Here is a 144,179-nt window from a genome sequence, read left to right on the forward strand (position 1 = left end):
CCTAACCCTTAACCAAAACTTAACCTAAACCGAATTCTAATCCCTAAACCCCTTAAACCAGGTCTTAGGCCATAAACATCCCTTTTAAAGGTGTGACACATGTCCTCACTTTCACAAACTATTATTGTTTTGGTCCTCACAAAGATTTATGTACAAACACACACACACACCAAGGTACATGTAGCTATCCTTTTAAGGACACCTTAAACAAAGTGTCACCTCTAACCTTAACCACAACACACCTAACCTTAACTCTGAGGTCCCAAACTCGTGGCCCACAGTTCAAATGAGACCAGGTTTTGAACTCTATAAGGACTTTATTTATGTCAGTGTTTATGCCAGAAAATGTCCTACAGAGGTAACAAATACAAGCACACACACACATTCTTGTAGAATGATCTTAGTGAGGACACATAATGCATTCCGTAGCGTCCCTAAACCCCTTAAACCAGGTCTTAGCCCATAAACATCCCATTGAAGGTGTGAGAGAATGTGAGGACCCACAAAAGTGTCCTCACTTTCACAAACTGTCATCATTTTGGTCCTCACAAAGATCTATGTACAAATATATACACACACACACCAACCTTTGCGTAGCTGTCCTCTTAAGGACTCACACTCATTTGGACACCTTTAACAAAGTATTAAACATTAAGCATTAACTTAAACTTAACCTCAAACTCTAAGCCCATGATCAAAATGAGACCTTATGGAGACCAGGTTTTGGACTCTATAAGGATTATATTAGTCAGAAAATGTCTGTACACACACACACACACACACACACGACCCAGACGTAGATGTGGAGCAGACAGTCACATGGGAGACCTCATTTTCCGTGATAATTGTGTTTTGCTCTTTTAATTTCATTTTCCAGCAATCAGAGAAAACAACCGCAGCGGCGCTCTCGTGACGAAATTAACTCTCTCACCACGAAGGTCGAGCTCTACTTGTCCCAGTCGTCAATTCCAATGACGGGAAATCATTTGCAATAATATTTTATGTTGTTTTTACAGTTTTTATTGTGTCACCTTTGAACCGCAGAGGAACCCTCCCGAGTTTATATCGACTTTATGGACTGTTACCACAACGCCGTCGCCCCGCTCGGTGTTGCTTTGATCAGCACACATTCTTCCCATCATCATCTCACCCCCCACACACACACACAGTGTTTATTATGGGCTGCAGCTGGAACACCTCCAGTCGCTCAGGCTTCACGCCACCAAGGTCATGCTGACAAAGAAAGAGAAGTCTGTTTGAAGGAAAATGAAGCTTTTATTTACAACCGCTGTCGTTAATGTCCTCGTGAATGGAGTCGATTTCTTCACCTTTTCTTTTCTTTCTTTTGAACCTAGATAACTCTGTGTGCAGCCGCTCTCCTGAGTGCGCGCTGTTCCTTTCACGTGACCTTCGACCCCCGTGTGTGTGTGTGGACGAGAGCAGTGATAAGGCTCCAGAGGCTGTCTGTTTGCAAACATGCACGGCCTTGATGTTACTCACTGAAGAAAGAAAGAAAGAAAGAAAGACACGAAACCTTAAATGTAATTTAACCCTGTCTGTGTCAGTCTTCCTATCTTTGTCTTTTACAATTGTCTCATATTTCTATTTCTTGTTTTATGACTTTATATCATATCTATCTTATCTATATCTATCAACCGTGTATTGTTTTTATTACTTCCTGTATGTCACCTAGTGCTGTAGTCAAGACCACCTAAACCGAGACCAAGTCGAGACCAAGACCACAGTGTATCGAGACCAAGACAAGACCAAGACTTTGAGGGGTTCGAGACCAAGACTGAGGCAGTAAAAGTTGGACGTGGTCCCAGCCGTCTCCGTTAGTGCCGCGTTTTCTTTTATGCACAAACACACTTTGTGGTTCAGGTAACCACATCTTATTATAGATGAGTTGGCTGACATCTTCTCACGGCCTCTTCTCCTGTCACTCACATGCACTTTAGTGGGGGGGCGTATGAAAGGGGGCGGGAGGGGTGACAGCCGCTAACGGTGACAAAAATTTCACATGATAAATGAGTCAAGTTATTGGTTGTACCCGAAGCAATACGATTTACGCAAAATCACAGTAACGATATTAACAAGTTCATCCAAAAATGCACAGGCAATTTATTGATATCCCCACAGTTGTGGTCTTGACCGGTCTTGAAATAAAATCCCGAGTCTGCTTTGTCCGAGACCGAAACAAGACCGAGTAAAAATGTAGCCGATTCCGAGACGAGACCGAGACCTTCAAAAAGTGGTCTTGAGACCTAGACCGATCTCTAGTACTACAACACTAATGTCACCTTTTGTGATGTTATGACTTTATGCTCATGAGCCAAAGGCAAATTGGACAATCAAGTTCTATCCTACCTTATTCTATTCTAAGATTTGCTAAAAACATTTACCTCGTAACAGCTGGAAGATGAATGCACGTCAGAGCACTGCATCAGGTATTTGCACCTCTGCCAAAAATGTACCATAATGAAGAAGAAACTAGTGTCTAAATTTGGGCCCCCGCTAATCCCGGAGACAAAATTGAGAAAAATGCACTGAACTGAATAAAAGCATTACCATGAAGAAAATTGCAGATTGGATCAGATTACTTATATAATGTGAACAGTGTGTCAGGACGATCAGGTTCTGATTGGCTATGTTTACAAATCCAGACTGCAGTCTAAACAAGGCCTTGTGACATTGGCAGTTAAACAGGTGTGCCTAATAAAGTGGCAGGTGGGTGTGGATACTGTACACTGACAAATGCATTGGTTCAGTCATTTACTTGAGGCAGGCAGCATCGCGATAACCTCAGTAACCGCATCCAGTCGCGTCCAAATTGCTCACCACCGAAAACTGAAATCACCTCGGGGATTAAAATAAACTGAGCGGATACCACAGGGATCATCCTTTCACACACACACACACACGAAAAGCACCACCGTAGAGAACCCCAGTGTAAACTTCACTCCAAAAGATAACTAACGACAAACTCCAGATTTCCACAGACTCTGGCAACGTATGCCCCACACACGGGACAACAACATGTGCTAATGACGTGTAGCTGTCACGTTCTCCCTTCACACTGAGTTATAATGACTTCTCTACACTTTAGAGAAAGCCTCACGTCATTGGATACACACACACACACACACACACACATCTGTGAGTGAGTGAGGTTTTCATGCTGCTGCTTGCCAGCTGGGGCTGGTCGGGTCTATACAGAGATGTGTGAGTCATGTTTGTTAGAGCTGAAGCGTCTGCACGCAGGAATAAAAGACCGTGCAGAGCAATTATCCAATCAGACGTCAGGTCTGATGGAGGTAGAAACAACGTGCATGTGTGACAAACACGTAAACACTCGCCGCTGCAGGGGAGTGAGAGGCGATGAGATGACGGGAAATGCAGAGTCAGAGGTGTGTGTGTGTGTGTGTGTGTGTGTGTGGGGCGTCCACATTTCAAGCACTCAACCCGAAAACCCCCAGAATCTGGCAACGGAGAACGCTCCATAAAATTTGAGAATATGGCGTTGGAACCAAGAAAAAAAAGAAAGAAATGTGGATTTAATTAAGTGCTCACACAAATTCTTCCACGACTGCCAGTAATTTCAGGAAACAAGAAGAGATTACAGATTGAGCAGCGACGAGACCACCGTGTATGTACAGTATAGATATATGTTGGTTTCTTTGGACTGAAAACACAAAGAAGAAGTGTCCACGACAAGTTAACAGCCTTTCGTTGCACTATTAATCTGTTTGGATTTTTGTTGTCCTGTTTTCTTTACCACAGGTTTGCAGTTTTATTTTGAGGTTTTTTTTCCCTGGGTGTACCTTGTCCCGCTTTGTCCTCCCTGATTGTCTGCTCCGCCCTAATAAGTTTCACCTGTGTCTCCTTTGTCTCACCTGTGTTTGTCCCCGCCCCCCCTGGTGTATGTAGTCTCTGCGCTCCCGAGTGTCTGTGTTGTGCCGTTTGGGTTTGTTGGTTTGTTATGAAATGAAAGAAAACCTGTGTGTTTGCACTAGTTTGCTTGCACTACCATATCTTGTTGTTGTCATTATTCTCATTCAGCTGCCTTAAATCTTGCACCAGCTACTTTTACTTTTTTTTGTTTATAATTTACTATCCTGTGCTTATATTTCAGATTTTTAACACAGAAAGACAAATGCAAACTCAACCTGGGTGCAAACCTAGGACCATCTTCCAATTTAGGCAACAATGCTAACTAATGCTAGCTCTGTGAAGTAATTTTAGCACCGATCAATCTGTGGATCGATGTAACCAGGGTTACTGCAGTCTGCTCAGTGTTCCCAGTTTGATTTCATCCTCTGTACAGATAGATAGATAGTCATTCATCGGTTTGTCATTGCAATGTCACACAGAGCACAAGGGGAAGTTGACACAACTACAGTTAACCACATATTCCATTACGATTGACAACTTAATACAATAAACCACATTAAAAAAAACACTGACAGCTGACAAGGCCGAGACATTGATTTAAGTTTTTCATTAAGTTTTAGGATGGGTGATGATCCTGGTAAGACTGATTCATAGAGGTTGTGTTTAGTTTCCAGTGGTAAACAAATACTTGTACCACACAAAGATACAACGCAGGAAAGTGTTCATATTTTTTTTAAAAAAACGAAGAAGATTCTCTGCTTCATCGATTTGTAAAACACGATTCTTTGTATTGTGGATAAATTCAGCTGTATCGTAAAACAGTTCAGTCCAAAAATGTCTACAGACATATAAACAAACAGAGGAGTCGCCCCCTGGTGGCCCTTTAAAGGAACATAGGTTACAGACACTGCCTTGTTAGCTTCACTCTCAGGACTTGATGACTGTGTCCATTTCTTTATATACAGTCTCTGGTTATTCTGACCCCTTTTAAAAACACCATGTTTCCATTTTGTGGCACTTCATATTATACGGCGAGTTGAGGTTCCACTTTGTAAATTTACGATTGTATCGCACTCTTCACACACTGCGCGGCCTGTGTCACGGAGCACGGAGGGAGGTCCTCTGTCTTTTATGACTGTTTTAACTCCAAATAGCTTCAGCTTTCTTCTCTCCGCTTTGTACTTCAGGTAAACGCGACAGCCACCCTAAAGATTCGCTCCGCTGCTGACCTCGACTGGTTCCAATAACACGGCTGAGCTGTGGGTCTCCACCTAAGAGAAACACTCCTTCAACCACCCCCACCTCCTTCGCCCTGAGGGACCTGGACAAAGACACTTGGAAAAGGGGAAAAGACAGAATGTTCATGGCTCAACTCGCTCCTTCTGGAGGTGAATTGATTTAACACAGTGCCGGTGAAATACTGCTCTTGTCCCGACCAATCTTGGCCCTCCTAAGTCCTGCCTCCTTAATCCAAGCTCACCCTCAGGACAGCCACGGATTCCAGGAAAAGTTGCAGCAAAGTTCCTGCTCTCGTAAATCACGGTTGGACTCCACAGTCGCTCCCTGCCGAGCCGTGAGGGAGAAACATCATCCCCCTCCAGCTTCACCCCGCCTCCATCCTCTGTCTGCTATAATGCAGCCAAAGGTAGCTAACGACGACTGGGAGTCATTCACCGTGTGCTAAGATCTTTACGATCGTGTCTGTCACACCACGGTGGCGTCAAAGTCATGCTGCTTCAGTCAGTCTTTTCCCCTTTACCTGCTACAGTTTCTGCATGTGGACGTGGCGTCGTTAGGGTCTTTATTGCCCGTAATTCACAACAGTGGCAGTCAAGTCTGACTCATTCTTATCTCCATTGACAGTTAAAGCCAAAGCCACAGTTGTGGAGTCACAGACGGTCATGCAGAATTCACTTATGGTGCTTTTCCACTACGCGGTTGTGGCGCGACTCGGCGCGGCTCAACTGTTCTCATTCTGGCTTTTCCATTAGTGTTACTAGCCGATACTAAAAATGTGACGTCAACACCGGCTGTGACTGCCGGCCACTGAATGGTCAGAGAGTGACGTACGACACGAGAATCAAAGCGAAACAATGTCGAACTGTAGATCAGTTAAAAAGACTTAGAGGTCACTGAAAACGTGCGTGAATCTGCAACATTTAGTACAGGAAATGTCTAAAATCTCAATATTTAACAGAGGAGTCTGGTGTATGTAGCGACAGCACTGCGTCCGTGAGCTGAATCACGACCTGTTCAGTCGTATTTCAGTTCAGTGACTGCGTAATTAAGCGATTCTAATGATTCAGTTACACTGAAAACGACTGCTTTGCTCGTCGCTAGTTGTTGTGTCGCATATGAAGCGCCGTCACGCCATTTTTTTCCCATAGTATGACTCCGCCCACGTTTAGATCAAACACACGAGGAAGGTGAAACAAAAAAACACATTAAAAGTCTTAAATAGGTTGAACAAACCACCCTTTTTGCTTAGTGTGGATGATTTACTCCTTTGGGAAATAAGATACAAAAAAGATACAATACTTTTGTAAAAATGAGATGGTCAGATTAGACCAAACACTGGATTTAAGTTAAGAGAACACAACAAAAATCCCTGATGACTCACACAGCACACGGTTGGTTGGTGAGTGTTTGTCCATCTACTGGTTATTTTTGACCGTGGACACCAAAACTGTCATGTTTTCATAGTTCTTGGTTTCCTGTGTAGTGTGCGTGTTCTGCTTTTTGTTTCAGGAGGCTTGGCTGCATGGTTGGCAGGAGGCGGAGCCTCTGAGCCTCTCACCTGCAACTCGTCTCCTCGTTTACTTCTGCTATTCTGGTTTCTGGATCCACAGTTGCCAGTGGATTCACAGCTAAAGAGATAAATGAGTTCCTCCTTTGTTTTCCCCCCCTCCTATAATCACTGTAACGTCAGTAGAAGTCGTATTTGTTCGGATGCATGTAGGAATGCTACAGCAGCAAACTCTGCTGCAGGTGACTGGAGGGTTGCTGCACGGAGGGAGGTTCGTGTTGCAGAACTTGATGACACAAGAATCGACGAGGAGAGAGCTGCGGAATCTATATCAGGGAAAATGTTCCGTGACGCGACGCAGTCGGGTGTGGGGCAGGGGAAATTATTTTTTTTACACGTCCCCTGTTTTTTCCCCCCCCACGTTTTATAGCACGAGTGGAAAAGCCTCTCATTGATTGACCTGCGTTTAGGCCTAAAAAAGAGCGTGTGTGTGAATGCCGCGGCCCAACCCATGTGAACGATGGACCTGTCCCTGCACGTCCGTTAGACACAGGCGGGCTCATTAATACGCAGGGTTAGGTTCATGTAAGTGACAAATCCATCACGCGGACCCGGGTTTCTGGGACGAGCCGCGGCTCTCATGAGTAACACATAAACAGAGGACATCCGTAAACAGTTTAGAAGACCCGTATGGACTTTGTTCCAGAAGGGCAGGGCGGGTGGGTCGGGGGCAGGGGGGGTGGGGGGGCGTTGTGGTGAGAGCCTGAAGCTCTGCAGCTGATATTCTCTCCATGGTGACCCAGTTGGGAGGAGGAGCAACATCAGACTGCCTCAGCTCTCCGCTGGGACGTTCTGCCTCTACAAACAAACCGACCCCGGGCCTCTGGTCTAATGGGAACCAGACCTGCTCAAGGACCAAATCCCCTCTCTCTTTCTCTTTCTCCTTCCATCCTCTTCTCTCTCTCTCTCCTCCTCCTCCTCCTCCTCTGCTGACACACACACACCCCAGCTGAAGGACGCACTTCAATTATCCCAAACAGACCTGAAAATATTCCCGTTCCCGTTCCCCAGTTGTTCCCACACAACGGCGCTTTCATGACGTCCCATGTTCCTGCATCAGCACTGACCTTCTTGACCCCTGGGCTGCCAGACTCCAGTGACCTGCCCTTATCTCCACAGACACACTTTCTCTCACTTTCACATGCTTTCTGTATCACTCCTCCTCCTCCTCCTCCTTGTCTTTCACTCTCCTTTTCCATGTAACTGTATCGCTGCTGAGACATGCAATAAAGTCTGGACATGTTTTTGACAGAGTTGCCCGTAGGTTAGAACACAAATCACCAAAGAAAAGTGCAAAAGTGCCACTAAAGAACTCTGGATAAAGTCAGAGTGAGTCCATGTTGCATGTTTAAATAATAGAAAATGATCAAATAGAAAACTTTACAATCAAAGTGCAGCACAGCTGTTGTTAATGTAGAAGGTTCCCATCCGTGAGTAGTTCCAACTTGTCCATTTGGTGGATTAAGCATCTTTTATTGGTGAGAAACATACTCTGAAGGGGAGGCCTGTACGGGTCTTTGTTCAGTTTATTGTCCAGTAACAATCCATTGGGGTCCCAATGGGCTGGCTATCTCATTTGGGATCTTACAAGAATGGCCAGAGTCATCTGTGATGGGGAAACTTGAGTTTAAAACCAAAGTCTTTTTGACTGAAATGGTGTTCCGTGTAAGTGACCACTAAAACATGCATTCTACAACAAACACCTGTTGTAGAACCACCTACAGGAGACAAATGAAGTGTGCAGCCATTTTAGAGACCCTACACTGAATTATGGTGACAAAATCGGAAAATTTGCATTGTTGGTGTTGCAATTTGTAGACAGTCCCTTAATGCTCATTGAGGCCGGTTCTGGACTTATTTATCCCGGACGTTTGGAACAACAGCTCCCTCACATGTGTTCTCAATGCATGGCCATTTTCTCCACAGATGTCACCTCCCGCGTTTTAATTAGATTAGATCGCCGCTGACTGACGAAGGAAGAATCGCGCGTCTGTGGTTCAAGGCCGGGCTGGCGAGCAGTCGGGCGCTGAGTGAGAGCAGCTCATCCCCGGATTTTGCACAGACTGAATGTTCTCATTGTGAGGGTTCAGAGTTTATCAGTGAACGTCCTCCCAGTCTCACTGTCGTCTCTATCTGAATGTTCTGTTTCACTCAAGTATGAATATTGGCTCAGAGTTCGAGGCGAGGGGGGGGTGTTTGGGGGGGAGGGAGAAGGCTCTTAAAACATGCCGGGCCTCCACAGTGACAGCACGTCCCATGCAGCGAAGGCTGATTGTGGTACAGTTTAAACTGCGTCGTGTTTTTTTTTTATCACTGCATTCCTTCTCCCTAATGATAAAACTACACGTGAAAGCTTCCTTATTTTACTCTCTCTGTGAAGTAACACGCAATATTAGCCAGTCGGTGTCTGTCCGTGCCAGGAACGGTGACGGCGTCTTTGCTGCCAAGTGTCTATGGAAGTAAGAGCAGATTAATGGAGGAGGGTGAAGCGTGTGTGAAAAGTTGGAGCACAAACTCACACACACACACACACACACACACTGAATTATGGAGTGTTCGGCTCTGCCGCCCTCCCACACATCTGGGCACAAACGCGTCAATGTTCCCGCAGGCGAAGATCTGTGATGAGCTGAGTCCATGCCCAACACACACACACACACACACACACACACACACACACACACACACACACACCCTGTGTTTGATATTTGCCTGGTCTTGTGAGCTCCTCCAGGGCTCCCTGTGTGTGTGTGTGTGTGTGTGTGTGTGTGTGTTTCTTTCTCTGGCAGGAGTGGCCAAGCCCAGACGCAAAAACCCTCTGGAACATTTGTGCAGAGTCAGCGCAAGGCAAGACCTGCCGGTAACAAACGTGTTGCAACTGTTGGCTCCCTGAAAGGGTGTAGGAGCGAGTGGGGAGGAGTGTGTGAAATAAATTAGTCTGACAAAAGTGTGTGTGTGTGTGTTTACAACTGCGCTCGGTTATGTTGGTCATATTCATGCTGTGTTTCTGTCTGTATGATGTACAGTAGCTCCGGGGTAAATTTGATTGCTGCTCCTGCATTGATCTCATGTAAACATGTTGCCTCTGTGCCACATTTCAACAGAAATGGATCGATACGGCAGCGTGAACAAAACCCCATATCCGGCACTTACTGTACTGTCGGTGGGGGCACGCTGACGTTGCCCGCCTTGTTTTTTACAATCTCATTAAAACATCACAAATCTTGCAACATAACCACAAGAGGAACAACACATGATAAGGCCAGGAGGGTGTGTCCAGCTCGAGCGCTGAATCAGAGCGGGTTTACATTCCCACTGATGTCATTCGTCGAGGCAACAGAACTTTGGCAGGAAGGCACTGACAAACAGTCAAGGTCGTTGACCCTTTACTTCAGGGGTAAAAAAAAAAAAGGCACCAATCACTCTTGACCGTCCCTGCTGCAGATTAATGATTATTCCCTGAAGTGGGGACTGTGCAGACAAGGGGACAGAGGGTCTTTTGTCCATTAATGGTTAAATATACACGTCTCTTTTAGCTCCTTCCTCTTCCTCCGCATTGTTCCTCGTGCCACGTTGCAACTGCGTTTGTGTGAACGGGAAGTCGAGAGACACCTGGACGCAGCTCGCTGTCTCTCTCCCTCCAGAATAGCTCACGCCAAAAGCGTATATAATGCAGCCACGTGATGACATGGACGCTGGCTGATAGTGAGAAACCAGCGAGCGGGGGGACTCCACACCCCCGTGTAGACCCCTACCCCCCCCTCCTGAATCAAATACGCAGAGATGTGTGGGATTACTCTCACAGGAGGAACTTGAACCCTCTGACTTCCTGCCCACTGATGAGGTCATTGGTCTCAGTGGGAGTGTCTGTGAAATGCCTGCTCAATAACAGCCGAACGGCAGGAGAGAGCGGGTCGAAGGGGATCAGGTTATGTGAGGAGGTGGAGGAGGAGGTGGTGGAGTACAGTGCTTGTCTGAGGGCTTTCACTGAGCACAGCATGCGTTCACGTTAAGACGAGGAATCTCAATCTCTTAAAAAATTGTCCAAGAAAGGGGAGTGACACCGCCAGGAAAATCTCACAAAAATGGCAGAGAAACGTTCCCGTCAGACACAAAAAAAAACACCTCTCTGTTTTTCATTAATCTCACATGTGGCAGCGAGTAATTACTTTTCGAGCCAGTTCATTTTTTTTAAAACCTCACGCTTGTGTAATGAAGCTGTCGTGGGTTTTCGTATCACGGCTACCATGTTTATCACGTCAGCCTCACACAGCATTCGGCCGGAAAAACCAAAACCTTTGATGACGGCACATTAACGGGGGGGGGATCGCGGTGGAAACACGGCGCAGTTTAATGTTCCGCCAGGACTCGTAGTAACTTGTGTCAAAATGTAAATTATCCGATCGGTTTGTTGATGATGATGAGAGTTCTGGCAATGAAGAAGACACAAGTTTATCTTCCCCATAGGCAATTGGGCTTGTAACTGGAGGGTTGCTGGTTTGAATCTCTGCCAGGTCAAGGGCTGGGGCACCCATGAGCAAGGTAATCCCTATTGCTCAATGTCCAATTTTAGTCGGAGTTAGACAATAATTTGGTTTTCTTAATGACACATTAGTCTGACTAAAATCGAGCTAGTCTTAGTCGGACTAACATACCTGTATAATGAGATTCATAGTCTGATTACTCCTGCATTTAACGGCTTAGTCGGACTTGGCGTTCTGTGCATGCACCAAAGTGTCCTCCCCGGTCTTTGACGACGTACTGTATAAACTGCAGTACTGTCTTTGCCGTCTTTCTCTGGACAACACGGCACCCACATGAGCCATGATCAGACTCATTTGTATCACGATAAACGATGTACAGTGGGTACGAAACATACAGAGCACGATCCGTCTTGATAGTCAGATGTTGCACAGCCACATTCAGCGAGTCGGACTCGGCAAGTTGTCCGATTGCCTGTCTTAGTCAGACTATGTGCTAATTGGGCATTCTAAATTGACTTGGAGGAGCGCCGGTCCACATCCAGTGTACGCGTAGTCCTAGGGTTGCATCAGGACGGGTATCCGGCATAAAAATCTCATCCCAAATCCCAAATATAGGCCAAAAGGAAAACAAAATGTCTTCCTCATTTGTGCCATTGTGTCTTGCATTCACGACATTGGCTGGACCACCAACAAGTCTCTCTGTCCTGAGCCCCTCCAGTTGGCTCAGAATGAACAGATGCATACATTCCATAGGCAACAGATGACACCATTTCAGAAACACTGTGTCCAGATCGACTCAGGCTTATTGTTTTCTTTGTTCAGCTCTCTTTTAGAGGATTTTTCCTTCATAAACAGTTATTACAAATGCTGTACACGCAACTGCACTTGGTTTAACAGCCAATCACATCACACAGGAGATCGGTTACACATGCAAGTGCCCGACTGACATGGACCCTTGTGTTGGAAATGCAGACATGTACGTGCAGGTGGTGACTCAGTCAGTAACACACAGTCGAGTGTGATCCGGCCCCTGGAGAGACTAGAGGCGGTGTCAGTTCTTCTCCTTTCACATGACTTTCTCTTCATGCCAAAAGGTTATGATGGAATTAACTTGAACCAAACATGTGCTGCCTACCCCAGATTTAATCTATAGATTGAGATCACTATCATATGGCAGAATGACCTAGTGTTTGGTCTTCAAAAAGGAGGCTGATTGTCTGCTGAGCTTTTACAACTGTCATGCTTTCACAATAAAGCACAAAGGGGAAAGATATATATATATATATATATATATATATATATATATCTGGTGCAATAGGGTACAAAATGTGTAGCTTGCGGCATCACATGCTCCCCGTCGTCAGCTGGCCTGCCGCCCTCTTGCTCCCGGCTGATGTCAGAGCCTCTTGATTAAAGAGCACGCTGCCTTTTGCTCCCAGTGAAGATCAGGTTGCGCTGAAGTAACTTCTGGTCATTATGAGCAGCAGGACCTGCTGTGAGGGAGTTAGTGGGGGCACCTGGTACATATGTGGCCCGAGGCTGCAGCTCCATACTGTAGGTAGAGGTTAAGGGAAGGAAAGGAAGGGAAGGGAGGGGCAGGACAGCGATCGCGCGCACAAAGCCATCTTGTTTCGGGCCCGGGTTCACATGGAGCCGCTCTGCTGCCAAGGGTCCAGAGCCGTACATCCTGCCGCCTCGCGTCAAAGAGCCAGTCTTCAAACAAGTCACATGAACAAAGAGCCATACAGCAACGCACACAGAAACGCACACACACACACAGAGTGCACTGTAATCCACTATCTCCCTTCATCTGTGGTTTGGACTCCCTAATGCCGACCCTCATTCAGCTGCCTGTACTTTGCAACACGTCACGCTTTCATACGCTAAAGGCCGCATTTGAGAGGATTGGCGTCAGTTTTTGTGTCATTTCAGCTTTTTATCCATTTCGGGAGAATCTAAAAACACTTATTTTCTCCCAGAGAGAAAAACATTTAAGTTTAAATCACATGAACAGTAAAAATGACAATTATATAAGTTTATATGTTTATGTATATATATATATATATATATATAAGACCTATGTCTCATGTACCAAATACAATACAAGTAAAAGTCCACGCACACACACACACGCATACACTTCATACCAGTCCGACCTTATCGAGATTAAAAGTGGGTACAGTCTTGTTTTGTTTTCAGCCAGTTCTCGACCTTTACAGTGAAAGTTTTGAAGTCTTTTATCAGTTTTATTTCACAAGGCATTGAAATGAATTCCAGATCCTTTGATGGAGAAATTGGTCTATTGTTTTCTGAACGTCTTTTTGACGTATATACAGGCACAGCATATGTACACACGCAGTGTTTACAGAAAACTCATTGTATCGAGATGGTACAGGGAACAAGTTTCTGTTTCTGTTTCTGTTTCTGCGCGGATGCGGCCAAACTCTCGCACAACAACGTAATTAACTCGCTCTCCATAAAACATACACACAGCTCGGTCAACACACACTCACTCCCCCGTTTCACCCTCAACATTTTAATGCCTTCCAGATGTTGACATGATGTACTCGACTCCAGCTCCACCAAAAACCCTTGGAAGTCCGTGCCCTTCTCGCATGGTGTTAATGGTGATCAGGAGGCCTCAGAGGGGTGGGGGGGGAGGGGAAAAGGGTGCGGGGGGCGGGTGGTTTCGCGAGACCTTTCAAGCCCCTACTGAGTCGTACAAAAAGCAGCTCGGCATCCTTTCCCTTTCACAGGTTAATCACTGATCTGTCCCAACCAGCGGGGTTTCGAGTGGGGGGAGAAAAAAAAAGCCGCATGAGGAGAACGGGTGTGGTTTCAGAAAACACATTTGACAAAGAAGGTGCGCTTACAAACACGACAACAAAGTCCCTCTGCAGCTGTTCTCGATCCAGATGGGCAACAGTGGTAAATACTATTGGGTTTCATTTGGGGTTGGGCCGTTGGGGATCTTGTGTCAGCGGCTCTCGAAAGGCCGTTCCTCATCGGCTTATTGCAGTTCTGCCGTTGCACGGAGAACTCAAGACTAAAAGACTTTCAAAAGATCTGCATGTGTCACACACTCTGCGTTATGTGGTGGAAAAGACGCAAGGGACCTGCATGTGAATGCTTTTGGAGGCCGTCTGTTTAATTTCTGACAGAAATGTGGAGCCCCTACACAAATGAAATGTTTACGTGTGACCAGAAAGCATGAAAGATACATACAGTGCTTAACAAATGTATTCATAAACTTAAATGTTATTGTAAACATAGCATGTCAACCAATTAGACATTCAAATCAAACTTTTACTCTTTATAAATTAGACATATAAACACATTGTTACATGTAAACATTAAAGAACAGCTGAAATGGGAATTTCTTTATGCTCTGTCATCTTAGAGATGGTAGGATGGCGGAAAAAGACACAGAATGGTGGTCAATGTGGCACAGACTAGCCGCTGGCTAAACAGGTTTTGACCTGTGACTTAAAAGGTCAACCTGAAAATGCCTAATAGTGACATCTGAAAGGAGGCCTATCGCCACCGTAGCATATGTACGACAGCATCTCGAGTCGTTTTGTGTGGATGAAGACAGTTCTTGAAACAATGCGTTTACAGGAAACCTGAAAAAGATTGTGTATAGGGAAAGTTCTGTTAGTCGACTAAAGTGTCATAGTTTTTGTCTCATTAACTTTTTTTTTTTATTTACTTGACGTGTGGTTGTTTTCGGTCGTTGTTGAACATTTTCCGCCATGGTTCTGTGCGTAGAAACCTAGTTCTCATTTTTCGGCTTTGACTTTGGAGACAAACATCCCAAAACCTCCGTACTTCGCAAAGAGGTCAGTAGATTCCCTCATAGTTTTTGTCACAGCAACTATATTTTTTGATTTACTTGTTTTCATGCTCTAAAACTCCCGAGTCTGTGCTCTGTTAATCCGTAAAAGGCCGGTCATCACAGCCTTATCTGTTTCTCAGTGTCCACTCTGAAACGCCCCGGGGGGACGTGGTAGACAGCCACACTCTCTCGGGGGCTTTGTTTTTGAAACATCTCCTCCTCCTCCTCCTCCGCCTCCTCTCGAAGAACAGCTCATCTGGAGGAACAGCTGTTTGTTTAGTTCTGCGGCGGTTCCATGATGAAATGAAATGAAATGCCACCGTCAGTGTATGTTTCTCTTGAAATCTTGCAGAACGGCAAAAAAAACAAAAAAAACAAGACGATACAACAACAAAGACAAGAAAGACAGAGTGAGAGAGAGAGAGAGAGAGAGAAGGGGAAAAGCTCCAGGCTGTGGAACTCTGTGAGAAAGTGTCCATCTGCAGCACATGTTGGAAAAGGCCCAAAACAAACAAGTTAAAATTAAACCACAGAAAAGACGGCCAATCTCTGTGTTTAAAGTACGTACAAACAGAGGATTACCGTCCCATTAGCATTTCAAAAGGTCTGAGAAATTGTCAGTTTTGTGGTTCTGTCCCCCCGCCGCCGCCACAATAGGACTGATAATCTGTGGAGCAGATTATCCACCGCTGGCCCTGCAGCAGCAGCAGCAGCAGCTGTTTGCCACACACGGGTGGAATGTGGTGCTGTGGAAAATGTCTCGCAGGTGCCTGTGTTTTCAGTTTTGCAGCAGTCGCCTGCAGACGACGGATCAGAGACGCTGACACGCGACCACAACGCACGAAACCAAACTCTCAGTGAAACCGTGACCCGGGTTCATGGAGCGTGATGTGTCACAGGCCTTTGAATCACACGGGCGTATGTGTGTCACAAAGTTGACATTCGCAGCTCGCTGCACAAATGTGATGACGGAGAAAAAAAAACTAAACTTCTCCTAATTGAAGCAGCTGTTGCTTTTGCTGATGTCATCATCTTTTGCATTGTGTCACTGTGACAAAGGTCCCTCAGTAGTGTAGATCAGTGGCGTCACAACCCGGTTGAGTCTAGGGTTTAGCACGGCTCAGCACGGCATGGCTCGACTATATGTCTGGCCTCCTTCTCCCACACACGCATACTCACTCGATCTCATATTCCATTTTAGCTTGAGTGGAAAAAAATAAAAATAAAAATGAAAATGAAGAGGTCCTGAGTTCAGATCCCAGATGAGTCCCCACCACGTGTTACATCCAGGCCGAGAGGAAAATCCCTTTTTCCCACCAGCAACACATTAAATAAACCATTTAAAAAAGTTTATTAAACAAGTATGAGGTGTCTGCTGACAGTCTGTGTGTGTGTGTGTGTGTGTGTGTGTGTGTGTGTGTGTGCGTGTGCGTGGTTCAGTGAAAGTCCACTGCAGCTGCGACGATCAGGCCTCTTATAAACTATAATAACTAAAACTGATGATGATATGTCTGCAGAATTAGTGTGGTGGGGAGGGACAACCGTTTATCCCGCCCCTCAGATTGTGTGTGCCCGATCAAACATCTCGATGTAGGTCTGGTTTGCCAGGAAAAAAACACAAATCTGTGTCAAATCTGGGTATTTGAGTGTCACATCCTGCATACACATACAGGATACCATTATAAGAGATAGGGAGTTTTTGAAATTGTAATATGTATTGTGACGTAATCAGTGGAGTAGAGTTTATGGGTATACACCTAAAAAAAAAAATCAGATGAATCCGTCAAAAAGTGTAGACGGGAGGTCGCTCACAGGAGATTAAACCTACTAAAAACAGAACCTCCCTGGTGGAGGTAAAAAAAAATAAAAATAAAAGTTACCCACTGGAACACGGAGGCCAGAGTCAGGATTGATTAATGATTGATCCAAATTAAACGTGACTTAGATGAATCCCACATTTCCAAGCAGCTGACTTTGACCCTTGCTAATTGGCGTTTCCCCCCACAGGCCTCCTGGTGAGTGTATGTGGTCGCCGTGGTTTCCCCCGTAAACATATGATATCCAAGTGTTTGCAGCAGCAGCAGCAGCAGCAGAAGCCCCCTCCTCCACCTTTACAACCCTCAAATGTGTGCACAGCCTGAGGAGATCACATTTTCAACATGGTCATTAGAGAGAGGGAGAGTGTGTGTGTGTGTGTGTGTGTGTGGTTTGACACCATGCTGCCATCTAATGGCGACTCATGATAATACTGTAAAACAAGGCGGAGCGCTGACTAGTGTACTATTTTAAGTCATTCTTATATGAAATGTATTTATTTATGTTGAAGCTTCAGGACATTCTGATTTCCTCGCGTTGTCACTTTGTTACCAGTGTTGTAACAGCGTACAAATACTTTGTTACTGTACTTAAGTACAAATTCACGTATCTGTACTCTATTTCTAGCCACTTTTACTTTTGCTCCACTACATTTCCTCTAACTGTCTTTGTTACTCGTTACTACCAAATGAAATCAGAAGAAGAAGAAGAGTTGGTATAGGGCTTTTCTAGTCTTGATGAGCTGCTTTACACTACAGTTTTCACCCATTCACCCATTCACAACTAACCCTACCACTACCACAGTAAAGGTCATATACTTTATAAGACTTTTACTGAAGAAATATTACTTTTTATTTATTCATTTTTTTGAAATAGTGACTTCAACTGCTCCCAAAGTCATTTTCTGGTTACATACTTGCACTTTTACTCAAGTTTCCCTTTAAAGTAGTTTATACAAGACTGACTTTGTTTGTACTGAACACGTGGGGGAGCCAGAGATCATGTGACTGTGTCCTTCATGCAGCTGCCAGTGAAGAAGATGACACACCAGGTTTCCCCATTTTAAAACCCCCAAATCTTATTGCAGTACAGTTTTATTCACGACCTAGATTTATTTTGGTCATTTTATTAATATAAAACCCAAACAACAGGAAATATGTGCCGTAAAAAACACTTTCATAGAGACTTTCTTTGCATTTTCTTGAGTAATCTTTTGGTATATACCTGGGATTGTTGTCATGCTGAGAAATAAAAGGGTTTTCATGAAGATTGTTTTCAGAAGGAATGACACAGAAGTCTTTAAAATCATGTTTGGACAGTTTTGCACTCATGCACACAGCCCAAATATAACGTTTGTTTTATTTATTATGTTATGGACATGCACTGCAAAAACAGCCCTGCAAGAAATCAGCCACATATTCTTAAATGGATTCACATTTTCTTGTTTTAGGACAAATCATTTGTGTAATGTGTAATGTGTACAAGTACAAAAAGAGTTTCAATCTTAATTAAGGTGAATTTTGCAATTTATATTTGTCTTATGCTTACACACGCACCAGTCTGTGATGGTGAATTTTATGTCTGCATTTGACACAAACCACTGTTTTAGTTGATACTGATGATTCAAGCTTAAAGTTAGATTTATTTTTCTCATGCTTGTCAGGATTATTTTTCTTTTTAGGTCAAAAATGAGAACAATTGAGGCTAATTTCACTTTCTTGAAAATCCTATTTTGTCGTGTGCTGGTTGGGAGTCGTCATGTTATAATATAACCAATGCACCACACAAAAATTAAAAATAAAAACAAACAAAAACTGAAGGAATATAGGTCTAAAGAACCAGGCCTGAGCTGAAATTGTACAGACAATAACAGGTCAATCCAGTCAATCCAGGCTATAATCCAACAGGTTGACTAGATTTGGAACTCCGATCAACCGATCAGTGGATAACTCCAAATAAACGACATCAGGATTTGTTCACCGTGACTTTTTCTGGGTGTTTCCCTCTCATAGCGATTCATTTCTTGGCTGCAGACAGAGCAGATATCACAGTAAATTATATTTTTATGGGATTTGAACCAAGTAGAGGAAAAAAGGGGATTAAACCTGGCATAAGAGCAGCTGTTTTTGCAGGTGTTTCACTAAATACTTGACACTTAATCCTAGCAGAAGTTGTTTTTTTCCTGCTTATTAATAATACATACATATTTCCTGTATTTTTTTAACACATTTCCTGACTGCATTGCAACAAAATGATTGAGATACTTATACAGCATTGCTAAAACAATTAAAAACAAGTCTAATTGTGGCCTCTGACCTCTGGGCTGCAGCATTTCCTCCCTGCAGATGCATTTCAACTCAACTTGTGTTTTGGGGGGAATTTCTCCTCACGGCGTTGTGACCCAGATAATGAAGGTGTGTCTTTGCATTCGACTGGAAAAATATTTAGCACACTTTATTGCTCCCAAACGGAGTGATTTCATCTCTCACGACCTCTCTTTTCACGCCGTAAAAACTCTTTAACCCTCTGAGGATTAAACAAACACATCTTGCAAAATGATCGCTTGTTTTTGTTTAGTGAGTTTTTCTTTTATCGATTGAAAGAAAGGAGTCGTTCTCAGCCTGTCGGGTTTCCATTTCATAACAAGATTCATCGTTGTTGAATAAGTGTACAACAGAATTATGTTAAAACATAGCTAAAAGAGTCATAAAACGAAAGGAAAAATATGATGAATGCAGTGTACATGATTACGTGACTACAGAATGTAGACTTCTTTTGAACTCGAGAAGCAAATAAACAAAGAAATTTATTTTTCAGCAATAACACAAGAGAAAATAGTAGAATAATATGAATTGCCAACATATATCATGGAAACTGTCAAAACAAGACAAAATTGTGTACATTGCAGCCCAAATATTGTTTTATTTTGCACCTTAATGGTGAAAAAAATTAATTTGATTTATTTGAAGCCTAAAACTAAATATAAAATTCCATCGAAATATTATAAAATAACAATAAAAACATCTCAATATGTGACAGTATATTAAGGCACCAGCCTTAAGTCTTAAGGACCAGATTGAAAAAAGAAGAAAAAAAAAAGGAGGACATTGTTTCCACTTTTTCTTTTGGGAAAAATTAAAACAACAGATGTAACAAGATACTGAACAAGTAGCCAAAATGTGACAGAAGGGAGGATTTACTTTGCACAGTCTGTTGTATTCTGATTTATTAAATGAAGTATGTTTGCCTCCACTCCACTAGGGGGCGAGATAACGTTGTTATCATCTTCTTGACCAGCTATATTCCAAATCTTCCAACCAAAACATTATTTTATCTTTATGTCAACCAGAGAATCCAGATCTAAACACAGAGATTTGTTTGTATTTAAAAGTTACACACTAGAGTTGCATAGTCCCGCTTTAATAATGTGAAACCGGACGACCTACGACATAAAAAAATCAAGCGTTTTACGAAGCTGTGAAGCCACGTTTGTGACTCAAACTCAAGGCAGGCCATCAGATGTTTCTCCAGAGAGAATTCCAGCCATTAACACCACAGAGTTTCGTGTGTATCCATGTGTCATTTGATATGGATTCAAATAAACGAGATGAACTCTTGCTAGGAACAGTCGTTGTTGCTCATGCCATAAATATTCCCACATGGTTATGATGTCAGGCTCGCTCGCATGTCGCAGAGCACAAATCAGCTCTTGGAAACTTCAGGCTTAATTATGTCGGGTTTTTTTTTTTTCCACCACTCCTTTGTTTTGAAAGGTCAGCAAAAATCCTTTTTTTTTTTTTTAAACCTTCGCTGGAATAAGGAAAGTGAAAATAAGAAACTCATCAGCGTCTGGCAGTAACATGCATGACTGTAATTTTACTACTTTATCCAGTCAGCTCAAAAACACTGTATGTGTAACTTTGACACAAGAAGCGAGGGCTTCAATGTACGACTATATTTGAATCCGTTTAAACGTTTGGTTCATAAAACTGTGACAAGGAGGAGCAAGGAAACCTATTTATTTTTGAGAACATTAACTCCAAAAGTATGTTTTTCTTATCTTTGCTTATTGTATTTATTGTTATTAAATAGTGGGACTGGCACACAGGAAGAATAAGTAAAAAAGAATGTCAGTAGTATAAACTGTATATTTATAAAAAGGAGGTGCAGCTTTTATGATCTTCTTTCCTGAAATGGTTCTTCACCAATGATTCAATTTCAAAAAACTTAACTCGTCGTCTTCAGACCTAATAGTCTCGGCTAGACACTGTACAATCGGGGACTCGGTTAAATTGGAGGTTGCAACATTCAGTTCGGTCTGAGTTTGCTGTCACGCTTTCACACTTTAGTTAAAACGAACCAAACCCCCCCACACCCCCTCCCTCTTCCTCTCCTTTTGTCCCCAATTTTTCCTTTCACCCCAACCTGTCTTGGCAGATGGCCACATATCTTTGACTCCGGTTCTGTCGGAGATGTTTCTTCCCGTGAAAAGGGAAGTTTTTTTCTCTCTCCAGCAACAGAAATAGAAGCGCCCATATGAAATAAAATTAGGAAATTTAAATTACACTTCCTCACATTTTCTGGGAATATTTGACAGATCCTCTGACTCATTCCTCCCCCCCATGAAAAGGGAGTTTTCCACAGAATTTAATTGTGTCTGCTCGACAGGCAGGGTAACGGGAAACCTGGACGGAGAGTTTGTTCTTTGGAGACGAGACACGAGAGGCTCAACAGGAGTAATCCTTCCCCGTACGGAAAACAATAATGTCAAAACAATGCCATTACTGTGTGAAAGGAGGCCGTCAGCTTCACTCTGCCAGTAAAAGCACTGGCACTTCATTTCCAGCTGAAGAGAGCTGTTGCATTTGAAAGAGACGGGAGAAAGCTGGCACTGAGTCAAAAGGAAAAGGTGTGGTGAATTTAAATAGAAACCTAGAACAAGAGCAGGGCTGAAGCGACGGAATCCTTTTGTTTTAATGCTGCTTGTTTTTTTTCTTCTGGAAACAAGTATCACTCTGAGCTGTGGGTAATAATGTGATGGATTATCTCTGATGTGAAGACGATCATGATGTATCCAGGTTTCCAGGTTTGTGTGTATGGAATTAGATTTGTGTCAATGTCTTTTCAAACAACACATGAATTGTTACCCCAAGTTTTCCCCGCCGACATCCGACAAGGTACTTACAATGATTCAAACACCTGCATTCCCTGTCCCCATTTTCGTCGTCTTCTTCTTCTTCTTCTTCTGTTGATTGTTCAGATAAAGCTTGCAGGCTGCTGGTTTAGTGTGTAGAGGAAACAATGCCATGCTTACAGAATACTTTTTACAAACGAAAAAGACAAATATCTGATAGAGAAAGTTCTGTTCCTTTGGGTTACTTTTCCGTTTTCATTTAAAAATACACATTTTTACACAACTCCGGTGTTGTAGAGCTCCCTGAATGGAGACATTTAAAATGATGGCTCCAGTTTTCAGTGCCAGCAGTGTTTGACCAAAAAACAGAGACCTTTGGAAACAATAACTCAGTTACCTGCTTTCATCTTCAGCCAACTAAAAGCACCAATAACACTTACAACTTTGGTTCAATTACAGTGCTAGCTCATTGTCAGTCTTATGGCCAACATCTTTGCACTTCCGTCTCACCCTTGTTTGTGGTTTGCCGTACTTTCTGAGATGAAGCAAAGAGAGTCTGCTTCCTGTTTGCACTGGAAACATGCATATCACACCGCATTTACACTTCACATTCTCTCCTCTGCCATTGTTTGCTTAATTTCAGGAAATAGAACTAAAGAGAATTAAGTAACAGACACACATCTCAAAGTCTTGAGATGTGTATGTTAAGGGGAAATGCAATTTCCTCTTTCTTTTTTTTTTACAAAAATATGGAAGTGCATAAGAGGACAAAATGACATTTGTGAGATATGGCACACTACACTTTCCTGCTGACCACATCCTGAGGAGAGCATGTGATGGATCAAATTGTCTTACAGGTCACATACAGAGTGGAGGCAGGATGCTCCCTCACACTGTGCCAGAGATTTTCCACCACAAACAAAATAGTCAGCCAAATCAAAGGAAAACATTGTTATCTATTGCTTTGGTTCAGGGTTAAATGTCTCTATCAACACTGAATGGATTCTAATAATATTTGGCACAGATGTCCGCGGCAGTGAGAGGATGAATCTGTTAGGATGAGTTACTGTCGGGTCAAACATCCCGATGTATCGGCACAAAGATATGTTTGAAATCTTGACCCAACCTTTTTCTCCAGTGCAGCATTAACATTCTTAAATGTGTTGGACAGAGTGCCATAAGTTACCATAGAGACAATCAAGAAGAACTATTAGGACTTTTCTGATCCCCTGACTTTCTATGGACCACAATCATCGCTTAGGATTTATATTATTTAATAACTGCAACCTTAAAAAGTCTTCTAAAAATGTCCATGTGGGCCTCATAAAGGTTATATTCAGGCTAGCAATTGAGTTCTAAGCGGGTTTGTCCTTGGTTTCCATGGTGGCCCCACTCGTGTTTGCATGGGCTTCTTATGTTGGGCCTATGCTACGGAACTTAGTAACCAGCCCATGCCGACTTAGTACCCAGGTAGCCTGGAAAGGGTACCAAGTGGACATGGGCTTGAAGTGGCCAAACACAGGTGGGGCCACCATGGAAACCACAGACAAACCCGCTTAGGATCCATACTGTCTGCCCGAATCTGATCCTTATGGGGCCCATAAGGACATGCTAGCTGGGTTTATACTCTTAAGATGTGTTCATGTATAGATTAATAAATAATACATACATACAGTCCATGCGCCTGCAACTTTATTGGGTACATGTGTTCAGCTACTTGTCAGCCCATGGCAAAGCAGCAACTCTCTGCTTTTAGGCCCAAAGATGTGGTCAATGTCATGATCTGTCACTTCTGTTAAGTATCTTATTTTGTTTCTCCCTTCATGTTCCATGTCTTGTCTTCCTGTTTTATTTTGAAATCACTCACCCTTGTCTCTGTTTCAGGTTCCTGTCTACCCCGCCCCCTTCCTCGTCTGCGTGCACCTGATCCCTGATTGTGTCTTCCACACCTGCATCCAATCACTCCCTAATCAAGCACTGCTTATATTTTCCTCTGTGTCTTGTCTCGTCGCCAGTTCGTTTTTGTACCGCTGCCTGATCTCTTTGACCTTCCGTGTACCGAACCTCTGCCTGGAATTAAACTCTGTTACTGATTCGTGTTCTGAATCTTGCATTTGAGTCCCTTGTTCTGCTCAGCCATAGTTCATGACAGTCAAGACAATCTGCAGAGGGTTGGGTGAAGAAATGACCTCAAGAAATCATAGGTTTTTCAGAAGCTGCTGATCTGCTGGGGTTTTCACACGCAACCCCCTCTTGATTTTTCAGAGAAAGGTCCAAAGAACAGAAAATACACAGCGAGCAGCAGTTCAGCAGTCATAGAGCTAGAGGAGAATGACCATGAGAGAATGAGCCAGTGTATAGCTCCACCCTGACCATACCCCACCATTTCTCTGGAACCCCAAGAGAAGGGTGCCAAAGAACGGAACGATTGGGGACCGTTATTTTGGTACTATCACGAACAGAAACACAAACAAAAATACGTACCATACTTAACCTCACACATGGAAACACAGCTAAAGTAGCATCGAAGCAGATGGGCTACAGTGGCAGAAGACCACAACAGGTGCCACTCCTGCCTCTTTGTTCGGTGTCAACAACAACAAATATAAGAGAATGGAATACAGGTTCAGTTTATTCACATGCATAAGGAAATGCAAATGCAGATAAATGGGACAGCTTAATAAACTCAGGGGCCCAACCACTGAGGTCATGTGTGCACTGTCATACCAAAATGTCCCACAAAGGTTTGGATTTGTGGGACATCTGAAAGATGAGAGAATTTCTGGAATCCTTTCAAAGGAGTTTTGCGAAAACAAGCAATATCTGAAATGTTTTATTCCCAAAAACAAACAGGCATTCCTGACATAAATTGTGCTCTGATTTTGGTGATCAAAGGGGAGCATGCGGTCTCTGGCAAAGGGACTTTGTGATTTACTCAATGTGGTATGTGGTATGTCGAGTGCTAACTCTGGAAAGAGTTTGTGCAGTGGGAGGTCTCACATGGGAATATAAAAACATATGGATTCCTTTATGGTATACAAGTTGTTGTATTGTGAAATGCACATGAACATGTGTAGTTATCCCTCTTCCAGACAAGAGGATTACGCTAAAACCTACACTGTTTTACTTATCATGCACTTTTCTCTCTACACTCCCTGCTTTACTTGTCGTTTCTCTTTCACAAGATAAAGGGGGGAAAAAAGCTCCAAATGTCAGCAGAGACCGAAAGAATGTGAACACAGAGGCATCTCTGTTCAACTGATGCATTTTCCATGATCATATTACAGTAAATGGATAACGCTCATGTTGTTTCAAAGTGAATGTGAATGTGTGTTTTTCTGCAAATCCCCTGGTTGAACATTGATCCGCCACACAGAATTTGAGAAATAGCATCTGGATATGACAGCTGATGTGTTGTTTTTCTGTCTTTTTTTTCTCACTGGAAGGACAAGGTCACCTTATCAGCGTCCTGACACGTCATTAGTCATTAGGATGGTAGAAGAGCTGAGCTCAGTCCTTTACATAGAATCACATCTTTTACCCTTATCTTTTAGTCTTTCATCTTCTGGTCAGAGCCTGTAGATAACTGAAGTTCTTGTCCCTCACAGTAGACCAGGACTTCAGCATAGGTGACAGCCGTGCATCTATCCAGCGGCAAGTGTAGCCGACGTGATGGCAGAGGGTTTGGCGATAGAGTTTTTTTTTACCTACTCTTACATCCCCGATTTTATTGTGCTTAATCATTTTTTGCATGTCCTTCACAATTTATGATTTAAAGTTTTTAACTACATAGTCAAATTACCATTTTTCTCCTTTAGGTTTTAGTATTCTGCAAATGAACTGTTGTTTTATGTAACGTTAATGTGTGAATAGACTAAAATAGACCTGTAATCATGGAGGGGGGGACTCTTGTCTCTTGCCTGAGTCATCAGAAAGTGTCTGTGGGTTTAATTCCTGGTTTGGATGGAGTATTTGGGCACCAGTGGCACCGAAAGTTCCTCGCGGTGGCGCGGCCACGATGTTTTCACAGGCATTTCCTCATTAGTTGGAAAGGTTTTATCAGGATTAACATTGCCACCTGCGTCCCTGAGATCCTCCGAGTTGTTTATTTGTGCTGAGAGCTCATTCACTCACATTCTCATCCTCCCACTCAGTGTTCTGGTATCCTGGCACATGCTCAAAGAACACAAACAGCCAACTCTGATTACTGACAATACACATTTTTGGGCTGTTTTCATGAGATTTCTGTGGTTTGCTTAATCTTTTCTCGTTTTCTTTGTTACTGCTCTTTTTCCTGTTTCTTCACCGTGACAGGGGTATTTCCACATGCTGCTGCATTGCTTTGTTCTTATCAGAGTATTATAGTAAAGTTATGTAATTAGCGAGGCATACACAACACACAAGAGTGGGTGGTTGGCTAGCAACAGTGCTCTAGCTCGCGCCAGCGAAGTTAGCATACGGCTCATGTGAAATGAACCAGCTCAGAAGCAAACAGGGAATTTTTAATAAACTATTGTGGTGAGATTAATGAGTCTTTTTAAGAGAATGGACACATGTTTATTTAGGGCCCTGCCGCTGTAGTCTGTGGAGTAGGAGTCTGTACTCCGGTGACGTGTGGACAGAAATCAAGCCGAACAGTGCCGAACTGTAGATCTCTTAAAATGACTTAACGATCCTAAAAACGTGGGTTAATCTCCAATTACCAGGAGTCTGGTGTAAAGTCACTAGGCACTCGTTTGTGTGTCGCATATAAAAGAAATTAACCACAGTTACTTTTTATTGTAGTGGAGATGCAACTTAACCGTGCCATGCCGCGCCGTGGCGAGGCGAGTAGAGCCGGTGGAAATATGCCATTACTATACTGCAAGAAAAAGAACCAGCATTGTTCAAAAGATTGAAAACATTGGTGTTCCACTATGAATGACTGTGGAAGACTTGCCTGTGTTCTCTGATCATGTGTAATGTCATCTAAATGGTCAGGAAATGGTTTTTAAACTGCATCAACAGGAAGTGCTGAATGTTTCACTTTTGCTTGCCAGGATGTTTAGATTTCACATTGCTATGAGATGCTGACCTCACTCACATTGTGTGAAAAGTCCTCCGAGCGAACAGCCGTGAATGCCTGTTTTTATTTTTTTTATTTTTAAAAACAGGGAGTGTTTTAACGCCACGGCTGGAATCTCAATGCTTGTTTTCTTGACTCAAGCACCTCAGTTTATGTTGCAGACCCTCCCTATGGTCCCATGTCTTCTGGTTTTTTTCTCCTCCTACTCCCATCTGATGATCTGTTCAAGTGACCTTTGACCCCAGCTGGATTAGAGGCAACTTGCTGTGTGTGCCTGTTTATTGTCAGTGTTCTCAATTGCATTATCTCAGCTATAAACCACTACACACAGACACACAGCTACCCTTTTAATGATGCCTACACCTAACTTTAACCTACACACAATTCAAATATTAGCCCTTAATTTAACCAGTTCCTCAGAAATGAGCTTATGAGGTATTTGGTCTTTTGATAACAAACACAAGTACATACTTAATTCTTGTACAGCATTTGTAGAGAGGACCCCTTGTAGACCATAATGGATTCCCTAGCCCCTTACCCTAATGGCGTGTTTCCACCAGCTCAACTCCACCGTGCTTTGGCACGGCACGGTTATTTTGCATTTCCACTAGCGATAGTACCTGGTACTTTTTTAGTACTTGCTCTGGCAGGTTCCAAGCGAGCTGAGTAGGTGAGCTGCGACCATAGGTGGCAAAGGAGCTTGAACCATAACCATCACAACTGAGTGCCTAACCCTCTAACCCTGACCCTTAACTTAACCAAAACTTGAACCCAAACCTAACCCTAACCCTAAAACCAAGCCTTAACCCACAAAAAGCCCTTTAAAGATGTGAAGACCAGCCAAAATGTCCCCACAAAGCGACACATACAAAAATACACACACCCGTGTGTTAATATACCCGTCCACATGAAAGACTGAACCAGGAGGGATTTTTAAAAGATGTTGTCTAGTTTGGTTTTCTGTCTGAATCGTGTTTGGAGAGCTGTAAACACACACACTCTGTCTGTAAATGTGTGTGTGTGGGTGAGAACTGCACTGGTGACCTCATAGTGTGGGCATAATGAAGTCTCCCATCGGCATGAATACTAAACACTTTTCCACAGCTGTGAGGACGAGGGACTGAGAAAACTTGACACCATCCATGTCAACAAATCTGTTCCCTACTCTAATGGTTTGCTCTTGTGTTTTTGTGGGCTTTTTTTTTTACATATATATACAATTTATGCTTGTAAAGTGATGCAGTGATGGAAACAAACGTGTACCTGTACATTTGAGTCAAATTTGCAATAAAATGTGCTTAAATATAAGAATTGTGTCACTAATTTCACACAAGGTTGTCGAGGTTGCTCCAGTTTACCTAATCTGATTTGAGAATTCTGACTTCCGACCACAAATGGAACACAACCAAAGTTCACGGCACATAATGAGTGCACAACAGTGTGATTGACAGTGAGGTGTAGGTGATTTCAAAACAGGACCTTGATTGATAAAATCGATACAGTGAAATATTGCAATATTTTTGCTTTTTTAAGTATCGATTTTCAGTCCCCTAGATGGTACCAATATCACCATTGTGCGAGTACATCGCAATAGGAGAAAACGTGAGCACTCAGAGGACACAGAACAGCTTTTGTCACCTGTGTTTCACATACAGGCATCTGAAATGTTTACATTGACCTGTTTATAGCTGTTACACATCCTGATCTGTTAGGATGTGTAACAGCTCGCCTGGAGACTCACCAGAGCAGGTACTAAAAAAAAAAGCACCCCGTACCAGGTTGTATCATTAATGGAAAAGAAAAAAAAAACAGCCATTAGCTCGGAAGTGGCTCCTTTCTTTCTGAACCATGTTATGTTTAAATTGCCACCAAATCCATAATCTGGATTAAATGGGTAAGAATTTAGTCTGACAGTGTTTTTTTTTGTTACATTATGCCAAAATGTAATGGGAACATATTTGGGTTAAGCTCAAACTCACACATAAACCCATGCTGATTGTCCAGACTTTACTAAACTACCTACTATAGCTTAATAAACTCCCCTCTGGGTTATCAGAACAAGTACGGCGGATACAACACACACAATAAACATTCACACACTAGTTAGCCTGACTGCCACAGCTACATTAGCCTACCAACAATCTTAATTAGTTAGTTGTTAGTTAGGTTGTAAACCTACAATGAAACACAAAAACAAAGCCCGGAATTAACCAACTAAAGTATACAATTATTCATGTTAAAGTATGACGAGAGATGATACAGCGATCGTCAATTCATACAGTAATCTGGTTTGATCGTAACATAATATAAACTATAGAGATTACGTGCATTTGGAATGAGGTGGCATTTGTTACACCAAAAGTACACACTCATTCCTGCTCATCTGCATAGACAAGTGATCCTAATCATAACATCTATCACTTATAATAATATATAGAGAGCAATAGTTAAAAATGTCTATATTTAACCTAAATCTAGACTAAAGCAGTCAAAACACATCACATCATAACAAAGTGATAATTTTAATGTTTATATATGTGTATATATATACATATATAAATATATGTATATATACTTTTTTTTCTAAATGACGTCACTGACAACAGTTACAGCTGCAAAAAAGAGACATTGTTGCTGCTGGCAGGATGTGTGTGTGTGTGTGTGTGTGAGAGAGAGAGAGAGAGAGAGAGAGAGAGAGCGCACCGGCTCGTGTGTTGATTCCTCTTTCTCTTTATTTCTCTCTCTTGTCCACACGTACCTCACCAGTTTAACGCCTCACAATCGCAAACCTGAGGCGACAGAGGAGCCGCGCCGTGCCGTGCCGTGTCGTGTTGTGTCGGGTCGAGCCGTGCTGGAATAAACGACAGGAGGGACATTGTTGCAAACAAATGAGTAACAGTGCATCATTTGTTCGACTCTTCGTGGGGCTCATTCTCACTGTGACAGGTAGGCGGCACTTTACCCGCTGAAATGTCTGTGCGTCGTAGAGCTTTTAATGTGTCACTAATAATAACGATAATAATATACAGAGAAACGAATATCAACACTAACAATACTGATAATAGACATCAGGGCAAAGATGCGCAGCTAGGTTTTAAGCAGAAGGATCATATAACGATCTACTCTAATGTGAATGAAGTTTTCTTTACCTTTTTTTTGTGACTTGTTATTCCCTGACACTGTTACACTTTTACCATTCACCCACTGCTGTGCGTGTAGTTTTTACAGTGAATAAATAATAAATAAATATGTAATGTATACATTTCTATTTTATACATTTTGCATCGATATCTTTTGTACTGTGAACATGCACTAAAGATTAATATATTCTGTTGTATTATTTTGTATACTGTTGTTATGGCTGAAACGTATTCACTGCATGTCTGATGAGGAGGTTATATAACAACAGATTTGATGTACCCCCACACTCAGACTGGAGCCGTTAATACTATGACTATTACATTTGCATTAGTTAACGTATGACTGTTCAAAACTAAAAATGAGTTTTTGACACACAGGTGTGTAGCAACCGATGTAATGTAATAACGGCCAATAACCTTTCTTATAGCGAAGTCATAAAGTCTGCTCTGCTATGTTTGTAGGTGCACATTCCTCCTGTCCTGTTGAGCTGAGCCCCTCCAGAGTCGTGGTGAGATATGGAGACTCTGTGTCAGTGAACTGCAGCACATCAGAGACCCACTTCGATGGGATCGGATGGGAGTCTCCACTAGGTGGCAGAAACACAGAGAAGGTCAACCATCTGACCTGGACTGTGAAGAACCTCACGCACTGGGACATCTCACCATTCTGCTTCATAACCCCATCACCAAATTCAACATTCAGTATGTGCTTCAAGTCAGCAGAGGTTGTCCTTTATTGTAAGTCTTCTTTACTTGGCACAGATTGAGGTATGGATGGGTATTGTTAGGACTTTTATTGATACCGATACTTCAAACGGTACTGCCCATCGACATAGATACATATTGTTACTCTAGCTTCATCCGTTGATCTTATTTAGCTCCATTTATGAAGTCATTTGCGTACATGTTGATATCACGTCTAACCAGGGATTACCCAATACCATTTTTTTTGTGCTTGGGGGGCCCTATGGTTAATAAGAACCGATCAGGAAGTAAAAGTGGTTGACTGTATTATTGTTTCTAAACGTCTCAGTTTTTGCCCATCCGGACCACAGGCCATAACAAAGGACATTTTCCACTTTCCTCTGTAAAGTCAATTGGTGAGTGAAATCATAGGGAATAGCCTCCAGGGGGCGATCCTGCTGGGTGCAAAAAAAGTAATTAAGCCTTAGTGTGGTACATTGCAAACAAATGACGGACATTATGCCACTCATGACACCATGTGGACAACCAAAATGGGAATTAAAAAATGAAATGACGCGACATTAAAACCAATGATCCTATACTAAACGAGACAATTCTAAAAATGGCAGATCAAAGATCAAATTGTGACACCGACTTGTGTATATAGGAATTGTAGTTGGAATTCTGAATTCCCGAGTTAATGTTAATGGAACTTCAACTCCACTCAGACTTCCAACTCAGAAAGTTCACTCTCTGTTCTTTACATCTGATATAAATGGAATGCAGCATTAGCACAAGTTCTTAATACCCATTCCTACAGAGCACAGAAATACTCTCTGACCACGTTTTATAACATTTATCCTTTTCCTCCAGCATTCCCAGAAAACATCGACATTCTCACTAATCATTCAGCTGATTCGATGGAAGAAAACAAGGAGTACGGCTTCACATGTGTCATTAAGGATGTAGCACCGGCTAACAGTGTCACCGTCAGATGGTACAAAGGAGATACACTGACCTCTGAAGAGACTTTTGATGTGCCACAAAAGGGACCAGCAAACCTGTCGTCTGTCTACAAACTTAACTCAACAAGACGAGACAACGGAGTCTCAGTCAGATGTGAGGCACATATGGACCTGGGGCCAGAAGGACCAAAACTGAATGTATCATCACAAGAGATAAACGTCACAGTTTTCTGTAAGTATCTTGTGTAGTAATTTGTGAGTATAATAAGTACTGCTTTGAAGTTGAATTAGATTTGTCTCTCAGTTGCTCGCTTTCTGATAAATAAAATGAAAATACTGGGTTGGTGATATTGCATGTTTTTTGTTTGCTTTCTTCTGCAGATGGACCAGACCTTTTTTGCTCTGTCCTCAACACAGTGGAAGGGGACACATTTGACCTTTGTAATGCGACAGGAAACCCAACCCCCACACTCACATGGTGGAAAGATGGACACCCGAAAAACATGAGTGTCCCTTTGAGCAGGGAGGACACAGGACAGCTTGTTGTCAAAGCTATGGGCTTTTCATCAGTGACAAAGGAAATCCAGATATCGGTGCAGTGTGAGTGTCATCTTCATTTGCACAGATTCTACCTATTTAATTTCAATTTATTTGTATAGCGCCAAATAACAACATACATTGTCGCAAGACACTGTACATAGTAAGGCAAAAACCTTTACAATATTACAGAGAGCAGAGAAACCCAACTGTTCACACAACGAGCAAGCATTAGGCATCAGTGGAGAGAAAAAACTTTCTTTTGACTGGAAGAAAACTCATTCTGTCTGACAGAATCAGACCATCTGCCTAGACAGGTTGGGGTGAAAGGAAAAATGGGGGACAGAGGAGAGGAAGGGTAGATAAAGGATTAGAGGGAAGGAGAGTTTAAACTAGAAAATACTTTAGACGGCCCATGTGGCCGGTAACATTTCAAAATTCCGGCCATGCATATTTAATGCCGAACATACAGTCCAAACATAAATGGCACGAAACATAAAGGATCTTCTTTATTTGCCGTTTTCAAAAAGTTCCCGGCATCTTTTCAGGAAATATAAAATATGTCAGGACTGTAAGTTGTGCTGACTTTCGCCCTGCATCGGTCACATGACCACATGATGACACAAGACAACAAGATAAAATAAAAAAATAAATTTTAAAGAAATTATATTATTGTTAGATTTGCTTGTTAACATATCTGATAGATATCTGAATATTTAATACTTATTCATTGATTAAATTATTTGGCTTTTTTTATATCCACTGGACATTATGGCCAAATTCATGTGACACTGGCCAAAAGCCGGCATATACCGGCTAACGTAAACCCTGGAGGGAGGTGAGGTAGAGCCAGAAGAGAGAGACCAGGAGCAGATACACTGGGTACGGAAAGTATTCAGACCCCTTTAAGTTGTTCACTCTTTGTTTCATTGCAGCCATTTTCTAAAATCAAAAAAGTAAATTTTATTTCTCCTTAATGTACAATCAGCACCACATCTTGACAGAAAATTTTTTGCAAATATATTAAAAAAGAAAAACTGAAATATCACATGGTCATAAGTATTCAGACCCTTTGCTCAGTATTGAGTAGAAGCACCCTTTTGAGCGAGTACAGCCATGAGTCTTCTTGGGAATGATGCAACAAGTTTTTCACACCTGGATTTGGGGATCCTCTGCCATTCTTCCTTGCAGATCCTCTCCAGTTCTGTCAGGTTGGATGGTAAACGTTGGTGGACAGCCATTTTCAGGTCTCTCCAGAGATACTCAATTGGTTTAGGTCAGGGCTCTGGTTGGGCCAGTCAAGAATGGTCACAGAGTTGTTCCAAAGCCACTCCTTTGTTATTTTAGCTGTGTGCTTAGGGTCATTGTCTTGTTGGAAGGTGAACCTTCGGCCCAGTCTGAGGTCCTGAGCACTCTGGAATAGGTTTTCTTCCAGGATATCTCTGTACTTGGCTGCATTCATCTTTCCTTCAATTGCAACCAGTCGTCCTGTCCCTGCAGCTGAAAAACACCTCCATAGCATGATGCTGCCACCACCATGTTTCACTGTTGGGATTGTATTGGGCAGGTGATGAGCAGTGCCTGGTTTTCTCCACACATAGCGCTTAGAATTAATGCCAAAAAGTTCAATCTTGGTCTCAACAGACTAGAGAATCTTATCTCTCATAGTCTGGGAGTGCTTCATGTGTTTTTTGGCAAACTCTCTGCGGGCTTTCATATGTCTTGCACTGAGGAGAGGCTTCCGTGGGGCCACTCTGCCATAAAGCCCCGACTGGTGGAGGGCTGCAGTGATAGTTGACTTTGTGGAACTTTCTCCCATCTCCCCTGCATCTCCGGAGCTCAGCCACAGTGATCTTTGGGTTCTTCTTCACCTCTCACCAAGGCTCTTCTCCCACAATTGCTCAGTTGGACAGCCAGGTCTGGGAAGAGTTCTGGTCGTCCCAGACGTCTTCCATTTAAGGATTATGGAGGCCACTGTGCTCTTAGGAACCTTGAGTGCTGCAGAAATGATTTTGTAACCTTGGCCTGATCTGTGCCTGGCCACAATTCTGTGTCTGAGCTCCTTGGGCAGTTCCTTCGACCTCATGATTCTCATTTGCTCTGACATGCACTGTGAGCTGTAAGGTCTTATATAGACAGGTGTGTGCCTTTCCTAATCAAGTCCAATCAGTTTAACTAAACACAGCTGGACTCCAATGAAGGAGCAGAACCATCTCAAGGACAATCAGAAGAAATGGACAGCATGTGAGTTAAATATGAGTGTCACAGCAAAGGGTCTGAATACTTGTGATATTTCAGTTTTTCTTTTTTAATACATTTGCAAAAATGTCTACATTTCTGTTTTTTTTCTGTCAACATGGGGTGCTGAGTGTACATTAATGAGAAATAAAATGAAGATTTTAGCAAATGGCTGCAATGAAACAAAGAGTGAAAAATTTAAAGGGGTCTGAATACTTTCTGTACCCACTGTATATTACAGTTGTATACATACACTTATACAATTTGACAATACGCAAACCAATTCCTACTGGATTTTAGAGGTTGTTGTGTCCTTGAATCTACTTTGAGATCTTAGATGACTCATTTTGTATGTACTAAGTTGCATACAAGTGCTGTATGATTCTTTCCATGCTCCGCTGCAATTGGACATACCATTAATGCTAATGAGTTGCTCCTCAAACATAAAGCCTCATTCTGGAAATTCCCTCATCACCATCACCATCTTCTTCCAAACAAAGCAGAGGATAGGCTGATGTGAAATAATCATCATTTTGGGTTAGCACTGCAGATATAGTTGACAGTGTGAGTCCAAATTTAAAATCATCAGGCTGTATGTTTGTTTGTTTTTCTTGCAGATGGACCAGAGTTAAGTTGTCCGATCACTTACACTGCAATCGAGAACACTTTTGACAAACCGAACTGCACTGCAGTTGGCTTTCCTATTCCGATAATGCAGTGGTTCAAAGATGGAGAGGAGGTGGTACTTCCACAGACCCTGACAAGAAATGACGCTGGGCAGTACACGGTCATCGCTAGTTCCTCTTCACTTGTCAACGCCACAGTGGATATTATCATCCAATGTAAGTTATATCCATGGAAATCTATTACTACTATATTACTATATTTTTCATTCAGCATATTACACTAGCTCATTTGCGTTTTCTCTGGTTTGATTAGACGCACCGTCACAGATACTTGAGCTCGAAGACTCTGAAGTGGAGATTGGCTTAAATGTGTCGCTAAAATGCTCTTCCATGGGAAACCCACGATCAAATTACACCTGGATTTATTTCGAGGTGGCCAATGTGATGGAGGAAAATGTTGATGGGGTGTCCCTCCTGCACATCCACAATGCTACCGCAAGCAACATGGGCGACTACATATGTAAGGCGTGGAATGAGAGAGGAGCTGTGACTAAAACAGTCAAAGTCACAGTAAAAGGTAAAGTTTAAATATAATCAGTTTCACCATCTTATCATAATTGGTTGTATGTTATGATTATGTATCACTACTCCACCACATTTCCTAAATTAATTGTGTACTTTTACTCCACTACATTTTCCCTAACTGTCTTTGTTACTCGTTACTAGTATATAAAATCAGAAGAAGAAGAGTTGGTAGTGGTCTGTATATAGTGCTTTTCTAGTCTTGTGCTGCTTTACACTACAGTTTTGCCATTCACATGCTGCAAAATGGGGTTAAGTGTCTTGCTCAGTGAAACATATAGACTAGCAGAGCCAGGAATTGAACCCACAATCTTCCAGTCAAGAGACAGCCTGCCCTACCACTGAGCTACGATGGATTTTTTTTGGTTTTTAAATACTTTTAATTCTAAAACTTGATTACTTTTGATACTAAGACTTTTACTTTAGCAACTTCAACTTCTACCAGTCATTTTTCTGCTTTTCTGTACTTTTACTCAAGTATCCCTTTAAGGTACCTTTTACAAGACTTGATAGTTAATCATGTTTGCTAGTTTAGTTTAGCAGTTGGTTGTAATTAGTTGTTGAATCTCTTTTTCTTATTATTCCAACATTGCAATAACATTTTTATCAAGGAAACACTCTTCATTCTACACACCGGGCCTCGAAAACGTGTTTTTTCCTCTTTAATTTGGTGCTTTTGGTTGGACGGGCTTTGTGTTGGAGAATTGCCCCCATTCCTCCCACCGGTTTCTTCTCCGGTCCGGTGGGTGACGTAACGCCGGGGGCGGGGTCAGCGCGTGCAGCCATAACAGAACTTTTAGCTTTGCCCTAAAAGTGAACTAACGGAGCAGCAGCAGCAGTGGAGTGTAACGGGACAAACTGTCTCGACAGTCGAGGAGAATACAGCAAATAAACCCGCTTTAAAAACAATGTTTTTTCCAATGAGGGACATAAAATGTGTTCGCGTGGCTGCGGTCGTTTTGACGTTGAAGCTGCTGTCGCTGTCGAGTAAGTTGTGTCTGCGGGTTTTTATGTGTGTGTGTGTGTGTGTGTGTGTGTACTTAAATTTAAAATGGCTCCATTAGGTTATTATAGTGTGTTTTTATGGAGGCTGTGTGAACAGGAGCTTCACTGTGGTGTTAAAAATAACACGGATGGGAAAACTGGGAAGTCTAAACTACATGAGTCACATTCATATTGTGGCACAAAATTAGGTTTCAATGGATGTAATTGAGTTAACAGAAGTGGAAAATCGTGACTGTTTGGGGACTGTTTTTAAATATGCTGAATATTAGTCCTCATTGTGATTTCTTTGTGGGGAATCTACTGTTTAAAGACTTATCCTGAAAGAAAACATGTTTGGGAAAGAGTTTTGTGTGCAATAATGCAGATTAATGAGTTATAAATCTGCCACTGAACTGTTTTAAGTATTTAAAAATGTTTGCTCTATGTTATGGCTGAGTGATAAAACAAGCAAATCACACTTTAACAGTTTTTTTTGTCATTCTATTTCTATACCAATATATAAAAATGTAATTTTAAAAAAACATGAGTTAACATTTTGTGATATCAATATTGAAGTAGAAATCAAAACACAGTAGTTGTATCTGCCAAATCGTACATCCCCCCTCTCTCTCTCCATATATGTATATATATATATATATATATATATATATATATATATATATATATGTATATGTATATCAAAGAAATCCAATAAAAATTGCAATATCTTGGGTTTGTTGGCGACACAGGACATTCCCGAAAGACGATATTTTATAGTTTCCGGAAATGGCACTCACCCAAATAAATTGTTTAATCAAGAAAATGATCATTTATTGCAGCCATGTAATACATATTTGTGGAAATTAGTTTGGTTTCAAATGTGACGCATTTTATCACCGTGACTTTCAGCACAAAGAATGTCCGGCAGAGCAAGTGCAGTTTCCTCTGGGAGGGGTATATCCTTCCTGAGTTTTTCTTTTTCTCCCTGCCATTACCTCCTCAGCCACAGCTTTTGTTCTACACTCGCAAGGCCTTCTTTCAACACTTTTTGACCACAACACTGTTGTGTTGTTGGCATAATGCATATGGTGTGGGGTGAAAACAGATTTGGAATAACATTTTATAACTCTGTGCTCCACAGGTGCCGAGCAAGAATGCCCCATTGAAATAACTCCACAAAGGATGGTAATTCCTTACAAAGGAAGGAGCGAGACTGCAGTGTGCAAACCGACGCCCATTGGTGCCAATAATGGCGCCGACATAAAGTGGCAGGACGTGTGGGGCAAAATATCTGCTAAAGAATGGCGTGCTGACACCAATGTAGACTGGGACCCAAGGCCCGCCTGTACTGCAAAATTTCGGGGATTACCACCTTGCAAAAAAGATTTAAGCTTCACTCTTTACAGTATGTATTTATACTTTCTTGTTGTTCTTTCGCTGTTATTGATATTTAAAAAGGATTGCCTGAGGCTGGTTGCCAACACATTTTTAACCTAGTAAAGTCTTCCTCCTGAAATCTTCACCTGCCACTTTATCTCACTGATAGCCTGCTTTATATGACTGGAAACCCAGTTTGTAAACCACTCACTCTCACCTACCAAAGTCCGTACAAAAAGCAAGTGTTTTAAGCTCACAGGGACACAGGAGCTGGTGGTCTACTGCTGCTTCATTTGTTACGCTTGTGTCACTAAAATTAAATGACTGATTTCAAACAGCTAAATCACAAACTAACACTTTTGAACTTGCATGTGGAGGCAGCAGTGATTATAAAAACCTTTATGTGCCATGATGTAAAATATCAGATTTTGTCTGTGGAGTTGTGAGCACTTTGCAAAGTGAAACAAACTTTAGTTTCTTGTCAGAAAAGGCTGTTTAACAAGGAGAACAGTAGTTCTTAAACCGGTTTAGATTTTGTTAAGTGGCTAAAATGAGTTTTTCCTTGTATCTAAAACATCCCTGTCTCAGACTGGTTCATGTGTCAATGCCTCATGCAACCACTTTCCTTTTAATTCCTGATTTAATCCTTTTTTTTGTCTTCTTCTTTTTTTAATGACCTTTGTAGAAACCCCAGACAGTGTCTCCATCCTTCCTGTGCATAACTTGAGCTCACTGGTTGAGGGCGAGGAGCTCCAGCTGCGGTGTGACGTAATCAGAGTTGCTCCTGCACAGAATGTCACTGTGCGCTGGTATCATGGGAACGACACCGTGGAACCTCTTATCAACGGTAGGTTATTACATGATGTGCCTTTTCTTGAGACGGCGAGGAAATCTTTCAGCAACTATGAAACAAAGCAGAGTGAAATAATCATCTAGTGTAGGAGCCATTCTGATCGTTAATCCTGATTATTATGTCTTTGTATTTGTCTGCACCTTGATTGTTTGTTATGGTGATTACTGTTGGAGTCACAGGGTACCTCACGATGCGCGATACATGGCTCACGATAACAAGACAATCATTAAGCCATACAAAACTGTCTGTGAAAAGTTCAACATCCTGTTGAAAGCCAACCTTGAAAGTAGCCCGTACAAAGACATGTTCTCCTACCAGTCGGACTCGTATCTTTATGATCAATAATATCTAATAATGCTTAAGTCTTTAATTTGTCCTACAGGTTCAATGCGGCTGATGGACTGTGTCCCAAAGAACGACACAAACTGCGACATTGGCGAGCACAGAAATCCGCTCAGCGTGTCGTCAACCATCAGCGTGAGGCTGGACAGAAAGCACAACAGAGCAGAGTTCAGATGTGAGGCTCTCCTGGACCTGGGACATAACGGACTGAAGCTCTCTCCAGAAGTGTCCAATCCTGTCAACGTCACTGTCCACTGTGAGATCACATTTACATCACCGTCTCCACTTAGAATCGTTACAAGAACAATGGACAGGAAGTTAGCAAAACAACATAATCACTGGCGGCAGGTTTAAAGTCCGCTGTGTGACATTTGCGTGAGGCTTTTTTGGCCGTAGAGCTGCAGTTAGTGATTGTTTTCAGTATGGACTAATCTGTCAACTAACAGATAAGTTGTTTGGTCCAGAAAATGTTGATCAGTGAAACTATGATGTTCCTCAAATGTCTTGCTTTTTTGCTTTTTGAGTTTTAATGATTTCTTTGTTACATGGAGCAAAGAAATAAGAAAATATCCACATTTAAGAGTCTTCAGTTTTCTCTTGGGATTTCTGTGCTTCTCAAAGGAGAGTGACAATACACTGTAAATAGACTCTTAAATGAAATATCTACTTTTTATGATCTGTATTACATGATCTAAAAATACAGTTGTTACCTTTCATTTATGGTCATAACCTGGTTTATTTTTTTGGCTTTTTAATGTTAAATGAAATAGGGCTGAAACAATTACTCAAATAATCTATTATTCATCGAAATTCATTGTCAACTGTTTGAATCACCGATTAATCAGTTTTAGTGTTTTTTTGTTTTGTTATTGAAACAAGTTTTCTAATTTTTCAGCTTCTTTAATGTGAATATTTTATGGTTTCTTTGCTCCAAGAAATCATTAAAAACTGAAGCATTTTGGTTAGTAGACAAAACATCATCATTTCCAGGTTTGAGAAACACAGATTTTTCCATTTTTCCATTCCATTAATCATGAAAATAATCGTTAGTTGCAGCTCTAAAAAGAAGGATATTTTCATGTGTTTTAGAAACAATAAAATTGGCCACGAAAGAGGTCGAATGTTACTATAATGCAAATAATTACACATACAAGTGATAGAAATATAATTTTGTCGATTCTATGTTTAATAGATAATATTTTGTGTATTTCACAAATCTATAAAATGTTACATGATGATTTTCAATGCAACAGCCTTTAAAACCAGGAAAAGTCGTCACAGATTCCTTATCACGATATAATATAGATATATTGCCATATATACTGTCATATGATATGGCAAAAATCGTACCTGCACACTCTACTGGATTATATGGTGTCATACTTCAAATGGGCTATGACACTGCAGCATGCAAGGTCCATGGCAGCTATTATCGAATTATGAATAAGAGAGTAGCAGCCGTACTCCACGCTCACAGGTTGTAAAAACTTTGACCTCACACTGTTTACACACTGTTTGTCTCTGTGTCTCAACAGATAAGCCCGTCATCAACACCACAAAGCTTCCAAACACAGTGCCAGTGATCACGGGTTATCACGAGGAGCTGGTGTGTGAAGCCGAGGGTCACCCTCCTCCAAAGATCCAGTGGCTCTACAGCCCGGACAAAGCGCCTCGCGTGTCCAACGGCATGCTCATCGTGACTGAGGCAGGCTTTTACACCTGCAACGCCACCAACGACGTCGACTCCGCCTTCCACGTGGTCGAAGTGATTCTAAAGGGTAACAATTAAAACTCTTTCAAGAAAAACTCACTCACACACAAGTGTAATCGCAGCAGGAACTTATTGCATTGGAATGAAATGTAGTACCATTCTTTTTAATGACAGGACTTGTGTCAGAGCTGTTTGATAAAGAGATGGGGGCAACAAGAAGACATAAACTTAAGTGGAATTATTTCCTATTATTAATCGCAACAATGTGTCACAACTAGGGGTGGGTCAAAATATGTATATATTATGTGTATATATATATATATATATATATATATACACAGTATGTATAATATAAGAGGAAGTTTACAGCACTTTTCACGTTTTGTTTTTTTCAGTTAGACTGAAATCGTGATGTATCGCTATATGATTGTCCTGCAATATGACAACGTATCGTACAATGAGGTGATTGCCACCCCTAATCACAATAGTAACAAATGAGTCCTCTATATAAGCCTCTATCTGCCTGTCTCACCACTGATTATAGAGTAGGTGGGGTAGACAACATACAGTATGTTTATTGCTCAATAATTCCACAATAACCTAAATATAAATAAAATAAAAAAATAAAATTAAGTTATCCGAGGGTCCGTTCAAGTGAGAAGTCCTGTATTGTTTCAGCTTTTCATCCACGTGGGACCGTCTTGGGACCCCAAAATACTATTCTTGGAAAAGGGGACTTGTGTTTGAAAACTTGTGTTTTCGTGTTTACGACCAATATGCAACTTTGGTGAAATAATGATGTCATAGAACCACCTTTCTCTTCATCTCTGAGAGATGAAGACATTGCCTCGACTCATTTGCCGTGTACGAAGCGCATGCGTCTATCGATTCTCATCTGAGGGTATTTACAAACTGGAGACTCGACATTCAAGTATTTTTTATTTTATTATATTTCATTCTTGTGATTGTTATAAGATAAGATCACCGCATTCCAGTTGAGAAATCGGGGGGGATGCGAACATACACTATATGGCCAAAAGTATTTGGATACCATTACACCACTGTAGGGACTGTAGTAACGTATTCAAATACTTATACAGTACTTTAATATGGAGTTGACCCTCCTTTTGTGGCTCTAACACACTTCCACACTTCTTCTTGGAAGACTTTCCTCAAGTGTTTCTGTGTGAATTTTTCATTCTGCAGAGCATTAATGAGGTCAGGCACTGATGTTGGGCGAGAAGGCCTGGCTCACAAACTCCTGTTCATCCCAAAGGTGCTCGATGGGGTTGAGGTCAGGTCTCTGTTCAGGCCTGTGAAATTCTTCCACACCAAACTCAAAGTCAAATGTCTTTATAGTCCATGCTGTGTGCACTGGGGGCATAGTCATGTTGGAATAGAAAAGTCTCGGTATGTTGAAGTGTTAAAATTGTCATTCATTGGAGATAAGGGGCCCAACGTTTGAGTGAAACATCTGAATTCAATGCTTAACAGGTGTGGCCAAATATTGAAGTCCATATAGTGTATTTTGCTCGCCATTGTTAGCAATACTAGTCAATAACAGCGCTCTACGTGGTATTTTACACAAACAGCTTAGCAACATGTCTGCGGTTAAAAATGGAACAGCAGCACTATTGTGTACGAACTGTGAAAGAAATGCGACGGAAGTGCTAATCACGGTAAAAGTAGCTGTGTTTATATGCTGGCAGCCATCTTGGAATCAAATGTTGGGATTGGTGAAGTCGCTCCAAGTTGGAAATCCTGAGTTCAGGGGGCATTCGCTATGATCTCGGATATTCAGAGTTTCAACTGCAAGTGGAATGCATCAGTATGATACTGTTTTAGCACTCTGTAAAATATTAATATTTTTAGAAAGTTCCTTGCTAAATGTTAGATATTAACACGTTTCTGAAGCTTAAGTACACTGTTATTGTAACATTTTTGGCGCTTTACCACACTTTTTTTGACACCTTATTCTACTGCCATGTTTGGACATTTTTGACGCCTTAGTACACTTCTTTATGTGACTTTGTGAAGTCTTTTTAACTGATCTACAGTTCAGCATTGTTCGCTTTGATTCCTGTGTCGGACATCGTGCTCATGACTCTTCCAGTGACAACACTCTCTGAACAATCAGTGGCCGCCAGTCTGTTCACGTTTTAGTATCGGCTCAGGTCACTTGGAACCTCACCAGAGCAGGTACTTAAAAAAAAGGTACCAGGAACTGTCCCTAATGGAAAACTAAAAATTCGAGTTAAGTCGAGCTGAGCCGTGCTAGAACTGTATAATGGAAAAGTGCCATAGGTTAACAAAATATGTGCTGCATGAGTTTGATATTTACAGTGTGGCCTTGCATGCTTAGAGGAAAACATTTGCATGTCAGGAACAGAGAGCAGTTTTTTTTCCCCCACATTAATATGTTTGTTATTTGCTGTCATCACAGTGGACCACCTGCCGCTCATAGCTGGATTCGTGGCCATCGCAGTCATCGCCATCTCCATCATCTTCCTCTTCATTTTCTCCATCTATTACAAGAACACCAGGATGCGGCACTACAACCTTAAAAACCCCAAACTCAGCACACACAATGGTAACGTGGCTCACAATGGCTGGGACACACAGTTACCTATGACTAAACTGTCTTAGCGGTTGACCATGTCCACAGAGCGGACCACTGACTGCTGTGAATGAGCCTCATCACTCTCCCTCTCTCTCTCTCTCTCTCTCTCTCTCTCACTCTCTGCCGCCACCATCAGTTGTGTCACAGTAACAGCAGGCTCTCACCGGACTGTCTGGAAAATGCTGTTATCCTCGTGTTTATTTCCCTATCCTACTGTCACTGAATGATTTAAGCAGCCGTGGCTTTGAGATGTACATTTTATGATTTTTACTACTGGATTCTACCTGTCTTCACTGGAAAGAGAAAAAAAAGATATTTTTTCTCTGGTTTGTCAGAGACCCTGCCTGGACATATGTTCACATACACAAACTGACGTGATTATGAATGTGTTTTTCATTTTTTTAATTTATTTTTAGTCCTGCCCCTTTTATATTTACTCAACCCCAGATTCCTAAAGCTGTTTTCAGACATGAACTCTGTCCTTAAAGGTCCAGTTTGTAAAATTTAGGTGCAATTATTTTAATTTGGCAGTAATTATTGTACTTAATTTTCTGTAAGCATACAATCGCCTGATTATATGTATTGGTACATAGGTTCTCAAACTTTTTATACCACCCTAGAAAATATTGATCTTTGGAAATCACACCATTATTGACAACGTCAAACAGGGTTCCCACAGGTCCTTGAAATCCTTGGAAATATTTTTGAAAATCGCCCTAAATAGACACGGGTCATTGAAAGCCCTGCATTGCTTGATGTACGTAGACGCAGAACAAACCTGGAGTCGTGATTACTAGAGGTGTTGTGGACACTGTCCACTGTCTCTGTCCTTGACCTGAGATCCTGTGCGTAACAATGAGCGAGTAACGTTAAGCAAGAGACAGCAAAATTCCAAAATCTCTGTCTCACCAAAGGAAATTACAAAGATTGACTTTGACCAACATCCCAAGGACAATCACTTGTCCAGATGCAGAGTGTGATGCAAATCCATAAAAGTGGATGCCAAGTTGCCCTCCCATCTTAAGCTGCGTCTTAAGCACATCCGGTCCTTGAATTTCAGGGAATTGGTCCTGGAAATTCCTTAGAAAAATCCCTGAATTTGATGTCAACCAAGATGTGGGGACCCTGGTTAAAATACAGTGGTGTAACTAGGTCGAGCAAAGTCAACTACGGACATTTCAAAGGAGGCACATTTATACCCATCATCATCCTCCTCTTCCTCACATATGCTTCACTTTTTCCGGTTTAGTCAGATTACATACTCACATACCCTAGTATGTACAGTATACTAGGGTATCAGTATTTCTGATTTTCCTCCAAGTACCACCAGAGGAAGCTCACGTACCACTGGTAGTACATGTACCACAGTTTGAGAACCATGGCTCTAGCACATTCGGAAGGGGAGGGTGAGGTGGGGCGAGGGGCTTTTCGGGCCACAACATGCAACTTCACCAATATGTGTTGTGCAAATTTTGAACACTGTCTCTTTTTACAGTTTGAAGTTCACACATGATGAATTGTGTGAGTCAGATGCAGTGACACATTCTTTCCAGTTATAACATCACAGTGACTCACGCGAACATTTGATGACGAGAGGAAAAATCCTCTATTTCTTCAGAAGCACATTCAGTTAACAGTACTGTAACCGTATGGTCGATTATTTGTAATTTGGAGGTCATATTTTGATAAAAAAAATTATAATTTTCTGACAATAATTTACTTAATTGAATTGTTGTTTGGGGGGCCTCAAATGTTGATCAGTGTTTTCCACATGTTCTCAAATCTCCTGATTTTGTCCACAAACCGAAACTGTTCGTTTTATCTGCTTCGTTTTGTTTTTATGTAGCAAAGAAACCACAAAATATTCACATTTATAAAGAAGAAAGCAAAATTTACTTCCCACCCAAACTGATTTATTGATGATCAAAATAGTTTACGATAGATGTAGCAATTGATTAAATTGATAAGTCGTTTTTTATAAGGGGATAATATTTTTTCTCAATGAATCGATGTTGATAAATGTTGATCAATAACCCAATAATCTGAAAACAATGACAATGTTCTCAAAATGTCTTGTTTTTGTCCACAGAATCAAAAATGATACAGTTTTAATGATTTCTTTTCTACACAAATCACTGAAACACTCACACTGATGAATCCATTATCAAAATAGCTGACGATTAATTTAGTAACTGATTAATCGAATAATCGATGTTTGTCCCACAATTTCCCTCTGTTATTACCAAGCTATTACTTAGTGATTACCATAGAAATAACAAGATAGACAGACAGACTTGTAAACGGTAAAATATGAGAGAAAATGTCATTTTGATAATCGACTGTTTTTTCAACAGTTAAAACCGGTGTTCTGATTTATTTTCAGTTTCTTAAATGTGAATATTTACTGGTTTCTTTGCTCCATGTAACATAGAAATCATTAAAAGTGAATATTATAGCCATAACGCTGCTGCCGCTGCTGCTGTTGCTGTGGTTTTCAGTCACATAAATAACAGGAAGTTCTCTGCTCAACTCTTGACCCCCACACACACACACACACACAAGCACACAGGATCTGAAGGTGTGATACTGAAGGTGTGAACATTAGCTTTTGCTTCTTCGTTGAGTGTGAATTGTTCATTGTTCCTCTCACTATTTTCTGTTTGTCACTTTTGTCAGTGTCAGGCTCCGGCCTTTGCGGGTGGTGATTTGGGGGACTGTCTTGTTTCACAATTGTATGCTTTTGTATGAAAAGACTGTGGGCATTGTAGCCTGTCAGTAACTGTATATTCAGGATATTTTATTAATGTAAATTAAAAACATGTTTTATATTTATTTATGAAGGGAAAAAAAAGGGACGTTTGCCGCAAGCTGGACGAGATGGTGGCTTTGGAAGTCCCGACTGTGTTGACGGGGACATGAAAACATTGTAATGTATTTGTGAATACTGCTGTAAAAAACAAACACTATTTTACTATTAAAATGTGGCCTTTTCAGACAAAATCGCTTTGGTGTTGAGTGTGTTCATGCAGTCATAAAATATCAGTGGTAGGGGTCAATATAATTAAATATTTGAAGCAATATTGATATTAAATCCGAGGTAAATCCACATCAGAGCAGCAGGGACGACAAGTAACATAATAAAAATCAACATACTTTATGGATCCATCATTTTACACACTTTTATTGTCATTTTTTAGTCCGATATGAGAGCCCTTCCAAACCTCGGAGCATTTGTGGCCCATAAAACAAATTCTTGATTTATACATTTGCAAGAATATAGCATACTGTAGAAGCAAACAGACAACATTAAAATACAAATATTTTGTCCCTGATATCATGAGGTTTCACTATAATGATAAAAAAAACACAACTGGGGTGACCGTTTTGTGAAAAGACATATGTTGTTTTGGCAAATAAACATGTATTGTTAAAAAAAATAAAGAAAATAAAGTATACAGTATGTTGTGATAAGTATCAGAACTACATAGGTCTCAAACTCATGGCTCGGCCACATATGTGGCCCCTCCACCACATAAATGTCTGTTTTTGGTATTTATAGGTTTCTTTTGCATCACAAATGTCTTTTATTCTGAACTAGGTATCGTTCCATATCAAAGTAAAAACTTTTATATTGAAATGATATACTGAGTGTTGTCAAAGAAATGTTGTTATTGCTATTATTTTGAGCTATGTCTTTTCCCCACTCAGTTCTCTTTCTCAGGTCATGTGGCCCCCAGATCAGAGGCCTCTGATCTGCAATACCGCTAATGCCCACTAGAAGGCCGCGCCCCACACTTTGGGAAGTACCGTCTTTTACAACCTCTATGGAGCCGTTTTGTTGCTGCCTTCCGGTTCAGTCGGGAAAAACTATAGGAAAAAGTAATACGACACTAGAAAAGAAATCCACAGCTGGAACAGTTTTGTGTGTGTTGTGAAATGTAAACGCTTAGTGAGTGTAACATAAATCAGTGTCCGACAGTAAAAGTGACGTAACGAGTGATGATGACTTGATGACTTCAAGATGTCGCTGCTGATTTAGCCTGGTAAGCTAAGCTAACAGATATCAACCTTCTGTGTAAAAGTTGAACACTTGCGAATTGTTCCCTGAAAAAAAGCCACATATGTTCACTTTTAGCCGCCCCCTCGCTTTCGCTCTGTGTGCTGCTCATGACGAACTCGAGTACTTTTCTCTTTTTTTTTTACATAAGGGGAATTTACGAGGTGCACATGAACGCACCACTCGCGACCTCCAGTCCCTCTCTCTCGCTGAACTTCTTGATTTCTCACCAGGTGAAACAGAAACCGCACGTTAACGACGAGGAGCTGAACTGGGACACTAAAGTTTCTCATTCATAACTTCATTTTCATCATCTTTAGTATTTTACGGGTGCCCGCACGCACGAACAAACATGTGGCTTCTCATATTCGGCAGCGTAATAGCGAGTACAGGTAAATATTTTGGTTTTTTTTCTCATTTCATTCCCACATTATGTTGTTCTACATTCATATAAAGCTTTTTAATCAGTGCAGAAAGTGAAAGGTTTAGCGTCGACTACTACACGCCCATTGTGTGACTCACGTTGCTCTGCTCAAGATCATTCATGTCTTTATTTGATCGGATTGTAAGCAACGGATTATTTATGGCATCTACTGTAACTCATTTACCTGACCTTAATTCCCCTCAGCTCATAACAACTTTCATTTTTGTTATGGATTTAAGTGGAACTGCAGCAGCTAAACACAACACACAGGAGCTGTAAAATGTTTTTTCCTCCACATTCGGTCCATTAAATCTCACACGAGACCCAACAGCAGAGGGTAATGGAATGGTTCATGGAAAGATAAACCCCACTCAAATGCTGTTTTGGTTCTGCAATGTTTGGCATTTGCATGGGAACTTATTGCATTTTTATGGTCATAATGCACTTTTTAAAAACAGCACAATCTCACACTGCAGTCTGTTTTTAAGAAGATGGATTCCTATGTCGGGTTTCGGAGTCGAAATCCAAGTTCAGGACCTCGTAAAGTCCGAGTTCCGACATAGCTTGAAAAGGTTAGGTGGGGAATGCATCATGACAAATGTGTTGTAAACATGTTTAGAAATGCACAATATTGAACGTTTCTGACAATATCTGACATTTATATTTATATATATATATATATATATATAACCAATATTTTCCTCTAGTTCTACTGCAGAGGTCATCAATATTTGTCATACTTGCATCGCAGCATATTCACGATAAGATTTATTTTCTCTGTACGAAATAAATACATATAACAATGATAGGTGTAGAGGGGACGACAGCGTAGATGTCAAGGAGCTTATTCAAGCCTGTTGTTTCAGTCATTAGTCATGTTAGAGGATCTTGGCGTGTTTGCCATGATCCTTTACCCAGCTAGCATTTTTTGCTTCCCAGAGCATTCTGGGAACGTTACCTTTTGGTTGTGGAAATGTTCCCTGAAGGTTCCCCCGCTTGGTTCTCCTTGACACAGAAAGTTTCCCACATTCGGATCCCAGAAGTTACTTTGTCACGACCGTCATACAACGTTAAGTGAACGTTCTGTAATTCATTGGACACAATGAATGAATGATCGTATTATTGTTCATTCATTGTGTGTTTTTTGACTGTGGGAGCACAGCCGTACCTGGAGAGTATGAATCGTTGTAATATAACACAGTACAAATACGTTGTACAACATTCACATATCTGTTAACTTTTACTCCACTACATTCCCTCTAACTATCTTTGTTGCTACCAAATAAAATCAGAAGATGAAGAGTTGGTATTATAGTCTGGATTTATATAGAGCTTTTCTATTTTTGATGAGCTGCTTTACACTGTAGTTTTCACTCATTCAGACCCAGCATCATGGGGTCAAGTGTCTTGCTCAATGACATATAGAGCCAGTTATTGAACCCATGACGTTCCAGGTACTATTATTAAAAAGTGACTTCAACTTCTATCAAATTCATTTTCTGGTAACAGACTGTTTAATAAAAAAGACACGAAAACAATCCATCTTTAGTTCTAAATACACGACTTACGCTCTGATCCTTTGTGTGTTCTTCTGTCTGCAGGAACGTTTGTGAGTGCCGATCAGATGTGTCAGCTCCACCTGAGCCCTCCTCGGGTCGTCGTGGCGTATGGAGACCCGATCTCCGTCAACTGCAGCTCGTCGTCCAACCAGACGAAGGGAATAGGCTGGGAGTCTCCACTTGGCGGCATAGGATTCCAGCAAGGCTTCTCGTTCCTTACGCTAAAAATCGACAAAGTCAGCCAGTGGTCGTTTGACGCCATGTGCTACATCAGTCATTTCAGCGATATTCAGTGTATTGAACAGCTGCCGGTCAAGGTTTATAGTAAGTACATTCATTCATTCATCTGGTGCTGTGAAGAAGGCGAGACAAAATGATGGTCTGGAATTTTTTTAAGTGCTTTTCCACTACACAGTTCCCGCACGACTCGTACCTGGTATCTGGTGTAGAGCTGAAACAACTAATCGATTATTAACCGATAACTATTACTATTCATGATTAAAGCAAGAATTCTTGCTTTAATCATGATCGTTTCAGCTTCTTAAATGTGAATATTTTCTGGTGTCTTTGCTCCTTTAAAACATGGGAACCATAAAAAAACGGAATCATTTTGGTTTGTGGACAAAAACAAAACGTTCGAGAACATCGTTATTTCCAGGTTTGACAAGCATTTTCTGACGTTTTATGGACCAAACCATTACTCGATTAATCGTGAAAATAATCGACAGATTAATCGATGATGAAGAAAAATCATTAGTTGCAGCTCTAATCTGGTGCTTTTTTTTTAGTTCCTGCTCTGGTGTGGTGCGTCAATGTGACGTCAACAGACTGCCGGCCACTGATTGATTGGTCAGAGAGTGTCGTCACTGGAAGAGTCACAAGTGCGACGTCGGACACGAGAATCAAACCGTACAATGCCGAACTGTAGATCAGCTACAAAGACGTGAAATATGCGTTAATCTCCGACATTTTCCAAATTGTAAATATTTAACAGAGGAGTCTGGTGTATTAAGCGACAGTATTTAGCGATAGCGCTCCGTGGTATTTAGCGTTCAGTGACTGTGTCAGACGGATTCATGCAGGAAGTAGTGAACGATTCTGTGAACAAATATTTTTAAATAACTGTTTCTAATGATTCCGTTACGTAGAAAACAAACAGCTTTGCTTTCGTCTCTAGTTTGTGTGTTTGTGTCGCGTTTAAAACTACGTCACGGCAGTTTTATACAGCCGTGCTACGACGACTCCACCCACGTTGAGGAGGTACTATAGTAAGGGAAAACAATACCAAACCGTGTAGGGTCGAGCCGCGCCGTGCCAAGTTGTGCTGGCACTGTACTGTGTAGTGGAAAAGCGATATTAGAGTGTAGAGTAGAGTAATTATACTGTATTTTTGAGTCTCCGTGCCCAACAAATATCCAAGAAGTCAGTGTACATGGATGTCGTTACCCTGCCTCTCTGTTGCCATCATTGTCATCGTCTTCTGCTTGTGCATTTTTGGTGTCCAATGTTACAGCGCCACATACAGGCCTGGCATAAGAAAACAGAAGAGTTCTGTTTCTGTAGGTGGTGAAAATGGGAAAGAACAAACTTATCTCAATAATCCCCTAAACCATTTGATACCACTGAACATTTTGGGGTTCTTTTGTAACAGACTGATACTGAGTATCGTATCGACTCATCCCTAATCCCTAAAAAAACCAAAGGAAAAGACGTGTTTTAAGAAGATGAGATTTAAAAACCGCTGTCGGAAATCTGAGCTCAGGACGTCGTCAGCCCCGACCACAAATGGAAATAGCTAGAAAATACTCTGGGGTAAATGCATCATCACAAATGGGTTGTGAACAGCTTTTATTGAAAAAAGCTTTATGTGGTCGAGATACTGTTCAATGTTACAGCTCCACATACAGGCCTGGCATATATACTACATCTTTTAGAGTCATTTTGGGGGGGGGGGTTGTGTGTTTTGGAGCCATTTCTTAAAACAATGCCTTTCTCAACTATACCGTTAAAACATTTGTAACCACTGAACGTTGTGTTTTGCGTCATGTTTTCCCAGAATTGCCAGACGATGTCTCCATGACCGTGCTGACTCAGACCAGTTCGATGGTGGAGGGTTCAACGTACCAAATGCAGTGTGACGTTACAAATGTCGCGCCGGCACAGAACCTCACTGTGTACTGGCACAAGGGGAACAAGGTCCACCCGGAGACATTCAAGGAGTCCATTCAGTCTCCGGTCAACAAGTCATCCGTCTACTTCATGAGGGTCAACAGAGAAGATAACGGAGCTCAGGTCTGGTGCGAGGCAAAGCTCAACATGATGCCGGCGGGAGCCGAACTGCCCACGACTAGGTCCAAGGCACATTCACTGAACGTACTGTGTGAGTACTGAGCACCCGCTTTCATGTTTCTATGGAAACGCACCTCTGCCTCACGAGGGAAATTTAAAAAGAAATCACTCTTTAGGGCCGAACGATATATCTCAAACTAAATGATATGTAAGTGATGTCCTCTTACCCGACATCGCTACCTTTCACCCTGGCCTTCAAAATAAGAGCATTGGCTTTGGCTATTTTAACAACTCCCGATATTAATCTTGTCGAGGCATGATTTAAGTGACTATACCTTAATTTGTACTTCAATTAAAGAAATATATGCTAAAAAGAATCATCTCAAAAGCGATATAATATCGCAATATTTCACTGATTCCCCTTCCAACCCCTAAAAATACGGTAGAATTAAATTCTCCAATTTTACACTTGTTTAGTTTGACTGTTTTTGATGTATTTATTATTCATCCTCATCCTGTTGTTTTTCACTATATCAATAGACCCGCCTACTTTCAAAAAGCCTGAAAATGAGACGCTGGAGGTTCCGGCGGAGAGAAAAGTGATCTATTTAGACTGCGCGGCGACAGGGAACCCGCCGCCCGTCTACAGCTGGCGTTTCCCTCAGGCGTTAGAGCAGATGGACGAGTTCAAAAATGACAAGCGACTCGTCCTGGACAAGTTCCTTCAGTTTCCGGGGACGTATGCCTGCACCTCGTCCAACAGCCAGGGAACGAAGACCAAATATATCACGCTCGTCGAACCCCCAAGTAAGATAACGTCACTGGTTTACAACATCTGGTCCGTGTACTTGACAACCAACGGATTTTCCCGATTACCATTTACAAATAGGGATATGAAAAACGAAAATCGACCGTCATTGAGAAGGGGAAAAGACGGAACGATCGGTTGTCTGGATGTGCACAGTGATTGGCTGTTTGACTGCCACTCCAGAGGCTCTGGCCACTCTACAGGTTGCAAGCATGGTTGCTACTTGGTTCACGGGGGAGGGACTGAGTTTGTTCACGCAACCAAACCTGCTTAGTCTATCGAGATATATCTAGTTATCGTATGATCGCCCAGCCCTCCATCAATTTACTAGTTTTATAGCAGAAAACAGACTGAGTGGGGGGAAGAATAGGTGGTGTGTGCTGAGCTCCAAAAAGTGTTCAACACAGCGGAGGTTTCACCACAGGACTTTCCATTCACTCTGCTTTCTATGCAAAATAAACTATGCAAAGTCGGAAAGCTATTTGCTACAGTCAGTTTGCTTCCTGATCTCCGTTTATCTGCACATCCGCACAACTGATCATTCTGTCTTTTTCCTTTTTCATTGGGAAATGGCTCGTTTTTACGGTTTTGGTTTTATTTTCCTAAAACGGAAATCTGTTGGCCGTCAAGTACTGGGGTGATCTATCCCCTTTGTTTTTACTTTCTTATCACTTTATTGCACATATATATATATATATATATATATATATATATATATATATATAAATATATATATATATATATATATATATATATATATATATATATATGTGTGCGTGTGTGTATATATGTGTGTACATATATATATATATATGTATATATATGTGTATGTGTATATATATATATATATATATATATATATATACATATACATATATATGTATATATGTATATATGTACACACATATATATGTGTGTGTACATATATATAATCCTCCTATAATTCCTTCATACTGTTGTTCCCCATCAGGCGGTCGCCCTGGAACCACGGCTGGGATAATACTAGCTGTTTTCCTAGTTTTCATTTGCATCTTGGCATGTGTGGTATATCATAAACGGAGAAACGCTTCCAGAGCGTGACGTCACAGAGAGCGAGAGAGCGAGTGAATGTAATTAAAACTCCCTCTCCCACAGGGAATCCATCGACATTTGCAGCCATAATTGGAGTTTTTGTGGCCCTGGGAGTCGTCCTCGCCATTGTCGGTCTACTTACTCTGACGCCTAACGGCACATTTTCGGCCTGTAAAGGCGACTACGTCAGAGGACAACCTGCCTCATCAGGACCTGTATGAGACTGACTTTTTAAAGTTTATTTTATTAGTGTAATTATTATTTTTGCATGGCTTTTTTCCAGAGAAAATTTTATTTTTTTTATTGTTTTTCTTTTGGTGAACATGACAGTTTCGTAGCTTTTTTAAAGGTGCAGTAGACGGGGTGGTTGTTTGATGTCAATTGTTGAGTTAGTAGAGGAGGCAATCATTTGTCTCATGTAGGCCCAGATTTCCCCCTAGTCTGATTTACACTCAACAAAAAATGGAAATATCCCGTCTACTCCAGCTTTACAGACCTAATGGGCATGGTGTCTTCTCTGTCGGTGCATTTCTGCTAATGTGATGCAGCCTGGTTCACACTGGATGCGTGGCGTGTCTCCTCCTCACACCGCCGTTCTGTTTATGACTTTAGTTTCTGGTTTATCTCTGATAATGATGACAAATACAAGCGGCACTACTCGGCTTTTTTCTACTTGGTTTGGTATCTAGTGATGGGCAGAGAATCAGTGAACCCTTCTGTTACCGACAGGGTTTGGCATGCGTTCTTTACTCATTATCCAATCACAGACAAGATTCACCAGTACAGTCCTGGTGAAAAACAAAAAACCAAGTCGTGATAGAACTGTATCATACGTAGGGCTTTCATTGTCGGGTTTATGTAATAATGTTGGTACGACGTCAACATCATTATCAACGGGTATCACTGAAGCTCAGAATGGAAGCGTCTCAGGCGCGCGGCGTGAACACTCTAATCTGTTTACATGAGCACGGAACGCATCAGTCCGCTGTGAACCAGGCCTACGAGTGACCACGGGGGTTCAAAGGTTGGCTGTTTTGTCATTTTGTGCATGTGTACGCCTGTGTCCGAGTTGGGTGCATGTAAACACACACGGACCGAGTCAGAATGAAGTGGAGCGTGAACACCTCACCCTGCAGCTCTGCTGGGCTTTTTGACCTGCACAGTTTACTCTACATGGTACGATCTGGACCGGTTCTCACCGGCCCCCGACAGCGTCTGTGGACGTTTAAATGATAATCAATGAAATGCTCTGATTCACTACAATGACTCCTCGACCGTTTGTGATGAGTTTAGAAAGATTCTCAGTACGGCAAATTCCTAAACGGTTGAATAACTGCCAGATATTGGAAGTTGACCCAAAATGAACCCAGGCGGCCTGACTATCATGATGGTCATAAGAGGGCTCACCCACTTTATGCTACCATGGCATTTTCTTTCTTGTTTTGGTTTAACTCGAGCGTTTTATGATGCAGACTAACTCGACTAAGCCGAAAGACGAATTATACCGTCGGACACCACCGATATAACTGTGTGTGTTCCTTTTCCATTATCCTGGTTTTCATTATCCAGCCTTAAAGGGATGATTTTGAATTTCTGACGTGGGGGTTTTAGGTTTTTAAGGAGTTTCTTCGGCGTGGCCGGTGTTTAGTTACAGGTGAAAGAAGTGATCTTTAGCCACGTGTCGTTATTCCATCGTGATTTACCGTACGGTTTGGAACGGTAAAGCCCCGGGTCAGGCTTGTGTCGTTGGACATGTCCGGTGTAGAGCATCTATGGGTTTTTATTATGGTCGACACTCCCAGGTTCCAAGTTCCGATGTAAATGGAACGCAGCATTAGCTCGCGGCACACAGGAAGCTCTCTTGTGCTGTTTTGAAAGCCTGTGTTCTCAGTCACCTCATTTTACGCAAGGAAATGTTCACAAAACAAAAAAACGAAAGGAGAATGTCTCGTCTTTCTCCTAGGGCTGCAATTAGATTCATCTGTCAATTATTTATTGATTATCCATAATGCAACACACTTTAAGATTATTTTCCTGATGAATCGAGTAATCGTTTGATCCATAAAATGTTGAAAAATGGCGATCAGTGTTTGTCAAACAATGGAAATGATGATATCTTGTTTTTAATCATGAAAAAAGCTCCAAAGCGAATAATTGATCATCAAAGTAGTTGACGGTTAATTTGGTGATCGATTAATAATCAAGTGATAGAGTAATTGTTTCAGCTCTAGTCCATAATATGTAATAACATGGAAACGGTGATAATTATTCACTTTTAATGATCTCTTTGTTAATTCTTTGGCGGTGAGTTTAGTAAAATCATTAATCACTGATTCGTGGCTGCAGCCCTCGTCTTAAGAGACGCAACAGTCTTATCTTTCACTTTCCAGTCCGTCTCTCTGTCTCTATTAAACTCAACAGAAACTCAGGGTGTGATGTTTACATAACTGTACATCTGAGCCGCGTCACAGAGAGTCATGTGACCCCGGGTAGTGAACGCCTTCTGTGTCTCTTCTCATGGCGGACAAAAGCCACGACTGTAACACAATAAACTTAACAACAGCTCCACTATCCACTATAAGAAAAAATGGTTTACAGAGCGCGGCACAAGAGAGGCTGTTTAGTTTCTTAAGTTTGTGTTTCATTTGCTATGGTCCTCAAACTGTGGTACGCGTAGCACCAGTGGTACAGGAGCTCCTTCTCGTGGTACTTGGAGGAAAATCAGAAAGACTGACCGAGCTTTAAGATTCGTGGCATCATGGGAATTGTGCTTTATGCAGGAACTACATCACGGGTCTGCAACCTTTTAGAATGAAAAGAGACACACACCGTCAAGTGTATGTTTATGTATAAATGCATCATACAAACCCCACTTCAGAAATCCCGTACTGTCCCTTTAACAGCAAAGGATAGTGGGTTTGTCGAGGCACTAATTTGACCCACTCAGGTGTGTGTGTGTGTGTTTTCTCTGTTTTCACTACAGCTGCATCATCTATACTTGCTTGAGGGTGTTTTTCAGTTTGTTTTTATTGTTTTTTTTAATGTCTGTGTCCATGTTGGTCTGTGTCGTTACGCAGAAAATGTTGCAGGGTTTAAAATAACTCCACCAAAAGATTTCATTTAACACCAATTCCAATTTGGATCAAATCAAATACACCCTGGCAGTAAAAAGTGGGCAAATTTAACTTTTTTAGTGGCACTTGAACACAAAAAGATTAAAATCCACCCTGGAAAAGTGTTAAATTTGACTTTATAAGTGATTTTAAGTCATATTTAACACTTTCCAATGCTGTATTTAACTATTTTAGTGGCATTTGAACACAAAAAGAGTTAAATACACCCTGGAAAAGTGTTAAATTTGACAATATATGTGATTTTAAGTTATATTTAACACTTTCCCATGGTGTATTTAACTATTTTAGTGGCATTTGAACACAAAAAGAGTTAAATACACCTTGGAAAAGTGTTAAATTGTGATTTTAAGTCATATTTAACACTTTTCCATGGTGTATTTAACTATTTCTGTGTTTAAATACGACTAAAAGAGTTACATTTAACACTAATAAACTCTTTTAGTGGTATTTAAAGATACAAAGAATTAAATACAACATGGGAAAGTGTTAAATTTGACTTTTTAAGAGATATTTGAACAATAAACAAGTTATATTTAACACTCATTGTTCAAATATGACCTAATGAGTCCACTTACCATATCTGTGTGACTCCTGATCATAATTGGCATTGAACTGACTCGTAAAGTGTTATTATAAGACTGCAACATTTACTGTGTAACTTGTTTTACTATATTATTATGATCATGACTATTATTATTATTATTATTATTATTATTATTTTAAATCTACACACCGGTACAGTTGTGGAATAATGATGACGATAATGTGTTCGCACTGAAGAGACTGATCGTATAACGTGGTTTCCTGCGATGCTTTGTTATCGCTGTACGAGCTGAACATGAGCCACGACGTCGTGCAGCTCGACTGATTTGTGCCAGTCAGAGAAAACCAAAGAAAACTTTTAATAAAATGTAAAAGTCAGGGATGTGTTGTTGTTTTGTTTTGTTTTACTACAGAAGAGGATTAGGCCCACATGCAAAAAAGTTCTGAGATTAAAGACAGAATTTTGAGGGGACAAAAAAGTCTAACTTTAATCCCAGAATAATGACTTTTTCTCAGAATTCTGACTTTAATCTCAGGATTCATGCCGTTTTATTTATTTTATATTTCTTTTTCTTTTTTTTTACACGTGGTCCTAATCCTCTTCCGTATTTTCCCCATCGTCGGGGGTTAATCCGTCAGTTACATCCTTTGGCTGAAGTCAAACATCAAATGTTTCCCTGCCTTCTTTTGTATTCAGTCTGGCTTAGATTATCCAGCGCTGAGTCTGACATACTAATCAGCATTTAAAGAAGACAAAGACTTGTTTCTCCTTCTCTTTCTCTTGCCAAGATAAACCCGTTTTTTTTTCTTTACGTTCAGCTGCCGTCGTTTCAACTCTCCTCTGTTCTGTTTGTGTATGTGTTGCTATGACGACCTGGCAGTGGCTATTGCTCAATTTGTCATGGTGTCCTGGTTTTTAAAAAAGCTTTTATTATAAACGGTTGAACCTCCAGGGGAGAGAAAGTGAAAGAGGCCACACTGCACTGTACTGCGCTGCCATCCCAGATTCCCAGCTGTGCTTGTCCATAAATATAAATACGTCCGTGTAAAGCGTCCGGTTTCTCCCAGTGCGGCCTCAGCTGATGCTCAGCGCGACATTCTGCTCACAGTGTGAGACTCGTCGAGCCACATGCCGAGCTGGGCTGAGCCGAGCCGAGCCGAGCCGAGCTGAGCTCTGAGCTCCTGAAAAACAGGCTCTTGCTGTCACAGAGATACAAATCTCTGGTTTGAAATCAAACCGACGGCCACACCTCAGTCAGGCACGTGAAGAGAATCGTTAAGATATCAAACCTTCAACACCCTTGAGTGTCGTTCATCATAAAGAGCAGCTCAAGTCTCCAGTCACATTTAAGGTTAAAGTCAGAGGAATATTCATCAAAAGTCAACATTTATGTCGTGATTTTCTGTCTCGTTTGAAGGCAAATTACAGTTTTAATCCGAGAAATTTTACTTCTTGTTACATGTTTTCTATAGTGATGTATTTTTCTAGTTATTGTTATTGTTCAAATATCACTTAAAAGTCAATTTCCAATGGTTCATTTCACTCTCTTTGTGTTTAAATTTCACTAAAATAGTTAAACTTCACTAGTTTATTGTTCAGATATCACTTAAGAAGTAAATTTTTACACTTTCCCATGGTGTAGTTAACACTTTTTGTGTTTAAACACCACTAAAAGAGTTCAGTTTACCTTGTTTATTGTTCATATATTATATAAAAAGTAAATTTTAACACTTTCCCATGGTGTAGTTAACACTTTTTGTGTTTAAACACCACTAAAAGAGTTCAGTTTAACTTGTTTATTGTTCATATATTATATAAAAAGTAAATTTTAACACTTTCCCATGGTGTAGTTAACACTTTTTGTGTTTAAACACCACTAAAGGAGTTCAGTTTACCTTGTTTATGTTCATATATTATTTAAAAAGGTCAGATTTAATTCTTTCCCGTGGTGTATATAACTCTGTGTTTAAACACCACTAAAAAAGTTACATTTAACTTGTATATTGTTCAAATATTACTTGTTCAAATATTACTTAAATATTGACTTTATTAAGTCAATTGTAATACTTTCCCAATGTTGTAGTTAAAACTTTGTGTGTTTAAATACATAAAACAATAACATAATAAATAAACAATACATCGTACCAAAGAAATGTAGATTCTTTAAGGTGGAGAAAGATATTGCACAGAACTAAAGATTCGCTGCAGCACAAACGGCTGGACTGTGTTTTTGTGGAGGCCTGCCACCTGTTCAACTTCCCGGTTTCCCCTTTTTACACACACACACACACACACACACACACACACACACACACACACACACACACACACGTTTGTATAGTATAGTGAGGACATTCATTGACATAATGCATTCCCTAGACCCTAACCTTAACTATCACAACTAAGTGCCTAACCCTAACCTTTACCCTAAACCGAATTCTAACCCTAACCCTAAAACCAGATCTTTTAGGGGTGTCAGAATGTGACGACCAGCCAAAATGTCCTCACTTTCCCAAAATGTCCTCACTTCCCCAAAATGTCCTCACTTCCTTATGTATACAAGTTTTTTGGTGCTCAAAAAGGAACCCATACAAGAACACACACACACACACACAAAGTCAGCTGGGACAGCCGGGGCCCTTTTGTTCAAACATCGCTTCCCCGCAGAGTTGCTAAGCTCAAGTCCAAGTTGGAATTCTTCGCCTCCCCCCGGCTCACCTCCCCCCTCTGAATCCACTGCTCACTCGGTGCAGAAAAATAAAAATGGGGATCGACGTCGTGAGATGGATTCTGAACTTTTGCATGTTTTACTCCGGTAAGATCTTCATCTTTTTTTAACCCCTCCTCCCTCACATGTCTGATGTTATGTATGATAATAATATTTTGATGCTGCAGTTGTCTGAAGGAAATGGAGTATATTCGTCTTTTTTTACACCCTGTGGCTTAAGTTATACACTGTGAAAACAGCCCTAGTGAGAAAAAGACTAAGCCAATTATTGTTAATATGATTCAAATTTCCAATGGGGTAAGCAAGTTTAGCTTGGTCAGAACACTAACTCTACACCCACTTTCAGACTGTAGTGTTTCTTAAAAAAGGAGAAAACAGATTAAAAAAAAAATAGATAAAAACATGTTAAAAAAGTAGATAAAATCAACCAAAATTTGAGAAAGTTGTACAAGCAAAGAAATGTTGTCATTTAAAAGGGATTTTGGGGGAAATTTTTGGAATAACATCCTAGAAATGTCTGAGGAAAGTGATGTTGTTGAGCAAACAATGACCTCTAGTTGTTGACTTCACAATATAGAAGTACGTTTACACTAAAGTTTACACTTTTACACCCTGTTAGTAACATGTTTTGTGAGAAATTCAACATTTTGTAAAACAATTTTTTTACAGAATTTCAAATTTTTGGGTAAATTCATGCAAAGTTAGCAACATCTTTTTGTTCCATTTTACTACAGTGTTAAATTTTGTTTGTGCTTTGTAACATTAACATGTTACAATGTAATCTAAATAAATAGTAAGTAAAAAAAATGCTAGTCAAATAAATTTAGTAACATTATAATATTTTGTAGTGTTTTTCGTCCTTTTTTTTCTCCATCATTTTTGTGATATTAGTAACATGTTTGTGTGAAAAATTCAACATTCTGTGAATTTTTGGGTAAATTCATTATCTTTTTGTTTCATTTTACCATAGTGTAATGTTTTTGTTAGTGGTTTGTAACATTAACATGTCATTATGTAATCCAAATAAATAGCAGGCCTAAGTAAAAATTATGAAGTTTATGTCGAATGTTATTTTTTTAATTTGTTAGTCAAATAAATTTAGTCACCCAAGTATGTTTTTGTGATAGTAGTGATTATTTGATAACGTAATATTTTACGTTAATTGACATTGTTTTATTAAAAACTTAAAGGTTTTTTGTAACGTCCTTTGGTAAATTAATGATTCTCGTAACAGTAGTGACATTGGTTGTCAGATAATGTGGATAAATACATATTTTTGCACATTTCATGGTGTTGTTTTCCACTGTGTGTGTGTGTGTCAGTGTCAGTGTCAGGTGAAGGCTGCTCCCTCGTCCTGAAGCCCTCCAGAGTGGTGGTGGGCTTCGGGGAGCCGGTGTCCGTCAGCTGCGAAGCCACTAGGCCAGTGCGTGTTCTGGGCTGGGAGTCGGTCATCAGCGCCGCTCACACTCAGCAGGACCTGAGCGTCCAGTGGAAGGTCGACAGCCTCATCGACTGGATCGAGGAGCCCATCTGTTACGGAGTGTTTTTCACTGCTCCAAGACAATGTGAGGAGAAACTCAACCTCGTCCTCTACAGTGAGTCGGCTCCTCTTTTCCATTCCAACATGAACCAGACCTTAGATCACGATGGAAGCGAGGTCATAGGTCATCTCCACCCTTGTGTACTGTCTTGAAAAAACTCATTTCAGGAAAAGTTTTCTCATTCATTTAGAAAAACTGAGCCAAAAAATAAGATTTTTTAGGAAAAATTATCACAAAAAATTGGAGAAGCAGCCAGGAGAAAAAAAAAATCAGGAACAATCATTTCCTTAATTCAGAAAAACTACGATGAAAAAACATTTTCAGGAACATAATAATAACAACAAAACCAATAACAACAATAATAATAATAATAACAATAACAAAGCCAGAGAAAAAGAATTCTGGAAACAAAGAAGATTTCAGGAAATGTTTCCTTGTTAATTTAGAGAAACAGAGATGAGAAAATTCCAGAAAAAAATATCTCTTTGTTCGACGAAACAGAGCTGGGAAAAAAAAATATCTGATTCATTCAGAAAAACTGAGGGGGATTTTTTTCCAGCAAACTTTTTCATTGGATTGGGCAAATGTGCTGCTTTTTTTTTTTTTTAGAAAGTTTTACAAATGTCTCGTGGCCAAAGTCTACAGTTATGGACAAATGGGATTAACAGACAGACAGACGGACGCATGCTCCTTGCATTTACAGGGATTTACTGCTGACACAGAAACATAAAAGATAAGGTGTAAAATAACCCTTAAGTATTTTAAGTATTGACACTCAAAATCCATGTTTTGTCCAGAAACCCCGGACAGCGTCTCCATCAGGCCTGTGAACCACACCGGCCCCATGATCGAGGGCAGAGAGTACCAGCTGCTGTGTGAGGTCCAAAACGTGGCTCCCGTCCAGTACCTCACTCTGAGGTGGTACCGGGGGCAGACGGAGGTTTACAACCACTCCTTCTCCGACCTCACGTCCTCCTCGCCCGTCCAGGTGTCCTCCGTTCTCCTCGTCACGCCAACCAAAGCCGAGGATGGAGCGCAGTACAGGTGTGTCGCGGAGCTCGAGCTCGGACCGGAGGGACCACAACCGTCTCCCGCCGTGACTTCAGAGCCTCTCAACGCCTCAGTGTACTGTGAGTCCTCAACCTGTCACTGCCCTGGACTGTGAGGACATTTTAGCTGGCCCACGCAACTTTAAGAGCATTTATTTTAAGGGTCAAGACTTAGTTTCCGAGATTAGAATTGGACTTAGAATTGGGTTTAGGTTAAGTTTAGGGCTAGGGAATGTCTATGAGGTGTCCTCACTAAGCGATAAAAAGGAGTTTGTGTGTGTGTGTATTACAGGCATTACTCATGTTGTGGGGACCTGTGTTCACAATCCCATTTTGGGGACTTGTCTTCTTTATGGGGACAAAAAGTAAGTCCCCTTAAAGTAAACTATTACATTTTGAGGTGATGACATGTCGTGTGGTTAGGATGAGGTTCAGGTTCGTTATGGTTAAGGTTAGGCTAGTACTAGTGATGGTTAAGGTTAGAATATGAATCCAGGAAATGATTGTGAGTCTCATGGAGACCAAAACCTGGTCCCAGTGAGGCAGAACTTCATTTCTGAGGAACTGGGTAAATTTAGGGCTAAGATTTGAATTGTGGTTAAGGTAAGGGTTAGAATTGAGTCACCGGGAAATTAATGTAAATCAATGCAATGTCCTCTGAGGTGTGTGTTGTCTTGAATTAGTTACTCCTCGAGGACCGTCCTCGTGGATATCAAAACCTGGTCCTAATGAATCATCTCCTCTCCAGTTCCTCCAGTGTTCCTCAGTCCTGAAACACAAGTTTTGGACATCGCAGCGGGAGCCGACGTCTCCTTAAACTGCACAGCCACAGGAAATCCCTCCCCCATTTACAGCTGGCAGTCGTCCCATCCCGTGCAGCAGGAGAGGCCGGAGGACACCGCCGTCCTGACATCGTCCTCGCTGCCGCCGGGCACCTACACCTGCACCGCCTCCAACGCCCTGGAGAAGAAGAGCAAGCAGTTCATACTCAAGGCCAAGACCAAAGGTGAACGAGTGGATCACGGTGGTGAGGAGGAAGTCAACATTTTCTCCATTGTCTTTGTGTTGTTAACCCGCAGTGTCTTTTGTCGTCACTCAGGTGTTTGAAGTGATCTGGAGACGAGGCGTTGGACACGTGCAGAGACGTCGGCAAATGTGTTCACAACTCGACAGATATTTATAAGAGTCTGACTTTACATCTCCCGATGACCAGAATATACTTTATTTTGTCAGTATTTTAACATGAACACACTCTTTCTCAGTAGATTATTATTAGTTTAGGCTTTATGTCTTTATGCTTCCCATGTCATATCCTGTTCCTAATTTATATGAATATATATATATATTATTTTCCTATCAAAACATTTATCTTGTAACATAAGCGAGTAGCTGCACAATAACATAGAAACCACTGAATGTTAAAGATAAGCAGATCATTCCTGTAAATATCAACTGTTTCCTTTAATGTCTTTATGAATAAAATTAAATTAAAAACGTTGTCGTTATTCACCTTTATTTTATTGTTTATTTTATTTAATTTCTAAATAAATTTTCAATTTTTTTGCCTTATAAGGTTTTAAGAGTCTTCCTGATTAATATTTTAGGCAAACCACCAGATGTCGCTGTTTCCCCAAATAAGAGATGATTCATGTGGGCCTCATTGTAGGCGGAAGTGACTTTGGTAGTAATCTTTTAATAATTGCACCTGAGAGTTGGTGGTTTCATTAATGTCTTTTTTTATGTTTTATATGTAGTTATAGTAGAAAAACAGAAACAAGGTCTGACGTCAGAGATTAAAGTCTTTTTCTCTGAGAATTCTGACAGTAAAGTCGGAATTCTGACTTTATTGTGACAATAAAAAAATCATATGTGTCCCTAATCCTCTTCCATAGTAGTAGTAGTAGTAGAAGTAGTTGTAGTGGTCCTGGTACTAGTAGTAGTAGTAGTAGTAGTCGCAATAGTAGTAGTGGTAATCTCCTAATCCAGACTCCAGTCCAGTAGGTGGCGGTAATGCACGTTTAAACTTGTTGAGAATCCGCAGAGAAAGAAGCCCAGTATTGACTTTAGCGGCTAACGTTAGCTTGTCGACCCTAAACAGAGAAAGAAGCTCTTTTTTTAAACATTTATAAAGACGTTAATTAAAGCGACTGAGGTGCGAGCGATCTTGATTATGACTTAAAACGAACGGCTGAAACTTTTCAGAAAACTGTCATCGTCATCGTACATGTTTGGTTTTATTCATTTATGCGTTAATATATTTTCAGGCATGCCCCAGAAAGACCCGTGTCAAAAGCAGGCATGTGAAATTCAAAAGTGTTTACAAGGTACACTCAAAGAAATACAACAACAATATTTAGTTCAGTGTCGTCAGATAAAGTGCACGTTGTTGACGTTGTTTTAATAAACTGCAGCTCACAGGTACGTGGAGAGAATGTGTGACCATGTGATCCAAGAGATGCGGAGATGCTGTGAGAATCAGGCCGGAAAATCCGTGTGCTGCTCCGGCTTCAGGGAGCCGAAACCTGCGGAGGACAAGACGAAAACATTATAAACTTCACCTATTGAATGTCATGACGTCACATTGTATCAATTTGTTATCTGACTAACCTTGTGTTGTAAACATTGCAAACAGTTTGTTTGTTTCATCATGTGTAAGAGTATTATTGTTGTTATTATTAAAGGGAGCCTGCACATATCCAGATTATTTCATGCGCGTTCTGTTTTAACTACATTAACATAAAGAAGGAACAATGCAGCATTATATGAACATTAATGAAATAATCCATGCAGCATGGATGCGACAGAAAATATACATGGACTAAATAAAAAAAAAATATATATCAACAATTTCAATTGTGTCAACGGCCAATGAAAAAGAGATTAGTTTAAACAAACTGGAAAATAGCTGAATAAATATTGTAATAGGTCTTTATTTATGAGGAAATGCACTGTTTTTTGTCTGTGTTTTTAATATTTTAAATAAACCAAGTCAGAATCAACTAACATAATTGTAATTAGGTAATGTCAAAGAACTGATTATGAACAATACCTACGTTTATGTACAAATATGAGAATATAATAAATAATATGTACCTAAATCATTCGATTTTTATCATGTATATATCATGTATGTATTTTCTTTTACGTCACTATGTTTTTACTTGTTATTCCCTCGTTTTTTTCCCCTCGTAACATCACCTGCCAAGGGACGACAGGTGGGAATTAGCAACCTGACATACATGTATTTACATTCAAATGTTTACTGATAGGCATTGTCCCTTTCCTTAACCCAATACAAATCACATACATGTCAAAGAATTATATAAGTTAGAAAAAGATGCATATCCATATTTTTTTAATTCAAATATAAATGTGTTCCTGTTTCTTATTGTTTATCAAGGGAAACAATTTGATAATTGAATTGATTTCCCCAGAAGAAGAAAAAAAAGGTACTCTACTTAAGTACAACTTCACATATCTGTACTTTACTTTGTTATTATATTTCTAGCAACTTTTACTCCAAATTTCCAAGAAGGGTTGGTATTATGGTCTGTATTTGTATAGTGCTTTACTAGTCTTGATGAGCTGCTTTACACAACAGTTTTCACCCATTCACATCCTTCAACATGGGGATAAGTGTCTTGCTCAAGGACACATATAGACTAGCAGAGCCAGAAATTGAACCCACAACCTTCCAGTTGAAAGACAACTCGCCCTACCATTGAGCCATGGCTCAAATCCTAACTCCTCACTATACTACTAATACTATTAATACTTCATAACAGAAAATTACTTTTGATACTTAAGTACAGTAAATATAGTCATATAATTTAAGACCTTTACTTAACTTTACTTTTAGGTAATATTATAAAACTATTATAACACTTCTACCAAAGACTTGTACTTTTACTACTTTATACAAGACTTGAATATTTCTCCTTCAAAATAAAACACTATGGGCGGAGAGGGACTGGGGCGCAGTGACGTGCACGTGAAATGGACCGTTGCAAATCTTTCTAGAATGCTGTAGTGGTGTCCTGTTAGCTCGCGCTAACTAACCTCCTCTGAGTCCGTGCTGGACAAACACAAACATAGTTTTACACAAGTATCCCGTTTAGGTACTTTATACAAGACTGGAATATTTTATGAATAAAGAGCTTGTCCTTCAAAATAAAACGCTGTGGGCGGAGTCACGACCTGACGTACGCCTGCGTGACGCAGTGACGTGAACCGGAAATTGACCGTTGCAAATCTTTCTAGAATGCTGTAGTGATGTCCTGTTAGCTCGCGCTAACTAGCCTCCTCTGAGTCCGTGCTGGGCAAACACAAACACAAACCTTCACTTCACCGAACTCGGGTAGGCATTTTGCCAAAAGTTCGCCCTCCGCTCTTTGTATGCTTTTTTGATTCTAACTTCGGGCGAGTTTAGTTTGCTCGCGAACTTCGCCGTTAGTCGTTTTTCAGAGCTAACGCAGCCAGTGTTGATCATCACCATCATCATCAACATGTCGGGGATAGACTACAGTGTGTGGGACCACATCGAGGTGTCAGATGATGAAGATGACACTCACCCCAACATCGACACACCCAGTCTCTTCAGATGGAGACACCAGGTACAACTTTAGGGCATACATTTGATTTTTTAATGGCTTATTGTCAGCAGTAATAGACACGACACCGCGAGACGTTAGCTTCCATCCTCCCTCCTCTCAGTTGCTGGTGTTTTACTTACACCATCGTGCATGTTATTAAATGTTCTGGCAGTACATATAAACTTCACTCGTTGCATAGAGTTCAGGATAAAAGCACAAGAATTAACACGTTAGGGGTGGGAATCGCAGGGTACTTCACGATACGATACAATAATATCACAATACGATGATCCTGTCAGTACTTTACATGCTAAGGCAGTAGTCCGACTTCCTGTTGACCTGTACGTCACAGAAAAACAAAGATAATGGTAAGATGGATCGTGCTGTGGTTCTGCACATTACATATTCGTAATTCTCGTCTCTTCATCAGTCCAATATATGTAGTGAACATGGATGGGGCATCTCTTAACGTAGCTTTCTCCACCATTATCCCTGCTGTAAACACAAGCTACAGTCCAACTTTGATCTCATGACATTGTGAATTCAGGCACGGGTGGAGCGGATGGAAGAATTCCACAAAAAGGGTGACGACTTAAACAAGAGCCTCGCAGACTGTCGGCGTCGGCTAGCAGAGGCACAAAAGAAAGTACAAGAGCTGACCATTTCTGCAAAGGAAGAAGGCAAAGCGGAGCTGAGCAAGGCTCAGGCCGAGGAGAAGAAGTTGAAAAAAGAGGAGCGGGAATGGGAGAAGAAGAGGGACGATCACAATCGGGATGAGAAGAAGCAGCCATGGAATGTGGACACACTCAGCAAGGAGGGCTTCAGCAAGGTGGGTGCCAGATTCTACTGTTTCTCAACCCTACTGGAATCATAGCTCAGAGCCTGTTTTTGAAATGGTCTCGTATGGTGATACATTTTCACCTACCCTACCTCCACAGTTTGTCTTTCTGCAAAATGACAATGTAATGGACAAAACCATGTTCACTGTTAGGTAGGTTTGTCTTAAGGTATCAGAAACACAATCTGTTATTGTCTGTCTTCCATAGAGCGTCGTCAATATCAAACCTGAGTCTCATGAGGAAACCGAAGAGGAGAAGGAGCAGAAGCATAAAACCTTTGTGGAAAAAAATGAAAAGCAAATCAAACATTTTGGTAAGATGTTTATTGGCTGTTGTTATCTTGAAAGATACCCATGTTTGTCTGTGAAGGTTCTGGGTCATCTTCAGGGATCAGCTCAGCGCTCCAGACTAACTTTTTTCACTAGGAGCACAGTGGCCCCCCAACTGAAAATTTTAGGGGCATACACCGTAAATCAAAATACTAACCAAATATTCACATTTCTACTCATTTCCACTGTATTACGAATAAATACTTTGATAATAGATGCAGAAATTACAATGTGCTGTTTCAAATTCAGTGTTTTGAAGATGCAACATACAAGGTAAACCGACAGCACCATCGCTGTCATGACAGTACAAATATCAAAAAAATATACCATACATTCAGAACAAAAAAAAGTGCTTAGTAACCTTTCGGTCATTTCACAGTTAAAAACAATACTTAACTAATAATACACTAGTTAAACATAATACTAAGTATTGACACAATATTAATACAATATTACTTACTGCACTTCACGAAGTTTGCCAGTGCATGCACTGTTGACAGTTTAAACACAAAACCTCCTCAACCTGCTGAATTCTCGCAGCCAGTCTTCCAGAAAATGGTGAGTTCGGGCCTTTTTCGCCACACAAACCTCTGACTCTGAATCACCCGACACTGTAGACTCTGGCAGTAGCACACTAAACGCAGGTCGGAAGTATGAGTCAATAGTTTGCTTGCTCATTGTTCACCTCAGATACACGTAGCAGGTTGTGATATCTGTCTGACGTTTACACGCTCGATTATCTCTAGGACCCTCCCCCTTCACACATTAGCCACTTACAGTGGCCGTTCCCAATCCTTCTCACACTCATTGGCCTGCCACAGATTCCAGATTCATTGACGCGTCCTGTCCACATTTAACGTTGTGTTAAAAAAGGTGCGACTGGATGTAAAATTCACTCGCACACTCTCAAATTTTGGTCACAGTCTAGAGCCCTGTAGCTGAAGGCAACTGGACTTTTGAGACAAGTTGAAGATGTCTCACCTCTCATCCAAGAGTCCTCTTCCAACGTCATGCAGCTGTCCTCCTATATTTGAAGGACTCATTTGATTAGGAATGGGCCTTTCTGAGATGATTCAAGAGCTAGTGAAAGTAATGCATGGTTCACAGGGTGTTGAGCTAATGGAGGCAGTTAACGAGGTGCATTCAAAGACCCTGGTAAGTTTTATCACTTCTGTGGGATCTACAGCGTGTTGAGCTGAGAAGAGCAGCTTGACGATGCATTCAAGAAACCTCGCAAATTCTGCAAACACACCCAAAGTCCACTAAACGCTTGCTGCCTCTGCCACCTTGTAAAAACAGGTGAACCACAAATTCATCGTCATATTTTTTTATCTCTTTGAGTGAAATTTTGAGGGCTTGGCCATGCATGAAAACTCGCCAAAACTGGTGTGCAACTTAACCGAAGCCAGTCCAGTTGCTTAGAGTGAACTCCCGAAGATGATATTGGTGTTTGAAAATTAATGGTGGTCTTTTCTACAGGCATGCTGCGACGTTGGGATGACAGCCAGAAGTATCTCTCTGACAACCCCCATCTAGTATGTGAAGAGACTGCCAACTACCTTGTCATCATGTGCATCGACCTTGAAGTGGAGGAGGTAAAAACATGGAGAAATTTTTTTTTATATAAATAAACAAACCGAAATCTGTGACCACAAAACTGGGATTTGAACTGAGTCGTGGATTTTGTGTACTGATCCACCCGAAACTAGCCTGAGATAGGAAGTGTGCCAGTACCTACAATACAGCACTTAAAGACTACAAGGAAATAAAAAAGCAGAGGTGAATGCCTGTTGAGAGATCTCTACTAATGGAATGTGAGATTGATTCGGGAACTGTGGGCAGATACACACATGCAGAGTATGTTTACCACTTTATCTCACTGTTAACCAGCCTTTTCTGACTAGAAATGTGTAAACCACTTACATGTGTACTTCAAAAGTGTTGTCTTTGTCGGCTGCCACCATCTCCTTCCTATTATTTTGTTTTCTGAATTACAATCAAACCTTGGATGGGTTGGGTCAGGAAGGATCCACCCACTGCATCATTTGTTGTTGACTAATGAAATCACAATTTTCTACATTGATATTTATTTATTTATTTAAATTTTTCTTTCCACTATTTTGCTGTTACTGAACAGTGCAGCCAAACTCTATTTAAAAACATAGCTCTAAGAGAAAAAATATATAACAGCATTTAGGCCAAAGCACATTTCTGAGCTGTGCCATACATGTTCTTTCAACCATAAACTTGGAAAAATTCATCTGTTTTTTTTTGAGAATCACTAGTTAGACCACAACGTGGCACAGGCTATTTCGTTTTGTCAGTTGTTATGTGAGTTCCAACGTGTAAACCGGTCTCAAAACGTTTCCTCTTTTTCTAGAAACGCGCATTGATGGAGCAAGTGGCTCATCAGACCATCGTCATGCAGTTCATTCTGGAGTTGGCAAAAAGCCTCAAGGTGGATCCTCGCGGGTGCTTTCGTCAATTCTTTGCCAAAATTAAGGTGAGTGAATCTTTGGATGCTTAATTTTTTTCTGTGATTTAAGCTTTTTAAATGTGGTTTCTTTGCTCCCCTGTCACAGTAAATAGACAAGATATGTGACATGTTCTTCCATTTTGTGACGTGGAAGCGGAAGTGATAATCAGCTGATTAATCGCTGATTAAAATTATTGTCAGTTGCGGCCCTGAATATGTTCCAGAAACAATGGAATCAGCCAAAGTAACTCGGTAACCAAAATGTGAAGATGAGGCTTATTAGTTTGTGTGTTTGAAATGCAGTTTTCATGAGGAGGTCCCTTTCTCCTGATTCTTGTGCTTTGCACTCAAGTTGAGTCTCATTCCCTCGTCATGACTCAGCCTCCTTCCTCTCTGTCTCTTTCGATCTTTCTTCTGCACCAGAGATGATTGAATCAACAGGAAGTACTAATCCAGAAGCAGGGACTTTTTTAATCCAGGAACAAAAGCACAGGCACTTAAATGTATTTCCTCCTTTGGTTAAAAAAACAAACAAAAAAAACACATCAAATTCGCAGGATCCTCAAAAAGCTGTTGATTCTTGTTGGTAGAATTACTGTAATACATGCAAATGCTGATGGTGTGTATGTGTCCCGGCACAGACGGCAGATCAACAGTACCAGGACGCTTTCAATGATGAGCTGGAGTCATTTAAGGAGCGAGTCCGTGGCAGGGCAAAGATCCGCATAGAAAAAGCCATGAAGGAGTATGAGGAAGAGGAACGACAGAAGCGCCTGGGGCCAGGAGGACTCGATCCTGTAGATGTGTACGAGTCCCTGCCAGCAGTAAGTGCTTTTGTTATTTTCCCCCAAAATCCACAGCACTGACTGTCTTTTTCTTTTTAAAGTTTAAAATGTTTGACATGGTATGTTTTTGATTTGCAGGAGATGCAGAAATGTTTCGATGACAAGAACATCCAGTTGCTACAGGATGTCATTAGCAAAATGGACCCAACGGTAGGTGTCCTTTTGTTAAAGTTGGGGTTAGACAACATATTTTTAACATTACTGAGCAGTAACTCCATAATAATTTTTCGACACAATGTAAACCAAAGGATCTGAGAGAGAACTTGACTGCTGCATTTCCTGTTTCCAACCTTGGCTTGTAACGGGAGACTTTGACCAATCACAGAGCAGTTAAGAGAGGGCACTTCCTATTGGTTGTTTGCGTGTGCATGTGTAAACGTCAGTACGTTTACATGCGCAATTTAACCGAGCTCAGGCCGTAGTCTGATTAAGACAGGCAATCGGACAACTTGCAGTGTATACATGCGAAGCAGAATATCGATTTATTGCCATGTACATCTGACTCCGCCTCCATAGGTGGCATAGTATCCCTCTACAAGCTAGCGCGGTTGTATATGTTAATCGTGATACAAATTGATTGTGCTTGCTGTGTTGTCAGAAGAAAGACACCGCCACCATACGATTTCCAGCAACTGTACTGCAGTTCATACGTCGTCTCCTTCTACTTTTGTTCATGTGCAGAACGCCCAGTCCGACTCCAGTCCAACTCCAGTCTGATTAAGCGGAAACATGCAGGATTAATCGGACTATGAATCACATTATCTCGCTTTGTTAGTCCGACTAAGACTCTCTTGATTTTAGTCAGACTAACATTTGGTTCACATGAAAATTGAATAATTGTCTTAGTCTGACTAAAATCAGACTTTTAACATGCACATAAACAAGACTATACTAACACTGCAAAGCAACATTTGCAAAATTAGGTCTTAAGGCCAGAATGATACTTCCTCCAGAGGTTCCACCCAGTTACACGCGATGTTAATGTCGTAATCTGCTAGGATTAGATATTTCCTACGATACAGTACAAATTGCGATACTCACATGTAACAAATGTTTGAAATGTTAATACAAAAACAGATTTTCACTTTTTTTTTTGTCCTTTTTTGGTCATTCAGTCACAAATGTTGGTAATTTTTTTGCATGATTTAGGAGGCGAAGCTTCACATGAAGAGGTGCATAGAATCCGGGCTCTGGGTCCCCAACTCTAAACCAGACGATGGGGATGAAAAAGAGGAAGATGCCACGTATGAGGAGGTGAAACAAGAGCCGGAAGAAGCTAAGAAGGAATAAACAATATAAATAAAGTCGAACTCACAATTTGTTGCTTTTGCGAATGTTACCTTCCCACTGTATTGCTGGCCGAGTGTCTGTACGACTAGTTTGTCAATTGAGGAATAATTCAATAATTCTGTTTAGCTGTGACTTGAGGGTCAGCTACATTTACATCAGTAAATCCCGCTTTAAAATAAAAATCTGCTTCTGATCAGATCATTTGTTTGGACATTACTATTTATTGCTTATATTCTTTACATGTACAGTATGTGCATTCTATTCTTTTCTATGTTTTTCAAATTCACTGCTTATCAGGATAAATCACCATAGTAACTTGCTGCGCCATTGATCTAAGCCAAGTCACAGTTGTCATTTCTCAAGTATCCCAAACAGGGACTTTGAGTTTGTGACTAATGAATAAATACATAAAAACAGTCTTTATTTATAGATATTATGTGGAGTCACTTTGTTCTTCCAGACTTCCAAGTTAAGTCAGATTTGTAAATCCTCTGAGGCAGTTTTTGGCAGAGAATGCTTATTTTGGACCAACAGGTCAAGTCAGGTATATACAACTATATTTCTAGAGCACATTCAAAAACAACCAAGGGTGACCAAAGTGCTTTACAGCAGCATAAAAGGTATAAAACACAAAATCAATAAGAACATAAAAGTAAAATAGTAAAAAGGTCAAATCTATATAGAAGTGTCGTGGTTGACTGTTCTTATCCTGAATCAAAAGTGAAGGCCAAGGAGAACAGGTGGGTCTTTAAAAGTGATATAAAATGTTCATTGGCACTGGCAGATTTAATTTCCATGGGTAACTTCTTCCAAAGTTTAGGGGCAGCTACAGGAAAAAGCCCGTTCACCCCAAGTTTTTAGTCGGGGTTCTGACACGTCTAAAAGCAACCTGTTATTAGACCTCAGCGCTCACAGAAAAAGAATTTTAGAGAGGCAATCCTAACCCATCCTAAAAACTCAAAATTTTCTTTTACCTTGTAGGTTGTGGGTTTGCCAGTGTGTGAATGGGTACGAAATATTAGTATGAAAGTCGTCATTAAGACTGTTCAATAATAAATGTAAACCCATTATAAACATTACTATGCAAAAATAAATCACTTTTGTTCTGGACACTTTTATTTTGAAAGGACAGCTCGGTTGGGTTGTACGTGCCAAGCTCTCATGTTCGTCGTGCGCGCGCTCCGCTCGCGTCCTCGTGATGGGCGTGGCCTCGCTGGTTTCAGGAAGCACCAGCGACAACAGCAGCGAGTCCGTCTTGTTTTCGCACGAAATTCACTAGAACACGAGCGAGCGGATGACGACGTGGTGGAGGAAAAACACGGTTATGAAGCCTCTCCCGGAGTGAGTTGTATTTCAACTGGACAGGATTTTTTATCCCACACGGTCAAAGAAGAAACCTCACAGGTGAATAATGACACATTTGTTGTTGTTTTTTAACGCGTCGCCGCTGAATTTGTCCATATTACTTGTTTTTTTCTGTGTCTGCGGATACGGTGTAAAAAAAAATCTGAGGAAATGAGTTCATGAATCACTCGGTGACGCCGTTTACGCATTTTATTAATGTGTACCAAACGGAGGAGTTGCGTATTTACGGTGATGTAAACAGGTAAACACGTACACAAAAAGTTAGGTCAGGTGTAATTCCCGGAAGGCCTTTTTTTTTGATCTGTTCACTATTACCTGGTGGGTTTTTCACATATCGATGTAAAGCAGGGGTGTCAAACTCAAATGACCTGGGGGCCAATGAGCATCTAGTCTGGTCAAGCGGGGGCCGACATCGTGGGAAAAAAAGTGGAAAAAATAACTATTTACTAGCCAGTGAGCAATATAAGATATTCATTATGATACTAGACAGAATTGCAATGTAAAAGTGATACAAAATGATTCACAATAAAAACATATTTATGATGCACAAAAACGGATAATTAAATTGAAAATTTAGCAAATAATGACGAGGATAATTGTGATTGAAACAGCTTAAATATGTGTAATTTCATGTTGAGTGTAATACATTTAATAAAGCAGTGATTACAACCGAATGTCATTACTATTATAAAAATATTGCCGACAAATACATTTAGTCTTATATTCTGTCTCTCTTCTCCTGGAAGACTCCTCTAAGAGGTCACAAAAGAACCCAGAACAACATCTAAAGAACTGCAGGCCTTACTTGCCTCAGTTAAGGTCAGTGTTCATGACTCCACCATAAGAAAGAGACTGGGCAAAAATGGCCTGCATAGCAGAGCTCCAAGACAAAAACCACTGTTGGGTCAACAGTCTATCCTGAAGGTGAATGTGCGGCCATCTGCTCGTGACATCAGGCTGAAGTAAACTTGGGTTCTGCAGCAGGACAATGATCCAAAGCACACCAGCAAGTCCACTTCTGAATGGCTAAATAAAAACAAAATGAAGACTTTGTGGCCTAGTCAAAGTCCTGACCTGAATCCTATTGAGATACTGTGGCATGACCTTAAAAAGGCAGTTCATGCCCAAAAACCCTCTAATGTGGCTGAATTACAACAATTCTGCAAAGATGAGTGGGCCAAAATTCCTCCACAGCGGTGTAAATGACTCATTGCAAGTTATCACAAACGCTTGATTGCAGTTGTTGCTGCAAAGGGCAGTCCAACCAGTTATTAGGTTTAGAGGGCAAACACTTTTTCACACAGGGCCATGTAGGTTTAGATTATTTTTCCCTCCCTTAAAAACCGCATTGCGTTTACTTGTGTTGTCTTTGACTAATATTTAAATTTGTTTGATGATCTGAAACAGTTAAGTGTGACAACCATGCTAAAAAATAAGAAATCCGGAAGGGGGCAAACACTTTTTCACACCACTGTATATGTACATATATATACATAATAATATATAATATGTGGTCCTTGAATTTGATGTCCACCAATGGATGCCAATGTGTTGTAATCAATTTTTGAATAATGTACAATGTAATCAACATAATTGAGCATGTTTGTGTGTGTGTGTGTTATATAATTCCCCCCCCCCATTCGCAGAATGTGGGGATCCAAGCGTTCCAGGACAGGGACGTCTCCAGGCCAGAGTGACCCTCCGCAGGGTCAAGGCGTCCATGTTCTCCTCCTCTGGACCAAGGAGGGGGAGAGATACTTGTCCCACACGAGTGGTGAGGTCACAGCAGAGGAGCTGTGTATCTCAGCTGCTGAAGCTGCAGGTGAGCGGGACAACCTTGACCAAATGCATCCACGCTAATCAAAATAGATGTTATTGTGTCATGTGGTATCTTGGCCTACACAGTACTGTACAGACTAGCAAAGTGTGAATACACCTCAAGAAATTCAGTTTAGTACAAGTGGATTTACTCAGACTAACTCTATAATTCAATATATTTTGTTGTGTTTTATTAATGTACTGTTAATTCCACAGGGATAACACCTCTGTGCCATGTGATGTTCGCTCTTTACAATCCGCTGTTGCGCTATTGGTACAGTCCAAACCATGTTTTCAGTCCAGACGAGAACCCTGGTCTCATACTGCATTACTGTATGAGGTAAGTCTGTGTGTGTGTGTATAGGGCTTTGTTAGTGTGTGGAGCGAAATGAGGATATTCACAAAGGCTGTCTTGTTTCCTTGTATCTAGGTTTTACTTTCAGAATTGGCACGGGATGAAGGAGAAGGAGAAGGAGAAAGGGCCAACTATATCCCGTTATTGTCTCAGATCTGGGACAGATCAAGGGGGTTCCCCTCTGCTCGACATCAGTTCCTTGGAGTATTTATTCGCTCAGGTCTGTGTCCTAACATCATGTTTCCTGGTCCGTCGCAAGATCAAAATTTAACACCGAACCACGTTGCCTCCTTCCTGTGTCTCCAAATAGGCAAAATACGAATTTGTGAATGACGTGGTGCAGATGGAAACCATAAAGTCGGAGGAGGAGCAGATACGCTTCAAAAATGAGAGTTTGGGAATGGCCATACTACACCTTTCACACCAGGCAATGCAGACGGGCTGCACTTTACAGGAGGTTGCAGAGAAAGTCAGGTAAATACTGGAGCCTCATGATGGACTGTACAGCTGAAACTGTGATATTAATGATTATTAATTGCGCTTTAAGGAGTACATTTCTCAAACATAATTAAGCTGGGGGAGGCAACACATTTCAGGTGTTATTGCTTAATAATTTCATAATTCTTGATAATTTCACATTTTGAGAGTATGATGTCGATTACGTACTGTACACTGAGAGAGAACTATGACTCTTATTTCCTATATCCATTCCATTTTTATGCTGACAATTGTCAAATGTTAGTTTCCCCCAACGGGTAACAGGTAATGCAACGTCACTGACTTGCCTTAGTGACATCGCGGCATGGGTGGTTTTAAATATTTTATTTTTTAATGAAAAGAAAATTGAGGTTACACTATTTGGCACAGGTGGCACCTCAGCCTTTGTTCACTCCTGCACGCCTTTTGACAAGAACTTACAGGCATGAACATATCTCTCCATGTTTTGGCTTTGCTCCACTGGCTCCTACGATCCATTTTCAGTTACTATAGAGAGAGAGGAAGACTGTGAAACAGTCGTTGTTTCACAGTCCATACCTTTTAAATCTCACATATGGAAGCATGTGAAGGGAGAAAAAATGAGAGACAAATATGGAGTGACCTATGAGTCACATGAGAAGCCACTGGGCAAATCTTAACCCTGAAAACATTTGAGAAGATGGGAGGGAAATAAAATCCAGCCAATCAAAATACTGTGAAAGGAACATTTCCCACTTCCCCATAACAACGCAACAGATTACACTAAATATCAGTTAATATAATATAATATAAATACCCAAAAACCTACAGCCATTTTCTCGAGTGAACAACCAAGAAGGTAAGCAAACATGCTCGAGCCAAAAATAATAAGGCCTGGTTCACACCGGAGACATGGTGTGTGTTTATGATGTTGACATTCTCCCAGTGATATTACATAAAATTGACACCTGTCACAGTAGTTTTAGTGTCAAGGCTGAATCTGAATACATGAAAGAATACATAAATACTATTTTAGCAGCGGTGTGTGGAGAAAGTGGAAGCGACAGCCACAGTAAAAACCCTGTGTGGGCTATAATTATATCATTTAAAGGGCAGATTCTCTCTTTCTCTGTCCGTCTGAGTAAATAAAAAGAGAGAAATCAGACACACGCGAGCGTGACACATCCTAGTGTTACGTGTATTATTTTCATAAATAATCCGTTTGTTATTTTCTCAATTAATTGATTAGTTGTTTGGTCCAGAAAATGTTCAAACCTCTGATGTTCTCAAATGTCTTTTATGTATGTTTTGTCAAAGACACCAGAAAATATCCAACAACTATATAACATCAATGTGGGAGGAGTCAGTCGGAGATACAGACTTTTACAGAGATACAGAGGCAGATTTATTTCCAATAAGATAATTTCTCATCATTATCCTCCTCCTCTTCCTCACACATACTTCACACACTGGTGTATTGAAATTAGATTAGGTTATTTAATTTATTACATGTTTTTTGTTATTTGTTTGCTTTTCTATGCACTCTGGGCAAAGATCACATAATCTGGTTCCATTGGAAGCTCGCCGTCCCACTGGTGGTACACTGTAATGGAAAATAACATTTATTCCAACACTGCTTCCTTCACTCATTCTCATTAACCCGACTTACTTTCTGTTTCTAACTTTTTCTCTGGGGAACTGATTTACTAGCTGTTTGCTACCTTGACATTTCAGGGCCACAGGTGTCTGCCTCCCTAGAAAACAATGTGCAGTGTGAGCTCTGTTTTACGGGATTCCCGGCAGTGCCTTTGCTCTGCACAAGACAAGCAATGTGCTCTGAACACTTAGTACCTGTCTCTGTTCCTCGGGGCCATCATGATCTGCCTCTGAGGTGCTGTTAAACAATTAATTTCAACAATGAAATTTGACATTCAAGCTGTGTTTCCTCATCAGACATCAAAACACACGTTTTTCCACAGCATGCATGTAACAAAGTTTGAGACATCCAGGTAACACTAACTTAACCTTTTCTTCTTAGCTACCTACGCTGCATTCCAAAGTCTTTCGCCAAACACATCTCCAAAACCAACTTCCTGACAAAATTCCGGATCCAACGAGTGTTTGCAGACTTTGTGAGAACTTTCCAGAAACACACCAAGGACAAGGGGGTCCAGGAGGTCATGTGCAAGTACATTTCTACGCTGGAAAACCTAGCGCCGCGTTTCGGCACAGAGACTTTCACCGTACCCCACCTGGAGCTACGGAACGATGGGGACGGAAGCAACTGTAACTCCCCCGGCACAGACACTCAGGACGTCTCGAAAGACAACTTCACAACCCCCACTTATGAAATAATGGTGTCGGGCACAAAGGGGATTCAGTGGAGGAAGGTGTTGGAGCAGAAGGTTTGTCAGAAGCACAATCTCAACCCTTGGTTGTACTTTTCATTCTTATCAATGCGCCCTGTCTTGATGCGATATCTCTTTATCTCCTCCGGCGCAGGCAAACACTCACCTCAGGAATGACTACATGAACTACGGGAAGAAGGCGAAACACCAGTCCACTCAGCCCAGTGCAGCAACTCCAAACAAATTGACCTCCTTCTGCGATTTCCCTGAAATATCTCACATAGCCATCAATGGAGCTAATGTATCTATTAGCAATCAGGACAATCAGTACATGGTGAGAGCACTTGTTTGGCCTATTATGTAAAAGCCTCAATGCATTAATGTAATTAGTTAATGCGTTTGTGATGTATTAGTCTCATTGGCAGACTTTATGTTAGTCAGATTGTTCAGTCCTTGTTGAAAATTAGGGCCTCTGTGGTATCAGCGTTTTAGCCACACAGTAACAGTGTTTGTGATTGTATACATTGTAATGTATACTTGTTCAAGAGAAAAAAATTGATTTGTTACAGCGCCACATACAGGCCTGGCATATGAAGTGCAGTGTTTTTGAGTTGTTTTGGGCGTTGCGTGTGGATGAAGATGTGCTTTGGGAATCTTGGTAGAAGTAGACGTTTTGATTGGTTCGGCCGATAGATTTGCTTTTTTTTTTATTAATAAACGACATTTATTGACAGATTATTATTTATTCATCAGCCATTCATTACAAATTATGCATTTTTGCTCTCTGGAACTTGATAAACTTATTTTTTCCATCCAAAAGCCAGTATTTGTTTTTTAATGATCTGTTTTGTGCTTTTAATATAATAGTTTATACGTGTATGTAAATGTAGTGCAGACATGAAATGTAGATTGGGGAGACTGACTGTTAGTGTTTGAGATCTGGTTACTGACGTTTTTTGTATTATTTCTTTTCATTAAACAGTTATACTTAGTCAGATGAAGGAATACAATTGGCATCGAACAATGGTTGACCTTCAGTTCTTAGGGCGTAGTAGGACGTTTTGTATTGTATATATTTGTAGGTCTGATAGTGAGCTAGTGGTGTTTGTGTGTGTGTGTGTAGGAGGTTCAGATGAACTCCAGCCAGGAAGCCCGTTCCTTCATCTCTCTCCTGGATGGATACTACCGGCTGACCGCAGACGCCCACCACTATCTCTGTCATGAAGTGGCTCCCCCAAGGGTCGTGCTGAGTGAAGCGAATGGACTGCACGGACCTATGCAGTGAGTTCATCCTCTCACTCACACAGACATGAGATGCTGTGTGAGATGCACATCATAACTCTGCTTTCACGACTTTTCTAGTGAGGATTTTGTGCTGCTGAAGCTGAAGAAGGAAGGAGCAGAGGAGGGAGCTTACCTCGTACGGTGGAGTGCCCTTAACTTTCGCCGCATCATCCTGGCTGTGCTGAACAAAAACAATGTAAGTATATAATATAAAAGCCACTCTTCTCTCTGGGTGAGTTATTACAGAAATGTGGAAGTGCCACAGGGGAGAAAGAAATATCTGAGCTTGTTTCTTGTTATGACAAAATAGTTTTCTCAACATAAGGAGATTTCAGTCTTCGATCTTGCCCTTCCGACAAGAGTGGATGTCCCCCCCCTCGCACACACACACACAGAGTAAACTGAACTGTACCATGATGGAAACACGGCTTTAGTTTGGTTCACAGCTGCAACAGGAACTTTGTCGCTCCTTGTTTTGTCAGTACATTCCTCTTGCAGCTGGAACACACACATCTGGTGATGCGTGGTTTGTTCCCACACAGTGGTCTGAGTGTGTTCATGACAACTGCGTATGTGGTACATCACTGAACATGTACTGACCGTTTAATCTGTGTAATGAAGTGCCGTCACGCACAGCTGAAGGATAACGATTTAAAAACAAGCCCTCGACAGACGTGTGTTCACCGTTAAAACATCCAGAGAGTAACGATCATGTTACAATGAGAAAATATCTTATGATAACAAGTTTTATACTTCCCTAAGTTATTTTTTAATGCACACCTGTGTTCATGTGTGGCTCAGAACGGAGCGACGTCGAGGCACAAGCAGTTTCGCATCGAGCACAGGTGCTCGATTTTCCGTCTGGAAGGCTGGGAACAGGAGTTCTCCAGTGTGAAGGAGCTCATCGACAGCCTCAAGACATTCGTGCTCAGGTCGGGATCAGACTGCTTTGTTCTCAAGAAGTGCTGTTTGCCAAGACAAGCAGGTATGTATTTGATGAACGTCTTTGTTTTGGACCTTCGATGCAGCTTTAAGGCTAAATTATACTTTTTTTTTGTTTATTGACCAGTTGCTATGTTGCCTTTTTTTAAAAAACAACAATAACAACAGATGTATCCATATTTGCGCTGTCAAATCATACAATGTCCGTGCCTCAACACATTGCATTCTTTATTTTCTTCAGACTCTAAACATGGCCATAATCTACAAAATGGACGTCAAAAAGACTTGAAATTAGGGATTTAGTCAGTGAATGTCTGGCATGTGCCAGGCTATATTTTAAAGCAGAACTTTGCAAGTCACTTTGCAAGTCTCCCCCCTTTCAGTTTTGCTTCCCCTCTCCTGGCATGTGCATTTGTTTTCTCTGTCCTCTTTCACTGGCTCTGCTGTGATCGGTCAGCCCAACATCTAAAATAATGCTATAGCCGCCTTGATCTGATAGAGGGAACCTGCCGTGTGTAAGTGTGTTTGTAGTGCCATGAAGCACTTTGTGTTTCTCCTGATTCTTCTTGCAAAGCTGGTTTTATGCCAACAGACAGTAGAGGAAGTGGAGACAGCCTCCAACCCCCCCGCAACAAGACATTTAACCATCACAATTACTCTGAAGCTGTTAAATTAGGGTGAATATCCTGCACTGCTTTAACAGAGCTCTGTATGTGGAAAAATGGGAGGATACAACCACAGGAAAACCCTATGCATGTGTTAACCTTTTCTTTCAGAGATAGATCAGGAACTAAAGTCGTAAAGATATTGGTGGTGTGGGGGGAAACGTGATGGAGACGTGAGGCGTTCATGTTTTTACATGTGTTTGTGTGATGCAGAGCTGTCAAACCTTCTGGTGATGAGGAAAGATCAACAACAACGGGTCAACACCGAATCCTCCAAGCCCTTCTTTTACTTCCACCAGCTTAAGGAGAGAAACATAGTGCAGGTGACGAGACCCTCACACACACACACACATTTACCAGGATGTGAGCTTCTGTTTTAAGCTTAGTTACTGACACGATTGTGTTTTTTTTTGTTGTTGTTTTTTTTATTAACAGGAACGACATCTGGGACGTGGGACCAGAACGAACATCTACGCAGGTCGTTACCTGCTGCAGGGAGAAGCAGACAACGACGAATTCAACAACAATAACTTGAGCGACCGCAAGTCGATCCGAGTGGTTCTCAAAGTCCTAGACCAAAACCATAAAGACATTGCACTCGTAAGCTTTGTGACCTTTACCTGATTGGAAGCACTTGTAGCTTATGAAATCCGAGAATGAATACTAACGCTCACTCCTTCCATGGTGTTTTTTCAGTTTGAAACTGCGACGCTCATGAGTAAGGTGTCCCACAGTCACCTGGTGTTTGTGCACGGTGTTTGTGTCAAAGGATCTGAAAGTAAGCACAGTCAAGCCTCAACAAACTCACTTCCACTTTTTTCGATGTACCTTATTTTGCTTCTTTGACATTTTACGTGTGATGAGTGTTTTTGTAGTACCATTTTATTTATTTATTTTCATTTTCTGCTACCAAGCACAAACCCTTGTCCGGCGTGTTCTCTTTTGAAGTCGATGCTGCTTGTTTGTGTGCTGTTTGTGGCTGTCGCAGAGGTTTGACCTCTGGGATGTCTTCCCTGCCTTTGCAGACATCATGGTGGAGGAATTTGTGGAGTTTGGGCCTCTGGATTTGTTCCTTCGCAGGGAAAAAGCATCGGTGACGCCACAGTGGAAATTCATTGTGGTAAAACAACTCGCTAGTGCCCTCGGCTATCTCGTGAGTTCACACGCTTCTGTGTTTTGTTTTGTTTTCTGATGGAAGCCATTGATTCTAATTCAGTCACTTGAGTGACCACATTCAAAAGACCTTCGTGCCACTTTGTAAAATAGTTAGACTGACTCAAGTAGTGTGGCAGAAAGAAGAATTCCTTTTACACAAGGCATTAATAAACAAAACACAAATGAAATAACCCTTTTTTTTAAAAAAAACAAAAAAACATCTTAGGTTTTGAACTGCCCCACTCAGGAAATGGAAGTTATCATGTTGTCTGATTAATCTTTAGATAAGTGCTGAAATAGTGCGTGACAAGCCAGCAGCACAACATAGTTGACCATTTTGTGACCTTTTTGGTAAAACAAAAAAAAAATCTGTTTAATGTTAATTTATTTTGTTTTTAATTGACCTAACCCAAAAATACTCTGGGCTTTGTTAAAAACAGTACTTATGTACTAGTACTTATGTATTAGTATTCTTCTGTGGTGTGAAGGACCAGGACTAGAGCTGTTTTTTGTTTTTGTTTTTTAATGGCACTTTTCTGAAGTTATAGTCCTCTGAAGTAACCAATAGTTCATGAGGGTTAATGACTCCAACACTGCCTCTGTCGTAGGAGACCAAACGTCTGGTTCATGGAAATGTCTGTGCCAAGAACATTCTGGTGGCAAGGCGCGGTCTGGAGCCCGGCACCACACCTTTCATCAAGCTGAGTGATCCAGGAATCGCCCTGAGCGTCCTCTCGCGAGAAGGTCAGTGCCAGCCAGTGACTCTACACAAGTTAACGTCACATTTTTATGAATAAATTATTCGGGCTGGTTTAGAAAAAGTAGGATTTTCAGATACATATCAATTTTTAGAGGTACTCTATTACTTTTTTAAAGTGGAACGTTGCAAGTTTGGTCGGTTTTTCTCTACAGAGCTCCCCCTTGTGTCTACCTCTTTATCCTTACTGTTAAAACTCACCGCTGACGCTCCCCCCTCCCTTCCCCTCTCCTGGTCATGTGTCCGACATCTGTTGCCAGTCTGATGTTTACTTGTGTGTGTGTGTGGCCCCTCGCTCTTCTCTACGGCAGAGCGTCTCGAGCGGATCCCCTGGATCGCCCCAGAGTGCGTCGACAGCGGCATGGCCATTGGCGATACTGCTGACCAGTGGAGCTTTGGCGTCACGCTGCTGGAAATCTGCAACAACGGCGATCTTCCCCTGAGTCGCTGCTCGTTGTCCAAGGTATTTTAACTTTTAACAGGGATATAGCAAAGTCAGACTTTTTTCATATTATTATGTGGAGTGGCTCAGTGGTTAAGACCGCCTGTGGTTAAGATCCTGTGTGCAAAGACTTCATGGTTGCAAGTTCAACTCCACCCCTGGCAGGTTGTACTCCCTTGTAAGTTGCTTTAGATAAAAGCGTCTGATAAATGACATGTAATGTAATTAAAACAATTTCTCAGACGTTTTCAGCTTCTTGACAAGTGATGATTTTAAAGAAGACTGAATAATTTTAGTATGTGGACAAAACAAGACATTATTTTGTGGTCAGCTGACAGCTTAATGGATTTGTTGCATTGTTATATATATATATATATATATATATATATATATATATATATATTAGTGCTGGGCCGTTAACGGCGTTAACGTGCTGCGTTAACGCGAGACTCTTATCGCGCGATAAGAAAATTATCGCCGTTAATCTATTCTCAAAGTTGGGTCTGGGACCTGGGTCCACATAGTGAGCAAGCTATGAATTTCACTTTGATATGTTAGCGCGGATGTATACCTGGCCCAGAAGGCTCTGACCTGGCTGAGCGCGGATGTAGGTAACGTTACGTTATGTAATTTATTGTCATTTTTTGTTTTATAACGGTCTATGTAATTTACCACGGTGAAAATGGTTTCAGGTTGGATATCCAACCGTCGCGTCCGACAACTGTCTGAATGAATATCCAACCTGAAACTAACTTCACGCGGTATAGCTTTAGCTAACGTTATCAACGTTTTGCTGATTAGTTGCTGATAGTTGCCTACTACTACTAGCAATCTTACTCTGATATACTTTTTCTGTCCTACTCCTAATGTTAGGTGTGATGAAAACAGAGGAGCGCCACTTAGCAGAAGAAGAATTCAAATGAGCCATTTTAATCTAGATTAATCTAGATTAACTCCAAGATTGCAGTGAGATTAATCCAGATTAAAAAAATTAATCTATGCCCAGCTCTAATATATATATATATATATATTTACACATACATTAAGTTTGTATATATAACGTTTGTAAAATAGCTGATAATTATCAAACAAAAATGATGAGAAACACTCACTGTCAACCCATAACATCTAAAAAATTATGTTTTGAAAATAGTACAAGACAGCAATAAATAATGTCAAATGCTGCTATGTCATCTGGCTGGTTGTAAATCACACCATCGACCACCAGATGCCACTAAATCCCACATATTTAACATACTCTTTCTCCACCATCAGCCACAAGCTTCTTCGCCTGCCTCTTGTATCTAATTCTCACACTAGAACCTTTCTCCCCAACAGAAAGAGCGCCTCTATCAGCAGAAGGGCCGTTTAGGTGAACCGTCCTCGCAGGAGTTGGCCACTTTCATCAACATGTGCTTGACCTACGAACCCATGGAGAGGCCCTCATTCCTCGTTCTGCGCAGAGAGCTTCCAGAAATCCCAGAAAGTAGGTTTTTAACTTTTCTTTTTTTTGGTTATAGGCAGTGTAGGCATGGAACATAATGGTTGTGGGTTGTTGTTTTTTTCCTTTGCACACAGATTCTGATATTTCTCCCAGTGAATTTGCCAATGACCCAGACCCAAGTGTGTTCCAGAAGCGCTACATGAAAGAGATTCGGGAATTGGGAAAGGTGAGCTCTAGTGCCACGGCACCTTCTCTTTCTATCAGCTCCCACCACCGTGTTGGCAGGAAAAGCTTCTGAAAAATAATCCACGGAGATCATGCAGTAAATCTACCACAGTATTCAGAATATATATGGTGTAAAATAACATTTTACACCAGAGAAAGCATACAGCATACACGTCACAGTAAAAGCCTGGAAAATAGACAAGATATTTCAACTAATAAGCTTTGGAGTCTGTAAAGATACTGAAGTTAACCATCCAGATTTGCAGCTTGCCAGTCAGCAGTTAAGGGGAAACTTGAGGGAAACTTATCTTACAACGATTGTACCCCTAACTTTGTCAAATTAAATAAATGTTTTAAGTATAGGTACGCAGCGATGATTCTAACAGGCTTCACATATTACTGGAAATCCTTGAAAGTTTGTGAATTTGGGGAAATAAATATTCAAGGCCCCTGAAAGTTTTTGCAAATTGCCCTAAATAGACTTGGGTCATTTAAAGTGCTTGAATTTTGTGCAAGAAAGAAGCGTAATTGACATTGAGATAGATGTCTCGCTTGTTTGTTACGACGACGCCACCTACTGTTTCATGCCCTGCATTGTTCGATGTGTGTAGACTAGGCCATTGAAAAATGAGCGAGTAACGTTAAGCAAGAGAGAGCAAATGACTCTGTGATGCCTGGGAAATGCAAATTCCAAGATCTCTGTCTCACCAAAGAGAATTACAAAGACTGACTTCGACCAAGATCCCAAGGACAATTGCTTGTTCAGATGCAGAGTGTGCTGCAAATCAATAAAAGTGGTCGGCATGGGCGTTACAAATTGCCCTCCTACCTTAGGCTGTGCCCGCCCTGTCCACTGGAAGTGATGTTTTATGTCGAGGCAACAGCAACGTTGCACTAAATAAAAGTATGTTTTAATGACTGGAAGATACAAAGATACAAAGAAAACTTTCAGAAGTGAATGCTTCTGCTCAAACATACCTGCTCATTCAGCTGTTTGACAGGATCTGCTGGTGTATACACAAACGCTCCCTCACGTCTGGTCTGATAGTTTTCCCTTGACGGAGCCTGTTCTCAGATGAGTGCAAATAAAAATTGTTCTCCGTTGTCCTGTGTTCCAGGGTCACTTTGGAAAGGTGATTCTGTACCTGTACGACCCGGCCAACGATGGCACCGGGGAGTACGTGGCCGTGAAGTCTTTGAAACAGGAGAGTGGTCACGTGCCCGAGAGCTGGATGAAGGAGATCGATATTCTGAAGTCTCTCCATCACAACAACATTGTCAAGTACAAAGGTTGTTGCACCGAACTGGGTGAGTCCTCTGCTGCCCACTCCAAACGTGGTTCCTGAAGTAGAAGCGAAGGACTGAATACCAGGAAGGACACAGAGAAATATTGCAATATTCCTAATGGCGAGTAGGGGTGGGTCAGAATATCGATTTGGTGACATCAATCTCTCCTCGTGCAATAATCAATACACCAGGGCAAATATCAATGCTTTAATTCATAAACTAAGGCACTCTAAAGTAAATTCTAGCTGGGCGTTGCTACGTCATGTTTCCACCTGTTGGTGCTGCTCAAATGAATGAGGCCGTATCGTTATATTATTGGTATCGTATCATGAGGTACCCTGTGATTCCCACCCCTAGTGGCGATATTGTATCGCTTTTGAGACAGACATGACTAAACTTTTTGTGAATTAGCATAAAAAAAGTATACTCGTATCCTGACTTAAATATCGTGATAATATCGTATATTCTTACATCCTTTTATTTATTCTATTTTGGTATTTGTACATTGTGAAACACATTGACATTACTTTGTGTGAAATGTGCTTTCAGAAATAGAGTTTGACTGAATATGTTGCTGAAGCCCCACAGCTCTTTTTTTAGAAGCAATATAGATGACAGGTGGCAGTTTATTCTCATCTCTTTAAAATAAAAGCCATGGAAATAAAGGAGGATAAAACCACTGTTACTTTTTCCACTGACAGGAGGACAAGTGGTGCAGCTGATAATGGAGTACCTTCCTCAGGGGAGTCTGCGAGATTATCTTCCCTCGCGTAAACTGGGTGTGCCCCAGTGCCTTATGTTCGCTCAGCAGATCTGCCAGGTGAGTGTGAGGTGCATTTCCTGTTGATCTCATTTTATTATTAATGTATTTTTGGTTTTTTCCACTGGAGACACAAACACAAAGAGAGCCTGTTTTTGTCTGGGCGTCATACCAAGATAAAAATATCTTCTTGGGAGTCGACCAATATCGTAGAAATGAGTGAAAATTAAAATCTCTTTTAAAAATTTATGATTTTACAAACTCCAACACAAAACTTTGTTTGAAGTCTTTAAAAAATTGTTTTACACGAAATTTAATGTACCGAAATATCGCGGTTTACGCCTCCAAACCAAACAAGCATTGAACCTCCCGTCATCCAGCAACTTAATTGATTCTGCTTTTGGTGACTTAAGCCCCTTTTCCACCTATGATCCCAGCTCGCCTTGCCTCAGCACAGCACTGTTTAGGTTTGTTTTCCACTACAAAATAGTACCTACTCAACATGGGCAGAGACATCCCTGCAGCCGTGACTTTGTTTCACACACACACACACAAACGAGTCACTAGTGACTTGTAAAGCAGTTATATTCAGTGTAACTGAATCATTGGAATCAGTTAATTAAAACTATTAGATTAGATTAGATTGTACTTTATTGATCCCACAACGGGGAAATTCTCTTGTGCAGTAGCATACATGTTACAAATGATCAGCACTTCTGTACTTCCTCCATGACCGGAGCACAGACTCCGTCTGTCACAGTCACTGGACTGAAATACAGCGGCAGGGTTTGTGATACCGCTCGCGATCAGCAGTGTTGTCACTGAATACACCAGACTCCTCTGTTAAAGATTGAGATTTTAGACATTTTCCTGGTAATTGTTGGAGATTCACCCACGTTTTTTAAGATTGTTAAGTCTTTTTGCTTGATTCATATTATTTTTTATTATGTTTTCTTCAATATCAGTATTAGATAACAGGTTTGTGCACTGTGCAAACACAGTGTGCGACACAACACGTACTCGTGATGTGTGACAATAAACCACAATAAACTGTGGTTTCCTCACTCAGGAGCAAACCTATGAGTAGATGCAGATGAGCCTTGATTATCTGACATGTTATTGCGATAAATGTCCACATAAAATGACTTGAAACGCCGCCCTAATGTAATCCTACATGTTATGTAATGTTTTCGTCGCTCTGTAGATGTTAGGTTTAACGTCCTTGTTTGACCCTTTTCGGTAAAATGACCTGTCTTTCGTAGGGGATGGATTACTTACACTCCAGGCGATACATCCATCGAGATCTGGCTGCCCGTAACGTTTTAGTGGAAAACGACAGTTTGGTGAAGATCGGAGACTTCGGCTTGTCAAAATACATTCCCGAGGGTAAGATCTACTATCAAGTACGTGAGGATGGAGACAGTCCAGTGTTCTGGTGAGTTCATGCAGCAAGCACCTCACTGTGGTTTCCCAGCGTTATGTTCCGTAACTTAATGGCTATTTTTTTTCTACCACACGATGTATAGGTATGCGATCGAGTGCCTGAGGGAGAGTAAGTTTTCTTTTCCGTCCGACATTTGGTCCTTTGGCGTGACATTGTATGAGATCCTGACTCGCTGTGACTCACGCCAGAGCCCTCCAGAGGTATGTCGCCTTTCGTTTTTTCACCCTTAGATATTTCAGGTTTTTTATTGCTGACCTAATAAAAATCTATTCTTGCTTCCGTCTGTGATATCTCAACAATACCGTAGCAGATTTTTTCCCTCTCTTTTAAGAGAGATCGAAAATTAACTTTGTAAACCGCTCACTCCCCCACACTGAATTCCATGGAGAAAATCACTGTTTTTAGCTTGCAGTGACACTGGAGCCTCTGGTCGTCTGCTGCCTCGTGTCGCTGAGGTTAATCCGAACAAAAGCTGTCAAACGGTAACGTCACAAAAAACGACTCATTTGAAGTCACTGATGGTGGCAGCAGTGGATCAACAACTCCTGTGTGCCATCATGTAAAAATGCTGATTTCATCTATGGACTTTGGCGTGGGGGAACGAGTGGTTTATAACCTTCAGTTCCAGTTGAAAAGGGCTGTTAAACATATGTACATATGACACCTTAAGCAGGCATGGACTTAATTTTAAGTAGCTGAAATGTGTTTTCTTTTTCTGTTCCTGCTGGCAGCCATGTATTTCACCACACATCAAAAAGAGACCTGAATGTTTTTGTGTGTTTTCCTTTTGCAGAAATTACGAGAAATGATGAATTCACCCAATGAACAGATGACCTTGTTGGCACTCCTAAAAATGTTGGAGAGAAACCTGCGATTGCCTTGTCCAAGGGATTGCCCACACAAGGTATTATTACATGCGCATAAAAAATGGGCTAAAACAATGTTGTTATTTTGAAGATCCAATATCGATTCATAATATCCCTGGATCGATCTTTTAATATCTGCCATTTCCTGTATCCTTTGCACACATATATGGCAAGACGACAGCAATCACACAATATCTGTGGTGGCTACCATGGCAAGGGGGCTCACAGAACCCTCTGCTGGACAAACTGTTAATGACGTGAAGTTTTCTGATGCGTTTCTAGGCTGTATTTTATGTTGTTGTTTTTTTCCTGTGTCTGTTTTTACGCAATTCTTTTTTCTTGTCTGTTTTTACAAGATATTTCTGCTGGTCTGTTTTTACAAGCTTTTTTTTTCAGGGTCAGATTTTACAAGATTTTTTTTTTCGTGACCTGAGATTGCAGGATAAGGTGGTAGATAACGAGAGAATTAGATTGTGAATCGGAATCAAATAGATTCAGGAAACCTGACACAGCCCCGTCATTAAAACACATTTGATCACAATGAGTACCCTAAAGTTCACATGATTACGTTGATTGTTTTCTTTTATTCGCCTCCAGGTGAAACTGTTGATGGATCAGTGTTGGGCCACAGATCCTGAACAACGGCCGTCTTTCAAATCCCTCATCGAACAGTTGGAATTGATTCGCCGGACCTACGACTGGCAGCCAGGTACAAACTTCTCGCTGGCTCAGATTTGTTGATGAATGAAGCAAAGACCTGTTTGCCGACATGCCATCACTTTGCTACCATGGCAACCACATATTACTCAGCCACCAGTGATGCGTTTCCTGCTGTGCTATCGCCTGCTCTCTCCATTTACATTGTTGTCTTTTTGATAAAAGTGCCCTGCTGTATGCTTGCATGTGTTGTAATGAACACAATAATAAAGTCAGTTGGTGTGCGTTCAATCCCTGGTTGATGAGGTGAATGTCTTTCTTTTGTACAAACCAGAAAAGTTCAAAATCTAATAAAGCTTTTTTTTCCCTGTCTGAACTGGACAGATCCCTCTGTCAGAAGTGTATAAATACACACTTAACTTTACAACTCATTGATCAATATAAAACCGTATGGGGGAAAAAAAATATCACATGATCAACCATTTCTGATAATCGATTATTCTGTTTTAGAGGTTGTTGTTTTTTTGTTTTTTTTTAAATAATTAAAACAAGTTTTCTGATTTTTCAGCTTTGTAAATGTTAATATCTTCTGGTTTCTTTTCTCGTTAAAACTGAAAAAGTTTGGTTTCTTGGACAAAAACGAGACTATACTATAGATTTAAGAATGTCATCTTTTCCGGGTTAATGTCATTATAATACAAGTGGTGGATTTTTTTTCCAACCAAAGTAAGGTGGACAATCGGCTTCAACCTTGGTTTCATCTCAACTAACCATCCTATATGAACAGTTGGCTGTGATATCGTGATTATTGGTCAGCTCCCATATGAACTCTGTCTGTGTTGCACAGAAATGTACTTGTAAAGACTCTGTTTGGCTTTTCTGTTCCAAATGTCTACACAGAAATCTCAGAAACACTGCGGCAACAAAAGAGCCGCAGGAGGACTTGAAACTTGGTGATTTTACGATCGTAAATCCTCGCAGCACATTTAAATTAAACTCTAGTGTAAACAAAGTCTACCTGGTTACCTTATCGATTAAATGACAAACCTGGTTAAATAGTTTTAACAAAATTTGCAGCTGAGCAGTGAACTGTGGATAAGACGAGCTGTTTCTTCTCTGACCACAGCATCACAGACTGTAGCAGGTGTAGAAACATTTCAAACACTACACCTCCTGTAAAGCAGCCAAATACTGTAACAACATCAGCAGGTGTTTGAATCGATGCATGCCCCCTGCATGCAGCTTGAGAAACCCGATAAATGGAGCCTTGACCTCAGCACTGCCGCACTGACATAACAGTGATTCATCTAAATGCACACATTAATCTCAATTTATTCTGGGTGTAAGTGGCTTATTCGGTGGTCCACGTGACACACGTCCAGTGTTGTCGAGCAGCAGGTGAGGCGGCATTTAAATAGACATATTTTCATTTTGAATAAATATCTATGTGCGATTATATTGACTGAAATTGAAAAACATTTAAAATTTGCAAAAAAAAATTCTGTCTGTACAACGTGATGCCTCAGTCAATACAATATTAATTCTAAAAATTGTATCTTTTGAAATGCATTTTGGCTTTAATAAATATTGTGCCTCTTGCTGATTGGAAAATTTCAAAAATATTGCGATTCGTAAATGTAACACATTGGCACTTTAAATTATCTCTGACTGGTGAAAGTACAGAGGTCTCCTCATATTGTTATCCTTCAGATTATTATTATTGTTGTTCTGTGGGTTGGCGGTAATTTTTTAGGGGGTTAATGTGCATAACAATTTACAACTCTTTGCACACAGAGGTCAAGTCTGGCGAAAATAAGATAGTGCCTGAACCTGTGCATTGGCTCTCTATAGCACCCCCTAAAGTGAAAACAGAGTTTTCGAAAATTTAGTTCCCGAAACTTGGTGGGAAGATGTTATAGCCCAAGATGGACAAAAAAGTCGGTCGGAACCATGGCCTCAACTCAACAGGAAGTCAGTCCTCTGAGCATGTTTGTCGTACCAACATAAAAAAAATGTGAGTTTGTACTAGTTTCTGTCTGTTTTTTTTTTTTTTTTTATTAAAATTATTTTGCATCATAAATATATATTATTTTTATGTTTACTATACATCACTCATTTTTAAGTCTTGAATTATTTGGAAAATCGTCATGAATATCATTTGTGCAATATCATGATGGAGTATAATATATACATACATACACACACCACTGTAGTTTTTAGGGGGCACCGAATCCCGATCTCGCCTGGGGCAGCAAAATGCTTAGGACCGGCCCTGGGCCCGACTCCTGAGGGACAGATTCAACAACACACTGGAAACACTCGTGTCCCCGCCCCCTCCCTCCGGTCCGTCAGAGTTACGTAGGATGCGTCCTCCTCTCGTCCAATCAGAAGCGTCGCGGGGGCCATGTGTGTATTGTTTAAACTGCTCAAATCAAACAGCTTCCAGAGCGAGGAAAAACTTCCACCGAACCTAGTGATGGCGGCCGCTGAGTCTGTGAGCGCAGCTGCCCGGGACGAAAGCGTAGACACGGGACTCACTTTCACCCCTCGTCCTCTGCAAGGCAATGCCGACCTCGCTTCCGCGGCGGACCACGAAACTTGGAGAGCTGGAGACCAACACCACCACCGCCGCCGGCAATCCGAACCCGTACCCGGCGAAGAGGACTATCCGACACCGGGACGCGAAAGTCAGCGGAGGGTCGACGAGGACCTCGCGTCGCTGAGCCCCGAGGAGATCGAGAGCCGCTTGGAGAGAACTCGTCGCGAGTTTTTCAACCGTCGAAAAATAATCATCAAAAATCTGCCCTCGGACGTTAGCAACCAGGTGAATTTAAACCGTCGAGTGATTTATTTTTTATTTTTTAATTTATCGATCAATTGATTGATGGGTCCGTTTGGCTAACGATAGCCTAGCTCCTGTCTGCCTGTCATGCTACATATGTTAGCCCGCGAGACATTTAACTCGTCGGCTGCCTTTTAAACCTAACTTGTTTTCCTTAATTAATCTGAAAATGACGGCACCGCATTAACGAGCGTCCGACGAAGAAACAGCCGACACCGTGTTTTTAATACAGTTTGGGCTCAGTTGGCTAACAAAGTTTAGGCTACATAACAGGTGGTCAGTCAGATAATGTCAATCGATAATGGGGTCATTTGTGGCCTGTGAGACCTGCTACGTCGCCCTCGTTAAGTTTAATATGAACAGTCAGTTTTATATTTAGCATTTGATTCTACTATTAGAGCTGTCACGCTCTGCGTGGTTTAAGTACAAATGTTTTAAGGACCACGGAAGCCTCTAAATCAGTTATTTCTGATTGATTTTTTTTTTTTTTGAGGAACGTGCCTGACTCGTGGGGAGCGATGAGCCCGCGGGCGGTACCATTGTTCTCAGATAGGTGGGGGTGCATAGGGTTGGGGGGTGTTCGAGATGTGAGTTGCAATGGATAACAAAAGGTGGAAGGCGTGTAGACAAAAAAAAAAGTTTCAGAAAATGCCAGATAGCCTCGCTATTTGTTCGTGGAAAAAAACTGCGCAGAACAAATGTCTCCCTTAACAATGAGTCAGGGATTTACCCTCACTTCACCTGCACCTCACTATTGAACTATTCCCAGTGGAGATGAATTGTCAATTGTTCTGTCAACAGTGAATCAAGAATTTGTCAAATTAGAAATCGATTATATGGTGGGTTTTTTTCTATTGCTGATTCCTGTGTTATGTTACAAAAAATCTGCATTGTATATCTACTATATACAGTATTTTCAATAACAAGAATTATGTGTGGTTAGTATTAATTTAGGGCTGCAACGATTAATCAGTTAATCAATTCCCAAATTAATTGTCAGCCATTTTGATAATTGACAAATCAATTTGAGTTTTTCAGCTTCTCAAATCTGAATAGTTTCTATATTATCTACTCCATATAACAAAGAAATAATTAAATCAGATTGATTTTGGTTTATGGACAAAACGACCTATGTCCAGGTCTGGGAAGTGATCAACGTTTTCTGACGTTTTGTTGGAACAAACAATTACTAGGACTATTAAATAAATGAAACATGTCGTCAAAAAATTTCGGATGGAAAAAGCAACATTTAGCTAGTTTCTTAGAACGGAAATGCATCAATATATAAAAAAATAATGAATGCCTGGCATAAAAAAGGCAAATATTGTTGCAGTTGATTAATTGGTCATCCGGGTGACGTTTTTATGCACACTTTTTTTTTTGCCATTTGTAATTTTGTTGAACTATTCATTCATTTTGAAAATCAATAAATTGCTTTTAGTTTCTTTTTTTTATTATGCCAAGCTCTCTGATGTTTAGCAAGCAGATGCATCTCTTCTAGTTCTGGCCATAATCACAGTAAATATGTAAATGTATGTTTTTTTTTCTTATAATTTTTTGTCTACAGGAGGTTCACGAGCTGCTGTGCAACTATGACTTGAAGTACTGCTTTGTTGACAAGTACAAAGGCACAGGTTGGTGACTCACAACACATTCTGTATGATGAAAAACAATTGTATTCAATACATCGTTGATGGACAGTGTTTGGCCCATTCCCCCTCTATTAAATGAAATGTCTGTTTAACAATAAAATTATACACAGCATAATCTAAAATCTACTTTGGTCTTAAATTGTTTATAATATCAATTAAAACAATTTCTCAAGATCAAAACATCAGTATTTCTGAAAAGAAAATTGTGTAAGTAATAGTTGACCTCCATGCAGTAGTCGGTTTTTGGTGTTTTGCTAATATAAAACAAGTTCACTGATATTTTCTCCAGTGTAAATATTTTCTGGTTTCTTTGCGTCATTTAACAAAAATCAATAACACTGAATACTTTTTGTTTGTGGACCAAACAAGACATTTGAGAACATCATTTTGAGGGTTTTGGAAATCAATTTACGTTTTTCAACATTCTGACAATTTATGGACTCATTAATCAGTTTAATTTATAATGGTAACAGTTAGTTGCAGCCCTAGGAATAACTGAGTCAATCTATTCTTCTTTTAAGAGCGCTGATCATATCGAGTTGAAACATTTCATGTGGTTTAGTTAGTGCTGCAACTAATGATTTCGTTAACTGATTCCTGGACCTCCAATGTCTTGGCTTGTGCACAAACCACATTTATTCAGTTTGGCATACAGAGCAGAGAATTCATATCCTGAAATCAGATTATTTTATTTTCTTTTCATTAAAACAGATAATTAGTTGATTTAGTCAGTTTAGGAGGTGACTACTAATCAATTCAAAGTGCCAGAGGAGACACTTGAAATTGCAGTTTTACTTTGAAGTGTCAACTCATCAAGAAAATGTGATGGCTGATTTTATTAGCAAGAAATGAAGGTGTAAATAAAAACAAATAGAATGACACAAACATCTGCTTCAACTTAAATGGCTTTGCACATCGGCTGACAGCGGATGGCCATTAGCCACAGCCAGATGGTAAATTCAGGGTCTGCCTTTCACACAGTCATGGATGAACAGTCACATTTAAATGCTGTTCTCTTTTTGTGTGACTTTCACTTATAACCCCCTCTTTCAAAACACAGAGATAAAAGGATGTTTACTTCCCGTGTGGCAGCAGACGGGTGACGGGGCTTGAGTGCACTTGTGTGCATTCTAATGAGGCTCTGTCACAGACCATTCAGACAGAAAGTACTAGTAACAGACTCGCATATGGTTGGTAGAGTTAATAATCAGCTATTTTAATCGGTTTGAGTGTTTGTGTTTTTTTCTGTAGGGATGGGTATTTCTAGGAAAATGCTATTCGAATACTATTGGTTGAATATTCTAAACTCCAGCGCATGAAATCTAGTGAACATAATCCAGGTTTTATGGCATGTTGAGTGAATTGGAGCAGAATCTTTTAAATTTCATCACCTCTTCAAACACACATGCAGTCCACTGACTGACTAAATGCTTGCTGCCGCTGCCAACTGTATGTGTGATACATTATTGGAGTAGCAATATTTATTTATCAATGCAGTTGTTGATAAAACATTGTTTTTGTATGTTTTTCACTATATTACAAATTGTCACAGTGACTGACTGACTTTTTTTGTGAATAATAGAATTCTTATACCATCTGTAGTTTTCAGCTTCTAAAGTGTGAATATTTTTCTGGTTTCATTTTCTCCATATAACAAATCGTTAAAGCTGAATAATTTTGGTCTCTGTGTGTGTGTGAAACGAGACATTTCAAAACAATATTTCTGTACTTTGGGAAACCTATTGGACCACACGGGTACTTGATTAATTGGGAAAATTATAGATGATTAATTCATTTAAAAATGCTTTTAAACCACACAATATGAAGAATCTCTACACGTTAAAGTCCAAGGCCAGAAAATGTACCGTCAATTCTTATCTAATTCTAATGCAGCCATTGTAGTTTTAATTGGGTAAACGTTGCTGTCACATAAACACTTGTCATGAGGTGACGATCTGCCTCCACTATTCTCTTAAGGCAGAATTTGTATCACAACAGGCGTGTGCTGCCCAGCGATTTCTGATGGGCATGAAAATAGACCTTGCTTTGCTTGTGCTGACCGAACAATGTCACTGCCCCCACTTTACGCTTAATTGTGTTCATTGTCACCCTCAGCGTTTGTGACACTGCTCAATGGGGACCAGGCACAGTCTGCCATCAAAGAGTTCCACCAGCACATGCTGCGCGACAGGGACATCTCTGTGCAGCTGCAGCCGACGGATGCTCTGCTCTGCATCGCCAACCTGCCCCGGTCGTACACCCAGCAGCAGTTTGAGGAGTTGGTGCGACCCTTCGGTAACCTGGAGCGCTGCTTTCTGGTGCACAGCGCCTCCACTGGGCACTCCAAGGGCTATGGCTTTGTGGAGTACATGAAGAAGGACTCGGCGGCCAGGGCCAAGTCGGAGCTTCTGGGGAAGCAGCTGGGCTCCCGCATGCTGTACGTCCACTGGTCTGAGGTGGGGTCGCTCACGTACCCACTGCTGCATTCCAAATGTCTGTGTGTGGACCGCCTGCCCCCAAACCTGCTGACGGCCCAGGACCTTCGCAGCGCCCTTGCAGACACCCATGTACCAGTCTTCTGCCAGGTTATAATCGCAACACACAAACACAGAGAACCTCGTAACAAACCAAGGTTGACTTGCTATAAAACTAAGACGTTGTCTGCGCTTGTAGGAGCCACAAGTTCATATGAAACCAACGGTGTTTTGAAGTGATGGTTCAGGTTTTCATTTAAATTGTGCTTGCATGCAGTTTCATCACATTATCAGCCTGGCACTTGGATACTTGCTCTCTCATTGATAAATGGCTGCCGACAGGCACAGAAGGAAAAAATGGATTTTAATCTATATCTGCTCAAGTCTATGACGGCTAAGGTGCTGCTATTATTTTTTCTTGTTTGATGGCCTTCTCTAGCAGGAAATTAAATGTTGTGAACCACTTTCTTGCCGCACCAAAGTACATAGAGAAAATCAGCAATTTTACACCACAGCACACAGGAGTTGTTAATCCACTGCTGCCTTCATCGCCAAGTTTGAATGTGTTATTTTGTGACTTTGTTGTCTGAAAATCAAAAAAACAATTTACACAATGGTTTCCTGCCAGAAAAGCCAGTCTTACAGTGAGGTAAAGCAGTGAACATACTTGGATATTGTAGAGTTGTCATCAACGAAGTAAAAGAAAAAGGACTTTTCTAATTTAAGTCTTAAAACGTCATTAGAGAAAATGGATAATGGGAATTTGTATGACATTTACCAGAATGTTTCTAAACGTGGTCAGTAACTGTTCTACCTCCTTCCTTATTTATGAAGAATACAACCTTCCAGTTGACATAAGTGTTTATACAGGAAATGCTGTGAAAGACATTTAAAAAAAAAAAACAACCTTTAGCCCAGTTTTCATGTGGCCACTCAAAGTTTCTTCATCAACGAACACTGCCGGTTTCTATGGCGATGACCACCTGACTCCCCCAGGTGGTGTCATACAGCAGCCTTTTCTGGAATGAGAGGGGGTTGCCATTTTTTGCAAGACAAGCATTGTTGCTCTTCGCTGCATAGCAGTAACCTTTTTTAGACTTTTGGATATTCAAAAGCTCTTCAACTAAACGCCGCTCGTCTATAAAGTATAGCATAAGACATTTTAATGTTTATTTATAATTCGTACATTTTAATTACGAGTGTGAAGGTTGAAATCGTAATACCTCACGCTGTGACGAACCCTCATCATGGTTAATTTTCTTGCTTCACTTAACTTTTCCATAAATTGGACATTTAATTATCAGCACATCGTCACCGAGTAAATCTCCCGAGACTCTATATGAGAACCTGAGGGTGCTGGTGGATGTCACATTTCATCTGAAACTGTAGAAACTCTCTTGATTCCCAACAGATGCTTTTCATTAGTTTTATTCCTGTACATTTCAGGGCTTTTGTTAGTGATTTCAAGTGTCAATGTCCCTTTTTAGAGATGTACGTATTCTATTCCAGTTGGTTAGGGTTAGTCCATATCTCATTAAGGGCTTCATTTCATATGTTGAACATTTTATGCACCAAACAAGTACTCGACTCTATTGAGGAAATTATGATTTAAAGTGCACAAAAATGTAGTTTTAATGATTTTCTTTGTTTGGAGCAAAGAAACAAGAATGCATTTGCATTTAAGAAGCTGAAAAATCATAAAGCATGTTTTTGATTATTGGTAAAAAAATAAGCACTCAAACCTTTGAATAAATGATCAAAATAGTTGATGATTAATTTAGTCATCGATAGAGATGAAACAATTACTTGATTAATCGATGACTAAATTAATCGTCAGCTATTTTGATAATCGATTAATCAGCTTGAAGCTTTTTTCATTATTAAAAAAGATCTCTGATTGTTTTTAGCTTCTTAAATGTGAATATTTTCTGTTTTCTGAAAATAATCATTTCCAGGTTTGACAAATACTGATCAACATTTTTCAGCATTTCCAGAAATTTTCTGGACGAAACGACGACAGGATTGATCGTGAAAATAATTTGGGAGATTAATTGTTATTTGCAGCGCTAGTCATCGATAATCGTTGCAGCATGATACCTCATGTGTGTTGTTTGTAATGGCAGCTGAACTTGGACTGTTCTTTCCACAGTTGGCTCAGGGACAAGACGGAAGTTTTAAACGCTTTGCGGTTTTGGAGTTTGCCACCGCAGAGATGACTGAGGAGGCACAGCGGCTGACTGAAGGCAGGCTGCTCGGTGGGACACATATCAGGGTGTCCTTCTGTGCCCCCGGCCCTCCTGGAAGAAGCATGCTGGCCGCCCTTATTGCTGCCCAAACCACGGTACGCGAGTCAAACGGCAACTCCACCACAGTAAGTTCAAAGCTGTGGTCTGCCGCTGCTGAAAGGCTGTCCTTTTCCTTTTTTAAGGCTGTGAACAGGGGTAAAGGTCTCCTCCCTGATCCCACTGCCATGCAGATCCTCACAGGCCTCAATAACCCGGCCACCCTCAAGATGCTGCTCAACCCACTGTCACAGGGACACAAACAAGGTGAAGGATTCTCACCAGCTCCCATCAGCTTAGGTGACTTTTATTGTACCAGTAACTAGAAGTGTTTTGAAATTGAGTGTCACCTGACATGTCCTTCAATATAAATGCTTCACTCAAAGGCTCATGGGTTTAGGATTTCTGCTTCGTAGCGCCTTGTGGCTGTTTGTCTGTATTCAAGTCATTCCTCCTGCAAACCTCCGTGATCTCCAGTGGGATTCAGAAGTCCTACTTTCTATTACTTTTTCAGGCGGGGAATTTTCCCTCTGTGTACATTGAGGAAAAAAAAAATTCTGAGGTGGATTTCAAAGAATGTAATCGAAAAATGTAATTGGCAAAGACTTTTTAATTCTGCTTCAGTCCCTGCAACAGGTTTTTAATTTTCAATAATGAAGTTTGATAAGAACAATTCTCAGTTTTAATAAACAAGTTGATTAAGTGATTTAAAAAATATTTATATTTTTCAGTTTAAATTACCCATAAAGTATTTGTTGTTCAAGAGAACAACTAATGATTAATCGAGAGAATGACTAATTTAAAATGATTTGATGTAATATTTGTAATTGATTAATTGATTGTTTTCCCCACAGACCTGAAATTACTTTGTAATGATTTTTGTTAGTTAATGGTCCGAATTTTCCAGATGTATTAAGAATCTGAATAACCAATGAATCAGTCTTCAGTTTAATTTTAGTATCGATGAATCACTGCAGCCATAAATTATCGACTTGAGCAATGGGCTTTAAGCATGAAGCTGTGGGTCACTCTGGTCTGTGTGTTCAGGTCTACTTGGAGCCGCCCCTGCGATGCCACTCCTGGCCAACCCAGCACTCTCGGCCGCCCTGCTCCAGCTGCTCCTTCAGAACCAGGCCAAGGCCCAGCAGGTACCTCTCTGCTTCTTTCTCTCTCGCTCCATCTCTATGAAATGTTCCTTTTTCAGCAGCTCAGTCTGTTTTGATTCATCTCTCTAACTCCAGAACACATTTTCTTCTCCCCCCCCTTCACCACCTCCTCCTCACTCTCCGCTTTTTACCTTCAGCAAGCCTTTCTGGGAAATCATCTTCTGTGGGCTCAGGTGCTGCACAATAAAGAAAACCCTCTAGTGCCTTGTGTGAGTGATAATGGCGTGTTTGTGTTCAGTCGGTGTGTGAAGTTAGATGGATCCTGGTCCTTTTTTTTTTTTTTATGTGGCTGCTGATAAACAACTCTGTGCTTGGGTAGGTGAAGCTGTCGTTAGGAAGGCGTGAGGTTTTGTTGTTTGAGTGTGTGTGTGCAGTTTTGTGTGGGGTGTTACTTTTTGAGTGGCGTTGAGTGATGTGGTAGGCGTACCACAACTGTAAATATCTATTCGGTGAGAACATAATTTCCTACGTGGTGAGTAAACCTCGGTGCTAATAAGAGTGTGCTTGTATTGCTCAGCCCCAGTAGGCATGGAAAATTATCCTGTCACCGTTATCCTGACCAAAATAATAGCAATTCGATGTTATTGTGATAACTGTAGAAGCATGCTTTGCTATAGTAGAGTTTAAAAAGTACACAGTTACAACCTTGTGTTACATTTACCACCATTGGTGAAAATGTTCAGAACTATGCATGAATGATGGAGGAAACTGTCGGTAATGTCTTTGTAACATTAAAGTAAAACATGTTACATTATGTAATGTTGCAATGTCACAAACATGTTCATGAAATGTCAAAATGTTCCCAAAACATGTTACAAAAGTCATGTTCACATATCTACAAAGTGATGTTACTGAAACATGTCAGTGTGGATATGTTTAAGTTGGGGGTGAGGGGGGGAAAAAACTGCAATCTTAAACAAAATGATTGTTAATCATGAGGTTTCTGATGATTGGAAAGATGCAGGATCCCCAAAATGAATCACCGGGTCTGTACGCTGGTGTGCGTCACTCACAAAAGATGAATGATTTTCACTTCATTCATAATCATTTGGATAATGGCGAATTCCGCTTATTGCATGTGCTTATCAAGATGTGTGATAATATTGTATGTTGTCCCTAGAGTAGTAGTCAAGTTGAATTTGAATATACTTGGCCAAATAGAACAGAGGCAACATCTTGACAGACGTGTACACAGCTTCTAATCTTCTGTTAAATGACCTTTAACATGTTTCATTAGAATCGGGACACAAACTCTCTCTGGAATAATCTGCTCTCGGCTCCGTTATCTGTGTTTTGAGTGATCGTTTTGTTTTTTTCTTTTGCTGTTGCGAAACGGACACCATAGCTTTCTCTTGTAGCCGACCTTGAAAACTAGCTCAGTCTTTAACAACTGGACTATCAATTATTGCAATGGCTCTGTGTATACATAATTGAAATTTAATCATGCGTATGACTGACTGAGGGTTAAGAATTTCCCTCGCAAGCGTCAGCCATGGAAAAAACCCATTTTGGTCGACCTCTAATTTGTCCCTTCCACATTCCCCCGCTGTGACCCTCTTGTGACGCTGACCTCTTCTCTTTTGACCAGCAGGCAGGACTCATGACGGAGAATCCTCTGGCCGCTCTGCCTGTCCAGCAGGGAGTCCATCTGCTCGGAGACCTGTCCCAAGGTTTGCCATCCGCCGACTCCAGCCTTAGCTCCTCGACTCACAACACACTATGCTGCCTGTTAACTGCTTTTGCTTATGACGCTGAACATCTGTAGCAACACTTGCCCGTTAGTCATGTGTGTCCTGCTCTTTACGGGGGGCGCGAGCATATCAATTTGAGTTAATGAGATAAATCTGCAGAATTCTTGGCACAACCATTCATTTTTATGTTTCCAGAAAACACAGGAAACATGTATGCAGTTTTAAAATGACACATTTCAGGTTTGGTGTGACCTACCATTACATTTGAATGATGTCATGACCCTGGCTCTCTTAAACCCAGACCTGAACCCTAATCTATGTTTGTCCTATGTCCTGTCCTATGTCCACACATCTGCATTTAAATTTGCTCCATGGAAATGTTGATCAGTGTTTACCAAACCTGGAAATGATGTTCTCAAATATTTTGTTTTGTCTACAAACCAAAATGATTCCGTTTAAATAATGATTTGTTGTGGTGTCGTCCCAGGTCTCGGTCTGCAGCCGGACCCTCTGGCCCCACTAAAGCCAATGCCTCTTGGCAGAGGCCTCACAAGGGATCAGGAATCTCCCACAGCAGGCTGCGCCTTCCCCCAGACTTCCTCTCCCACCCTGGCGGGCATCTCCATGCCCCTGATGAATGGCATGAGGGGAGCAGATGGCCTCACAGCACAGGGGGTGAGTCAGGTCCTGAGTAATTTCCACAATATGTTGCCTTCTTGTCCAGCTCTTTCTTTTTTTTTTCTTTTTAAATGTATATTAGAATTGAATCTTATTTTTACTTGTGTTGTCAGGTGTCAATACTCGGAGATCCTCCCAAAGACATACCTCTTCCTCAGAGTGCCTACCTCGCTGTCAACCACAGTTTTCCCTCAGGTGAGCCGTGTTAATTTGCCGTGTTTGGTTGTGGTTTTTCCTGCTCACCACTAGTCTTTATTATTTTTGCCGCACTGCCTCATATATTGTCTTCGGTCTCTCCAGGAGGAAGCTGCAGGCCTCATCCCTACAGGAAGAGGCCTACACTGAGTAATGTGTCCAACCAGCCCACACACTACAGCGTACAGCCCAATTACAACCTGCGTTACCAGGACTCCTACAGCCCCGAGTATCCTCCACTCCACCAGGTAACATCCACAGTCACCACTTCATCTGTGGAGTAGATGCTTGTTTTAATCACCTTTTCTCCTGATGGCAGTCGGTGGCTGAAGGCATCATGTTTTGGGGTTTGTTGATCCCACTCTTAATCACGATTTTCGCAAGAAGACATTGAGGAAATTTCTTCAAATTTGCACTCGGATTAACTTATTTAGAGATCAAAAGTCAAAGCTGTTGACTGATTATTTAGACAAAGTTTGCCAATTGTATTAATCAGTAGTGTCACTTCAGGTAAAGCATATGCATTTTTGTTCTTTGAAATGATGGAGGGGAGGAAAAAAGATGTAACATAACAAGTGATTTTTCCACTTTTGAGCACATTAACATCTTCAGCTAATAGTTTTCACATGGACTCAAAGATAAAATGCATTTCATTAAGTAGTTGAAACATGCCATGAACGTACAAGACGTGTTTATAATCTTGTCACTGCAATGTCTTATGAAAAAAACAACATTTTCTTCAGATTTGGTGCAAATGTTGCCAGAAATGTGTGGGGGGGAAAAAAAAATACATTACTTGGCAACCAAACCCTGGGAGCTGCTCAGATGACCAGCCTCATGGAAAGAAATCAAACTATGAAAAATAAGCAAAACAAAGACAATAGGAACCTTCTTTCCTTCACAGCTGCTTGATGCTAGAGGTTCACAGTTAATTTCAGCAACAAAAACCAGTTTGACCCACTGAAAGTCTCTCGTGGCTACACTAACATTTAATGTATCTGTGCAAAAAGGACGCTGCATGTGAACTGCCTCTAACTGCTTATCTGGATGTTAACTGTCAAGGTCACAGTGAGCCTCACAAGACATTGAACACTGATCATAAAATTAGTTTGAAGCCCATGTTACACAAGCCTGGAAAACCTTGTAGAATGGAAGTGTTGGTTGGCGTCGGTACGCGATCGATCAGCTGTAATTAAATATTGTTTTTTTTTAGTTTGTGCTGCTTTGCCGGGTGATTAATGGTGGTCTGTTGCGTTTATCGTGTACTGCACAGCCTGACGGCTCATTTCTGTCATGTATGATGTGATTTGGTCCGATGCCCATCTGGCGTCTCTCCTCAGGATCCCCTGGCCCACTTGTACGAACAGCAGGAGAACCTTGATACCGGGGCCCTGGCAGGATTCGGACAGCAGGTAATGTTTTTATTCAACCGCACCAAGATGGTGTGAGCAAATTATTAAATCACACAGTGGCCTGGAATAATAAAACAGCCGTGCTGATCTTGTTTGGTCTTTGCAGCTCTCGCGTCATCCCGACTACAGCGAGCCCTTTTCCCACTATGGTTTCCCTCCCAGTCCACCCATGACCTCGTACTTCAACCCAGGACCTGAAGTCTCCACTAACGGGAACCTGCCCGCCACCCAACTCAACCGGGTAAACCTTAAAGCGTCAGACTTTGAAACTTTATTGATTACTTGTCAGTGTAAGAATGTCAACGTAGTCCCACATGAGCTAAAGGAGAAAAAAAAAAGCCTCACATTCCGAGAAAAAGCTTGTGCTCAATAATTAATGCTTTGAGTGTACAAGCCTCGCAAGACAAGGTCTCAAAGTTGTTTATTTGTCCTCAGGCTGTGGGAATGCCTCCTGTGAGTCACCCGGCTAACTACCCCCCAGGCCTGGAGAATGCTGCCAAGGTAACCTACTTGATTATTTTTTTTTTTTTTACTTTAAATGGTCCAGTGTGTAAAATTCAGGAGACTGTATTCAGATACATTTAAAAAAACTAAGGTTTGTGTAGGTGTATAATTGCTTTATGGTTGCTTGTTTGGTTTTCATAGCCTTGGAATAAGCCTTTTGTCTTTGCTTTACGGAGGCCACCATCCTTGTGCCAGTTACTGTGGTTGAATCATTTTTAAATAACGTGGCTGTAGTTTATATGCATCACGTGTACACAGTTAATTGTCGTGCACGAACAGAACGCAAATGACAGACACACAAGTATGAAATACAAGAGCCAGATTGACGGATGCGCAGATGAGAGAGCGGAATACAGGCTCTGATGTGAGAGAACGCCGTTATGTGCCGGTCGTTTTGGACATAAAATGCAGCTGACAAGTCTGCATGGGCACAGCTCCACAATACTGCAACCGAAAATCCTACATTTGGACTTAAAGAATTTGTTTCGTCATGAAACTGTGGTGAGAGAAATAAGAATGTCGTACTCCCACATTCTAGGTCAGAGCGTCCCATAAGTTGGAGGTTTTGAAAATTCTGCAAACCTGCAAAGATGTATTACATCGACCATGAAATATTTTGTCCCATTCCCAATGGACAATCCTTAATGAGCATGATCTCATTATTGATCAAAATAATTGTTTGGCCCCCAACCAAAGAAACTTGACGCTTATTAAAATGTAAACAACAAAATATTAAAAGGGTCTCCTGTGTGAATTAATGACGTCCAATGGTGACACTGTAGATTGTAATGAAGGAGAAGACCGCACTTCTGTAGAAATGTAGCTTATTCTCAGGCCGTTGAAACCTAACCCTATATTAAGTAGTAGTATATTTTGTGGTATATAACAAGGTATTTTGTTAATGAAAAGAAATTGTTCATTTATATCACATCCTTCCTTCCACCTATAGACGCCCATCGGTAGCCACAAGCGCCTCTTCTCCCGACTGATTCCTTCTCCGGAGCCGAGTCCCGAGGGTGGCTATGTGGGCCAGCACTCTCAGGGCCTCGGCGGCCATTACGCAGACTCCTACCTAAAGAGGAAGCGCATATTCTAAAACGCAGTGGAACACTTTTAATAAAGCTGTGCGTTCAGCCCCATGCTACAGCCAGGATGTGAAGGTATCTCCTCCAGTGAACACACACTCGGTAGTCCTTGGATTGGTCTCATGTGTACTCCTGTGATTGACCACTGGGGGGGCGCTAAAGAAGGCAGCCTGCTAGTATGTGGAACGTTGTGTGTGTATACATATGATTTTAGTGTGTTGGTAAATTAATTTTAGATTTTTAATTTTCTGTGGAGCTTGTACAGTGAGAAAAAAAATGATTTTTTTTGGCTTTTTTTTAATTCCTGTATTGAGTGTGATTCATCAGCAGGGCTTATGTGTAGTTTGGCCAGTTTTTAATGGTTTCAATTTTGTAACCTTCACTTGAATGAAGCTGTCCACACCTTCACGCAAAGGGACGACTATAGTTTGTATAAATCAAGCTTTACTTCAAACGTGCTACTTTTTTAAGTAGCCTTACTATTTCCATGTAAAAAGTTTCGCAGGTTTGTTTAATGAGATTGTGTTTTTGTGTTGTGGCGTGTTGTGTTTTTTCCCCTTTTTCTTCCACTGGTTTCTTTGGCTGTATTCTAGATTCTGGCTTTTTCCTCACCGGTTTACGTTCAGCTTTCCATCCATGACTGCTATGTGTTCGCCTTAACTTCTTTTTCCACGTTGTTCTCGTCTGTTTTTGTTCCGCACCCATCCATCCTGTTGTTGATGTACGGAGTTCTCTACACTGGTTGTCGAGTGAGTGATGCACTTTGAGGTCACAGCGTTTCAGTCCGTTCTCACCCTCTAGAGGATTCCATTTTCAAGTCTCCGGGAAGTTGAATCATTTCAATGTGGTGTTTATTTTAATTTTATTTTTTTTAATGTTAATTTTTGACTGTCTTGTGTCGTCTCACCTGTGTTGAAAGAGTTGGGTGGGCGGGGCTGTGAACACCCGCTGTCATGTCGTCCTCCTCCAGCTCTTATTTAATGATCTCGTTCAAATGATGAGGCGACGGCTCGAGTGATGGACACGGCAGATGTTCACATGTCCTCTGGGGGTTAAACTAATGGAAGCTACTGGCAGGTGATTGGTCAATGACACGACTGTCCTTGTGGTTTTTTTTTTAGTTTTTTTTCCTTTTATTTTTTGTGAATAATTATCTGGTTGACAGTTTGATTGTGAAAACCCATTACCTCTGACACTCGAGCCTTGACGGTGTTCTCTCTGTGACCTCATCTGCCCTGTGTCGGCTCCCATTTACATTTATCATTCCTGTGTTTATTTGCCGTGTAAATAGTTAAAAAGCTTGTTTTTCCCCGAGTCCAAAACCTGCCTCTGGCCGGGTGTTTTTTCCTCTTTATTTTTGAATGAATTTGCTGCTGCTCCTGTTGTGTATTTGTTGGCCTGTATGTGTGAGAAGTGACTGCTCCATGTTGTGTATGGACCAAGAGATATAGCTGTTGGACTGTGATCATCATTCACTCTGACTGCGATCCTCTCTCCTCTGAACCGCCATGGCCGTCTCTGTACGTGTGCGTTTGTGTGACATGAGCAAGTAAATGTTATTTAAACTCACAAAGGGCGATGATTTCTTTATTTGACCAGAAAATCTTTCCGAATTTGATTGTATGTAACAGTTCACCAGTTTCTGTGAGGCATGCCCTAACATTTCATCATTCTATAATTTCCTCTTCTGACTATAGCGCGTCAAGCATTTTAATTTTGTCGGCTTTGATTCACAAGTCCAATTTAAGTTGTTTAATTCACCCTTAACAAGTTTCCTTAATATGACTTTAGTTGGTGCCCTAGGAGCACAACAAATTAAAGGCCTTAATTGTAAGTAGAGCTCCATCCTTAATTAAAATGCTGAAAGAAAACTTGGTAGAACTTTAGAAAAAGAAAATATCAGGCATATCATAGAGCTATATCATACAAGTTACCTTGAGTCGGGTTGTCGATTTAGTTTCTATTAATTCGTCTGTCAACAGAATAAATCAGTCCTGCGCTGCTGGCATGAAGTAGCAAAAAACCTGTTCAAGACTTTCAGGGTTGGAGGTTTCCAGATGGAAAAGGCAGAGAAAGAAGAAGGTTCTGGAGCTGGAGAACGGAAGAGGTGTGGGATTAAAGAAGGTTCCGGAGTTCTGACTGCAGGGGGCGATATGGAGGCTTCACCACCCGGCGATGTTCCAGGATTAAAGGAGTGAAACACGGGTGAGTGACGTTTAACTAAACCTGATCCAGGTGCTTCAGTTAAGTGCAAAGTATTTGAAATTAAACATGTTGCAGTAAAAATCGGTGTATCTACTGCCCTCTCTGGTCAAACACCAGCGACAGCGTTCAAATTTTGCCATTGGCTATCATATTGCCCCTGGTCAATCTGGTATTAAAATGTGGTTTCTGTGATCGGATTGCAATCGCGTAGCACCTGAATTGTGACCACATTAAATGTAAATGCGTCTCCACTGCACCCACAACAAGTTCAACGAGCTAAGAGGAGTGACCGCGATCTGATGTGGACACCGGAGATGCATGTTGATACAGAGGTGTAAATTCATGAGATGAACTATCTCATCGCTATCTGTTCACTGAAAACACATTCTAATACCAGGTGGAAAGGCAGGCTTAGTCCACACTTGTGTCACTGGGACAGACTTTAGTCAGATTTGACTTCCAGACCACGCCCCCTGCACTACTCAAAATCAGGGATTAGGCTGTGAAATTGCCCTTTAATCTTTACTTCTTTATTGTTACTGTGTGTCTTGTTTTAGGAGCTTCTATTAATTCATTATAGAAGACCTTTTTTTTCTTAATATCGTTTTCAAGCAGCACCTGTGATGAATCAATAGAACATAATGCTATATTGATCTCCCTCCCATGGGGATACAAATTGTGTCGCAGCAGCTCGAGTACAAATTAAATGAGGTGGAAATGAGAAAAATATTAGAATAAGAAGAACAATTTATACATATGTAATTAAATTCAGTAATATGCATATTAATTTTAATTACTATGGCTTAGATAATTATGATGATTTGATATTATATTGTACTTAAGGGTGTGTGTGTGTGTGTGTGTGTGTGTGTGTGTTCTAATTTTAGTCGGACTTAGACAATAATTTGGTTTTCTTGTCATGTTATACATTAGTCAGACTAAACCAAAGTCTAACTAGCCTGGATAATGCGATTTATAGTCCGATTACTCCTGCATGTACATGCTTAGTTGGACTGGAGTCCAATTGCCTGTCTTAGTCAGACTAAGGCTCTGTTTAAACTGTCCCTGTAATCTTTGGTCGTCTGTCTCACAGTAACAATGGAAGAACACTGTTTTTGAGGCATGACCAAAGATATGGGTTTTAGTCTGAAGTGGGCTTAAGGAAACACCAGATGACCTTGGAAATTCCGAGTTCTGACTAGAAATGGAACGCACCACAGAGCACTCTGGATGTCGGTGTGACTGTTTGTTTTCTCCACCATGTTGGCAGGAAATTGAACAGTGAGGGCGACAGTGGCAGTTTCAAGCTGTCTGTTAATTTGCTGCTTGAAGAGTGTGAACCAGTCTCTGCTGGACTTGCACAAGCTTGCCTCCGACCACAGTGACCCACATTTGTCCATCAAAGAACTGGCAGACTGGGCAACCTTTGGCCATACACTTGTTGCAGCACTAAAGTACTAAAAATTGGGCAACCTTTTTCGACAAATCTATCCAAAATCTGTCAAGTGTTTGATTTTTCCTGCTCCTTCGCAGAGGTGACAGACACAGTTGCAGGATTTCTTTTGTTGTCCAAAATAAGGAGGAAAATTACAACTAAAGGTTTAAACTAAGGTGCCTTTAATGACAGCACATCTCCTGTTACTCACTGTCGTCTCACAGCAGTGAGTGTGACCTGTCTGAATGTTAAGCAGTTTATCGCTCCGGAGGATAATTTGTCCTCCCTTTTTATTTACAAACGCACTTCATCAGCCACCAGGACAAATCACGAGTCGCTTTAAAAAATGAAAAAAAATGTAAACAAATGTTGACGCTGAAAATTGAGTGAGGAAACAGTTCAGTCGTGACATTCAGATTTAATTAAAAATGAAACTAAGAAACACGCTGAAATGTCAAGTTACAGGCGTCTCAGACCCTGAAGGTGTAATGACGGGGCATTTTTCTTTTACTGTTGTATTTGAGCGACAAACTGAGTGCAGAGCTGTCTGACTGATTGGCGGCGAGGCAGTGGACTTGAACCCTTTTTTTTTTTTTTTAAATTTACAGTCTCTCACCCTTCATAGTGAGGAGCTGAGGGGCAGCGAGAGGCAGGGATGATGAGAGGCTCCTCCGTCCCTCAGCAGACATCAGGATGAAAGGTTTTGATTAGCTGTTATTCCTGGAGCCCGGAGGAGCAGAGCTGCTGATGGAGCTTCGCCTCTGATGGGCAAAAAAAAACCACAAGCGCACAGTTACATTGGTCATAAAAGCTCCCCCTTTTCTTTGTTTGTGACATTTCACAGAGAGCAGTAATTATACTTGATGTTTGGCTCTGTCATTTAAGAAAATGCTGGAAGTCTTAGAGAGGAGTGTTTTCTGTTTTTACCCTCGGAGTGAGACGCTCTACCACTTGCATACTAATGCATGAACTGTACAGTATATAAAATGTAAGTAGTGGCCTATTCCATAACGACAGAGTTCTATTTTGAAGCCTTGAGATTCACCGTTTGATCAATGTCATGACCGTGAAGGTTCTTCCAGGTCATAAGTCATCTTCAGTCATGAGCTGTAGGCAACTGGAACTTGACTGAGTCAAATTTGGAGACATTTCAAGAGAACTGAACTGAAGGAGCCTCTTGGATGAGAGGTGAAACGTCTTCAGGCTCGACTCAAACAAGTCCAGTCATCTACAGCTTTTTACTGACGATCACGTACAGAAAACTTTTTCTCTTTTAAAAGTGTTTTGAGGTCAAATTTTGGCCAAGTGGTTAAGTAGCATATTTCCCTGATGGGTGACAAAGTCAGATGACGTTTTGATGTTGTGTTATTACCCCTACTAAGAACGGTATCGGCTTGTCACTAGAACACAGCGCACAGTTGTGTATCAGACGTGACGTGATGTGACATTAATGTGTTTCACAGCCGCTGCTTTTTATTCCTGAAATATTTACGCGCACTGCTCCAGGCACCCCCCTTGAATTATGTTCTCATACCTGCAGCCAGTCGACCGGGAGTTCTCGGAGGGATCCGGCGAGGCTCGGCGGACACTGTGTCAGACACATTTAGATTTCTGCCTTTCATATTTCCACCCACACAGTCGCCCCGGCTCAGTTGCTGGTGAGCGCTCGCTGCAGAAACCTGCGATTTCCTCCCCAAATGCAGAGAGGCAGGGAGACGAGCTCTGCATCACAGATTTACAAATATTTAGACAGGTTCTATTTCTCACACCTAAAATCCTCTGTAATCTCTACATGTAAAAACACCCCTGAAATTCACACATGTGCAGTGATTTTATTGCGGCTCTATTTTTGTGCACAAGCAACAAAGTGTGTAACCAAGTAGAGGCAGTGACAGGAGCAGTTTAAAGCAGGATTAGTCATAGGAAACAACCCACTCCCCTCCTGTGACAAACGGTGTATAACAGCACTGTGGAAGGAGAATCCTGCTCTAGCCTTTCTCTTAATCCAGGACACGTCGTTTAAAACGGCACCTCGGCTCAAACACCCAAACAAGATTATTTTAAAGAAGGGATTTAAATTCAGGACCAGAAAAAGCCTCCGTTATCCCCCTGAAATCCACTCGGCTGTTGTTTTCTGCTGTTTGTCTTCTCCAGTGGATCCTCCTGTGACGGATAACAGCAAAAAACATAAGATTTGAACAGGAGTTTTCTGATATTGATCCGATTGAGACATAAGATTATAATCTGGAAAACAGGAGCACGAATGTAAGATTCTGTTAGCTACTCATGTACTGTGCACGTCATAATTTGACTAAAGTCTAATTCACAATAGGATTAGTAATCTTATTATTGGTGCCCATGCTGACAATGACATGTCAAGCAATAAATAAAACAAAACTAGATTAAATCATTCTGATTTGAGTCGGGTTATGAAGACGTGTAAATATTGTAATCAGATTAAATATAAACATGTACATTAATGTAGAAATTGGTCATAATCAGACTATGACCTGTAGCAAACAGGAATATGAATAGAACGTTCTATTAGTTACTGTAAATGTCATAATCTGACTAAGGTATTATTCATAATAGGATTAGTAATCTTGTTGTCGGTGTCCATGTTACCAATACTAATATAATGACAAGAGAAAATGAAGGTAACGCATCCATTCTGATTTGAGTCATTATGTTGACATGTAAACCTCAACATTCTGTACTAATTCTTTTATTAGCAAACTAATCTGAAAAAGGTTTTGGTGAGACTGATGTATGTATTCTGATATTCCAGTAGTAATCAGATTAGGACAATATTCTGAACAAGACACTGCCATAAATACAAGCAGCATTTGATGATCATCTTAATCTGACTATCTAATCCAATGGCGTATTCTGATCGTTATTTACACACATCCTAATGGGATTATAATGGACGTGATGTAAACATGAATGGGATTAAGTTTTTTAACATGTAAAAAGGGAATGTCGATGGGATTTTGTCTATTAGCAATTCTTGAATCACATTAATAATCTAACTGGTGACACTGAGGAAAATCATTAATACATGTTTTTCCTGAAATAAAAGTAATCTCTCCATCAGAGGTGTAGCCACTTGTCTTCTGTTGAATGATATTCCCCCGTCTTATTTTGTCCTCGACATTAATAGGCTGCAGTTTCTCATTTCTCTTATTTCCTGTGTCACCACTCGTCGTCTCTCTCATGATCACTGTTGAATAATGAGAAACAGACACAACTCTATTTTTGACCATGGCTGCTGCTGCTTCTCTCTCTCTGTCTTTGCTTCTGCTCCAGGAAATTAAGTTTATTTTTCTCTCTGCACACTTTGCTCCTTGATATGGCGATGATGCAATTCTGAAACCAAAAAAACACAAACTCGGCTTTTTATATTTTATTTTTTTTATGCGAAATGAATTAAAGCGTCAAATTTAAAAACGCCGCTGACTGACACTTTTGTTTCTGTAGAAATGTATATAAATAAGGATGTAGGACACAAAAAGGAAAATGTCTGACACTTGTGTTCTCTTAAATGGCCACCAGGGGGCGACAAGTGCTACTTCTGAAAGAGAGGGAGATTATTTTTATTCAGATTGTGATGGAAAATATTTCATGAAAACTACACTGATTTTCCTCATGAAAATCTTATGTGGAAACCGGATTGACTGCAGTCACCCATGCGAATAAACAGATTATTAATCTGATTCATGGGTTTCTAATAGACAAAATCCTATTCCCTTTTTTACATGCTACAAAACTTAATCTGATTCATGTTTACATCACGCCAAAACTCCAATTAGACATTATAAACCAATTAGGATGTGTGTAAATAATGATCAGAATACGCCACATGCTTGTTCCAGGTGAGAATCAGATTAAGATTATCAGAATATGCTGTTTTATTTATGGCAGTGTCTTGCTCAGACTATTTGCCTAATCTCATTACTACTGGAATATCAGAATATATAACTTCTTTGTACGGCTTCTCTTCCTTCGTACGAATTCGATTCCGTGTTTTGTTTTTTTTCCTTTCTTGCCGTCACCATATTTCATATTTCACAGTACAAGTTGTGACAATGAAAATTCCTGTCAGAGCAGAGGCGGGAGAAACAACCTTGCGGTGGTTTGGACACTTGATTCCTCTCTCCGGTTTCATCTATGGCTCCACAATGTCATCAGCGGCAGCTGTAGAAGCTCTGAAATCCAGTTACAGAGTCATCCGAGGTCTCACTGGTCCTCTGCTGCTCCCTTAAGTGAACCTCGCCTCCCTGAAGCACCCTGGCCGTCCTTACCCTTTATCCTCACCTGGTTTGATTATCAGAGGCTCAGAGACGACTTCTTTGTACGACTTCTTCTTCGTACGACTTCCTCCTTTGTACGACTCCTTCTTCGAACGACTTCTTTGTAAGATGATGGCTTCTTCTTCGTACGACTCCTTCGTACGACTTCTTTGTAAGATGATGGCTTCTTCTTGTGACTTCGATCTTCTTTTGAACTTCTTCTTAACTTCTTTTAAGATGATGGTTAAGCATTAATTTCGCTTCTTCTTCGTACGACTTCTTTGTAAGATGACGGCTTCTTCTTCGTACGACTTCTTCTTTGTACGACTTCTTTGTAAGACAACAGCTTCCTCTTTCTACGACTTTTTTGTAAGACAGCGGCTTCTTTGTACGACTTCTTCTTTGTAAGGCAGCGGCTTCTTTGTACGACTTCCTTCTTCGTACGACTCCTCCTTCGTATGACTCCTCCTTCGTACGACTTCCTCCTTTGTACGACTTCCTTCTTCGTAGGACTTCCTTCTTCATACGACTTTGTAAGATGACGGCTCCTTCTTCGTACGACTTCTTGGTAAGACAGCGGCTTCTTTGTACGACTTCTTTGTACGGCTTTTCCTTCGTATGGCTTCTTCTTTGCGTGACGACTTCGTCCTGTTGTTGTTGTTGTTGTTGTAGATCTCGTGCTAACAGGAGAGCAGTTACAGTATCATCCAGGGTCTCACTGGTTCTCCTGCTGGTCCCTTAAGTGAAACGCTACCTCGCCTGGTCCCCCGTCCTCATCCTTCATCCTCCCTCTGTCTCACACTGGGTTGATTATCAGCGGGTCAGAGAGATGGGATTAGTTTGGTGAAGGGGAAAAAAACAGGAAAAAGGCTTCAGTGTAAATGAGGTGAAGAGTGGTGGCCACATCCCACGGCCACTTCTGAATGGTTGTGCCTCTTTTTTCCATGTTCAGTAACGCGTGGGGGGGATTTGTGCAGCTTTTTTACGCCGGCACTTGCTTTGATCTGGCGTGAGTCTGTGAGTCTTTGTGCAGGCAGCAGCAGCGAGGACAGCAGGACAGTCCGCCCACGCCGCTCGCTGCACCTCCACAGAAAAAAAAGAAGTTATTTCAAGAATTCTTTTTAGCACTTAATATAATCGACCTGGTGGTCGCCTGTAGGAACACTGTTATGTATTACTGCTTTTCCAGAACACACCCACATCCTTCCAACCGTTTACTTGTCATTGTTTTTACACACGCACACATGCAGGCGCACACAGGCTTGACTATCGCTCACTGTCAGGACTGAGCTTTCAGTTAATATTTCATGACCCTCCACTGGCAGAGCGCGGATCCATTTCCCAGCATTCCCCCAATGCCTGATAAGGATACTCGGAGTGAACCACACAGGTCCAAACAGGCTGATTCCATCGCCTTCTCTGATTGGTTGTTAGCAATAATGGACAAATTCCTCCGTTAAAGTCCATCATATATTTTCAGAACCAGGGCTGTAACTAACAATTATTTTCATAATTGATGAATCGGTCGATTTATTTGGTCCATAAAATGTTCCGTTTTCATGATTTCTTTGAGAAAATGAAGCAAATAAAAGCCTGTTTTTAACTGTTAAAAAATGTACACGTCTCATGCACACATCGTACTGTAGTGAGTCAGGAGGAGTGTTTGGCATTTCAATTATTCCCCACAATGTGGATGTGCAATGTGTGGGGAACAGGTCGTGTAAATCAGCTGATGAAATGTTCAGCTGCCTCAGTTGTCCCCACCACACACACACACAATGGAACACTCCTGTCCACACTCGAGTCATTTCTTCATCCACTTCATCACACATAAATTGTTTTTAATGTATTTTCGTGGAAGAGTGAAGAGACTTATCAATAATTTATTTCCCTTCAAGTGTCGTGTTTAGCAGTCGTACAATGCTGCTGTTTAAAGCTGCTGCTTCTTCTTCTTCGTACGACTTCTTTGTACGTTTTCTTCTTCGTGTGACTTATTTTTTGTACAGATTCTTATGCTTCGTACGACTTCTTCTTCTTCTTCGTCATGTTGTCCGTTATCAATATTATCATTATTGTTATTTTTATCTTGTACCAGGGACAGGCTACCAGGAGAGAATTTTACCGAGGCATCAGTCCATCATCTTCGGCTGCCATTTGATATTTTGCTCTTAAACTTCACTGTGCTTCAGTTTCATAGGCGTGGCCTGTCTGTCTGTAAAAGACTTACCTGTGTGTCCCGTGACCGTGTTCTTGCGTCACATGACCGGTGTCTTCACAGCGAGCTGCAGATGCGTACAGCCCTGAAGCAGAGACGGTGGTCAGAAGTTTGAGTGAGTGATGGAAAAATGGGGCGGAGCAAGTGCAGCCAAAGTTCACAGTTCCTCTACAGATAAAAGGCTTCCAGGATTTTGAGGTTGGAGATTTGTCAAGAGGGGCTGTTTTCTGTTTGTTCTTCCATGGTGTTCGCTTTTCCAGGAGCAGTGAAGTTTTTATTTCCCTTTTCAGTGTCACATTATACTCAGATATCAGTTGCTGTGCAAGTATTTCAGAGATTTCCTGCACGTGCACTGGGACTGAAAACATGCTCACACTCCCATGGCCTTCATGTTCTGTGTTGTTTTTTCCACCTTCTTTTCTTTCGCACAGAAACCGTGTGTGGGTAAATTCCTCCATTCTTAGTTCGTCAAGGTTTTGAGATATTTGCTTTCATACTTGGGTAGAATTAAGAAAATGAGCCTTTGTGTGCTCACTCGCATTCCACTGAAGCGCTTAAAAAAGATGTTTGACTGCGCTGGAATTGTGCCTCAGAGATGAAATCCTCACAGGCCACTTTCACTGAAATTAAATGCATTTATTTATTTTTTTTAAAGCCAAGGTGTTACTCAGTGAAACACGACCCGAATCTGTGAGTCTGATAAACAGCCTGGAGTCTAATTTGGGATTGCAATGAGCATTTTTATTCCCCCCCCTGAAAGATTTTTAATGAAATACATAAAAAATGTCCTTTTTTTTCTCAGATTCTTTCTGTCTTCTCTCTCTGTTCATTTTCAATGGTCGAGTATCACAACTGTCAATTCTCTCCCAAGGGAACGGTATTGAATAAAGTGCAGATTTATTTTGTGTGAAAAAGTGAAAAATGAATCACACCGGACCTTGATATTTTCAAATAGTATTTGAACTAAAAAAACTGTTTGAGAATCTGTGTCTGAGGCAAAGAGAATCATTTTAACAACGAGCCTGTCGTCACATTCCAAGGTCAAGTGTTAAAATGTTATGTCTTTTGAGTTTAAGCTCAGTGTGGCTATAAATTATGTGCAAATGTAAGTTGGTGTTTCAGTTTACCATCCTGAGTTAAAGCTCGGGTCAGTACGTTTTTTAAAGCTAACGATAGCAGGCTACATTTCACCCGTTGCCCACAACACAAGTCACAACTGGGGATGATGTCACCTTTGAGGTGTGGCCACGCTGAGGATTTTCCTGGTTAGTCAGAAGTGGAAACCCTGTGTAGCCTAATCCAACCATGCAGTGTCTCCACCTAGTGGTCAAAGCCTAGTTACGACAAATTATGACCGTAAGTAAATGTTTACACTGTCTTGAGAGGCATGATTACAGTGCACGTTGGTCGTGATCGCGATGCTAATTTCTGCTAGTGTGTCTATGGGATTGTACATTATGTGTTAGCAACATGCTAGTGGGCCCTATTCAAGTTTTGGATGTTTAATGGTCGTTGGGGCCCATTTATAACTCAATGTATGTCAGTTGTACATCCCAAAAGTCACCTCCATCACTACCCTACAGAACTCCGTGCATCTGTTGTGTCTATGGACCAGTTGCGATTGCTCTACGACGACAAGGGAAGCGCTGCTATTTCCTAGCACTCCTAGAACGTTTCTGTTTGCAGAGACAAACCAGTGAGCTCTGTTTTTAAATTGCACACTGCGACGGCAGGTTGCTTCTTAGCCTTAGTGTTTTTTTCTGACTGACTGGCCTATTGACTCGATACTACCCTCATGATTTTTGTTGGTAGGTCTGTTTCGTTCGTGCGCCATTGTACGCTCCGCCGCTTGACGCACAACGACGGACAAAAGGCTCAGTCCATCTCTGTCTTTTGCTTAGAGTATAAATGGTTCATCTACACCACCAACATGTTTATGCTCTAAAGTTTTTTCTATGTCATAGATTTTAAGAAACTTAATACAGTTTACACAATGTCCTTGTGGGTCACGCAGTTGGTGTAGTGGTTAGCACTCTTGTCTTTGCAACAAGAAGACCGGGGTTTGTGACCCAGTTGGAACAAGGGCCTTTCTGCGTGGACTTTGCATGTTCTCCTTGCTCTGCGTGGATTTTCGCGTTTCCTCCCACAGTCCAAAAACATGCAGATTTGGGGATTAGGTAAATTAGACATTCTAAATTGACAGTGAGGGTGGATGGTTGTTTGTCTCTATATGTCCTTTTGATGGACTGGCGATCTGTCTCCCTGTGTCAGCTGGGATTGGCACCAGGATAAAGTGATAAAAGATGAGTAAGTGAGTGTTGTCCTTGATTTTAAGTTTTAAAATTTTAAATTCATGTTACTAAGCAACCTCCAGTGGGAAGACTCTGTCTCTTATTTTGAAAACTTTTTATCTCTCTGCCAAACTAAACATCTATGGCACAATAAGACCTCATCTCCAAAATACAAACACCAACAATCCTCTAAAGACCGCTGGCATTTTTCAGTCGCGGTGCCTCCTGATTGAACTTGTATTTACTGACTGCTATCGGGGCATGAAATTGATTTCATCAAATATGAAAAAAAAGGTGTATCAGAAACAAACTGTGGACCTGAGCTCCGAGGTTTGAGAGTCCACCTTCATTTTTCTTCAAAGCTGCACAATTAGCCTCACGACTCTGACTCTGCGATCAAAACATCTCCATCAGTTTGTGACAAGCCTCGAACGACTCCACATTCTCTCTTTCTTCATATTCTACAAGTGGGACAAATAAGCAGAACAAAGAAATCAATTGTAATTCTTTATTCATGATGATGGATGCTTCTCTTTGGAACCTGAACCACTGCAAAGATCTGTGTGCCGAAGTTTCTGCAGCTCACTTCCTCTCCTGTTATATTAATGCTGCTGTTTTTTCCTCCACAGGCTAAAACCACACGTCTTCTCAAGGTTTACGTGAGTAGTACCGTTCGGAACACGGTGACAGAGAGCTGCAGAAGATAAACAAAAGCCAAATTGGTACAAAGTCAAATAGTTGTGTGTTCTACATCAAATTAAAGTTGGTTTTGCAGTAAAACATCTTTTAAAGTTCAATATCATTTGGGACTCCAGGTCACAGAAACAAAGATATGTAATGTGAGTATAGGTGATGGTAAACATGAGGAAACAGAATGTGAATTCTAACATAGTGAGCAACAAAACAACTTCAAAATACATTAACAAATGCAAAAGCCTTTTATTAACATTTATGTTAATAAAGCTGCCAAAACGGGTTGCTTGACTATGGAATTCGATACGTGTCAATATTTTTAAGAAACGAACAAAATATCGATTTAATTCTTGCAAAACTTGTTCCCCAAGTTTTCCCCGCCCACATCCGACAAAATACGTTTTGTCAGATTATGAATGTTAGATGCTTATTTTATTATACTTCATTATATTGGCAGATATGGACGTGGAAAACTTGGGGAGCGAGTCCCAGACGGACAGCGACACCAAGCCCGACTTCTGGTACATTGAGCTGTCGCTCCAAAATTCAGTAGCAAATCAGCAGGCAGCATTCGAAGCCCCACCCACAAACCAAAAACATGACGCAGTGAGGGAGCGCAAAGAACGATTGAGGGTGAGTGTATTTTCAAACAATAAAATACAATATTTTTGAGTGATTAAATGAATATTTTATTAACTTGTGAAAATGAACACCATTAACCACAGTCAACAAATGACTGTGTCTGATTTCCGTTTTTTTTATTTTGCAGTCTACCAGTTCTAAGTTTCACATTATGGTTCAAAGCTATATTTCTTTCTCATCAGACACACGGACGGCACAGCGGTTTGTTTCTCTGTGAGGAAAAAAAGAGGCACACACACACAAACCGACCGGACTGGACTGGAGTGCAGAATTGAACAAAGATTTAATTGCAAGCTGAGGCAGAAGAGAAAAGAGCACGAGGACAAGGAGAGAGCACGTCAGTCTTTTTTTCTTAAAGCCAGTAATTAGAGTATAGATAGAAACCAGAGCCTGGAACAACACTCGCTGCCCCGTGAAGGCAATGAAACCGTCACTTTAATGGTTTAGACCAAACGTCTCCTCGTGTTTATCCAAAAAACTACAACATTATGTGAAGTTTTGCCTGAAGATATTTGTGTGAAGAAACTACGCTGATATTTAAGGGAGGAAAAAAAGAATATAATTTATCGCTGTTGCTCTATTTCTTTCTGGTCACATCCTTCCTCTCTGTTTCAAGTTATCAGAGTGCTGGAGGCAGCACCGCGGGGGAGAAATGAAGGAACACTTTCATGGTGCCCTGTGGAAAGAAATTGGACTTTTAGTTAATTCTTTGTGGCGCCGCTGCTTCCCCAAGACTCCGGCCCCCCCCCCCTCTCCACTCCAGTGCCAGTGCTGTTTAGTGGACATGACAGGCGGCAGCCATCGGTCTCTCGTGGCCTTCGGCTAATGAGCTCGACGCTGGCGGTGTGAGGCCTGAGGTTGGAGCAGCCGACGCTGAAGTTCAGCCAGTCGGCATCAGATGGCGCCAGTGGGCGACGACGTAGTTGCAGTCTGGAGAGCCGTACGGTTTTTAACGCTCCCAATGCTGACATCTGAATCGAGTACTGACGTTGTTTTATGTCCATAAACTACGTTTATGACTATGTTTACATTAACCCTTTGACACCTAAACCTCAAAATGTGCCTTTGCCCATTTTCCCCAGAAAAACTTTCAATATCTGGCTGTTATTTACAATTCACTGCATATTAAAATAGCATATTAACAATTTTAAATGAAGATTTAAAATAACATTTGTTTATTCTTAATGTCCAAAAACAGGCCAAAAAAATGGGAAACATGTTACACGCGCTTTTCCAAGTGGTGATAAAGACGCTGATTTGAGTGAAATTACCGTAATAACCACATGTTGGCTTTGACTTGCAACTTCTCAGCTTTTTCGTCGCGCAATTACAGCAACGCAAAGTTGTGGTGTTAAAGGGTTAAGACGTTCTGTTCAGCAGTGTGTCATGGGAAGAAGAAGAAGAGTAGCAGCAGCACAGTGCATCCATGTTTACAGTGCATCCAAATGTTTATTTATTTTTCCAGCTTATCTGTGTCAGGGCCACAGATAAGAAGAGCGAGAAGCAGAGCAGCTCAGATGTCTCGTTTCCCCCCAACGTCCTCCTCCAGCAGATTCTCTGGGAATCTGGGGGCGCTTTCCGAGTCCGCTGAGGCAGCCCAGGGCTGTAATGAGTGCAGCCAGCGTGGTGCTTCCTGGTGGGCTGTGACACCAATCGGAAACGCCTGAGATGCATCTTTTCTTAGTGCACAAACCCCCCCGCCCCCACCCCTTTTGGGGCGGCGTGGTTCTGGTGCCATGTTGCAAGGAGGTTCTCCAGGCTTCTCTACATACTGGATCCAGGATTTGTGTTTGATAGACTATCAAACACAAATGCTATTTTAAGTTGTACATTTTATCCTCCATGTGAGGGTCGCCCGGGGGGGGGCTGACATAGGGCGATACGGTACAACCTGCTGGACAGATGGCCAGTCCATCACAGAGCCACATATAGAGATAAACAACCATCCACTCTCTCGTCCACAGTTCATTAAGAGTGTCCAATTGACCTCTTTCCCATATTGTATGTTTCTGGACCGTGGAAGGAAACCAGAGAACCAAGCAGTAACTTACTTGTTACTTATTGTAAGTCGCTTTGGATAAAAGCGTCTGCTAAATGACAGGTAATGTAAAAGCAGTAAAGTCCCTTGTTTTCCGAACTGGTTGGGAACCGGTCGGGAACTCGGGTCTTCGTACTGCAAAGGCAAGGGTGCTAACCAGCAGAAGGAGAAGATGGATGGAGGAATGTTCTATTGTCCAAAGAATCGATACCACACTGTAATGTTAATAATACTGTGAAACTACAACCCTTCATAAATGTTGCCTCGTGAGGCTCACTCTCCTGCACCAAAGTCCATAGAGAAAATCAACGTTTTTGAAGTTACTGATGAAAGCGTCGGTGCATCAACAACTCCTCGTCAACTGAAATTGTGGATTTTGTCTGTGGACTTTGGTGCAGGGAGTTTGTCATTATTCTTGAGACGGACTGAAGCAGGTTCAGCCTTTATTGGGTGAACAGGACAGGGTGGTCAGAGTGTCAGGGCTGATGTGCGACAGAGGGATGGTCTTCAAGACGGTAGTGAGACCTGCTGTGATGTTTGGAGACAGTGGCACTGTCTAAAAGACACAGGGAACTGGAGGTGGCAGAGACTTCCATTGGGAGTGACCAGGATGGACAGGATTAGAGGGACAGCTCAGGTTGAGCATTCTGGAGTGGACAAGGGACGTCGAAGCTGCAGAAGGAAAAGAGGAGAAGACCACGAGAGAACGTTCATGGATGTTGTGAAGGACGACATGAGGGCAGTTGGTGTAACAGAGGAGGACACGAGGGAGAGGACAAGATAAGGCAGATGATCCGCTGTGGCGACCCCTAAAGAGAGAAGCTTTTATGAGGTGAGTAGAGCTGCAACTATCCATCATTTTGTAATCGATTATTTTCTCGATTAATCAACTAATCGTTTGGTCCATGAAATATTGAAAACTGTTGATCAGTGTTTCTCAAACCTGGAAATGATGAAGCTGTGGCTTGTGTTTTATACGTGACACAAAAACGGTCACAGGAGTCTGATAGTTTTGGCTGTGGGAGCAGTTAGGGGTGGACGTGGCGGCTCGCCTCGGTCAGTCATTGTCAAGTCTTTCCTTGCCCTCCCTTGCTTTCTCTCACAGAACACTCTACCGCTCTGCCGTGGCCAGGAGAACAGCGTCGTTTGAGACCTCTGTTTGTATAATACAGATAATATAATACCAACTCGCTGAGAGAGAGCAGGCATATCGCCCCCTGGTGTGGTGGAGGTGACTGAACGTCACCGCTGTGCACTGAAACGTACGTTTCAAACGATGTGAAATCACATTTCACGTCTCATCACTTTTGTCAGGCTCAGTTTTTGCAGGTGCTGCTGCATTTTCGGGGGTGGAGGAGGAGGAGGAGGAAGAGGAGGAGGAGGAGGATATAAACACGTTGGATCACACTCTTCATTTTTATTCCGGCTGAGACTGAATTTTACAGTTTACAGTGATCATGTTGTTTTCCCCCGAGGTTATAATGTAATGGCTTTTAACCGTATTTAAAAACTCACACACTCACAAACATGATTTTTTTTTTAATTATCCGTTGTTTTAGTTGTTGTTGTTTGCTGTTTGTTTGCCAGCGTTTCACCGACATGCAACTGCAAAAATCAAACGCTCGTTCCGTGGATCCTTGGTATATTTTTTTTAATCAGGCTCGTTCGTGATTAGAGGAGCCAGAGTGTAATCAAGGTGCAGCTGCGGTCTAGACGGTGTTTAGTTGGTTGACACGAAGGTGTTTGCAGATGCGTCAGCCTTTTGTCTGTGTTGCCGTGAGCAGCTTCTGTAGCCGAGTGTGACTCCGTGTCTCCGTCACTCTGCTCTGAATCATTGCCCCACTTTTGAGTTTGGGAAAGTAAGAAACTCCTCGAAAACAGAGCAGAACAGGACTTCAAAGTAAACGCTACAGTAATAAATCATGAATCTTTAAAGGGATGGTGTGGGGTTTTTGTTTGAGTCTTTGTGACACATTGTTGTGCCACCAAACACACATGAAGGAACTTAAACCCTTTCCCACTTGGTCAAACTAAGCGTCTTTGTTTAATTCACATTCTATTAGAGTTGGATTCAATTTGACCCATTTGTTTTATTTTTTTTCAAATATTTTACTCATAAAACTTGTTATATTTGACAGAAAGACAGTGAAGAGCAGTGTAGGGCTTTTATTTTCTTTAAAGGCAGTCACTTTTTGTCAGTTTTATTTATTATTTTCAATCCCAACGTCCTTTGCTGTTGTGGGAATAGTTGTAGTAGAACGATAAGTTGAAGGGGGAGGCCATGATGTGCACATAGAGGAGTCTTCGCCAGTGGGATTCCAGTCCTCTTCTGGCAGTGACGCCATGAAATGGTATCACCCCCTCACATGGTTTAGCCCGCCTGCAGAAGCGGTGTACAGGGGTGTGTGCTTGGAGCCAACATGTGAGAGATTAGAGGATGAGTGAGGTCCAGTGGTGCCTGTCTACCCGACTGAGTGTCAGTCAGGTGCAGCAGACAGGCAACCAAAGGTGCAGACCAAGGAATAAAGCAAGTTTCGGTGTGCAAACCCGAGGTACAAACCTCTACTTAGCCCCCCCTACACCCCAAGCACGAACCTACGCACTTTATTTTTGCTTTTCCATTAGTGATAGTACCTTGTACCTAGTGCTTTATATTAGTACATGCTCTGATGAGGTTTCAAGTGAGCTGAGCCGATACTAAAATGTGTCGACAGACTGTCGTCCACTGATCAGAGAATCAGAGCAAACAAGAAGACGTAAAAATATCCTGAAAACATGCGTTCATTTTCAACAGTTAGCAAAGGAAATGTCTAAAATGTCAATATCTAACAGATGAGTCTGGTGTATTTAGTGACCGCACTGCTGAAAGCCAACGATCGTGACGTGGAATCATAACCTGACCGGTGGTATTTCAGTTCGCGGCAGTTTTGTGCAGCCGTGTTATGTTGACCCCGTTCGCTGTAGTAATGGAAAACGACGTGAAATGGAAAAGCACCATTTGTCTCACAAATGCTACTCCAAACACTCTGCTACGCTATTCAAACTTCATAAAGACGAGGAGAGAAGAAGAAGAGCAGAGAGAAAGAGCAGACTCCTGCTGTGAGGCTGCATTACCACTGATAGACACAGGGGGAGACAGAGAGCAGGACTGTATTTGTGGACACTATGTCATTAAACGGTGAAACCAGAGAGTTTTATGACCTGCCTGACCTTTGGTCCCCACTGTGTTTACATCAGAGCTCATGAAGTTGGAACTCCGAGTGACGTCATCTCCCCTCCAGTTCTCCGTGTTCCATTTGAGAAGGAAACGGGAAAATCATTTGAATCTGACAAGGTTTTAGAAACACGTGTATCCTGTGAGGTGAAGTCAGAACAGACACTTGTTATTGCTCTAAATCCGATAAAATCATTGCCTTCAAGTTTATTGTTTTGGTTTTAATGTGATTCCGCCCCCCCCCATCCCCCCACCCACCCCACAGTCGCTTGATACGCCTCTGGCAAAGTCACAGAGGCAGTTTTGAGCTGCAGGTGTAGGTGAAGTGATGAATAGTGACATGCTTAGACCAAAAGACATGAAGACAAAGATATGTTTTTGTGTTTCTGTAAAAAAAACACACAAAAAGAGACAAATGCGCAGTGAGTGAGTTTCGCGCACTGGGGCAAAATCTCTCCAAAAAAAGCCTCCATTGCTTAATGACTAACGACTATATACTGTAGTGTAGAGAGAGAGAGAGAGAGGGGGAGAGTGGACACACACACACACACACACACAGAGGAGAGAGGGAGAGAGGGCTGGTGTTGGTGGAGGCGAAGCCAGTGTTTGTCTTCGAACTCCAGCAGAGACGAGGATGGGAGGAAGATGATGAGCAGGATGAGTGAATCTCCGCAAATATCACTTCTATCATGAATTCTGCCGAAACAGACAGAGTGTGGACCGAAAAGAACAAAGGCGTGTGCGCGCGTCTTTTTCTGGACACATCCAACCGCTCCTGTGATCTACTGAAGAAGAAGAAGAAGAAGGAGGAGGACGGTGATGATGATGATGGTGATGATGATGCGTCCATACTGAGTCCAGTTTAACATCTCGTCTTAGAAAAGAGAGAGAACCCACTGTGGATCCAACATCTCCATGGAGGAATTACTGGAGCGACGCGCGCACGGAGACGCCGCGCGCGAACCGTGACAGATTGACTACTTTTACTGGGGAATCGCTTGTGTTGATTGTGGAAAAGACTCAATAATCATCAGCCGGCGCCGAGGACCAGCGCGGCTCTGCAATAACAAGAAGCGGGTGCTTTTATTTTTTCTTTTAAATAAGCAATAAATTCTATGAGATAAACACAGTCCTGTGTTTGTGCGCAATGGGCGACGGAGCGTCAAACTTCAGGAGCGGCAGCGGCAGCGCCGGTGTCTCATCACCGCAACCCAGGACCGGTGCGGCGCACGCAGGAGCGCGGATTGTTGGTTGATATTAACGAGAAAAACTAGCAGTGAACGAACAATGAGAGTATTATTGTTGATGGTTGGTTCTCGGATGAGCTGTCAGATCAACACTGTGACTGTTTTTTGATGTTTTTCAGAAAACAACATTCAGATCTGTGGACTTTGGTTTGTTTAGAGACACGAGGCGTTGACGTAAACCAACACAGCCATATTATCTAATCAATAAGTTTGATTTTTTGTATTCTTTTTCCTTATTCTTTTTTTTAAATTTTGTTTTCGTTGCACTATGATGGAACCACCACCATGCTCGAAGAAGAGCCTGTCCCTGTCGCTGCCGGTTCCCCGGGAAGGACAGGCGACCCTGAAGCCTCCGCAGCATCTGTGGAGGCAACCGCGCACCCCGATCAAAATCAAGCACCGGGGCTACTCCGACACGGACCGGCACCACCACCGGCACATGGAGCGCTCCGACGCCGTGGACACGAGCGACAGACCGGGGCTGAAGAAGTCCCGCATGTCCTGGCCGTCGTCTTTCCACGGGACCACGAACACGTCCATCGGAAACTGCGTCGGGAATAAACGGTAAGAGAGAGAGAGAGAGAGAGTGAGAGAGTGAGAGATGCCGTTCATTCTTCCAAACATCCCAATAATAGCCGCTGACTGCCCACAAGGCTTATGCGTAAAAACCCAAGGAGGGGGAGGAGGTGTAGGAGTGTGTGTGGTGGGGGGGCATTTTAATATGCGCATGATAACGCAGTGTGTGTGTGTGTGTGTGTGTGTGAGTGAGCCTAAAGGGTTAACTGATATGAGGCGCTTTCGGCCGGGAGGCGGGACGCGTGGGTTTTTCGGTTGCTGCTGCTGATGCGTTTTTCCTGCGTCTTTGGATAGACTGTGTCAGTACAGTCAGTGGGTATGAAGCGCACACCACACCGCCCACTCGAGACGCAGGAGCAGCATCTGTAAAAATACCTGTAACCATTATTATGATGAAGCTGATAACACACGCACACACGCACACAGTGGTCGCTTTAATGGCACCAAAGGTCGAGTGGGTGCGTTCGTGCGTGCGCTCTTTCCACTCCAGGTCTCACATCAGCAGTGTTTCTGCCCCAGGCTGCACCCACACCTCCAAAGTCTGCTGATTTACATATATCTGTATATGCATCCATGTATAACATGATTTTCCACCTTATTAGGACGAAGTAAATCATGAATCTTGAATCTGACCTCACCTGCATGGAGAGATACTTTCCCTGTAACAACAGAACATTTAAGATTCAAGGTTCAAACACTTTGTGGTTATTATGTATGTGGTTATAAGCGTCATCAAACCACTAAATGTTTATTTATTTGTTGATCCAGTTTAGTGTAAAGTATTCGCCTACTGCCTCCCTCTGGTCAAACACCAGCTACTGCATTCAAATTTTGCCATTGGTCCACAGACTACGCCCCTTTTTTTCCTCCACCACCTGACCACACCCCCTCACAGCCCACTTCTTGGCATTTTTTCAAAAGTAAGCATTGGGCAGAGTTAGCTGCAGAAGAGGGTGTTAATATAATAAATGGGATTTTCAAGTCCATTGTGTAAGAATTAGTGACTCCTAGTGGTAAGACTTCACTGGTTCATGAATCACGTTCATGTGGGTGGAGCCATTCTTCATTTTTAGCATCGTTGCATAGCTTCACGATGCGAAACGCGAGCGCCTGCTGGTTTGTTGGGAATTTGAAAAGATCCCATGTGTAAGAACTAGTGACATCTAATGGCAAGACTGCAGATTGCAATAAGACAGGGAACTGGACCCTTGGAATTAATAAGACGGATGAAATATGAGAAGATCTGAGATCTGTGACTCTGGCCTTCTGTTAGCAACTCCCCGTCTCCAGTTTTTGACGGATCATTGTGTGTGTTTTTGTGATGTGATCACCAAAGTCTGTCCCCACTGATGACGTCACAAAGAATGATCAAATTCTCCAAGAAATCTCCCTCTCTTATAACGAAACTGTAAAATTCAACAATCACATCACTGATCTTTTAAAAACCACATCTCATGTGTGTTTTTTGTTTTGTTTTTTTAGCTGTTCAGACTAAAATAAATCATCAAGCTAGACACAACCTGGATATGCTTTAAAAATCTGATTTGGGCTGCGTTCCAAACACGGCCACTGAGTGCTCTCGTGTTGTGCCGGCACGAAAGGAAGCGAAGGCACCAACAGATGATGTCCAGCATCAAATAAAGTGTCAATAAATAAATGTGACAGAGTTACGAGGTGTTACCTGGACATTTGTGTCGCACTGATGCTCTCAGTTTGTCTCTTAAGTGGCTGCTCTCTGATCAAATAGGTTGTGACAGTAAAAAAAAAAAAAAAGAAAAAGAAAAGAATGAGGCGCCGCATGAGCGGAGAGAGGATGTTGACAGACGCTGGGAGAATTCCACGAAACACAGGAGAATTCCCACGAAACCTGAACTCCAACAGCAGCGACAAACAAATGGACCGGCTCTTAAATCAAATTACACACTGTATGTTAATCAAGCAGATTAGATTAAAGTCATTTCATTAAGTGAGTCATGGAACGGTAACATTTTGATACAATTACTTTCTCCGTCCTCGCACAACAACAACAACAACAAGTGCTGCATGTAAAATCTCAACAGCGAGACACTGAACACCTGGATCTGGATCTCGCCTCGTTCTAACAGGGACGATCTGATGATATTATTGGTCAGGGCACCTAAAAATGCAACGGTTGGCGGGTTACTTTGGTGCGATTCTAATGGAAATGCTAAATAAGTACGTACCATACCGTTCTTCGAACTGTTCCACTCGGTGGAAACACAACCATCGGCGTCAGCGGAGAGGAAAAACTTAAAAATCTGCGGCGTCTGCCTCGCCCGGTTGGGGTGAAAGAGTGGGCGACAGAGAGCAGAGAAGTAGAGGCATCATTGTGACATGTTTATGGTGCTACAACGTCACTTATAGAAGCAGTAGCATAGATTCTTTAGAAATAAAAAGGCTCTGAAATCCGGTGCAGTGCAATTAATGGTAACATTGATGATTTAACTGTCACGTGTGGCGGACTGGCGACCCCGCCTTTTGGCCTATGTCAGCTGGGATTGGCACCAGTGCCCTCACGTGACCCTCGTGTGGAGGATAGAAGATGGATGAAATATCATATTATAATAAATTCAACGTTGCAGTATCGATGTCAGTAACAAAACAGTGGTACAGACGCATCCGTACTTTCTACATCCTGAAATCCCCAGACAAGTGGAGGAAGAGCTTGTTTACACGTTGAAACGGCTTCCGACAAATGTGCTCCTACCACACACATTATACAGGATGATTTCTCCACTAATAACATCCCTGAGCGAGTGGTGGTTTGTCAGAGTCATGCTGTTTTTTTCTCCCCCTCCTCTTATTATTTTTCTTTTCTGAATTTATTTATTTATTTGCGTCAGTGCCACAGACGGCCGTCCCGGCAGGTCACCGGGAGCAGAGCCAACTCTGACTGGAGGGGGAGCCTGATTTGTGTTTTAGTCCCCGGGACACACGCTGAGGCGGCGCAGTCTTCGGTGCGCTGGGACTGACTCTGCCTGCCCTTCTCCTTCTGTGGGCGGCAAAACCATGAGAGGGAGGAAAAAGAAAGAGAGGCAATTCGATTCAGACGAGCTCAGCTCTGAGAGTGCAAAACCAAGCTGGATCCATCTGTGTGTGTGTGCAGGTCTGTGGGTGTTTGTGGCACACACTGACTTGTAATGACTTGTGTGGAGGTATTCATGAGTAGACCCTGACCCGCGACACGTACGAGCCCCTCATTTTCGTGTCAGTAAGAGGTCCCAGGGTCGTGTTGTTGTTCTTCTTTCTCGTTGTTTTTCACACACCGGAGTGAACGTACCTCTGCTTATGTCAGAAGAGCGGCTGCTTTGGGCCCAATCAGGGCTCCTGGATTTTGCCGGATTCATCAGACTTTGTGAACATCTGTTCCGTGTGGTGGATCCTGCAGCTCTGTGTCTTTAGCTCAAGGCTAAGTTTCATTGAGTGCGCCCTGAGGAAGACAGCTCTAATGACATGTACGCCTGCTGCTGCTGCTGCTGCTGCTGCTGCTGCTGCTGCTGCTGCTCTGGATGCTTTCATTTCATTAACTCACAGGGAATATCAAGTCTATGAGCCCTAAAAAAAATGGCAAAAGACAAGAGCTCAAAGTTACATCTTATATGCTGCATAAATGGTTAGAGCTCTTGCTTCCAATGTCCAGTTTATACCATCGAGGACGATTCATTTGCAGAAATTCCTTGGGCAAGACACTTGAGCTCGGTGTGAATGGCAGAACTTTAGTGTAGAGCAGCTGTGAGAGGTCATCAAGACGAGAAAAAAGCAAACATTTACCACACAAACAAAGAATAATAGATTATTTCCGGTGTTTTCTGAAGTGCTGAGGAAAAGAGAGGGTCTGATGGTGATGGGTGCATCAGCTACGCGAATAGCGTAACATCCTACCACAGTGTCGCTCCCCAATAGATTCTACAAAGAAGACGGAACCCGAACACAACGTATGCGAGGTTGCTCAGAGTTTGCGAGTTGGAAATCCAGGTTCCCGTGTAAAACCGACTCTGGCTCTCTTTGTTTTGGTTTTGCGCCGGTGTCGCGTTGATCCGTGTGCCAATTCATGCCACATTTCTATTAGTTCTGTAGTTGACGTGGGTCGTAGCAGCAGTCACGCTGTGAGACGCTCGTCCTGAAGTTCTTGCGCCGTCAGGAGGCACGACCAAAGATATCAGCCCCAGAGTCGCACAGCGTGAAGTCGGCTGAGGGAACACACCGCATGACCTTGGAAATTGGAGTTCTGACTGGAAATGAAACGCACCATAGAGCGTTTTTATGTTCTCTCCTCTTGGCATGTGTCTATTTATCATGTTGTTTTTCCCCTAAAGTCACAAGTACCTGTCGACCACTCAGTGGACTGTACTGTTTCTAGCTCCGCCCTTTAGGAGCCCAGACCACTGTGTTTTGCAACGAAGCATTTGAACTGAAATGAACCGTACAAGTAATTCTTACACTCTGGACCGTTGAGGCTTCATATTTTCCTGCTGGTTTTTAATTTGTGTTTTATTCTTTATTAATTAGTGCCTGCTGAGACTGATGAGCAAAGCAGCAACTCCTAAATTTCATCGGTCTTATTTCCCCTATTTCTTCTTCTGCCAGAATTTTACAGCAGCTCTGAGGAAAACCCCAACAATTGTGTGTATGAAAACTTGCCCGTTTGGCAGGAATTCGCTTTGCTTATCCCTCTTCTAAGCTTTTCGGAAGTGCGTGTGCACATTTTCCCACTATATTGACAAATAATGTAAGATCCACTTACTTCCAGCTGAGGAACATGAGGGGGCTGGTGTGAAAGTCATTTGTGTGTGATTAGGCGGACACTGATTGACCCAGCGGATGACCTTTAATGTCAGGAACCAAATGGAGCGTTCGATCGCTGAAGAGTTGTCTGAGATCTCATCTGGACGGTTGGAGAAGATCAATCGTCCTGAGAACTGCTGCTCAAAAAACGCGTGGTACTGTAATCGATACGAGTTGCTCTGTGTTAAAACAGAGCTCTCTCGGCGTAGTGCGGACAGTCAGCGCGGCGGAGTGTTGTGCTGCATAATTGTTTGGCGGAAATCATTGACTGCGACCGTTTTCCCCGTCGTCTATTTCTCTCTGTGTCTTGTATTCCACAAAATGGCAGTCTTATAGAGGCAATCACAACCCCCACATACACCCAAAAAAAAAAAAAGGGTGTCACTGCTCTTCCTCTCCCCACCCACGGTGTCTTTTGTTCCAGCCGTCAACCGCGCGGTAAAACGCAGGTGCATCAGCCGTCGGGTCCCACGAACAACAACACAGCCTGGGAAGTTCCAGCGCGAGAAATGTAATTCTGTTGCTATGGTGACTTGTTTTATGCGTTTGTTGAATAGATTCAATTTAGCCAAAAATAAAAAAAATAAAAAAGGAGAAGCTTAGAAAGCCACTTGATGGTCTTGACTGTACAAGTCGCCCGAGTGCAGCAGATCCCCGATGGATGTGTGTGTGTTGATGAGGTTGAAATAGTGAATATTATGAATGCGTGTCTGCTGAGTTTAATCCCACACACAGCCACAGCCCCCTCACTCCTCCACAAACCACTTCATACAGTCTTTACCCCCCAAAGCTGGAGTCAGAGCTGATTTGTTTGTCAGAGCTGTTCTTTTTTTCCTGCCTGATTGGCTGGATGGCATAATAACTCGCCTCATAATGAGATACAGCTCCAGTTCATTAACACAACAACCGCATTTTGGTCTTAATCATACATACATTTACATTTCCACGCTCCGGAAAACAAAAAAAAGAAAAAGAAAGAAAAGAAAGTCTCATGCAGAGAGTAATTCGGGAATTATCCCAACAAATGTGCTTTAATAGCGTTAAAGTAATGGACCTCTTGTCTCATTTGTGCAGAGGGAACCATCTGTTTAAGCCACAGATTGCGCTCTTCTGTGAATTCACTGCTTTCTCACCACTCTCGGTGCTAATTAGTGTCTGGAGGCAGCTCGTGTTCTGGAACGACGCTCACTCTGGCTCGACTCGGGGCAGATCCCGGGGATCGCCGTCGTCCTTGGAGATCGAGTCGCAGTGACACCGAACAGGTTGCTCGGCTCAAAGAGAAAAAAAGGTATTCAGCTCTGGTTTCAAGGCCCTTCTTCTTCGTGTGTGCTCGTCACTTTGTCTCGCTGCGTCTCCTCCGATAGTCGGGCCACTGGTTACCACATTTCACACAGTCGGTGTTTCCTCGTGAATCCACTGGAAACCTTGGCACCGTCGCATTTGAATTAATTTCACACTGAGTCCTCTCAAAGCAGCGATACACGAGCCCTTTGTTTTATTATTTTTTGGGCCAAGTTGCACAATAAGTCCACCTGTTCCCCCCAAAATACCCTCATGTGTGATGCAACTAGTCTGCTCACACGTTGTCTGCGATAATACCCAGTTCTTTTACATGAAGCGTTAAAAGTCACCCTCATGTGGAGGATAAAGAGGTAGAAAATGAATGAATGACTAAAATAAAAGCATATTTTTATTCAATCAATCGTACAAGACAAAAGACTTTCCCCTGCAGTTTATCTGAAGGTTCTGATATGGATTCGCCTCACGCTGGCCACTTCTTATCTGATTAATATCGTTTGACTCAGTCTTTTTGTCCAAACAGAACGCCGCTGGTGATCCCATCGCAGTGTTTGTCTCATTTTCATCCTCTCGGTGCTTCATTTCACCCCATACTGCAAATTGAATTGAAAAGTCTCCATTGTGTCGCTGTTCTTTTGCTGCTTCCCTGTAGCTTGTGAGATTGGCCTCTGATAGCCTTGTTCTCGCTTACAGCGGCGTTAAACACACGCAGCTTCTCTGAGAGGATCTCGTCCCCGCGCCTCCTCTCTCGTCCACGCATCATCAAGTGCTTGCAGAGGACCCCCTGTCACTCACTCATTCTCATTCACTCTCGCATCAACACCTATGGTCAATGTAGAGTGTCCAGTGTGCCTAATCCCCAAATCTGCATGTTTTTGGACTGTGGGAGGAACCCCGGAGAAAACCCACTCACACATGCAGGAAAAAAAAAAACCCACACGTGAATCCCAAACTTTCATTTCCTCTGCAGAGGTGAACCATCTTAAATGACCCCCATAGACTCCGTCCTGAAAGGTTCTCCTCAACGGTCACACTTTATTTCACCATTTCTAGAAAACTCGTCAGACTTCAAGCGCAGAGCGAACACAGCAATTGTCGTCATGTCATTTAAAAACTCTGCCGCGGCTAAAGACAGAGTTCAAACACATCAAAGAGTCTGCAAGTGAAACTGTTCATGTTTGAAGCTTTGAAGTGAACATACGCACTAAAATAAACATCCCGTGTACTTTTGGGGGATAAAATAAAGCCTCTTAGGAGCAGGAAATTGATATTAAGTCTTCATAGTAGGAGGTCGCACACGACGAGCTTTCCTTCATTAGGGTTTATGTGTAAGTTTGAACTTCCTGTCAGATTTGGGTAAGAATCTTCCTACTGATAAAGTCACAGAATAATTTTAATGAACACTCTCCCAGCAGAGTAAATGTAATCTGGATCTGATCCAAAAATCAGTTAAACCCAGAGGTCTTGGAGGTCTGAAGAGTAATCAATCAATGTTAAAATTAGAAAATGTACAATTAAGAACAGAGAGAAGGAACAAACGACCTTTGCCCTGATGAGCGTAAAAACCTGTCGTATTCACCTAAAGTTAATGTCTCATTAATGGCTTCAAAGGCAGAAATCAAATCTTAAAATCATTTTCAAATGAACTGGAACTTAATTATAAAACGATATAAAACAGGGCTGATGTGTTACCACGTTGAGGTGTTTGTTAAAAAACCCAAAAACAACCTTAAGCTAATAAAAGCATGAATTGCCATTTCAAAATTCAATTCAATTCAATTGTATTCGTATAGCACCAAATCACAACATACATTATTTCAAAGCACTGTACATAGGAAGACAAAAACCTTTATAATATTATAGAGAGAAGAGAAAAGCTCACACAATGAGCAAATACTAGGCGTCAGGGGAGAACCAGACCATCTGCCTAGACAGGTGGGGGTGAAAGGAAAAATGGGTGGAGGAGAGGAGAGGAAGGACAAGAGGGAGAGGGAGGTAGAGACAGAAGAGAGAGATATATCAAATCTTGACATGTAAAAGCACTGTATGTAAGTCATGTAAGTCAGATTTTAAGTTGATTAATGTGCGGCTTCAGTCCTGAAAAAAAAGAGGAAACAGTGCCTCCTATAGGAAGAATGAAGAGGTGTTCAAATGTGAACCATGAAAGCCTGAAAAATCAATTTCAGCCCCAAGAATCCCAGAGGACAACGTGTCATTTCACACTGAGGTGTGAACAAGAACCAGGAGGAAAAAAAAGCTTTTCAGTGAAAGTCGAGTCGAAACTCGTCGGAGCAGAAATGTCAAAAAAAAATGCATTCCATTTTGAAACAGCGTAAGAGCTCGTCTGTCACTTCTCTGACAAAGAGAATTTTTGATTCACGGAGCTTGTTCTGTGGTGTGAGAAGGTTTGATCGAGGATGTCGAGCGCAAACACTGACCGGCACTTTTTTAAAAACAGTTTGACGTTTCAGAAAATCTTTCTTAAAACTTTGTAAGGTAACGTAAGCAGATCAATAAACTAGATTCTGATTAACACGACAGCTGCAATGAATGCTGCGTTACAATTTTGTTTCCATTTTCCAGTTTTTCCACAAAATTAAAGCGATGTTTCTAAAACTTCGGTAACTGCTACTTGCAGGTGTTCCCATCGACGCGTATGAGCCCTACGTCACGTGAAGTCTCGCCCCGCAAGACGGGGGAAGATGGCCGGAAGCATTTTGTGTTTCCATGGTTTTGGAGAGTGCTAACCGCTGCACTAACCATGTGGCCAAAACAAAACATATCGATCATCACTGCCCCCTACGTCTGTGACGTGGAAAAAGACACTTCCATTGCACATTTTTTATTAACACGTTTGGAAAAAACACCTCATGAGAGCTTAAAAATGTTTGAGGTGTTAACTTATCCAGGGTTAGAACATCATTAGGAAGTTCTTATAGTTAACCCAAGTTCATATAGTTAAAACCAAACTCAGACTATTCAAATCTCAGCGCAGGAAATGAACAGGATTTTGTTCTTTAGAATTCTTGTGCGTTGCCAGCGGTCTCTGATGCGTGTGACGTCACAGAGGTCACGACCCTGCTGAAATGTGCTGCAGGCTGCTGTTCTCGTGCAGATCAGTGAGGAGAGAGTGAGGCCGACAGTTTCCCTGTCAGCTGTGTGACAGTGCATCACACACACACACACAGTGGCACAGACAGTGAAGCAGAAAGAACAAATAGCAGTGTTCACCTGTCAGACTAATGCGAGGTGTGTCGGGGGAGCGAGCGAGCGAGCGGGCGAGCGAACAGTCTACTTCAAATCAAGAACTCACAACAAATCAGAGATGAAAGGGAAGACGAAGGGAAGCGCACCTGGAGACCACACTTGGCACGGACAGCGAGGAACACGAGCTCGCTCGTCTGCCTGCTGAGGCTGACGTCTCTCATCCCGACGCATCGCTTCTAACCTCCTGCCCGGGCCAGAGTGTCGACACGTGGCAACACGAGATGACTGGGACAGCAGGAGGAGGACAGACGGACTCTGATCACACCCCTCCAACACCACGTTCACTCGGGTTAAAGACAAGAAGAAGCAGAAGCAGATGTTGGGGAATCTGTTTCATCAGCATTATTCACTCCTGGGTCAAATGACTTTAATGCAGACGTGTTTTCATCAGGTTCTGCTGTTATATGCAGTAACGGGAACACAAGGCGCTCTGCTTCCTCTATAACGTCATGTCATGACTAAAAAGTTCACGATGGACTACGTGACTATGTCCCTTCAGAATCAGCTGTTTACCACACACCGTCTGACGCCATTATCCTCTCGTGCTGTGCCGCAGCAGTCAGAAGTGTTACGAATCAGTTTAGTCACTTTTCACTGTTTTATTAAAAAGGGTTACGAATCGTGAGGGGAATAGTTGAGGTGCCGGGAGTCGAGGCTCTGGACACAGGAGAGCACAGGGATTAAAGTTAAAAAAAAAAAAAGACAAAACAACAAGCAGCGAGTGGACTCTAAACGAGTAAACGAGGTTTTCAGAAGAGCCGTGACCTTGTGTGACTGCAGGGACAGGGAATATAAAGTCTGAGCTGATGCAGGTGTGCTCCCGCCGCAGGTGAGCTGATTGCATGCTGGAAGTAGATGCAGGAGGATCTCCACACGGTTCAGCTCAGCTACAGGGTTTGGTATCGTTTTCCTTTACTCTAGAACCTCCTCAATGTCGTCTATTACAGTATATTCATAAACAGGAACGGTGTCGTTTTCGTCGACGATGGCGAAATAATTTCGTTGGCGCCCCTTTTTTTTTTATATACAATAAAGAGACGGTGACGAAATTCCAAGCCAATTTAATTTTCACAACTTATGTGTTATTTTTTTCAACTAAAACTGGACTAAAACTATCACGTATAGAAATGTCTAAAATGTGACTCAAAAGACTAAGACTGAATCTAGAATGGCTGTCAGCGACTTAACAAAGTGTAGGATGTACTAGAAGTCATCGACTACTTTAGTAAGTTTCATACAGTTTATCCAAAACGTGATATCGATGCGGTGGATTCTTGTCACTTTGACGCTAAAGTCGTCCTTCCAGAGAGAATCTCTTTTGTCACAAGGTTTCCGTGTGTTGTCGTGGAGATGCAGCTATCTTTGTGGAGTTTTTATCCATTTTTTCCCCCCAATGTCATTCAAACAAACAGATTGAGCTCCATTATATATTTTGTTACTGATGGGTTTTGACGTCACATTTTATGCAAAAAAAAAACAAAAAAACACCACAGGACAAAATGATGTTAGTCACCTATTTTTTTAATGGCTGCACACCCAGGTTCAAAAATCTCGTATTCATTTTTGTGTCACTCACAGTTATCCATTTATATAAGGCGTCCTGGTATATTCATATTTTATATGCTACCTCTGTATCATTCTGTGTTGGCTTATTTAGAGAATTCCTGGGACAGAAATATGGCAGGAAAACTCGCTCCGGGCCCATCGGTCCTGCTCTGACTCAGCTCCACTGTTGTGGGAGCTCGACTGGAAAAAATAATAAAAAACATTAATGCTGCAGACGACGGTAAACAACGCTCAGCCGCTATGAAAACAGCAAATGGCATAAAAATGTGCCAATAAATATTTTAATGGTGTGTTCATTTGGAAAGCAGCAACACCAAAAGCAGCCAAAAACAGTGAATTGTTATCCACTGGGCAGGGATTATTATATTCCCGGGGAATTATTCCTGTAAAATTAACATCGTTGCTTCAACACGATGTTAAATACTTTATTATATAAGTAAAAGTCGTGCAGTTGTAGCAGAAAGTTAAGTGAAACTACTTTGGAAAACTTCTCTACTTGAAATGGGTAAAAATGGCATCATAAACCAACAATCGCAAATAATCCAGATTATAGACAATCACATCTTTTTAAATCCTTCCTAAAACAACCAAAAAGAAAACCCAGATTCCATTTAATATATTAATAATTTCCCTCCAGTTTACAAAAAATATGTGTCAGTACAAGAAAGTACTGCATGCTAAATGTGGATTATACTGTATAATAGTATGTGCAGTGAAATGGTGTGTGTTTATTTTTATCCCAGTGATACGTTGATGTTCTGTGTGTGTGTGTGTGTGTGTGTGTGTGTTGCTGCCTGTCAAATTTAGTAGCAAAAAATATATATTTCTGTTTTTCTCCAGAAACACAGAGACAACAAGTCAGAGAGTGAGAACACACGCAGCATACACAATATTTAAATAAACGGTGCAGCTGCACCAGGGGCTTGTGGGAAACACTTGAGAATGATCGTATGAAGCAGTTGACGATGATGAACGGCTGAGTGAAGGCGCTTGTTCTCCCGTCTGTTCCGGGTCGTGACCTCTGTGAGCTCAGTGTGTCAGAGCAGCGAGACCTTCTCTTGTCGGTCACGTTCTGGCTCACACATTAATGGTGCGTTACGTTGTGATCCGACGTCGGACACGGGAGTGAGAAGTCACCTCCGATTTGACCGTGTTGTGGTTGAGAAGCTGTGGTTCTCTGTGGTACAGTGGTTGTAAATAGGCCGAGCAAAGAAAAACAGCAGTCCAATGTTGATACTTAGCCCCTCTGAGGCCGCTCCATGGGTAAATCAATAAATCTTATCTCATTAATCTTAATCTAAGCTTGATTTGTCCTGAATTTTATCGTATTTGACCGAGTCTGGCCCTCGACTTGTTTTTAATTCTGGTTCCCTTTTGTAATTGAGTTTGACTCCCAGTCCTGTGTGTGCGACTGATTTACTGTTTTTAAAAAAGCCAGCCCGACTACTTCCTGTACCGTTGGTGTCTGCGGGAGTTATTCAGAGTATTCAGCTGCAATGCCTTTTTCATCGTAGGCTACGTTAAATCCCTATTCTTATAACTGTTAAAAACGTTTTTGATCGATATCGTTCACTAACTCGAAATCTGGTGTGACGTCTTCTCTGGCTGTTGATATTGTCTGCGACATATCGCTCGATCTCCTGGGATTTAAATGCGAAATGCTTTCTGCTTTCTTTGCTCCCCTCTGTGGAGCTCCCCCTACAGTCTTGGAGTACACCACCGTATTATCCCCTGTCCTGGCCACGTGCGTTTGTTTTCAACTGAGCTGGCGAACACAAGCCGCGGAGAACATGTTCGTGTTTGTTTTATCTGCTTTTTTGCCATTTGAAAAATCGTCAAATCAGTCGTTTCCTCTTCCTTGTTTTCCTCCGACAAAGGTTTTCTCTGCTTCTTTTTCACCGGCTCTGTCTAAAATAACGTTCTTACTGCCTGTCTCGCAAGACCCTGATCTTGCAAGGCTGGTTTTCCTCTAACAGACAGTAGGGGGCAGTGGAGAGAGCCCCCGATCTCCCCGCAATAAGACATTGAACCATCACAGTGACTCTGAAGCTGTTAAATCCTGCATAGCTCTGCTTTAAGGAGCTGGCTTATATTTCGATTCAACTTTTCATGATGAAAATCCTAACGTTCCACATAAATTCACCTCTGACTATAAGAACCAGGCTGCTTGAGGGCAGAGGGAAATCAAAAATTAAAAAGAAGCATGTCTTGGAGATTTAGAGAAGTATCTTTGTACTTTTTTCCTGTGATTTTGTTGTTGTTGCTTGGACCTGGTCCACAACAGGAGTCTTCCAGTCACATCCTCCATTAAACTCTGACGAGATGGGATTTCTAATGGTGCCGGTTCAGTCTGGGAGGTTCATTTTACACCAACAAAGGCAAAGTAATTAACTACAGTGAGGCTTTCTTATTGTGTGTGTGTGTGTGTGTGTGCGCGTGTGGAGCAGGTTGATGTGTGATTGCTTGTGTGGACTCTCAGGGGTTTCTTTGTTGTGAGACTTTCCCCCTTAAAGAAGATCAGAATTGAGTCTCCTCTCACTTCACACGGCTTTTCTCCCCCGAGCTTCTCTTGTTTTGTTGCCGGGCATACTTTTAGGTTTGTGGTGCAATCTACAGTGCTTTCAATGCCCAGCTAAAGTTTCCCAGTGTCCCTGAGCGAGTGTAGCTAATGCTTATGTGTGTGTGTGTGTGTTCTGCAGAAGCATGGTATAAAGTTACAGCAGAGAAAATAAAATCAGGTTGATCAATACCAGGTATTCAAGCCGTGGTTTCCGAGAAACGCGCGGCTACAGAGCTCTGGATGTTACACGACTCAGTGATTGTCCCGCCATGTTGGCAGGAAACGCGTCAGAGTTCACTGTGAACTTTAAATCCAAGGAGATCGAGCAGGTTGTCGACTCTGGACAACCCACAGCTAAGTGGAGAGGGAACTCGGCTTTTAACCGGAGTCCCAGTTTGTTTTGACACTTTCGCGCTTCAGTGAAACGAGAACCGAACCTTTTGAATAACGTGTTGAACGTTTACGCGAATGAAGCGAACCGAGAAGCGAACAACTTGAAGCAACCTAGACCTACGTTTGTTTTTAGGCGCACCGGAGTTCAGTGACGCGTTCACATCTCCCCGAACGAACCAGCACTTTCTGAGCAAACGCACCCCAAGTGAGCATGGTGGGGCCACCATGGACAAACCATGGACAAACCCGCTTTGTGACATGGCCGGCTGGGTAGACATTTATTAAGGTCGCGAGCTCATACGTGGCTGTTGTTTGCAGGAGCGTCCCACCCTCAGTGTTTTGCGTTTCGGTGGAATATTCTGATTTAATTGCTGCAGCATCAGAAAAAGAAAAACACAAAAAAGAGAAGGAAGAAGTGGGTGTCGATCGAACAGGTGGAGTGGAGGGGGAAGACACAGATGAGACCGCGAGCATGTGTCTGGAGAATCCAGCGCGAGGGTGGCTGTTTTCACAGATCACCAACAGTTTGTGTGTGTTTTTTTTTTTTTGGTGACACCCAAAGATACGATGTGAGGCGCGTCTGCGATTGGTCGAGTACGTCGCCACTCACAGCCGCCCTTACACAGGCCATAAATGCGATATGTACATGAACGCGAGCCCTCTCCCCCGCCCCTCTCTCATAGGGTGCTATAAATAGGGGGAGTGAAGCCTCGGGCTCTCAGTGTAATGAGATTAAACCAAACCAGCCTCAGCTCCCAGTGTTTTATTGAGCTTCATTTCAGTTTCCATTCTGCGTTTCAATATGTATAAGAAAGATATTGAGTGTGGCTGCCTGTGCATGCTCCACGGAGTCCACGCAGGAACATTTGGTTGTGCAGGAGAATGTCAATGTGTGTGTGTAAATATGTTTGATGATGATGTGAACGATTTGAGCGAGTGTGTGTGTAATGTCCTCATTCTGCACCCCGCAGGGCACGACACATCTCTGCAAAATGCATTCATCGTGATGTGAAAGCGTAACATCGTGCAGCCACTGAGCTCCGTCCGCAGCCTCCGAACCGTCATGAACTTTCACTCTCAATATTCTAATTTGCACATGACGGTGGTAGACTCCCTGCGTGTGTCTGTGTGTGAGTTTTAAACCATATTTGGGTTAGTTTGAAGGTCCAAAGTGTAACCTTTGGGAGGGATTATCGGTAGAAACTGTATATACTGCAAATTTTATACATTAAGCTAAAAGTAAGGGGGTTGTTTTGCTGCCGTCTTGAGCTGAACAGCTGAAAAAGGATGTGTTTCACAGTTTGAAGCGAGAGCGAGGCAAATGATGATTAATGGCTTCTTCACCCCCACAAACTTGATGCATGGACCGCTGATGGAGAGAGACAGAGAGAGTGAGAGAGAGAGAGATTCTGTCTAGGACTACGCGAGGCCACTGTCGATTTTTCCGAGTTCTCCCGTTTGTTGCACTCTCTGTTGCAGTCTCACCATCAGATGTCACTGACTCTCACACGGTGGATCTTTAAACCTCTGCTGTTCCAATCTCAGCTGACAGGGGGCGATAGGTGTAATACACCCTGGACAGTTCGCCAGTCCATCGCAGGGCCACACATAGAGACAATCAATCATTTACTCTCACATTCACACCTATGGTCAGCCAGGAGTGTCCAATTGACCTCCCCATATTGCATGTTTTTGGACTGTGAGAGGAAGCCGGAGAACCCGGAAAAACTCCGCGCACACACAGGGAGAACATGCAAACTCTATGCATAAAGGCCCTTGTTCCAACCGAGGCTAACCTCGTTTCCATTGGTCAAGAAACAAACCCACAAACAATAGAATCGACATTCTCTTCCAACAAAATGATAATAAAAATACATCCTACTTTTAAAAAAGCGCTTAAAAATCATAGGACATTAAAATCATAG

The 144,179-nt window shown here is 41.7% G+C and overlaps 6 protein-coding genes and 1 long non-coding RNA gene across 17 annotated transcripts in view; all 7 read left to right on the forward strand.

Moving 5' to 3' along the window:
* The first annotated feature begins 21,509 nt into the window (after positions 1-21,509).
* LOC122785808 lies at positions 21,510-24,063 on the forward strand. Its single transcript, XR_006362355.1, has 2 exons — positions 21,510-21,917; positions 23,850-24,063. It is a non-coding gene; the product is annotated as an uncharacterized LOC122785808 (long non-coding RNA).
* A 5,671-nt stretch (positions 24,064-29,734) lies between these two features.
* Positions 29,735-64,391, forward strand: LOC122785253 (hemicentin-1-like). The gene is made up of 23 exons (XM_044050979.1): positions 29,735-29,976; positions 30,633-30,908; positions 31,728-32,051; positions 32,201-32,419; positions 35,212-35,436; positions 35,534-35,797; positions 37,928-38,191; positions 38,849-39,010; positions 39,399-39,614; positions 40,894-41,136; positions 43,513-43,708; positions 47,825-47,979; positions 48,067-48,138; positions 49,772-50,053; positions 51,786-52,109; positions 52,559-52,825; positions 53,961-54,112; positions 54,967-54,976; positions 60,259-60,390; positions 61,626-61,898; positions 62,642-62,974; positions 63,642-63,899; positions 63,993-64,391. Exons 1-23 carry the CDS (start codon positions 29,919-29,921, stop codon positions 63,998-64,000), a joined length of 4,713 nt encoding a protein of 1,570 aa, XP_043906914.1. The 5' UTR covers positions 29,735-29,918; the 3' UTR covers positions 64,001-64,391.
* Positions 64,392-64,912: 521 nt separating this feature from the next.
* Positions 64,913-65,892, forward strand: cmc4 (C-x(9)-C motif containing 4 homolog (S. cerevisiae)). 2 transcript variants are annotated; one of them, XM_044051342.1, is made up of 3 exons: positions 64,913-65,045; positions 65,158-65,217; positions 65,305-65,892. In XM_044051342.1, exons 2-3 carry the CDS (start codon positions 65,160-65,162, stop codon positions 65,442-65,444), a joined length of 198 nt encoding a protein of 65 aa, XP_043907277.1. In that variant the 5' UTR covers positions 64,913-65,045; positions 65,158-65,159; the 3' UTR covers positions 65,445-65,892. The 2 variants fall into 2 exon arrangements, with proteins under 2 accessions (XP_043907277.1, XP_043907275.1); XM_044051340.1 differs by lacking the exon at positions 64,913-65,045 and having other exon boundaries at positions 65,052-65,217.
* Positions 65,893-67,127: 1,235 nt separating this feature from the next.
* Positions 67,128-73,462, forward strand: LOC122785857 (hsp90 co-chaperone Cdc37-like). Its single transcript, XM_044051846.1, has 8 exons — positions 67,128-67,506; positions 68,033-68,314; positions 68,532-68,637; positions 70,133-70,248; positions 71,034-71,156; positions 71,771-71,953; positions 72,053-72,124; positions 73,124-73,462. The coding sequence occupies exons 1-8, from the start codon at positions 67,399-67,401 to the stop codon at positions 73,262-73,264; spliced, it is 1,131 nt and encodes a 376-aa protein (XP_043907781.1). The 5' UTR covers positions 67,128-67,398; the 3' UTR covers positions 73,265-73,462.
* Positions 73,463-74,477: 1,015 nt separating this feature from the next.
* On the forward strand, positions 74,478-91,825 carry tyk2 (tyrosine kinase 2). The gene is made up of 24 exons (XM_044050863.1): positions 74,478-74,668; positions 76,276-76,451; positions 76,664-76,787; positions 76,878-77,022; positions 77,113-77,276; positions 79,297-79,663; positions 79,761-79,940; positions 80,730-80,887; positions 80,969-81,086; positions 81,692-81,875; positions 82,711-82,820; positions 82,933-83,097; positions 83,194-83,275; positions 83,523-83,650; positions 84,261-84,396; positions 84,721-84,872; positions 86,190-86,337; positions 86,430-86,521; positions 87,639-87,828; positions 88,509-88,627; positions 89,830-90,002; positions 90,094-90,211; positions 90,805-90,915; positions 91,475-91,825. Exons 2-24 carry the CDS (start codon positions 76,277-76,279, stop codon positions 91,616-91,618), a joined length of 3,483 nt encoding a protein of 1,160 aa, XP_043906798.1. The 5' UTR covers positions 74,478-74,668; position 76,276; the 3' UTR covers positions 91,619-91,825.
* Positions 91,826-93,965: 2,140 nt separating this feature from the next.
* Positions 93,966-109,084, forward strand: raver1 (ribonucleoprotein, PTB-binding 1). Of its 10 annotated transcripts, none has more exons than XM_044051724.1 (15): positions 93,966-94,358; positions 95,944-96,010; positions 98,144-98,613; positions 100,652-100,843; positions 100,931-101,084; positions 101,832-101,932; positions 102,088-102,159; positions 103,539-103,620; positions 104,129-104,316; positions 104,433-104,514; positions 104,620-104,762; positions 105,855-105,926; positions 106,033-106,167; positions 106,362-106,427; positions 107,380-109,084. In XM_044051724.1, the coding sequence occupies exons 1-15, from the start codon at positions 94,011-94,013 to the stop codon at positions 107,524-107,526; spliced, it is 2,319 nt and encodes a 772-aa protein (XP_043907659.1). In that variant the 5' UTR covers positions 93,966-94,010; the 3' UTR covers positions 107,527-109,084. The 10 variants fall into 10 exon arrangements, with proteins under 10 accessions (XP_043907659.1, XP_043907660.1, XP_043907664.1 ...); XM_044051725.1 differs by having other exon boundaries at positions 103,542-103,620; XM_044051729.1 differs by having other exon boundaries at positions 102,088-102,123; positions 103,542-103,620.
* Positions 109,085-127,644: 18,560 nt separating this feature from the next.
* pde4a (phosphodiesterase 4A, cAMP-specific) overlaps positions 127,645-144,179 on the forward strand; it is a 59,535-nt gene continuing 43,000 nt past the window's right edge. The window contains exon 1 of the mRNA XM_044050537.1: positions 127,645-128,351. Within this exon, the coding sequence (XP_043906472.1) occupies positions 128,056-128,351 (296 nt within the window). The 5' untranslated portion in view covers positions 127,645-128,055. The remainder of the gene's footprint in view (positions 128,352-144,179) is intronic.

The sequence above is a fragment of the Solea senegalensis genome, linkage group LG19 (genome assembly GCF_019176455.1).
Source record: "Solea senegalensis isolate Sse05_10M linkage group LG19, IFAPA_SoseM_1, whole genome shotgun sequence".
Lineage (NCBI taxonomy): Eukaryota > Metazoa > Chordata > Actinopteri > Pleuronectiformes > Soleidae > Solea > Solea senegalensis.

Coding starts and splice junctions, on each gene's coding strand:
- LOC122785253 (XM_044050979.1), top strand. CDS start 29,919: ATGAGTAACAGTGCATCATTTGTTCGACTCTTCGTGGGGCTCATTCTC. Junction 38,192..38,848: donor TTTAAGCTTCACTCTTTACA/GTATGTATTTAT, acceptor TGACCTTTGTAG/AAACCCCAGACAGTGTCTCC. Junction 39,011..39,398: donor CGTGGAACCTCTTATCAACG/GTAGGTTATTAC, acceptor TTTGTCCTACAG/GTTCAATGCGGCTGATGGAC.
- cmc4 (XM_044051340.1), top strand. CDS start 65,118: ATGTTTGGTTTTATTCATTTATGCGTTAATATATTTTCAGGCATGCCC. Junction 65,218..65,304: donor AATTCAAAAGTGTTTACAAG/GTACACTCAAAG, acceptor AATAAACTGCAG/CTCACAGGTACGTGGAGAGA.
- LOC122785857 (XM_044051846.1), top strand. CDS start 67,399: ATGTCGGGGATAGACTACAGTGTGTGGGACCACATCGAGGTGTCAGAT. Junction 68,315..68,531: donor GCAAGGAGGGCTTCAGCAAG/GTGGGTGCCAGA, acceptor TGTCTTCCATAG/AGCGTCGTCAATATCAAACC. Junction 70,249..71,033: donor TCGACCTTGAAGTGGAGGAG/GTAAAAACATGG, acceptor CTCTTTTTCTAG/AAACGCGCATTGATGGAGCA.
- tyk2 (XM_044050863.1), top strand. CDS start 76,277: ATGTGGGGATCCAAGCGTTCCAGGACAGGGACGTCTCCAGGCCAGAGT. Junction 84,873..86,189: donor GTCGCTGCTCGTTGTCCAAG/GTATTTTAACTT, acceptor TCTCCCCAACAG/AAAGAGCGCCTCTATCAGCA. Junction 90,916..91,474: donor CAAGGGATTGCCCACACAAG/GTATTATTACAT, acceptor ATTCGCCTCCAG/GTGAAACTGTTGATGGATCA.
- raver1 (XM_044051724.1), top strand. CDS start 94,011: ATGGCGGCCGCTGAGTCTGTGAGCGCAGCTGCCCGGGACGAAAGCGTA. Junction 98,614..100,651: donor ATGTACCAGTCTTCTGCCAG/GTTATAATCGCA, acceptor TTCTTTCCACAG/TTGGCTCAGGGACAAGACGG. Junction 105,927..106,032: donor TGGCAGGATTCGGACAGCAG/GTAATGTTTTTA, acceptor TGGTCTTTGCAG/CTCTCGCGTCATCCCGACTA.